The 144179-nt window shown below is 48.9% G+C and overlaps 1 protein-coding gene across 1 annotated transcript; it reads left to right on the top strand.

The window, feature by feature from the left end:
* Positions 1–60673: 60673 nt before the first annotated feature.
* On the top strand, positions 60674–136736 carry LOC122377909. The gene is made up of 20 exons (XM_043358501.1): positions 60674–60712; positions 68547–68741; positions 72025–72271; positions 76451–76631; positions 84617–84727; positions 87066–87192; positions 87477–87665; positions 98423–98661; positions 99254–99374; positions 99608–99994; positions 100297–101126; positions 101802–102894; positions 110124–110283; positions 118581–118702; positions 124951–125117; positions 126094–126222; positions 127361–127541; positions 127660–127969; positions 128639–129006; positions 133707–136736. The coding sequence occupies exons 1-20, from the start codon at positions 60674–60676 to the stop codon at positions 133902–133904; spliced, it is 5394 nt and encodes a 1797-aa protein (XP_043214436.1). The 3' UTR covers positions 133905–136736.
* The last annotated feature ends 7443 nt before the right edge of the window (positions 136737–144179 follow it).

The following is a 144179-nucleotide window of genomic DNA, read 5'->3' as shown; positions in this document are numbered from 1 at the left end:
TTCAAACATGTGATTTGATGTTGCTCCCATGCATTAGGGTGGGTGTCAAGGTCACCTGAAGGTCAGGTCAGGTCATTGACCTTTGGTGACCTCGGGTGACCTCGGTTCACTTTTTCGAGTTTTACATGTTTCTAGGCTAGTTTTTGGAGCTGAATTCGAATTTAGCAACCATTTGAACATTTACGAAGTAGTTTTGGTGCCTTCGTAACATGTTACGAAGCTGTCAGAGGCGGTTGACACGTACTACGAATACCCGTCACGACGCCTACTGATTGACCTGACCTGACCTGACCCGACCTGGTCTAAATGCTTAAAGACATCATCTGTGATCAAAACTAACACGATTTTCGTGATCAGCACCCCGAAAAACCCCTTAGCAGCCACACTTTACGACTTTCTAATAGGTCCCGATTTTCCCGACTTTGGGTCATTGACCTGACCTGGAAGGTCAACCAATGACCTAGGACCTTAAAATTGGGTATCATCGGCTTCCTCTCGTCACGGGCAACACGCTCGTTTTTTCCGCGAAGCTCTAGCTCGATCAGGGGCCAAACGGCAAGGGGGGGTCCAACCGACCCCCCCTACACATTAGAAGCTGGAAAACGCCGCACACATGCGAGGGTTAAGGTCATTTACTTGAATTGATATCGGTTAACTTCCTTAAATTTACACCTTTTTACTGTGGTTTTTAGGAAGTGTTGGTTTGAAATTTAGCACCCATTTTAGCATTTGAAAACTAGGCATACTTAGGTATCGGTTACAGTGCCTATGCAATATGTTGCAAGGCTGTAAGTGTTGGTTAACATTCTATGGATAGCCGGCAGAACGTCTAATAGGTGATCTGGCGTGACCCGTCCTACCCCAAATGCTTTGATACATCATCTTTGATCAAAGCAAGTGCAAATTCGGAGTCAGAAGCAAGCCAAGTCTCAGCAAACTTCACTTGTAGAAATTCTAGCAGGACCCAATTTTCCGTGCTTTTGGGTTATTAACCTGATCTGGGAGGTCAACCAGTGACCTAGGATCTCAGCATTGACCAGGACATAAAAATAATTGGCTTTCTCGCGTCAGCGATGACTGGGACCCTCAAATCATCGGAGTTTTCTCGTCACGAGCAGCTCGCTCTTTTTTATTTTTCAGCGAAGCTCTGGCTCTTTTTATCAAGGGCCGAATGGCTGAGGGTTTCTACGCCCCTCCGCTACATGTAAGACGCTGAAAAGAAATGCCTAAATGGGTGAGGGTTAAATATCGATTGGTTTTTAAGTGCCGAAGCCCGATGCACTTTAATTTACTTCGATAGCAGTTTTTAAGACCAACGAGCTCGAATACTATAACTTCTTGAACAATGTAAGCACCACATAAAATGAATCGTGAGAGAAGCGGCTCAAGATTAAGGAGCTATGAGACACTTAATAAAAAACGGCATAGATTAGAAACTGCACCTAACTTGCAGTGGTTTTTAAACCTTTTCGTTGCAGACTGGTAGATTAAATTTTAGGATTGATTTCAGCTGATGCTCAAATGGAGCTATTCATTCGTTCATTCATGCGACCATCCAATTCCATTCATAAAAGAAGCCAGTAACAAAATTGTTCATTTTAGATAAGTGTGAAATACAAACTCAATAAAAGTTTAATGATAGGCACGGCAAATTTGACAGCTTTTATAATGAACAGACAAATAACTTAAACAAATCAAGGTTGAAAGCCCCAAATAGGGAAGAGTGAGGTAAGATGAGCCAAGGGGCAAGTTTAGCCATCCCATGTTTCTCAGCTCCTATGGTGCTATAATTGACTTGAGCTTCCATGTGCCGTTCGCTTACGATGCTGCAGTCTTTCACGTGAGACGGCAACTTTCTCACGCTCAGCACCCGGTAACATGTGGTATCGCCCCTGATAACTAAGACATGTTTTGCCTTTAAAATGAGATGGTTGTTATCTGCGGTGCATGTTATTTTCCTTAGCGGGTGTCATTAATCGAAAATGGCCACGGGCGGGGCAAGATGAGCCATTTTCACCTGGGGGAAGATGAGCCGGATAAGTCATTATTGTCTCCGCTGTCGAAAACCAAACTGAGCTGCGCTTGTTTCTGCTGAATGAAATGGTAGGAAATTGTTTTTCTTTGTTGATTACACAAGTTGTAAGTGATTTGCAGATTATCTGAAGGATAAAATGATTTCTTCCGTGATAGAAAACTTGAGTTATTGGAAGGCTTAAAACAGTCACTCTTTGATGGAGGAAAAAACTTTGCCATAAGTATGTATGTCATGGAGTAAACAAAAGAGCCCACTCTTCGCCGCGCCCGGGAAAAGAAGAGGTTCGCTTTTTCTATCCATGCTCAACTTTCCCCACGACGTGCCTCAACTTACCCCACCCATGGGGTAAGATGAGCAACGTGCAAGATGCTTTTTGACGTAGCCTTTCAGTACAAACATAAGCGGTATGAAACATTTCTGGCCACCATTACATGCGCAAATGACCACTCTGTCCGTCCAACCCGTAAACGCAGAAAAATGATCAGTAAGTTAGCCTGTATGCTTACGAAAAACAAAAAGCGGCTCAACTTACCTCATTCTCCCCTACGTTTGAGGGCATTTTTTAGGCCATCACAGTATTTGTCAGCAATTGTTGTTTGGGGGACTGGGGAGGGTGGTTACTGGCTCATAATCTGCCCCCCCCCCCCAAAAAAAAAAGAAAACGAAACCGATCATCCGCGAAAAGAACTGTTGAGCTCGAACCAAGGTGACGAATCGATTTATAGGTATGCAGGATGACTAACGATGCCACTTTTTGACTTCTTGTGTCAAATAAATTCCATCATCTGGATAGCACGTCAACATTCTATTTGACATTTTGCAACAAACGTATACCTACTTTTTGGCGCGACTAGCCTCACAAATGTTCTGAAACTAAAACTGTTTCTTCGCAATTAACTTGGACCACGTCATCCCAGCTTATGCACGACAAAAATAAAATAATGCTTCAGGATCACTGGCCTGAATTCCAATGCTTAAAGTTTACTCAAAACCGGTGTGGCTGAGGCACTCTTGGCTACATCTCGTGACGGCCACCATTGTGTTGCAATTTTTTCGGTAAGCTATAAGTTAATAAGGAAAGGATTGGTGAGTGGGTTGAAAATAGCCCTCACCCTCCACCCCCCCCCTCCTTCTTCTGGAAACATAAGTAACCGAAAGATCTGGCGATGGTTTATCCACCTCCTCTGCCGCCGCTCTGCGAGGCCTCGATTCGCTCGGTATGTGGCTTCCTGAGCGGTCCTCCCCGGAGGCAAGGTGAAAGGTCATGGCCTGTATCAGAAATTTATACGTTGCTGAATATGTTTTATAGTTCTTCCAAGGCCTTCGACACCGTGTTATTATATCGGATAAGCATTGCACTTTCTTGTCAATCAATACATTTAAAGAAAACTTGATCATAATCTTATACTGCGGCAATTGTAGTTCTGCTGGTTCTGCTTACGGTTGCCTCTTTATGATACGGGCCACCACCACCTCCACTGCGCTGGAGCTCAGGCGTTTTACCCCTCCCCGCTACGGACCGGCCCTCGGGCTAGGTGTGTTAGTACTGAGCGCAAACCTGTAGTAGTCACGTGACTTTCATTCACATAGCGGGAACGGAAGCTATAGGCGATACCAAGGACGGGCTCTGGGGAGGCAACCGGCGCGGAAAAATAGCACGATTGTAGTTTTGGAAGAATATCTGTTGCGGTAAGAGGAATTATATAAAACATACGTCCTAGGAGCAAACATGTGTTATTCCTCCATACCTTGCGCTACATTTCCTTTCTCCAATGGCCAGCACTTAGCAAATAATAGCGCAATTCTAAGTTGGTAATATATGTGTACAGTAGCAACTGCGGGTCCCTGTACAGGTAGGTAGAAGGTAGATAGGCTGTAGGCTGGTAGGTAATAGGTGGTAGGGTAGAAAGTAAGATTAGGTTAGGTAGGTAATGATAATGTTTTTCTTTCATTCAGACTTCTTAAACACTTTACGCAAGAGTAAGAGTAGAAGTTGGAATGAAGGAAAAACAATTAAGCCTGAACCAAACTCATATAACTACTAACCTACAACCTACCTACAACATACCAACACAAAACAGAAAACCTACCAGCCTACAATCTCCCAGCTTACAACCTACATACCATCCTACAACATTTTTTCGGAGTCCTTGAATTGGTACTTTTACCAGCTAATGAAAATTGAAATTCCTGCTCTTCTAGGGCTCAACAAATTAAAATCAAAATGAAAGTTGTGTCAATATTAACAGTAAAAACATCTATTCATTGACAACTTTGGCAAGTGTTTCAAAATCAGGCAACAAATTCACACAGCCTTGCTTTTGATGCCCACCGGGCTAGCGTTGTTATATCCAACTTAAAAGTACCTAAACCAGCAAAATTAGACAACCCAAGATTCCTTACTTCCAGTGTTATGTCCTGACTCCTGCCTTGCTTAAAACAGAAAAAATCATAACCACAATACAGCAACTCAGCTTTCATCACGGCGCCAGTCCCTTTCTTGAAAGCATTCAAACTTGTTTGAAAATTGGACTGAGCGCTACTCGCGAGAGTCCGCTCCTGTTTTGCTACGTGTTCATGATCACGGTGATACCTCTCATAGACGTGCGCCGAAAAGGCCCGCTCAAAATCTTTGATGCGTTGGCTCCTGGGGCCTACAAAATCTACAGTGAATGCTCCCTGACGGCTGGGGCGTTAGCTCAGCGTTGTCCCCTCGTGTCACCAGCATCCGATTGGTTCGCTCAGGGTTATTCTCGCCGCGGATTGGCTGGTGAGTCTGTTCGCTAGCAGTGTGCGAAAACGCCGTCCACAAATGCGATGCAGTGCGTTCACCATTTTCGTGACTTTGTCACCAAATGTCTCTGGTGCCTGTCAGCTTCTGTCGCCTACAATGTAAGCGAGTAGGAAGTTTTTTTGACCTCTGATTAACAGTGGCCGGTACCACTGGCGGAAAACGTGCATATGCCCTGCGTACGTGACGGTGTGTCCCTCTTATTATTCCGGTCTGGACGTGGGTTTAGAGAAGTGCATCTGTGTCTCATACGGTCATGCTGGTAAACGTTACGCCATAGGAGACGGGCAAACAAGCCGTCTGTGCCTCACAATGCCCTGTGCCAATATTGGTGGAGTAATTATTGGCGCTAACTCGCAAGAACGCGAATAACAGAAACGCATTATTTATTCAACCTAATCGTAATCTCAAGTCCTAATTGCTGCTGCACGCGTGAACCTAATCATCAGTTCTCGTGTACAATCCTAGCAGACCTTGAACCGCTCTTGATTTCATCAGATGATCTAGAACCAATTAGTACGCACCGATCTGTCGTCTGGTTGTGATCCACCGTATCATAGTGAGTTGCTGAATGCTCAAACGGAAATGACTCCTTGAAACTCATTCGATAGCTTCTCATGGGCTACTAGTTACCTATACAAATTATCTTTATAGAGTGCCAGAATAATGTCATAGGGGTCTCTAGGTTTTTTATAGAAAATATAATTTAAATCATCCTATTAGCAGTAAACAATACACATCAAACGAAGCGCAGTCCTAGACATCATATAGCATGTCATATTTAAAATTATGCATTAACTGTTTACGTTCTTATCCCGTTGCAACTTTCCACAATTAACCATGCTACTATTCCGTCAGGATGACCTTGACCTACCGTACGCACGTCAATTACGGTTAGCCCACTGCCCCTGTTATGGCTGCTTTTTACGCCCTCTGGCGGCTCAACGCCCGCGTCGAGAGCGACGATACCGGCCGCCGGCTGGCGTCGCGTCGACAGTCAGTCAAGGCCACGCCCCGATGGGCGCGCCATCATTCGCGGTGCAGTGCTCGTGCGTGTTGTCTCTTCTGGCTGGGTAGATTCACCGGGTGTGTCAGTGAGTGTGAATCTGGTAAAATATCGCTGCAATATCTCCCTGTTCGACATCTCATCAGCTCCGTTCTACGTAAGTTTTTTTTTTTAATTCAACTCCTTGCCCCGTTTAATCGTTCCCCAACACAGATGGTCCTTTCTAGTATTTATTCTACAAAAGCACAACGATCGGTACCTATATTAGTCGCATATTAGTTCTAACCACAAACAATTCTACATCTACCTGTTACTCGACATTTCGCAATTTCAATGACGCAAAGTGACCATCTAAAGCCGCAAAGTGTCAAACCGTCAACCTCAAACCACTGCTCACAACTCTGCAGTTGCACCTAAGTAACAGAAGAAATTCCGCCGTAAGCTCAAGCATTCGTATCTGTCGAAAATCATAATTCATAGCCATATTTATAGATCGATTGCATGAATCAGTCGCCACCTTAAAACATTACATTCCTTTTTAACCGTATTTACCTGTTCTATAATTGATTTCGACTTCGCAATTAATTCCTACAGCAATATCACCAATAATTTCGCAATGCAACTTTTAGTGAATTAAGCACGATTCTTCACCATTAATTTCACAAACGAATTCCAACCTCAAATCGCACTTGACCTCCGCCGATTATAATAAATCGAACGAACCAGTTTGACCAAAGACAAAGACATATTCAATGTTGTCACGCATCCTGTCATCAATTTCAGCGTTCGTGACACTGAGCTGCTTATTCAAATTTTAGGATCTCGCTCTCGGCCTAATCGTGAACTCCAACTGACAATAACGGTTTGCTGGCGACTCTGACATGACTTCGAAATTCAGATCCTAACATGCTACTAGGGTGTCTGGACCAATAAGTTTAAAGTAATTTAAGTTTTCCAATTCCAATTGAGAGTGCATTTTATGGCAACCTAAAATGTTTGGCAGTCGTCACGGCACGGCAGGCTGGGCAGAGGGGGGGGGGCAAGGATCAGGGATTGAGCAGACTTTTCAACAACACTCACATTCTGGAGTTCCTCTGTGCTTCCGCTTCCGGTGTGGTCACAAGCGTCGGCTGCTGTCCTCGGTTCTGGTCGATCGAACTGAAGAGGCTTCTCGCGGGTGACCCCTGACTGATGGCGGCTCCCAGATGGCGTCTCCGGCTCCAGCTGCAGACTGTGACTCCCGGCTGCTCGACTGTGACTGACTGTCTGGTTGGGTGATGCACCCTTTTATAGTTGGGGGGGGGGGGGGGGGGGAGGGGATGACTGCCACGCCCTTGCGCCGTCATCTTCTTCTGCCTTCTTCTGGTGGGTGGGTCCGTACGATGGCGCCCTCTGTCCTGTTTAGTCACCTTGCTCCGCTGTGCCTGCAATTTTTGGCCGTCGACTCGTCTTCGTGTTGAGTGCTTTATCATTTTAGTAATCGCTGGCATAACACAATCCCCGAAAGGTTTGTGATTTTTTTAGTTTTAATTTTGATTCTTCAATTTCATTTTATTCAAACTTTTGTTTCCTTCCGTTTCGTCTGCCGCCAACGCCCCTTGTGACGTCACTCTTGCTCCGCCCACCGTACCGGGTGTGGCCGTAAGTCAGCGCCTTCTTCCTCTGCGGAGATCTCTGGAACTACCTCATGAGGCCATTGTGAGGTCGGTCACCCGGTTGTTTTGCCAGGGCCACTCACCCTGGGTTGCTGTGCCCGACAAAGGGGGCTGTGTGCTCCAGCCGGCATCCATCCTTGACACTGCTCCATGATCTGTTGACATATCTTACTGATCCAGCGCTCCCAGCCGTTATCTGTCCTCGGCGTGGGTCCATGAGCTGTTGACAATGTTACTGATCCAGCTGTTACTTGTTGTGGTTCGAATCGTTCATCCTGCGGTAGCTGTCTCCAAAAGCGCGCGTCTTAATGGGAGTTTAACGGCTGCCCATTATGTGCGGACAGTGATAGATTAGGGGAACTGGGGGGGGGGGGGAGAATTGGGTGTGGGAAAGCGAGGCTAGGCGTGTGGCCGGACTGCGAGAGAGAGGGACTGCCGGACCGAGCCGTGCCGAAAAGATACTACGTTAACCCGCGCCGGGCCGGTGCTCTGAGATTCCGCGCCGGGCCGGGGGGGGGGGTGTCTGAACACCCCCCCCTTCTAACTCGGCTCCTGGGCCACGTAGCGACACGCGATAAGCGGCAATCGAAAGAACGTCTAAAATAAGGACGAAAACACTTTGGTCATTTTTTGGGTCAGGTCAAAGGTCAGGTCACCAGAGGTCACCAAAGGTCAAATGTTCACTATTTCAACATTTTGGAAATTGCCAACGGCTATCTCGGGAACCGATAGAGCTGCAGCGCCGCAGAAAAGCGCATTCGATAGCCCTTTTACAGACCTTTCTGAATAATGTTCTCAGATCTGACCTCAGGTCAACGGTTTAGCCTCCAGAGGGCAAAAACTCCAAAAATAGCCGTTTTTACGAAATACGTTTTTTCGGCAATAACTTTTGACTCAAAAGAGCCATGACATTACTTTTGCCACCATCGTGTTCCTCTCGTCGAGACGCGTCGAATGAACTATAATTTGACCTTGAAAAGTCAACTTTAAAATTTGACCTCAGGTCAAGGTCATGACCTGACCGGAAAAGGTCATGTTGCATATCAGTCGATTCGCAACGTCGAGCCGAACACATCTAAGGCGTTTTCAGCGCTCTAGCACGTCTCTATCAGAAGTTATTAGCGAAAAACTGTTAGATTCTGTTCGTGACCTGAGATGACCTCGGGGACATAACAAGGGGTCACAGTTGCCATTTTCCGGTTCAGTGTGTCCATTTTACCTACATCTCGATGTTTGAGAGTGTCTAGAATAGCGTTCGTGCAAAACAGACGCTTTTCAATTTTCTCCCATTGACTTATAATGGAGAGGTCGCAAAATTGACCTGACCTTAGGTCACCGATATCAAAATTCCGAGATATACATTTTAAAGATAATGTTGCTCTAATCAGTCGCTGAAAGTTTCAAGGCAATCGATCAATCGGTGTAGCTATGACGAGCATTCTTATTTTTTCTGAGGTGAGGTCACTTGGCGTGACCTGGTGACCTGACCTAAGGTGACCTGGGTCTGAAATTTTCACAACATGTGCGGAAAAGATGCACGAACAGGTGTGCCAAAAACGGCGGCGCTCCGCGCCGCCGTTTTTGAGATATCTGCGAAAAACCGCAGGGGGGGGGTGTTCAAACACCCCCCCGGCCCGGCGCGGGTTAAATGTTCAAGATGTAGCGTGCTACAATAAGCAGTCTAGCCTGTAAAAATCATGCAAAAGATACCCAGCGACATTGAAAGTGGTGACGCCTTTGAAAACCTGTAATGTTTTTTTCATTTGCCATCATAAGTACTTGCACCCAGCTACAGATGACTAACTATATCAATTGTTCCTTCATCAGCACGAGCTTGACAACTTAAGAAAATGCACCATGTTGCATTGTCATATCCCTTTCAAATCAATCTTACCTGGTTATTAGGAGAGCACCTTACAGCTATTGAAGACAAGCGTTCAATAATTCGTTCAAGTAATAAAAAAAGGTATAACACCTACGTAAAGGCAGGTAAAGGCATCATAAAATATTATCTAAAATAACCCTTAGATGTATTTCTGGATTTTCGGTAAGTCCAATTACACAATACAAAACTGGCGCTTTTATGTTTTAACTGGTGTGTGAGTGAACGCTAACAGAAAATGCTGATCAACGAAGCCAATGGAATAAGATTATAAGAGAGCGTAACCGTACTTACGGTTCATTCACATGGTGTCGTAAACCCTGAACACTACATTTCTTACGCGAGTTGTTGACTTTACTAAGATAAAATGACGTCTTTTTCTAAAAGTGTCAAAATTTGACATAAGTTTTGTTTAACCCGCGAGTTGCTGGGGGGGGGGGGCGTTAAACGCCCCCACTTTTTTCGCCGGGCCATAGCATGAAAACGGCGCGCCGCAGGCGCGCCAAATTTTAGGTACCTGTAGGGAATTGATTGCAGTTTATCGTGACAAAGTTTCAAAAAAATCGGTCGGAAAATTTTTGAGATATCGAGGTTTTAGTGACGTCATGATTTCTGAGTTTTCGACCAAAAACGGCATATGTTCAAAAAATCATATAAAATCACAGAATAGACATACAGACATGCCGTAAACGCCATTAGACTGCCAATACCATGATCAATCAAATGGCTATCTTCGATTTTTGATTATTGTCCCGCATTTTCCATAATCTTGAACTGAATCTTGGCAATTTTTCGTAACTACTTCACGACCATGATGCATGCATTTCTTAAATTGAACTTTTTGAGCCAAACACGTACACATATGATAAAATGAATGTCACCATCGTGTTCTACGCCCCAAATTACCTATAAAACATGTGTCACAGGCTGCGAATATCAGTTTTGATTTTCGGGGATATTGTAACACGGCGGTTTCTCGTGCCCAGGGCGGGGCGCGCCAGTGTTGTTGTCAGCCCTTTCCAGAAGAGATGCTCTGCCGGTCCAGGTGTATTGTCTTACGAGCACAACACAGAGCGATGGTCAGCTACGGTGTCGGTTGAGACCGACGCAGAAACACGTCCGGCGTGGGTGACGGCCGGGGGTCTTCTCTACACAAGCACGCGGAGCAGATGGTATGTGTCCAGCGGCTGTGGAGCTCGGAGGTCTCCTCGAGCGAGAGAGAGCACGTCCGACGCCGATGATGGCTCTAGGTCTTCTCCCAGTCCCCCCGATCGGGTGACTTTAGCAGAACTATCCTACTCTAAGGGCGGTGGCCCTCTAACCCTGCGTGGCGACTTACTATTGGCCGTTCCATATATGGTTGCACAGTTGCGATTGGTCATCACCACGTCGTACGATCGAGAATCATGCGTCACGTGAGTGAGAGCGTCACACGCTGGTCTCGTGGTCCTAAGTGCATCCGGCTACGCAACGTTGCAAAGACATCAGACGGCACTTAGCAGGCAGCGGCTGACTTCTAGGTATAGAGTCTCTAGAGCGCGTTTGACAGAAGACAGACTAACAGCTGACGTTTGTAGATAACACACCGGCGGCGCGGCGCAGAGTGCTGGAGACGATGAGTCACGATCATGAATAAACTATGACGCGTCGTCGGCCGGGCCGCGGGGTCAGCTGCATGAGCTGAGCGCGAGCGGAGAGCGGTAAAGGTCATAAGCGTTGAAAATGCGAAATTGAATTACAGCCACCACGCAGGTATAATTAGACTACGAACTAATTAAGCCTAAACCCATAAAAATATAAGCAGCAATGAAATGCAAGGCAACGGCGATAAACAATGACACAACAATGACACACACTTTACACACCTCCCCCACCCATGGCAAGAGCTTTGGCTAGGACAAAGCAGAGTCCGACGCCTGAAGGGCGAAGGACGCAGCAGGGGAGACAGACGACGAAACAACCGCGACGATAACGCGACACAGCGGGTGGGAGGGCGGGGAACGCGACGGACGAACGCGAAACGCAACGGACGAACGCGACAAATAGCACTGGGGCACTCGCTGCAGTGCACTGAAGCCGTGGTTGTAGTCCATGACATGAGTCATCTGAGCCCACGGAGTCAGGCGGTGACCCGGATCGTGAGCCGTCGAGTCAACCGGTGACCCGGATTGCTGGTGCGCGGGGCACTGCACTTGGTAGCGCACGGCTGCGCTCGGGGTGGTGCACTGAGTAGTGCAGTGACCCGGATAGTTCCTCGGTCCATTGTGATGCAGGCCCGGTGCCATGCATACACAAACACACACACATACACACACACACACACACACACACACACACACACACACACACACACACACACACACACACACGGGGGGAGGGGGGATCAAAGAGGCCTCACACCTCTGGCGACAGCCGCAGAGACGGCGTCGGTCGGTGGCCGTACGTGGCCCGTCGCGGCATATCCGTTGTGGCACTAGGCTGAGCGCTGAGTGATGCCGGTGCATCGTCTACAGGGTCCATGTGCAGGCTCTGCTGGCTGCCCGGTGGGGCTGCTGGCGGGCTGAGCACAGGATGACGCTCGTCGAGTTCAATGGCTGGCTCACGAAGGTCTCGAGTAGCAGAAGCGGGTACAAAGCGGGGTAAGCGGTAGGTAGCCATGGAGCGAGGGCAGCAGTGTTTAATGCAGAAGCACATGCAGCAAGCGGCGAGAACGCTGATGATGATAATGAGTAGCCAAGTATAAGAGAATGCAGATGGTGTATCGTCAATAACCTGTTCAAGGGGAAGGGCTTCGACACGATTGAAGTAGTCATCGGCTGGCATACCGGCTACGTGAAGCTTTGGTATAGACGAGACGTTAGATTGCAGGGCCGTTGGAATAGCAGTTGCCCAGTGCGAACGCCAGATTGGGACCAGGGAAGAGTCATTGGAGATTGTAAACGTATCATCGAAATCAGAGAAGTCGAGGTGAGTCTCACTAGCATAGTAAGGAGGGAGATATAGAGAGTCACTAGAAGCGGAGCATTCCATGGACAAGGTAAGAAGGCGAACAGGTGATGAAATGGATAGCGTGGTGCTATTGTATGGGCAGACGATAGTGATGGACAGAGGAGGGCGAGAAACTATCAGCCACGTGCCTCGGGAAAGGTAGGTGAGCTTTGGGAGCATCGTTCGTAGGGCGGACGATTGGAGCACAGAGACGAGAGATGGCCTGCTCGTCCCGACGGAAAAGAGCCACGACACACGAATCCGCATTTGCCGTGGAGTAAGCAGGTTCATGAAGGGGGCAGAACGGTTGCTTGATCAGAAGGCAGGCTTCGATCTCAGAGTCGACAGGCTGGATGTATTGCTGTCTGTTCTCTGATGCCACCAGATAGCGGGGTTCGTTGGGAACATAGAGAAGGGAAATGTTATGGCTGTGAAGTGGGACCTGATAAGGGAAGAAGCGATAAACGTCAAACGCATGGAGCGTGTGGAGCAGTGGAATGTAGAAGAGGATGTGAAAAGCATCATCGACTGGGATGAGCTTGGTTTTGACAATGCGAACATAGTCGCGAGTAGCCGAAGGCGGGAAAGGCAGCGCAAAATGTGCCGGGAGGCTTTTGCTCACCTTACGAAGGACACGGTTGAGGTCACGTGAATGAATGAGGTCAGCGTGTAGGATTCCTACTTGAGCTAGAGCGAGTTTGCTAGAGAGCGACACCAACGAAGTATAAAGATGATTGAGACTTCTACAGGGTGTTTCACTAAAAGTGTCAAAAAGTAAATGCTTATTAAAGATATATAGAATATGCAAATCACGTGGCTGCGCACGTGGCTTTGTTGCAAATTTTTGGACATTTATTATTTATCCATTTAAGATATATTTTACACTCATACGGAGCGAGGTCAGGAGGCCAAAGTTACTAGTCATTTTTTCCTTATGCAGAACAAGAACAGTTATTTACACCGCAACAGGAGGGGTGAATTACACTTATGTACATTTGGTGCCATCAGAAACATTGAAACCGTATGCCGACTTTTCAGGAAACTTTTTACTCTCTCACCTCGCTACGTTCCAGATTATAAAAGTTTCAAAGGGCTTGTTGAGAGGTTTAAAAGGGTCCCTTCGATGCCGGTTCCAGTCCAAAAAAGGCGGGGTTGCCCCCACCTCTCGGCGGAAACCGTTGAGAAGGTCAGGGTCTTTTTGAGGGCCTTTGAAGATAACAAGAAGCTAATTCCAACATCAGAAATAGCCAGGGTCTTACAAGTTATTAAAATCAACCACTGTAACGGCTGTAGCCACCAGCAACTGACTGGACCAGAAGCTCCTGGGCCGAATAATCTGCTGCCTCGCCGCTCGCCAGCCAGCGCGAAGCCCCGATCTGTCACCGCTAAGCCTCTGGTTTGGTCAGTGACTCAGTAGCTCTCGCAGAGCTGAGGAAGACTCAAGTCGCATCACTTCGGGAGCTGAAGAGCACAATTCAAGGCTTTGCCGACAGTCTGGACGCTGAAGATGAAAACGGGCTGTGAGGCACCTCCGGACACGTGCCGAAACGGTGCATCAAAAGAAGGGGCAGATGTGTGGAATAGGTTTGAGTGACGGTGATATCGTTTTTATATATTCAAATGTCCAACAATTGCGGATGAAATGATATGCAAATTTCCTCAGAAAACATTGTTATTATGTGCATTATGACCTTTTACTTTTTGACATTTTTAGTGAAACACCCTGTAGTAACTTGTCTTACATTCTCTGCAAGGTCGGCTACGCGAAGCGATACTGTGATGAGTGCCTCTGCATTGTCGGCGGCTCTGATCAGCTTCAAATGCGATGTGCTCATCGAGCTCATCGCTGATTGTAGAGTACGGAGAGCTTTACGATTTTGAGTAGTAGCAACTCTAGTAGAATTAATGACGTTAAGCGTGCCGTTAAAAGTATGAGCCATAGCAACCTCTTTGGCATTGATGAGCTGTACGTTATGATCCAGATGTTTGATTTCACTTTCAGTGGCAGTTCCAAACAAAGACGACATTACGCTTCCAATGCCATCAATGAGTCCTCGCTTAACACGCTTGGAGCGTCCAGTCCGACGGATAGAGTTAGCCGAGCGTGCAGAGCTTCGTGGCTCAGGCATGGACAGTAGGTCACGAAATGTGTCGACGAGATGGTTCTCCTCTGTTTGCAGCTGACTAATGGAGTGAGACAGATGTTTGAGCGATACAGTCAGTGAAGCATGAGCAGGGTCAGCAGCGGTAGCATTAGTAGGCGGCGAGTGGTTAGCGAGCAGCGCTCTTGCAGTGCGGGAGAGCTCATTAGTAGCATCATTGATTTTACGGACATCTTTGCGATAAGGTTTCATGCTTATTGATAGGGTGATTGCCCATGAACTATAGCTTGGGTAAGTCTTGCCTAGCGGTATAAAGAGATGTCCGGGATCAGTAGGGGGAGCAGCGCAATTAGCAATATTTAGCACGTTTGTTACCGTGAGCAGCATCAGCCATCGACACAGCATCGTTGTGACAGCCATGTTCTGAAACACAACGACCATTTATTACATTGAGCTAATAAGAGCCATACTCAATGCATAAACTATAAACAAAAGAGCTTTCGGTATCCAACCTGATGATTCACTGCGATCATGGTGAGTCATCTCTGCAAATGGCTGCTGAACTTCAACATCATTTGGACTGCTAGCTATCACTGCCAGGCAGTCAGTTCCCGATTGGACCTTAGGCCTTTTGTCTGGCGGGCACTCATCAAAACTGTCATTTCGTTTCCTTACGTAAGGTCTCCGTACGTACTCATACCCTTCGAGAGGCTCGTTCGTTTGAGCTCGAGACCTGAGATTGTATCCATGCAGCCTCTGTGGTAACGGCGATGACGGTCCATGCCCTCCACTGTCCGGTAACTGTGGTGAGGTAAACACGCTGGGGTCATCTAATGCTACTGAAGGGTTCTCAGGGAGAAGACCGTTGCCCTCTTCCTGGATATCTGGAGTGCCCTCTCTTCATTCATCTGTGGGGTTTGGTGTGCTCATGGAAGCTAACCAGGGTTGGTCACCTAACGGTAACCGGGCCGCACGGAGTGGTTGCTGACGGGTAGGTTCTTCTTCTGAGCGAATGCCTACCTGTAGGGGACGTTTCACTACATCGTAAACTCTATCCCAAACATCAGTTTCGTCCTTCCGACGTAGGTTCTCTGAATGCACTACTTTTGATTTGCCCGTTGTCGGGCATGCCCTCGGGATGGCGTGCCAGTGTGCGGTTAGGGCAGTGTTTAGTGCGAACCGATGACACTGGTGCATGTAACCGAGCAAGATTGTGAAGGTGGCGCTGGCATGGCATGACATGCCAGTGGGCAGGGCATAGTTCAGGGCCAAGCTACAAGCTGGTGTATGTGACCGCCCGGAGGGCCAACTGAGTATCTGATACGGGCGGCCACATTAGTATGGGGCGAATGGTAGTAACAGAACAAAAGTGCCAACTGCCAGTATTCAAGCAACTTGGCAGACTAATTGGCTGACGAAAATTAGACCGCCGGTTAGAGGGGCGCGCCATGATTGCCTCGTGCGAAGGGCCCGCGCGTAACTAACAGGCCGGATAGCTGGTAACTCACCGCGGTGTTCCTTCTTGGTCGACCCATGGTGGCGGTAGCCGCCGCTAAAGCTATCACTGTACTCTCCGCGGGTTTCAACCGGTAAACAAAACAAAAAAAAAAAAATTGCTGCGCGCACTCCGTCGCTCGGCGTCCTAACGGAAAAGGCCGCTTGGGCAGCGTTGCCTAGAGTCCAAACATAAGTCGTATGTCGGACATACTTACGTGCAGTTGTGGTAGCCGTTGTGGTTCCAGTGCCTGCGCCCATGCTGTTAGTTGCTAAAATACATGCATGGTAGAAATCAACGCTGTTACAATATATCACCCACGATCTAAAATCTATTTATCTGCGCCTGTCGTGTTTGCGCGACATCTGGTGGCACTATGCGACCTGTAGTTCTCCCCGGCGCACCTAGGTGGCACGGCCTGTTCCGTGTTGAGGTACGACCTGGCGCTGGCGGAGGTGGGAGGTGACTAGGGCGCAACTTCCCGCTAATATAATTTGCACGGTTCCATCGTGAAATGACCATTAACATGTTCTTGATGCAGTAGTTCTCAGGGCCTGATTTTGAAACTACTCGAAAGTGGTTTTTCCATGGTAACGTGAATTTAGGAGTGTCACCTGGTTGTACTGAAGGGTCAAAATAGTAAACAAGGTCACCGGGTGCAAAGTCGGAAGGGGTTGCGTTTTGTGCAATGTGAGCTTTGTTTCGATCCCTAGCTTCCTGCATGTTTTCAACCACATGTGTGTAAGCATTATGCAAATGCTCGAACATGACCGGGACGTAGTCCTCGCCAAAGTACCGTAATCTAGGTTGCAGGAGCGTGTCGACTGGTAGAACGGGATCTCTAACATACATGATAAAGTAGGGCGAGTATTTAGTAGACTCATTCTTGCTCACCCTGTAAGCGCCTAAACACGGCTGTAAAACTTCATCCCATTTTGTTTGGTCTTCGCTAATTTGTTTCCTAATCATGTCGTTCATGCATCTATGGAATCGCTCAGTCTTTCCGTTTGACTGGGGATGATAGCTGGACGTTCTGACCCGTGCAATTCCTAATTCGCGATTGACTAGGTCCAGGAGTGCATTGCAATATTCCGTACCTTGATCACTAATGATGGTTCGCGGGCAGCCATGCCTCGGGATAAATTCTTCCAAAAGTAATTTTGCAATGGTATTTGCCGACTTGTCCGGAATAGCCCATGCTTCTGGCCATCCGCTGAAGTGATCAACAATCGTGCATACATATTTGTTCCCTTTGTCTGAGACGGGAAATGGACCACCCTTGTGGCGCAGTTGGCAAGTGCGTTCACGTTTGGTGTGGGAGGTCCTTGGATCAAAGCTGACCTCTGGCAGCGTTTTCCTCGGCCGGCTCCTACCCAGGAGATGGCAGTAACTGGGGAGTGTTCGCTCGGTCGTGGGGATTACCGCTGTGCCAGCCAGCGCCCCCGGCCGCAGGTACACGGGCCTGATCCGCCTTTAAACAGATCCTTCGGTCCGGTGACATGTCCCGAGGGCACGGCCTCGCTTCATGTCCCGGAGCAGCCCTCTGACCTGCCGGGCCCGAGAAATCGGGATAGCCCCAGCGTGCGCACCAGTGCGGTGCCACCTGGGGTGCGTGACAGGAAGCGTGCGGTCAAGGCTGTCCCGCGTAGCGGGTGCCGAAAACGATTCGTACCACTGCCGTGTATAATGTATAGTGTACTAACCCAGTATGAATGTGTGCTACTAACGACAAAAGCCCGGGTCGGGCAACAAAAATATTAAAAAAAAGAGACGGGAAATGGACCACACGTGTCTATACCGATGATTTCCATGGGAGCTGAAGGCATAGGCATGTCCTGCATTGGCCGTCTTTCTTTGTTGAGCCTTTTCCTGTTGCACGTGTCGCATGACGAAACATATTGCATGACGTCTTTCAGCATCGAGGGCCAATAATACGATTTGAGCACTTTGTCAGTCGTTTTCTCGATTCCCAAATGGCCTCCAAAATAACCGTCATGAGCGCTCTGAAGGACTATTTTCCTAAACTCAGGTGGCAAAACAAGTTGGAGTTTAGTAAGTGGCCGGGTTTTCGTTCTTTTCTCTATGTGATAAAGGAGTCCGTCGTCTAAACAATACCTCTGGCTATTTGGGTTGCTTTCATCGTTTGACTGAAGGTCCGATATAATTTGTTTCAATTCTGGGTCGTTCCGTTGTGCTGTTCGTAATGAATCCGCGTCGATACCGTGATAGTCTAGTGGTTTTTGGTTGACGTCATTTTCGTCTGCATCAATTTGTACCCGGTTGTCAACTACATTGACATCCATCGACTCTCCTCGCCAGTCGAGGTGCTCATTGTCGTTCAGTTCACCTGCTACTGGGGTATTGTGCAATCGCGACAGCATGTCGGCTGCTACGTTCTGAGGGCCGGAAATGTACTCGATTTTGCAACTGTATTCACCGAGGATAATAGCCCATCTTTGAATACGAGGATTTTTCATTTCACTCGTGAACAGATGCTTGAGCGGCTTGTGATCTGTATAAACGGTTATATCGGTACCAATGATAATCGGTCGGAGTTTTTCCAAACTATAAACGATAGCGAACGCCTCGCGTTCGATAGTAGGCCATTTGAGTTTTTGCTCCGAAAACTGGTGTGAAATGTATTGAATGACCCGATTTTGACCGTCATGTTCTTGCATCAAAACTGCGCCTAAGGCGTACTGAGAAGCATCGGTGTACAGTTTGAAAGGTTTAGTTATGTCTGGGAAAGCCAAGATCGGGGCCTGGAGAAGTGCTTGTTTGATTGACTCGAATGCGCTTTGCGCTCCGGGCGTCCAGTGGAATCTAGCATGTTTCTTTGTCAATGCATTTAAGGGTTTTGCTAATTTATTGAAATTTGGAACAAACTTTCTGTAGTATGACGCCATGCCGAGGAAACTTCTGACGTCTCGCACATTCTGGGGAGGTTGCATGTTTTGCATCGCTGAGACTTTTTGGGGGTCGACCGAAATTCCATCATTTGAAATGATATGGCCTAAGTAGTTGAGCTTGTCCTTGATAAATTCACATTTCGAAATTTTTAATTTTAGGTTGGCTTTTCGCAGCCTGGCAAATACTTCATCTAGGTGCTTCAGATGATCCTCAAGTGTTTCACTGAATACTATGATGTCATCTACAAACGCTAGGGCAAAATGACGGATATCTCCTAAAACAGCATTCATGCAATTTTGAAAAACGGCTGGCGAGCCGGAAAGACCAAAAGCCATCCGGTTATATTCGAAAATGCCTGCATCTGTGCCAAAAGCAGTCTTTTCTTTGTCCTCTTCTCTGATAGGGATTTGCCAAAAACCTTGTTTCATATCCAGACACGTGCGGAACTTTGATTTTCCGAGCGCAAAGAATATGTCGTCTGCCGACGGGATGCTTGCAGCAGGCCTGACCGTAATAGCATTCAATTTTCGAAAGTCTACGCAAAGTCTGAGAGAGCCATCCTTTTTGGGGACCAACAGAACAGGTGACATCCACGGCGAATTGCTCCGGCGGATAACATTTGCAGCTAGCATGTCCTGAATTTGCTTTTCTAGCGCCTCTCGATAAGCGAGTGGCAGTCGCCTAGGGGCCTGGTATGTTGGCGGATGATCTTGCGTATTGATCCTCATTTCTGTCACGTTGGTCATGGTCAATTCTGTATCTTTTTCAACAAATATATCCATGTTACCAAGTAGAAGCGTTTTCAATTGGTCTCTTTGATCGTCTGGGATGTGATCTAACTTGAATGAACGAATTTTATCCTCTGAGCTTTCTTTGACGTTCTCTTCTGTTTTCGATATTGATGAAATGTTTGGTTCAAGTTCTGAATCGGCAATTTTTGTAGCTACTCCAATAACTTGTCCTTATCTGAAATGCAAATACCGACCCGTTTCGTTCACAATTGCCCAGGGAATATGGCGGTTTTTCGAGAGCTTGACAACTGCGTTTGGTAGCAGAATGCCTGGTTCGTTTTGGAAACACGGAGACGAGGGGAGCTGAGTAACGACGAAGCCTTCACCTGGTTTATTTTTCTTTGTGACCGCACATTTCACCTGCAAGTCCGAACGAGGGAAGACGTCTACGTCCTCCGCGAGTCTCACTAAATTTGTTTCTTTAGCACTCTTTCCTTGTTTCGTCTTGAGTGGGTACACATACCTACCGATGATCATGGTTTGGTTCTCAAAGTCTAGCAGCGCTTTCCTATCATTCAAGAAATCGATTCCCAAAATCATATCATGGTTGAAGCCGTCTACTACAACAAAATCATGATACATGCGCACCTTTCCAAGAGTGATTCGTATTTTGACTGATCTGGTTGGTTTCAGTTTGTGTCCAGAGGCTGACACGAGGGTGACTTTTCGTTTTTCAGCTGGTCTCACCAGCGACGGTTCCAGTAATTCCACAAATTTTTCACTAACGAGCGAAAGCTGCGAGCCGGTATCCAAAAGTGTATGAAAGGGGTGCGTCCCAATAGAAATGTCAACATACGGGCAGTTCTCGTTAATTTTCAAAATTTGTGCGGTCTCTGTACCGCCTGTCGCTGAATCAGTGTGAGGCTTTACATGTTTCCCGGCTGCGGTTGCCCTCTGCTTGGCCTACCTTGCTGTTGGTTTTGCGGTTGGTTTTGCGGACGCTGAGCAGAAGCGTTCGCTGCCTGTCGCTTAAAACAGATACGTTGTACATGGCCTATAAGGCCGCAGTAGTAGCAGATCGGCCGGTGGTCGGACGTCCATTGATAGACCGGTTTGGTCCTAGAGTTCTGTCTAAAATTACCAGGGTTCTGACGCTGTTGGCCCGGCTGAGTGGGCTGTCGTTGGAAGAACTGGCCCGGGGGCGGTTGATTGACCGGTGGTGGGTAGCTCTGATAAGCGCTTGGTTGTTGATAGCTTTGATGGACCTGTGGTCTGACTTTGAAGGAATCATCACTGCGCCTGACTAGAACTTCTAGTAGATCTCTGACCTCAGACAGGTCGCTATTTTGCGCAGGGGGCTCGGGAGCAGGTGGCACAGCATTGCAGTCCATTGGCTCTGGTTTTCCTTTCGAGTGATCACGATAAGTAGCTAGTTCTGTCATCAGTTTAATCTGGTCCATGGCTATGTGATATGCTTCTGTCGGGCTTTTAGGTCGGCGGGTCGCTATGCGTTCTTGTAATTTTCTGTCTGTGATTCCGTTGATGAAAGTCCTAGTGATTGCCTCTACGACACTGGATTCATCGATCTTTTCCTTGTAGGCCTGCCGAGAGAGCGCCTGGAGTCGCTCTGCGTAGTGAGGTATTGATTCATTCGGCCTCTGCACGAAAGTCTGCAGTTTCTGTTTCGCTGTATCCGCGTCGTCTAGGTAGTGGTAACGTTGGGTCATGAGAGCTTTGAATCGTGCCCAAGAATCAATAGACGGAGCCACCTCGTGGAAGTAATCAAGAGCTGTGCCTTTAAGTGTTTGACTAGCAGCCCAAAGAGTTTGTTCCTCATCGCCTTTTAGCGCCATGTGCAAGTTGTCCATTTCAGCTAGCCATTTGGTAAAATACTCACCACTTGTGCCATCAAAATGATGTTTACCCGACACCGACTGGTTAGTCATAAGTTGGTTCTTTAGAACACCGAAACCTTGCATCATTGCATTGATCATTTGGCTTGAGGAAGCAGAAGCGGGAGCATGCGAGCGAGACGATTCGTTTTGAGCCATCATTGAAGCGACAAGGAGCCAGAAATATCAAAAGCTAAAATGGGTATTTAGTATTTACGTTACGTTGATATTAACAGAAAACAAAAACAAAATCAAATGCCACTCGGGAGATGTCGAGACGTACCTTTGATGGCGTCGCTGAAGATGGGTCGTTCACTCGTTAACTATCACTCCACTATCACTTTCACTACGCGCCGCGGGGCGGATTGTTTCGATTACGCGCGAGAGTCTGTTTTAGCGGGGCGTTGAACGCCTTTGAAGTCACTCGATGAAGATGTCCCGCAGAAGAGCGTCAGTTGACCTCTCTGATGACGTCAGTTGACCTCGTTGGAGAGCGCGAGTTGAACTCTCTTTCCTGTTAAACTTTGTCTCGATGACGAGAGACGGTCGGTTGGAGTTATCAGCGGCTTAGATCGAGCGCTGGTTGAGATGGCTGCCGTATAACTCGGGCAGATCGGGCCTGACTGGTACAGTTCGATTTCAGAGCCCTTTATGACTGGTACTGGTACAGGTACTTGTACCTTGAGCTGGCTGAGCTGGCACTGATGGAGATAAACGGTGCCGAGCTTTGGCGTACTCACTTTTGGAGCGCTGTTGTTCAGCGGCTCACTGTGAAGTATCGGCAGATGTAGTAGCCGTGAGAGCTGGCTGGTAGCAGCTGGAGCGCAGCAGCGTTGTATAGGTGCTCGTCAGCGGCAGAGTTCGTCAGCGGCAGAGTTCGGACTGTAGAGTCGGCGCACGAAGAAGGAGATGGAAGTGAGAAGACGGCTTCTTCGGCAGGTTCGATCCGACGTCAGCGGCACCAATGTAACACGGCGGTTTCTCGTGCCCAGGGCGGGGCGCGCCAGTGTTGTTGTCAGCCCTTTCCAGAAGAGATGCTCTGCCGGTCCAGGTGTATTGTCTTACGAGCACAACACAGAGCGATGGTCAGCTACGGTGTCGGTCGAGACCGACGCAGAAACACGTCCGGCGTGGGTGACGGCCGGGGGTCTTCTCTACACAAGCACGCGGAGCAGATGGTATGTGTCCAGCGGCTGTGGAGCTCGGAGGTCTCCTCGAGCGAGAGAGAGCACTTCCGACGCCGATGATGGCTCTAGGTCTTCTCCCAGTCCCCCCGATCGGGTGACTTTAGCAGAACTATCCTACTCTAAGGGCGGTGGCCCTCTAACCCTGCGTGGCGACTTACTATTGGCCGTTCCATATATGGTTGCACAGTTGCGATTGGTCATCACCACGTCGTACGATCGAGAATCATGCGTCACGTGAGTGAGAGCGTCACACGCTGGTCTCGTGGTCCTAAGTGGATCCGGCTACGCAACGTTGCAAAGACATCAGACGGCACTTAGCAGGCAGCGGCTGACTTCTAGGTATAGAGTCTCTAGAGCGCGTTTGACAGAAGACAGACTAAAAGCTGACGTTTGTAGATAACACACCGGCGGCGAGGCGCAGAGTGCTGGAGACGATGAGTCACGATCATGAATAAACTATGACGCGTCGTCGGCCGGGCCGCGGGGTCAGCTGCAGTGAGCTTAGCGCGAGCGGAGAGCGGTAAAGGTCATAAGCGTTGAAAATGCGAAATTGAATTACAGCCACCACGCAGGTATAATTAGACTACGAACTAATTAAGCCTAAACCCATAAAAAATATAAGCAGCAATGAAATGCAAGGCAACGGCGATAAACAATGACACAACAATGACACACACTTTACAATATGTGCCTACCCGGTTGACCTGACCTTGACCATGACCTATGCTTGACTGACCCCTACATGGAGCTGACACTCTTGTAGGCCTTATATGATGGATTGTGCACCGTTTGGACAGAGTTTATGACGAGAGGCGCCCATTGCGAAGTCCTGAAGTCCATGCTACTGAAAGCCCGATTTCAGGTGTTTGACCTGACCTTGACCCGACCTGTGACCTCAAAATTCGACTTTAAAATACTCATCTGAAGCGTCTCGTCGCTTTCTTTCGTTTGCCGCCTCGTGCGTTTCGCTGCGCCTATTGGTTCTCGAGTTATCGGCTGGGGGCGTTTAACGCCCCCCCCCCCCCAGCAAACGGTGGGTGGCGAAATACCCCAGCAACTGCCGGGTTAAGAGCAAGTAGTTAACTGAAAAAAACATTAGTATCAAATAATCATTATTTTACTGGCTATCTGTAGAGACATGAAAAAATAATTGTTTCTTCTTTGTTACTGACGTCATTAAAAACTCCAATAAACTTTTAGATTGGAAGAGGCAATTGTGGCTCACACGTCCTTGGTGATTTGAGCGCAGCTTGAAGAAAAATTAAAAATGAAATTGGAAAAATCAAAATCATTTGAAATATATGAATGATGTTTTGCTTTCTTCGATGCACACTAGTGTTTTGATGCCTTGCATATCAAATTAGTTTGAGACTTGCTCAGAAGGTTGCTTCAAGCCTGACATATCACACCCCAGAGAATATGCAAAGGTAAGTAGCGCTTATGGTTGGCAGTCGTGACGCGCACGTGACATTCATTTCTGAAATTTCTTAAATAACAGGTTTTAGGGGCCGATTAGTGGGCAGATACATTCAATTAGCTATTAACCCGCGCCGGGCCGGGGGTGCGCCACCGTTTTTGGCACACCTGTTCGTGCATCTTTTCCGCACATGTTGTGAAAATTTCAGACCCAGGTCGCCTTAGGTCAGGTCACCAGGTCACGCCAAGACGTGACCTCACCTCAGAAAAAATAAGAATGCTCGTCATAGCTACACCGACTGAACGATTGCCTTGAAACTTCAGCGATTGATAAGAGCAACATTATCTATAAAATGTTTATCTCGGAATTTTGATATCGGTGACCTAAGGTCAGGTCAATGTTGCGGCCTCTCCATTTTAAGTCTATGGGAGAAAATTGAAAAGCGTCTGTTTTGCACGAACGCTATTCTAGACACTCCCAAATATCAAGATGTAGGTAAAATTGACACACTGAACCGGAAAATGGCAACTGTGACCCTTCGTTATGTCCGCGAGGTCATCTCAGGTCATGAACAGAATCTAACAGTATTTCGCTAATAACTTCTGATAGAGGCGTGCTAGAGCGCTGAAAACGCCTTAGATGTGTTCGGCTCGACGTTGCGGATCGACTGATATGCAGCATGACCTTTTCCGGTCAGGTCATGACCTTGACCTGAGGTCAAATTTTTCAAGTTGACCTTTCAAGGTCAAAATATAGTTCATTCGACGCGTCTCAACGAGAGGAACACGATGCTGGCGCCTGGCAAAAGTAATGTCATGGCTCTTTTGAGTCAAAAGTTATTGCCGACAAAACGCTTTTCGTAAAAACGGCTATTTTTGGAGTTTTTTTCCCTCTGGAGGCTAAACCGTTGACCTGAGGTCAAATCTGAGATCACTATTTAGAAAGGCCTGTAAAAGGGCTATCGAATGCGCCTTTTCTCGGCGCTGTAGCTCTACCGGTTCTCGAGATAGCCGTCGGTAGTTTCCGAAATGTTGAAATAATCAACATTCTACCTTTAGTGACCTCTGGTGACCTGACCTTTGACCTGACCCAAAAAATGACTGAAGTGTTTTCGTCCTTATTTTGGACGTTCTTTCGATTGCCGCTTACCGCTTGTCGCTACGTGGCCCAGGAGCCGAGTTAGAAGGGGGGGGGGTGTTCAGACAGTGTCTGTCTGACAGACACCCCCCCCCCCCCGGCCCGGCGCGGAATCTCGGAGCACCGGCCCGGCGCGGGTTAATGATTGATTATACAAATATTCAAGAATCTACATTATTCAATTCTAGTCAAAATAACGCGGCACTCCCAGGGTTCTTCGAACTCACGACCCTCGGATCCGTAGCCCGATACGCTACCGACTGCGCTACCTAGGACCGCGCGCCGACGATCGGAGAGGCGGATCGCGGTTGCTGGCGTGCAGAGAAATCTTTACCCTGTACGCCGTAGAAGATCGGCTGGGTTTCGTGAAAAATGGTAGAGGAATTGTCGAAAGAAAATTCATCGATCTACCATTTGACACTAAGAACCGTTGATTCCTTCAAAGCGGTTGACCGAGATAGCGGGGGCATTCCACGCCAAATCGAACAAAAATCGGCTGTTTTGCACCTTACCATCAGCGATTTCATTATAAATTTGTGAGCGAGTTCCTGTGTCGCCCCGAACATTACATTGATGTTTTTTGCACATTCTGACCACAGGTCTTCTAAATATAGGGCATCGAATTTTTACAAAATGTTGCATCTTTATATTTTTGAACGACCATAACTTTGGTTGTACTTGTTTGATTTGAATGAAATAAACCTTACTGTTTAGGTAATTTCTTAACCCGCGCCGGGCCGGGGGGGGGGTGTTTGAACACCCCCCCCTTGCGGTTTTTCGCGGATATCTCAAAAACGGCGGCGCGGAGCGCCGCCGTTTTTGGCACACCTGTTTGTGCATCTTTTCCGCACATGCTGTGAGAATTTCAGACCCAGGTCACCTTAGGTCAGGTCACCAGGTCACGCCAAGTGAGCTCACCTCAGAAAAAATAAGAATGCTTGTCATAGCTACACCGACTGAATGATTGCCTTGAAACTTTCAGCGATTGATAAGAGCAACACTATCTATAAAATGTATATCTCGGAATTTTGATATCGGTGACCTAAGGTCAGGTCAATTTTGCGGCCTCTCCATTATAAGTCAATGGGAGAAAATTGAAAAGCGTCTGTTTTGCACGAACGCTATTCTAGACACTCTCAAACATCGAGGTGTAGGTAAAATAGATACACTGAACCAGAAAATGGCAACTGTGACCCCTCGTTATGTCCCCGAGGTCATCTCAGGTCACGAACAGAATCTAACAGTTTTTCGATGATAACTTCTGATAGAGGCGTGCTGGAGCGCTGAAAACGCCTTAGATGTGTTCGCCTCAACGTTGCGGATCGACTGATATGCAACATGACCTTTTCCGGTCAGGTCATGACCTTGACCTGAGGTCAAATTTTCAAGTTGACCTTTCAAGGTCAAATTATAGTTCATTCGACGCGTCTCGACGAGAGGAACACGATGCTGGCAAAAGTAATGTCATAACTTTTTTGAGTCAAAAGTTATTGTCGAAAAAACGTTTTTCGTAAAAACGGCTATTTTTGGAGTTTTTGCCCTTTGGAGGCTAAACCGTTGACCTGAGGTCAAATCTGAGAACATTACTCAGAAAGGTCTGTAAAAGGGCTATCGAATGCGTTTTTCTGCGGCGCTGTAGCTCTATCGGTTCCCGAGATAGCCGTTGGCAGTTTCCAAAATGTTGAAATAGTCAACATTTTACCTTTCGTGACCTCTGGTGACCTGACCTTTGACCTGACCCAAAAAATGACCGAAGTGTTTTCGTCCTTATTTTTGACGTTCTTTCGATTGCCGCTTACCGCGTGTCGCTACGTGGCCCAGGAGCCGAGTTAGAAGGGGGGGTGTTCAAACACCCCCCGCGGCCCGGCGCGGAATCTCAGAGCACCGGCCCGGCGCGGGTTAAGCATTTGTTTAGAATTGCACCTACTTAAATATATGACCTTGAAATTTGCTTAACTCTGTTCTTAAGCACAAAAATTGAAATAGCAAAAAACACGTCACCTTCGATTTGGCTAATTTTCATATATTTTATTGCCTACCATATTCGTAACAACCTGTGAAAAAATTAGAGTGGGCCATTCATAAGTTTTAAAGAAAATGGCACATATGCAAACGTATGTTAGCACGCGCAGTGGAGGGGGAAGAGTGAATTTCGCCCCACCCCTCCTGTTTTTCGCCAATATCTCATAGTATTTCGCATAGTTATTTCTCATGCGAAATTAATTATAGCTACCTGTCCAAAATTGAATTGCACATCTCATCGTGCAAGCAAGAAGAAAATCGGTTCACAACTGGTCTAGTAATAGCGGTGTAAAGTGAACATCCTGTTGCCGCGGCGACGCGGCGACTCGGCAGCCGGCGCCGACCGCTAGCCGCCGCCTGAATTGTAGACTGTGCCGGGACGGAACGGAACGGTTCCGTCTTTACATCGCGCTCCTTACCGCTGATTACGTTCGATTCGCGTCAAATTTTGTGAGAAGACTAAGAAATGTACAGGCAATCTTATGGTGTAAGAATTTTGAAAATCGGTTGGTAAACAATTGAAATATGAACGTGTAAACACAATATTGTGATTGCTGCGTTTCCCGCGTCCGCCGATCCCGCCTCAGCCGGCGACATGTTACTCTTAGCAGGTCTCTAAGTTCTAACTGCCATATTTATTATTGGATTAACTAGAAATTCCCCATACATACTCAAAAATGTATATTCTTTCGTATAGTGAAGATAAAAAGACGTGAAGATATCGTTGCGTGATAATGTTTTCGTTGAATTTTTGGCTTCATGATGCATTTCCACACGGCTTAACCCTCGCACGACCAGGCCATTTCTCATAACACGAACGACCAGGGGGGGGGGGGGGGGGTTGTTACGACCCCCCTGGCGTTTCGAAACGGAAGGTCGTAGAGCTTAGCGGAAAAAACCAACGGATTGCTCTCAACGAGATCTCGCGATTGGTGGTATATTTTTTGGTCCTAGGTCAGCATTTGACCTACTTTTGACCGGTCAAAGGTCAAATTTTCGAAAAAATAGACTTTTTTCAACTTTCCGCGGCGATTGCGGCAAAACGGTGGGAGATATCGACTTGAAACCTTCACTATCGTGTTTCTTGATCAATTCTCTATCGTTTGGTATGTATTTCGTTTCCCTAGCTCTAAAAATGGCGCGTTGGGAGCGCCGGAAGTCGGCAAGGTCACAGTCGGCGGCAGAAATTCGAAAAATCAAAATTTAAATTTTTGAAATCTGATTGTATTTTTGGATTTGGAAGGTCCATTTGCTCCTTATAGAAGCTAATATTGCTGCATATTCCCATTGAGGTGACAAGAATTAGCAAAATAGTGGTTCGGGCGCTTTTCAAAAATAGTACCCGACGCTGTTCCTCTTATGACGTCATAACTCCGTGACCTGACCTGACCCGGTCAATTTTCTTGCACCACACGATAGCCAATGCTTGCCCCAACATGCATGGGAAGTTTCATCATGATCCATCAAACAATGTGGGTATCACCGGCAGAAAACCTAGGGATTCGGCGCACACGTTTGGTAACTGTCGGCCGGAGGCTGTACCTCTTATGACGTCATAACTCCGTGACCTGACATGACCCGATCAATTTTTTTCGGCAAAAGATGCGCAAAGGTTGCCCCAGAGGGTATTGAAAATTTCAGCCCGCTACAACAAGCCGTTTAGCGCGCACTTCGAAAAAACTTAGGGGGGGGGGGGGGTTGATACAACCCCCCCCCCTAGGCGTTCTAGGGTTAAAATTCACCGCAAAATACCGTTTGCCTGAGACACTTTTACTATGGAACTTGAATGCTTGACTACGATGACTATGTATTTCCATTCTTGCAGAGTTTGGGATATCACTAATCAGCAAGCATTCATTTCAGAAAGTGTACACAAGCAAGCATGTCTTGACTCTGTCTTTCAAGGTCACGCGCGGTTGCGTGATGTTGATGCATGAAAATGGCGTTTGCCGCGAGAGTTATGAATGGCCCAATCCAATTTTTTTCACAGATGGTTAGGAACATTGTAACGGACATAATATGTAAAAATAACCCGAATCGAAGGTGACGTGTTTTTTGCTATTTAAATTTTTCTGTTTTAATTCAAGGTCAAATGCATTTCAAGGTCACTTCAATTTAATTTTATAATTAAAAATCAAAGCCTTATCAATTGCCTACAAGACCCTGTTAATATCATTTTGATACCAGAAAAGGAACCAGAGTTGACATTTAAAAAATTGATGTGTGGCATTTTTGGCTATATTCGATGACCTAAATCTCAGCGATACTTTATCAAATTTCGAAAATATTATACGTAACTCAGTTTTGAACCATTCCCAGTCTGCCTACAAATTTTCAGAAAAATCGAAGGGGATGACGGATTTCGGTGTTTGATTTGACGTGGAATGCCCCAGCGCTCGCCGAAAACAGGCCATTTAACATGTAAACCCTATGGGCTGGTAGGAAATGTACGCCGTGGAGCAGCAATGCTACCAACTGACTTCGGCGGGGGTCGGTCAATGCCTTAACGAACATGCATAGCACAAGCACCATAAAATCTTTTGTAGCCAAAAAACATTGGAGCTGCATTATTCAAGCAGGGTTGTTGTCTGTTGATACTTCTGTTGATAACTTGTTGATAACTGACACAATGAACACATGATAAAGGTGAAGGCAACATCAGATGCACAATTTTTGCGATAATGTGTACTGTGCAAAATGTATAGTTTATGGTAGGACCCGTTAGGACCCGTCAGAAACTTTACAGGAACCGGTCTGGTTCTTTGGACCGGGTCCTCGGGTCCACATTTTGCCACCTCTACTTGACACACATGCACTGCACAGTCCAGTCGGAATGTCCCGACAGACCTGGACGCACCAGCACCGTCCAGCACTTCAGCAATGAAATGGCGCAGCCGCGCGAAAGCGCGCAATCGGTCTAGCAGGCTAAAACTGCTACAAATTTACAAACACAGAAAGCTGGCAGTCGTTTAACAGACTTTCATGTGCTCGCCGTTTGATAGCAGTCCTATGATGCTAAGTTTTCCCGCCAATTATTTAACACCTTTGCAAAGTATGTCTTTTAGCAGTCTTGAAATGAGATAGGATCAATAGCCAGAACTTAAATAGCAGACGAAGAAGTACCTCGTTAGGCGGCACGGGCGGACATCGATAGCAGCGCCTCTATCGGTCACTAGGGAAAGCTGGGCTGTAGGCGACGAAATACCGACTGAGTTGTCACACGTTGAATAGGTTTATAGACATCCGTCTTGTGAAAAAGTTGAACTTTTGCCTTCAATATTTCTACAGGCAATTTCAGAAGTGTCTTCACATAGATTACAACACCGTTTATATTATTGTATTCACTTCAAGCCTTCCCTATTGTTCTTGATGATGCGGAACTATTTCTAATTAGTGTTTCTAGCTTAATAAAAGAACATATTGTGCAAACGATGAAAAAAGCATAGATGGAAGATTTTAAATGCAATTTTCTCTAGCAATTAATGGTAAATTCTCTACAGATCAAGGAAAAGGTGCATGCTAACTGATCATTTAAAGTTCTTGGGACCAGTTGTTTTCTTCTTTTCTTACGTCGCCCCAATGGCCGCGAATACACTTGTGATAACGCCTATCGTACTATAGGTACACTGTAAAAAAAGTTTCGTGTCGGGTCGCGGCCGGCCGGCCGCGGACCATTTTCAGAAGTGGCGGGCAGACCGTGCGTCGAGTACTTGCTTTCTCGCGCGGCGGTACTGGGGTTCACTAGCATTGTTTAAAATATTTTCATTTGCCATGAACTTGAAATTATACACTGTAATTAACGATCATTTGTCAATTATTACAAGTTCTTCAAAATTCTTCTTTGAAAGCAAATGATTTCATTTCACTCAAGAATTGTCTTGTCCACCACTACAACCGCCACCCAGTCGCCATCCATTGGAAGAGATAGGCTCTGCGGCACAAAGTGTCTTTTTAAACTGGACTGGGAACCAATGTGTGATGACATTTCGAGCTAAATTTATGCTCATTGTGTACCTAGAAGCATTGGGAACAACGCTCTGACTGTACATTTTTAGGTTTTTGCCTCTAAATGAAAATATTTACAATCAAGTACTTTGCGAGCACAGTTTAGAAGCTCCCGTAATGTTAAAGTCCTATCTCCTACAAGTATGTAAATACTGCTCTAGGGAACCAACAGTTCGCATCGTACTAGCTTTAAATTATATCCATATTGTTCCCAGTACTTTGCTGAACACTGTGGTGAGTGTACATTTTTCGTTTTTTTTTGCTTTACAAGCGTAAAATTCGTCTGGTTTTACACCACTTCATTCGCCTCCATAGCCCGGTCACGGCGCCGCGCGGCGCGGCCGGCCGGCGCCCGCTGTAGTTTCAAACACTGCCCGATAGATGGCAGGCGCAGAAGTGGTCCCAGCCGTCCCGGTACGTAGCAGTTTCACCTGCTATTCTTGCGCCAAATTTCAGCAGTTTTTAGCTGCTATTTTCGGCTGCTAACAGCTCTGTAAATCGGTTCCTGCTAAAATTTTAGTAGCCTTAACATTCCAGGCGGTGGGGGGGGGGGGCATTTTTTTGCCGCCCCCTTTAGTTTTTTTCGACATATCTCCAGAACCGCTGCGCCGATCGTCTCCAAACTTTCAGTATCCTCCCGTGAATAGATTTTACACATTTTGACCATTTTTTTTTTGCAAAGGCTAGGTATATGAGGGTTGGCCGCTAACGACGTCGGAGTGACGTCATTTCTGCCATTTTCGACCCAAAAAAGGTTTCGCAGGAAGAGCTGTCAGGCCTACAGCTTTAGAGATACAGAAAAATGTTTAGAAAGGAAAGGTGTAGAATCAATAGGGCTGCAAAACTGCTGTCTCGGATTTTTGATTTTTTTATTTTGACCCCTAAAGATAAAAAATAGATTTTGTGAATATACTAGCCAAAAAATAAAGTTTTTGGAATTTCGAAAAAACGGAATATATGTGATAGTCCCTACCGCCTTCTATCAACATACCAGATTTGAGATCGATACCTCTCTTTTTTAGCCAAGTTATAGCGAAAAAACTGTTCAAAATCGATGACGTTAAATTTCCTTTTCAAACTCAATTTTTAGCAATTCTAGACCACGCAGCGCAAAGCAAAAACCACTATTAGACTCCCCGTGACGAGCTGCATCGAATCAATACCTATTGCGGACGCAATATTAGACGCTCAATCATTCGTCTTGACATGTTTTTTAGATTACATTGACGCGTAAATAAAACAAGTTGATAAGTAACTAAAAACATCCTTAAAACAGCCAAAACAGCCAAAACAGAAGAGCACATTGGGTGGACGCGTTTCGTCTAAAATGGTTCATGGATGTCTGGCCCCGATTTTCTCCTCATCCCGGAGGAGGAGTGGATCTGGGACAGCAAGAATGTGGGACTGACAGGGTCGTCAATCGACGTGGCACTTCTAACGCCTCGAGATGACGTCGAAGCTGTAAATGCATCGTGCATCGTGTGATATGTGAATCGTTGTGATGTTCTAGACGCGTTGGTCTAGCGAGGCCGGGATGTTACGAGCTCACTTATTCTCGTCAGTGCTTTAAACGTTATTTTAGTCAAGGCGATATTTTTTTTTTATTTTTGCATGTCCGGAGTCAGAGTCAGTTACATAGTTCTGTTCTTCTGAAAGTGCCCTAAATATTTTTAGTTTCTTCTGAACAAAATGTGTTATTCACGTGATCTTTCTCGCGGTGCGTAATTTAGACATTTGTCCTCTTTTAAGGTCAGACGCAAAACACTTTCATCCGTTGAGTAGTAAAGACATATATTGAGACGGGTAACACAGCACATTGGGTGGACGCGTTTCGTCTAAATGACTTTTTCGACACCGTCTCGGGAATTAAAACAATACAAACACACAAGAATAAAACTAGCACAGCAGTCTCACACTCTGTTGAAATACAGCATGCTTAGAATGCGCATTACTGCAAATGATTACCTTCGATAAAAACTACTTGTCGGTACACAGCTACTGTTACATAATCATCGACAAAAATACAAAAATAGGTGTCCTTTAAGGTTACAAGTGTCCTATTTTTGTGTCCTATAAGGTTATAAGGTTATTAGGTGTCCTATACGATTATAAGTGTCCTATTTTTGTATTCTCGTCGATGATTATGTAACAGTAGATGTGTACCGACAAGTGGTTTTTATCGAAAGGTTATCATTTGCAGTAATGCGCATTCTAAGCATGCTGTATTTCAACAGAGTGTGAGACTGCTGTGCTAGTTTTATTCTGGTGTGTTTGTATTGTTTTAATTCCCGAGTGTGTCGAAAAAGTCATTTCTCGAAGATCTTCGAGAGCGTGGCCTCGTGAACCGCCGTCTGCAGCGTTTAGCTCTGACGGCACATAGCGCCACTGGTCAGGGCTGGTCGACTCACGAATTTCAGTGACTCTGTTTGCGACGAACACGTGATATCGGCGGTCGTCTGCTATCCATGCCAGGACGTTTCTGGAATCTGACCAGAGAGTGGTTTTTGTCACTTTTAGTCGAGTTTCCAGCTTCACGGTCTCTGCTAGTCTTGTTGCCAAAACGGCGGCCTGTAGCTGTAGCCGAGGGATCGTGAGCGCCTTTGCCGGAGCTACACGCGACCTCACGGCCACGAAGGTGTTTCTGAGGTGATTCTCCTGTATCCACCGATAGTACACCTTTTTGCGCTAGATTTTGACCAATGGACAAAACATTTGTATACATTCGCCATATAGGTGGCGCTACAAATGGGCGGTTGGTCACAAAGAATAACAATTGTGCAAAACTATTCGGCGGTCTTCCTCTATCACTCGGCATTGAGCGAATGGTTCAACATTGTGCAAATAAAAATTGTCAATGCCCAATGGTCGAAACTATTCGTCATATGCCGAGCTGGCTCGCTCAATGCCGTAGTCTGGCGATGTGAAACTGTTTTGCAGATCGCTTATTTCAGTGTTCAGTCTGTTTTGCTAGATGGCTGAAATGAAACACACAATGCCCGAAAAGTTGTGCTCAATGCCGATTGTCGAAATGGCTCCTCAAACAGTCATAGCGAATGATTGAATTCAAATGCAAAAAGGTGTAGAGTACAGCACAAAATCCCTTTTGGCTGGCGCCAAAAAACATGCACTTCAACGTGTTGATGCCGGCCTCATGATCAAACACGTGTCTTGGCATTCGTGATTCGGATCTGGTTGATTTGTCCGAGCTCTCGCGTCCAATCTTGATACGGTTTCTCCCACTGGTCGGGAATCGGAGTGTCCCAGCCAAGCTCCTGCTTCCACAGCTGTTGCAGCAGAACCCGCACAGTGAGTAGCCATCCGGACAGGAAACCGAGAGGATCGGAGACGGACATGACATGAGAGAGCACTGTCCGTTTTGTGACTGTTTCTGGCGCCGCGCCGGCTTGGCCTTGTTGATGATTTCATCCGTTTCTGGGGTCCATATTATTCCCAAGGCCCGTTGTGCCATGCTTTTATCGCCGAGACTGACGTCTCCGGAGGCACGAAGCAGAGGATGAACCTCTGATGAATTTGATGCCCACGGTCCGAGCTCGAAGCGTCCACATCTTGGGTAGATGTGAGGTCCCGGATGAGGGCTGACGCCTTCTCGCTGGTCTCGGCGCCAGTGATAACGTCATCGACGTAGGTGTCATGGAGGATGGTGGCTACATCAGAATTATCTTTGCCAAACAGTTGACCCGTCTTTCGAAAGCAGTACCCAGCCGTACTAGGGGACGACTTGGACCAGGGGGGTGTCACTACTTTGCCTCGCCATAGGTCCAGTACTGATGTCGTTGGTTTCGATCCCGGTGACGTCAGTGCTGTCTACATCCGGGAACTTATTGCACTTGGTTCTCATTAGAGGTGGCCATATTGTTTTGTCTCGTGACGACACATTTGCGTCATCGGGATCGAAACTGGCTGTTAACAAATCGCTCAGTGTCGCTACCTACTATATATGGCCTTGACTTGGACCCGAAGATGACCGTATTCGATTCATGCGTGTCGAATGGTCCTTCACGGCGTCCAGCGCGCCAGAGAAAACGAAGACTGGCTCGGTCTGACGGCTCCACCTGAGTTTGGCTGAACATTGCGACCACGTCCGAAGTGACTCCGATATATTGGCCTTTCTCGCCAGCGAAGGAGAATGCCGGGAATCGAATTGAAGTAGTCCGGTCCCCGCATGAGAAAATCATTTAGGCATTTGTTAGCTGCAGCGTCCAGCACAAGTGTGACCTTGTTAGGCTTGTTTGCGTTGGTCACAGCAAGAAGCGGCAGGTACCACGTGTTGTTCGGTGGCTCTTGTGCTGCTTCTTCTGTCGACAGTTTTCGATGTGACCATCACTTTCCATTTTGTCGATTCGCTCGTAGCACATCTTGGCAAACGTTGGCTGCCCTTCGACTTCGGTTTTTGCAGAAAGATATTGCTCTTTTCTCTGGCATTTTCCGGTTCTCAGGAAGCGTTTCAGCAGGCCATTCTTTCGAAGCAGTGGTGCCGTCCAACGGATTCCGTCGTGGTGCACTTCTTTGTCCGGGATCTGCTCGGCTGCCTGATCTATTGTACGCATCGTTCCGCTGAAACTTACAGCCAAATGATTCTGTCGTCCAAGTAGATTTCACTAGATCATATAGTTCGTGGCTCACTCCTTCACGGATGAATTGCACTGACTAGCGTGGCACATCAGTGGCCGTCACGACTCGACCGGTGACGGTCCAGCCCAGCTCAGTTCTCTGCAGGATGGGTCCATTTTTGGCCGTTCTCAACAGCTCCCGCGTCGAGATCAGTTCAGCATTATCGAGTCCGATCAAGATCGGGGGCTCTTCATCGATGTCAGGTAAGTTCAGCTGTTTCACCAGATGTAACTTTCTCTCCTTGGTTTTCATCGACACAGGATTTTTGTCCAGCTCCAGAGTCGAAATGACAGGACGTCGTTCATGACAGATGAAGTTGGCCAGTTTTCACGTTTCCGACTTTGACGTCAACTAGCATTGCTTCCTGATCTGAAATGCCTGACATCGTTTTCATTCTGAGGCACTGCTGTTGCCCCTGGCACCCTATCTCATCTGCCAGAGCCTGAGACATCAGAGTGACGGAGCTGCCCTCATCGAGGTATGCTACACAGCGTCTCGTTTTGCTGGGTCCTGTCACGTCGATTGTGACTGTTTTCATCATGGTCGCGTACTTTCGTCTCAGTGTTGAATTTACATTCACACTACATAGATACAGTTACACGATACACACACTGTAGAATAACACGATACACCCTAGCACCGATTTACGCCGCACACGAGGTACGGTGCCAGGTCTGGATCATCCAGAGGGTCGCGGCTCCGCGGAATGCCCTGTGCAGCAAAATCCGCCCTCATTTCCTCGTATATTTGTCTGTATCTCGCCAGGCGAGTTGAGATGGGGCTGTTGCCGGACTTTTGAGGTGACGGACACGGGTCTCCGGCAGTGTCCGCCTTCTCGCTGCACGGCTGCAGCACCTGTGTGTCGTCGTGCTGTGTGCAAACTGGAGGCTTAGTCTCGTGGTTGGAGGCTGGCGGCGCGCGCGTAGAGGTTGGTGTGTCTGTCTGCTCCTGTTCCAGCTCGGCGATAGGCAGTGCTGAGAGAAGACAATCTGATCGGTCTTCACCAGCCAGGTTGTCGTCACCCCGTATTGACGGGGGATGCGCTACACCGTCGGGCTGCTCCAGGCGCCGTTCCTGCTCCTTCGGTCTGAGGTTGTCGGTTGGTCTCTCTTCAGTCGACTTGTGATGAGTTGTGGTGAATCTAGGATCGGATGCCTCTTCTCCAGCAGCCTCGGAAGTCCATCCGCCCACGGTCGGCGCCGGGGGAGGTGACACGGGCACTCCCAGTTGAAGACAGGCCGCTGAGGTGCTCTTGAGAGTCTTTGCGCCTTCGGCAGGGGCTGTATGCCTTTTGGTGCGGCTTGTTCCATCCATGCCGGCGTAGGGGGCAGTTGCCAGGATTGATATCGCGTTGCCGCGAGCGATGGCTATGGATAGGCGCTGCCTCAGCCACGCCGTCTCACGCCGGTCGCCACTGCAGGTGCATATGCGCCGACCCAGGTCTTTGATGAACGCAGCGGCTGCTGGTCCGCAAACGCCACTGGTTTCCAATGCCACCGACTGGAACAGGTAACGACGAGTTAGTTCTGCGTAGCGCTGTCTTTTTCTTCCTTCTGCCTGGCGCTGCCGTGCCCGGATTCAAAGCCGACTTGACTAGGACGTTGTCCGCATAGATGTCCACACACGTCACGTCCCATGTAAGGCACTTTCCATCCCGAAACCGAAAGATGGTCAGGCCGTCTGGACGTCTCCCGTCGCCCCTGTCTAGTCCAGCCGGCTCCAGAACAGCCGGGAAGCCTGCGCTAGTTAGACTGCGACGCACGACGTCGTTTAGGTGGCTATGCCGCGGTGCCGCGTCACCAGTTGGTTCCCACGCCGGGCTCGGGCGGGCCGGCCGGCCGAGCGGCGGTCAGCTGATTGGCCGGTGCGTCCCCGCGTGACCGGGCGCGGGCCGCGGCCAGCCGGCCGCCGGTCCCAGACGCGCCGACCAGCTGAACCGGTGTTTGGCGAACCTCTGCAGACTGTCCCTGGGGCGAGTGTGCGTCAGCCATCAGGATCATTCTCTGGCGAGTTTCTCCAGATCCCCCTCACTTCGGATCTTGTGCGTCGGTCCTTCTTCTCTGACCTTGCCCCTAATCTGGCCCCCGTCACTCCACGCGGCCCACAGCGCTCCGCGGCGGCCGAGTTCGCGTGCACGGAATCTCACCTGGTTTTTCTTGGTCAGATTGTCGGTGACGAAAATCCTTCCCAGGTCGGCTCCGTGCAGACCCGAAGTCCTGGGGGGGGGGGGGGGGGCGTGCTTCCTTGAGTCTCCGCCCAGCCGAATACACCTCATCCCGCTTGGTGTAGCTGGTGAATTTGACGATCAGGGGACGGTGTGTCGGCTCACCAGCAGAGGCCTTCAGTTGCCTTTAGGTCCAATTCTGTGCGCCCTGTCGATCTCGGCCTTCTGCTGGACCGTCACGCCCATCGACTTGGCGAGATCGATGCCGAGTTGCACGGCGTCCTCGCCGTCGGTCTCCGGCAGTCCGTTGAAGTCGAGGATGTTCCGACGGGAGTACTGCTCCATTCCAGATCCTTCGTTTGACGAGCGACGAGCTTCTTCAGGCTGCCCACTTCTTTAAGCGCTGCAATCTCAGCATTCCTTTTACCAAACTCACCTTGAAAAAATGAAAAGAGTGAGAGCTTCACTTCAGTTTTAGAGAAATATGCAATCAAAGCCGCCTCCAGCGTGGCCGGCGTGATTGCTGCTGTTTCACCAGCCATGGTGCACCTGTACTCCGGTCACCGCGCCCCTCACCGCCCGCTGGGCTTTCACTGTGCATGTGCGCGCGGTACGGCGCGGTTACCGGCGCGGGTTAAACTGATATTTTCGGACTATACCTGACTTGTTGGCCCGAGTCTGAGGCCACGACTGTCACAAGCAGCGCTAGCCGTGTTTTCCAGGAGCGCTGGGGGCAGTGAGCGGCCCGTCGCCCCGTCCCAGTGAGCGGCCCGTCGCCCCGCTGACTGTTGCTGTGTCCCCAGGAGCGCTGGGGGCCCGCCGCACCGTCCCAGTGAGCGGCCCGTCGCCCCGCTGTATCCCCAGGAGCGCTGGGGCGGTGAGCGGCCGCCGCCATGGACGGAGAGCGCCAGTCACTGGTGTCCGGCGGAGACGGCGACCAGGACACGCTGACCGGGGACGACAACTCGGCGCTCGAGCCGGACGAGGCGGCCGACTCGACGCCGCAGTCGGTGTTCAGCTCGTCGCCGGCGCTCTCGGCCGGCAAGGGATCCCACGGCGCGCCGAGCGGCTCCGCGGCGCGCCGGGCTGCCCAACAGGTCAGAGGCACGGGGTCCCACGACGGGCCGGGCCGCCCACCAGGTCAGAGGCACGGGGTCCCACGACGGGCCGGGCCGCCCACCAGGTCAGAGGCAGGGGGTCCCACGGGGCAGTGTGGCCAAACACCAGTTTAGCGCGAATTCAATCCCAGCGCCTCTCGAGTCCGTTGAAAATGATTCTCTGGTTTCAAAATTGACACACTAATGTGAGACCTTTTACGATACATTATAAATGCTTACTGACATATTATGGCATAACCCTCGCCGGCCGAGGGAAGCGGTTGCCGCCCCCTCCCATATTTTATTTCGCGCTAGCTCCGAACACGCCGGCGATAGAGATCTGAAACTTGGCATATCTGACCTTTGCTTCAAGCCGGATCTATTGACACTAACCGCATTTTCGGTTCAGGTCAAGTCACTGACCTATGACGTCATGAATGAACCTCTGCACGGTCTTCAGATGCCCCCCCCCCCAATTGCCCCCCTGGGGAGGCAATTTGCCCCTCCCCTGTGGTATTTCCTGAATAGCAAGAGGACGGCGGCGCGCAGCGCCGGCCAAATTTTCAGTACCTTCCCGGGCATCAATTTGACACATTCATACAAAATTTTAAGTCTTAGGTCGCCTTAGGTCAGGAGTTACTAAGGTCAAACTGAGATCATGTTCAAGCAGAAATGAGCAAAAAACATGAAATCTTGAAACGCCCACAAAAGCTACAGTTACCAAGCAATTTCAAAGTTCTTTATATGGTCATGTACACAAAAGTCGGCGCTACAAAACTACTGTCTTTGATTTTCAAAATTTTTGGATTTTGTCTCAAAAAATTCAAAAAGTTTATTCTATTAGAAAAACGCAAAAATGCCCTTTTTTCTTCTGAATTTCGAAAAACGGAATAAATATGGTAGTCCCTGCGCTCTTCTATATACATACCAAATTTTAGATCGATACCTCTTTTTTAGCCAAGTTATAGCGAAAAACCTGTTCAAAATTGATTACGTCAAATTTTTGAACTCAATTTTTTTTAGCAATTTTAGACAACGTAGCACAAAACAATGACCACCATTGAACTCCCCTTTACGAATTGCATCGAATCGATACCCATTTTATGCAAAAATATCAACTTTGAAATTTGACCTGATTTGACCTGCCCTTGACCTGACCTTCACCAGAACATAATCTTAACTGACCCCAAAGGCTACCTGACCCACATAATCGTATTTGGCATATATAATAGACCATAAAACATGCATCACTTGAAATTTTCATATTGTGACCCTCAGTGACCTGACCTCTGTGACCTGACCTGGTATCAGTGACCTCAAATAGCAAAATATGTGGTTGAAGAACATTTCCCCATCGATGATTTCCAATGAAATGTATTTTACTCGATTTTACAACGCATTTCTTGAAATGCCTGTAAACGGTGAAAATTCGACATTTAACCCGCGCCGGGCCGGGGGGGGGGGGGGTATTTGTTTGAACACCAACCCCCTGCGGTTTTTCGCAGATATCTCAAAAACGGCGGCGTGGAGCTCGTTTTTGGCACACCTGTTTGTGCATATTTTCTGCACATGTTGTGAAAAAAATTTCAGACCCAGGTCACCTTAGTTCAGGTCACCAGGTCACGCCAAATGACCTCACCTCAGAAAAAAGAATGCTCGTCATAGCTACACCGACTGAACGAATGCCTTGAAACTTCCAGCGATTGATAAGAGCAGCACTATCTATAAAATGTATATCTCGGAATTTTGATATCGGTGACCTAAGGTCAGGTCAATTTTGCGGCCTCTCCATTATAAGTCAATGGGAGAAAATTGAAAAGCGTCTGTTTTGCACGAACGCTATTCTAGACACTCTCAAACATCGAGGTGTAGGTAAAATTGACACACTGAATCAGAAAATGGCAACTGTGACCCCTCGTTATGTCCCCGAGGTCATATCAGGTCACGAAGAGAATCTAACAGTTTTTCGCTAAGAACTTCTGAAAGAGGCGTGCTAGAGCGCTGAAAACGCCTTAGATGTGTTCGTCTCAACGTTGCGGATCGACTGATATGCAACATGACCTTTTCCAGTCAGGTCATGACCTTGACCTGAGGTCAAATTTTTCAAGTTTACCTTTCAAGGTCAAATTATAGTTCATTCGACGTGTCTCGGCGAGAGGAACACGATGCTGGCAAAAGTAATGTCATGTCGCTTTTGAGTCAAAAGTTATTGCCGAAAAAACGCTTTTCGTAAAAACGATTATTTTTGGAGTTTTTGCCCTCTGGAGGCTAAACCGTTGACCTGAGGTCAAATCTGAGAACTTCGCTCAGAAAGGTCTGTAGAAGGGCTATCGAATGCGCGTTTCCGCGGCACTGTAGCTCTATTGGTTCCCGAGATAGCCGTGGGCAGTTTCCAAAATAGTGAAATAGTCAACATTCTACCTTTGGTGACCTCTGGTGACCTGACCTTTGACCTGACCCAAAAAATGACCAGTGTTTTCGTCCATATTTTGGACGTTCTTTCGATTGCCGCTTACCGCGTGTCGCTACGTGGCCCAGGAGCCGAGTTAGAAGGGGGGAGGGTGTTCAGACACCCCCCGGCACGGCGCGGAATCTCAGAACACCGGCCCGGCGCGGATTAACGTGACCTGTGACGTCATCGGTTTGACCTAGGTCAATGAAATTTGCTTACAAGGTAGTTCCCTGTCCGGGCTATCCAACACCATTTGCCGCTTGTCGCTATGTTGCGTGGTTCTCGTCGTAAAGTGTGGCTGCTATGGGGTTTTTCGGGGTTCTGATCACGAATATCATGTTAGTTTTGATCACAGATGATGTCTTCATGTAGTTAGGCCAGGTCGGGTCAGGTCAGGTCAGGTCAGCCAATAAGGGTATTCGTAGTAGGTGGCAACCGCCTCTGACAGCTTCGTAACATGTTACGAAGGCACCAAAACTACTTCGCAAATGTTCATATGGTTGCTAAATTCGAATTCAGCTCCAAAAACTGGCCTAGAAACATGTAAAACTCGAAAAAGTGAGCCGAGGTCATCAAAGGTCAATGACCAGACCTGACCTTCAGGTGACCTTGACACCCACCCTAATGCATGGGAGCAACATCATATCACATGTTTGAACGCTTGAAACCACGAAAAGACTTCAAACGCGCGGCTAAAGCGAGCCGACATACGCCGAATCGCGATTCCAGCCAAACATGGTCTCGAAAAGTAGGTCACAGGTCAAAGGTCATTTGGGTCAGGGTCATGAAATTTTCAGGGTAGGTGTGAAATTGATGAACGCGAGGGTGCCGAAAGTTTCGTCGCGATCGGCCGCTTTTTACGCGAGTTATTCGCGAAAAACCATGGGGGGGGGTCCGTTCGACCCCCCCCCTATAGGGCGAGGGTTAAGTGGGGGGCAAATTGCCCCCCCAGCAGGGCGCGTTGCTCGGCAGACCCCACCGGGGCGCGGGTTAACCCGCGCCCCGCTGGGGGGGGGGGGCAGAATCTGCCCCCTCCCGTTTTTCGCCATTAACTTCTAAACGCATTACGCCAGCGACGTCAAACTTTCAGTACCTTATTATACATCAATTTGACACGTGCCCTGAAAATTTGAGCGAAATCCGTCGGAAAATTTTTGAGAAATTGACGTTTTAGTGACGTCATGTTCGCCATTTTCGCCTCAAAAACGGCAAAATTTCAAACGCCGCTAACACCTTCATTTTTAAACGAATCAAGACGTAAGAAAAAAGGTTATACGTGATTCTACTTTGTCTATCAAATGGCTATCTCGGTTTTTTAAAGTTTTTTGAATTTTGGCTCAAATCTTTAAAAAAAAAACTGACTTTTTTTGGGAAAATAATTATAAAATCCAAAATTCTGAGCATATCGAAAAACCGGAATATATGTCATAGAAGTGGTCTATGTGCACCTACATACCAATTTTTAGAAGAATCTGTTCAAAAATGTGGGAGTTATTCAAAAATGTATGACGTCACGACACACAAAATTTTTGGAAAAATGATTTTTTTGGAAGTTTTAGACCTCGTACGGAAACAAAAATAGCACCATTCGATTCGCCGTGAAAAACTGCATCATATAGACACCTTTTTAGGCCTTAACAACCAACTTCAAAATTTGACCTCACTTGACCTGACCTTGACCTGACCTCGACCTGAAATTCATCCAGAGGTGGTCCATATCACTTATTGAGTGTGCCTATTGAATTCCATGAGTAAAATGACCCAAAAAACATGTGTTGCTCATGCCCTTTTCTATATTTTGTTTTTGGTGATCTGACCTGACCTGACCTGACCTTGACCTTGACCTTTGAATGACATTGTATGCAACTAACATTGTCTTGGTAGTCTAAGAACTTGTTTTGGGCAATCGGTCTCAGTCCATTCTTCGGCAACTACGGTGCAAGGCCGATACTGTAGAAACTTGCATTTTGTACCTTTGACCTGACCTTGACCTGACCTCTGACCTACTTATGAGATCCGCCTTGTTGAGAGCTTTCGATTGCCGTTTTCCCCGTCTTTCTACGACCATCGGTTCGGAAGTTAGACAGGGGGGGGCAGAATCTGCCCCCCCCCAGCAGGGCGCGTATGGCTGAATAGCCCAGCGGGGCGCGGGTTAACCCGCACCCCGTAGGGGGGGGGGGGAGCAAAACGACCCCCTGTCCTTTTCCCTCGATATCTCCAAAACAGGGCTGGAAAAAGTGTTTCGGTGATTGTCGTCCAAAGGAAAACGGGCTTACTTGGTTGTCAACTCAAGATGTCTAACCCGCGCCCCGCTGAGGGTCCTTGATTTCCACGCCCTGCTCGGGAGGGGGGGGGGGGTCAAACACCTGGCGCCCTTTTAACTCGGATCCTGGGTCACGTAGTGACAAGCAGTAAACGAAAGAACGTCCAAAATAAGGACGAAAATATGACATTCGTTTTATAGGCATTTTTTTGACATTTTTTTTGACATTTTATTTTCAAAGGTCAGGTCACCAGAGGTCATTAAATGAAAGATATTGCAGTCCATTTTTTTTTTTAACACCGGCGCACAACTCGGGAACCAATTATAATAGAGCTTTACAGCGCCGCGGAAAAGAAAATTCCGCTCCTTGCCTCAAGCCGTAATCGCCACGCCATATGTGGAAGGCTTTTGGTGTCAATACATACATACATACATACATACATACATACATACATAGCGCAGGGCGCACAGCCGTCAGGCTCAATTGCCCGACGATCCGTGTTCCTCGACCTCGGAAGTCCTGACTCCTCCTGAGCCACCATATCCTCGTGGGCATGACATGGCGTGCCCTCCCCTCGGCCTCATCAAAACATTACCGGCACTGACACAGTCCCACTCAAGCAAGATGTCCCGCCGCGGACCTACCCCCAGGCGCCACCGGGGTGGGTTTTGACGTCACAAAAGGAGCCCCGGTGGATTGGAGGGGACGCTAACTGGCCGCCGCGCCGGCCGGGGGCGGCGCTGAAGGGTGCGGGCAGGGGCCGGCCGAGTCCTGGAATGTACTAGATTTGCCAGACACGTGTTGCCAGCGGACAACCACGGCGACCACTTGGTATGCCATTGGTCGTCTTTATGAGGGCCGCCGATCGGCCGTCCGAACGATGGTCGAACGACGCAGTATAATGTATACCTATACTAAATAGCTACGGGGAGTTGGAATATGTCTGTAGCTACCAGGAAATTTTCCATTGGGATGCCGCCGCGTACGGGAGGTAACGGACTCGAGAACTGCGAGTCGATGTGGGGGGAGGGACAAAGAATGGTTTGCGTGGGCAGAGGTGATTGGGTTGCGTGGGCAGAGGCGGATGGATTGTGCGCTTCTAACCGCACTAAGCGGAAGGAGTTAATCAGTTCAGGCGCTGCGCGTGGTCGCCATAAGATCGTCTTCTCGGTTGTCGTCGACAACGACAAAACGATACAATTTTTCACCCCTGCTCCAAAACGACTGTAGATATCGTCACTAAACTTTCAGGACCCCTCCGGGCATCAATTTTACACATTGTAACCAAAACGTTTTCCAGAGGCTATGATAGGTTGGCCGCAAATGACGTCATGTTCTGCCTTTTCGACCCCCAAACAAAGGTTTCACGGGGAAAGCTGTCAGGCCTATAGCTTTGAAGATACAGAAAAATGTTCCAACATAAAAGGTGTAGGATTAGCAAGCCTATAAAACTGCTACCTCTGATTTTTTAAGTTTTTTTTTTTTGACTCCTTAACCCGCGGGTTGCTGGGGGGAGGGGGGGGGGGGCGTTACACGCCCCACTTTTTCCGCCGCGCTGTAGTATAAAAACGGCGCTTGGGTAGTACCTGTAGGGAATTAATTGAAGTACATTGTGGCAAAGTTCCAAAAAATCGGTCGAAAGTTTTTTGAGATATCGAGGTTTTATTGACGTCATGATTTCTGGGTTTTCGACCAAAACAGGCATATGTTCGAAAATTCATATAAAATCACAGAATAGACATACAGACAGACATGCCGCAAACGCCATTAGACCGCTAATACCATGGAAAATCAAATGGCTATCTTCGATTTTTCATTATCGTTCCGCATTTTCCAAAATCTTGAACTGAATCTTGGCATTTACTCGTGACTACACCTTTTTGCTTTGCGAGTCGGCATAGATTCAATTGACCGTAACTAAAGGCGGCCCAGTTCGGTAAATGAACATTGTGTGAGACTTACTTTGGACTGTACGACAGTTTTCATTTCGTTAGTTTATCCGCTGTTCATTTTCGAACGGTGTCACAGTATATCGACAAGGGCATTTTATATCGACGCTGACAATAGATTTAGTCTTAGTTCACTTAATTTAGCCGCTTCTCGATTGAATTAGACCATACAAAATGGATTTCGTCAATGGATAATTTGATTTTTATTTGCATTTATTTTTTGTAGGACAATGAAAATATTACACATGTTTTTTGTGTGTTGATACACCTTTTTTTCAATCCGAATCGGCATCCGTTCATTCAAATACGGCAATGGGCACCTTAACTCGAAAGGAAATCTAACAACTCGACAATGGAACACGCATTTCGACACGTTTCACGGATTTAGACTAGCACCTGTTGATATTCGACCAGGGTCACGCCTAGGGTATTTAGGATCGACAGAGGGCATCGTGTTTAGTAATATCGCATTTTTCGTCGGCAGTTAGCAATCAATTAAGGCAATGTACATTAAATTTCATTAACGGACCATATACTAGCTGTATTGAGAAAATTTCATTTAAATAGCCCTTAAAGGGACTGTCCCACCTTTGCATTAGTTCTGAGTTGAGATAGCCAAGTTGGCGGCCAGGTTCAGAAACCACTATATATCCTGGTCGCAATATCCTCAGTTTCGTGGTGTTAACCCTCGCCCGTATAGGGGGGGGGGCGAACGGACCCCCCCATGTTTTTTTGCGAATAACTCGCGTAAAAAGCGGCCGATCGCGACGAAACTTTCAGTACACTCGCGTTCATCAATTTCACACCTACCCTGAAAATTTCATGACCCTGACCCAAATGACCTTTGACCTGTGACCTACTTTTCGAGACCATGTTTGGCTTGAATCGCGATTCGGCGTATGTCGGCTCGCATTAGCCGCGCGTTTGCAGTCTTTTCGTGGTTTCAAGCGTTCAAACATGTGATATGATGTTGCCCCCATGCATTAGGGTGGGTGTCAAGGTCACCTGAAGGTCAGGTCAGGTCATTGACCTTTGGTGACCTCGGTTCACTTTTTGAGTTTTACATGTTTCTAGGCCAGTTTTTGGAGCTGAATTCGAATTTAGCAACCATATGAACATTTACGAAGTAGTTTTGATGCCTTCGTAACATGTTACGAAGCTGTCAGAGGCGGTTGCCACCTACTACGAATACCCTTACTGGTTGACCTGACCTGACCTGACCCGACCTGGCCTAAATACATGAAGACATCATCGGTGATCAAAACTAACATGATATTCGTGATCTGCACCCCGAAAAACCCCATAGCAGCCACACTTTACGACGTTCTAACAGGTCCCGATTTTCCCGCCTTTGGGGTCATTGACCTGACCTGCAAGGTCAACCAATGACCTAGGACCTTAAAATTGGGTATCATCGGCTTCCTCTCGTCACGGGCAACACGCTCGTTTTTTCCGCGAAGCTCTAGCTTGATCAGGGGCGAAACGGCAAGGGGGGGGGGTCCAACGGACCCCCCCCCTTATACGTTCGCGGCTGGAAAAACACCAATACGGGCGAGGGTTTTAAAGAAATTCGTTCCCTTCATTTGAAAAGTGGGCCTTAGCTAAGGCCCTATCTCTTAACTAGTAACGGCCATTTGATGACGTCATTACTCATTTGCCTTTTGAACGCCTGTCACACATTCAAGTGAAGTATCACTTGATTTACGAATAAGCCAATCAGAGACACTCTTGTTATTGTATGAGCCGCGTCATATTTGAGAGCAAATATATTTGCTGCCAAATTTCCCCTCACATTGACATGAAGTAAATCCTTCATTACGTCACAGATTCGATATAAATGACGTCACGATGAAATATGAAAGTCGCAATATCTCAAAAAGTATACGATGAAAACGCGTAAAAACTTGCAGAATTCGTCAAAATATCATGAGTAACATTTCCGAATCCTAAACGGTACCTTTTTGAAGGTGGGATGGTCCCTTTAAGAAAGCTGCTTGAAGACGTTCTCAAAAACTCCTGTAAAGGAGCTATTCTGATCAGTACAGAGCGTTACAAACCCACAGCAAATCCCTCGCAGGCAAATGCCCGCTCCCGGTATGCGAGCTGACCTCATGCCAGGTCATCAAAGCTTGCGTCATTCTACGCCAAGATGCCGAGACGACAACGTGCTGTGAGTGCTGTCGACCGGGAGCGGATAGTCCAGGCTTACCGAGCCGGGAATGACTACGTCGCCGTGGCTCGGAGGCTGAGCGTCCACGGCATGGTCGGTGGTTGCCAAGTGGCTCCGGACGGGAGAAACCGCCGCAGCTAGAAGAGGAAGGTGGACAACGAAATGATTGATTTTTATCTGCTTCTCATCGAGGACGATCTGACCATCACGCTAAAAAGAATAAACGAAGTTGTCCGAGCGGCGTGGCCGCACAAGCCTCGCGTGTCGACCACGACGATCAGCCGGGCTCTGCATGGCTCCCTCATCACCATCAAGTAGGTCCGGAACATCCCGGTAAACAGAAGCACCGTCGCAACGAAGGAGCGGAGGCATGAGTGGGTTTTTCGCCTTCTTCTCTATGTACGTATTTTGAAATTTGAGCGCAGAATGCCCATGTTTGTAATGTACATCACGGGTTACCACCAAAGCTATGATGTATATTGTCAGTTCAATCGTGTGTTATCGTGTGTACAGTAACGATAAGTCACTTGAGACATTTATTCGGAACGTTTGTTGAAAATTATACATAAAATAAATATGTAATAAAAAGGAAATACGTCATAAATATACAATCTCGGTCAAAACTTTGCCTGTTTATCACGTGAATGCATGTTAAACGCATACTTAGTTTTTCTATTCATATTGTATTTATTGTACCGTTAATGCATGTAAACGTTAAATACCATATGGTTTTAACATTTGTATTTCGTACCATCTAGACTTTTTCACTTTCCGTTTGCAGATTCGCGACATGGATGCTTAACACGGGAATGACGGCGCACCGTGTGTATGTCGACGAAACGGGGCTCAACCTACATCTGTCGAGGAGCAGGGACCGCGCCGAGTCCGGCAGGCGAGCGGCGCGAGTCGTCTGCGGTCAGCGAGGCCGCAACATGACGGTGATCCTCGCCATCAGCGACCGAGTCGGCGCCGTCTACCACGAGATCGTGTGGGGAGGAGTGGACGCGGAGCGGTTCAGGGGCTACCTGGAGAACCTGGCCATCGTCCTGGGGGAAGAGGAGGCCATCATCGTGATGGATAACGCCCCGACACACCGGCGGGCTGAGTCGCTGGAGACGCACCAGGTGAAGAAACTGGCGCCCTACTCACCTTTTCTAAATCCGATAGAAAACTGCTTTTCGTTCTACAAGACGGAGCTGAAGCAGCGTTTGGGGTGCGTGCAGGAGATGCTGGATGATCGTGATGCAGCGCTGGCGGCAGGACACCGCAGCATCTCGACGTGGAGGAACGCCATCCTGGAGGATCTGGCCGGGCAGGCGATGGAGGTCATCACGAGGGACAAGGTGGCTGCCACCTACCAGCACGCCAACAGTTTCCTCGGCGCCTGCCTGGCCAAGGAGGACATCTGGGCCGAGTAGACAGGAGGTGGCGCGGGCGCAGTCAATGGTGCAGCGACAGACCTTCGACGCTCTTGTGTTGTGGCCTTTGTGGCTATGTCACTTACACCTTTTTTCAATCCGAATCGGCATCCGTTCATTCAAATACGGCAGCGGGCACCTTATCTCGACAGGCACTCCAACAACTCGACACTGGAGCATGGGTTTCGACACGTTTCACGGATTTAGACTAGCATCTGTTGATATTCGACCAGGGTCATTGAACAACGGCACGGGCATTTAATATCGACAAAGGGCATTCTGTTTTGTCATATTGCATTTTACGTCGACAGATTGCAGCCAAGCTAGACAATGATCAATTTATCTCATCAGTGAATTAAGCAACTCTTATCTTTTCGGAAAGGCATTCTAAGAATGTGCGTTAACATGTTCCACGGTACTGTAAAGAAACACTCAATATGGGCGCTTGGTTGCTAAGTAACCACACCTTTTTCAATCCGAATCGGCAACCGTTCATTGGAATACGGCAACGGGCACCTAATTTCGTCAGTCGCTCTGGAACCTTAACACCGGTTCGTCCCTAACATAACCCGCTTCCGGCACACAAGCATTCGAGGTTCACATCCTTGCGTCACTATGTGACAATGTGGAAGCACTGGCGAATCCAAAGGGCGACGGGGCGAATCCAAAGGTTGACTGGGGTCATTCGGGGCCTCGCTCCTTTCAACGCATCTAAAGTTGACAATGTTTTAGCCGTATTTCTTGCATGAAAAAAATGATTTTTTCATTTGTGTCGATCTGTCGACACATTGTGAGTGGCGCTGACCGCCAGCGCGGATGGTTCATGGGCGTGTCACCGGAGAGCGGCAACAATGTTTGCAGGACGGCGGTGTGGTCAGTCATGGTCAACTGTATTTCTGGACAAAAAAAAACTGCCCTCTGGAAAGGTGGAAGCCCTACGGGCTGATCCATCGATAGCTTTGGCTGCATATCCGTAGCGAAACAGTTTTATACCGGCGCCTTGTCAGCCGCCGCAGCTCACCGGTCACTGGTAGACTCACCCAAATGCTTCCTCCGCATGATCCTCTCATCTCACGACTCTGACATGGCTTGCTACATAGCCTACTCACCCTCCATTCACAGAAGAAAAATGCAGCATTTTTGCGCGCACGAGCACAAATGACCTTTCTCGCGGGCGAGCGCGAGCCCAGCGCCATCTACAATGTGACCCGAGTGGTAGCCGGATGCGCCGGGCCATTTCACGGCGAGCGTGTCACCTGAGCGCACGGTTCGATTTGGCGCGACATTTGATTTCACCGCGCGTGCTTTGAGAAGGGCATGGACAAAAGGCGGAACGGCTTGGACCTTCCCTCAGGTGAGCTCTGGTGCTAATTAGAGCGGCGCTTATTCTAGCCGGAGCTAATAAGCACTCCGTATTTTATCTCAATTTAGCATGCCGGGGAGTGGATGCTAGTCGTCTGACAGCGTTGACGAGCTGATATAGCATTGCGTTTTGCTTTACAAAGATTGGCTAAATTTTCGGTGTCGCATCACCGTCTTTCTGCTTCCAAGCTCGGTGCAGCATGTAATACCACAGTTATGTGGCTCATCGAACAATTGTATGTACGGTCTCATGTCCGTCCCCGCCTACCGGTTTCCTTCCCCGTCTGTGCCGTGGACGGTCGCCGGCCGCATCAGCTGCTCAGTGCTCATGCCTCGGGGACGCCGGTGAAAACAGGGCGCCGGAGGGCATATTAGTCACGTGACATTTGGAACTGCTCCCGCTCCAAGGGCCTTCTATATGACAAACGTCACGTGTAAATTTCACAAACCTTGATCAAATCGCCCCAGGCGCCCTGTTTTCACCGTCGTCCTGCCTCGGGGCTCGGCGTCTGGTGCCTGACCGGCGCGGCCCGGCCGCTAGTCCGGTCGACCTGCCCACTGGGCCCCCGGGGCATTGACCTACTGACCTCTCTCCCGCATAGGGCGAGTCGCATTGACCAGATTCGGAGACAGATACCTCAGTGGGTGATGGGCAAACAACTTACAGCCATTGCAGCAGACTGGCATGAAATAATTCGATGGATTACTTAGTGCATATGAGTTTTCCGCCGCTATATTGGCGTCTCGGTGCATCGCCTGCCTCAACCACCTTAGTCCAGACGGCCAAACAATTTGGGCAATCGGAGTCAAAACTTTGGGATAAATTACTCCCTCTGGGCGAAGTAGTAGAAGAGGCTTCTCTCCCGGAAAGCGTCACGTAAGAGCCCGCCGCCCGCCAACCACCTTCATAAATTTTTTGTTAGCTAAACATCGGGGCTAGTAATGTGCATAAACTTTGCATATGTAGATGGTCCCATACGGGTCGGCGCTATATAATAAATGCTGTATTTATAGCAATAGGAACAGTATAATGCGGAAATTTTCGGATAACGCCCATAAGGATGAAATCACTCGAGCATTGGCACTTCCCCGTGGTCGGGCAACTAGTTGGGGTGGCTTAGCCGTACAGCGGCCGATGTTTTATATAATTGTCTTTTAGGCAGGCGGCGCCAAGAAGATCGCAGTAGGTCACGGTGCGCAATGACTGCGACATGGCAGCGGTCCCATATTGCAATATCAATAAGCCACGTTAGATGCATTAGCGTGAAAACCGCGACCGGATAATAGAATACGAATCACAGATAATTTATCAGGCTCAAGGGAAATTAAATCAACCGCCGTACTAATTAATGCATTAGACGACGCCAAAAATTGTTAATTATTATAAGTAAAACCGCAAAAAGGTAGAAAGAATGACAAGCAAATTGATGAATTCTTCGTTTTGCGTTCATAATGCGCTAAATTGCCTGCAGATGTTGCTGCTCGTAGGCGACAGCTTTGCCGCCCACCTTGGGTCGCGCATAGCTCCCAACGGCCCCATCCAGGCCGCAGGCTGGCGGGGCGCCTGTGTTGGGCGTGAAGATTTCCGGCGCTGGGTCATCGGGGAGGTGGCGGTGCGGAGGCCCGACACCGTTATCATTCTCGCCGGCGGCAACGACCTCGCGCGGCCCGATTTTAGGCAGCGTAGCCTAGCCGGCCACCTGAGGGAGCTGGCGCTCGGGGTAAATAGCGGCGGGCCCTGAGACAGTCATACTGTTCCCCATCCCGCCGCGCGAGCAGCTACGAGCCAATGATGTGTTGCCTGCACAGTACCGGCGTCGGAGGCGGTTAACCAACCGCATCCTCCGTGCAACCTTCCGTCGGCGGCCCATCGTCTGCTTCCCTTTCCACTTTCCTAGTGGTTTTCTGGGCGCCGACGGCGTTCACCCGTCAGAGGCCGGTTGGCAGGCTATATGGTCATTCGTCTCAGAACACGCATAAAGTAAGTGAGAAAGACGTGCAGTGATGTCCCTCACAGGTCGTATTGTCACACCCTCCTCCCAAAGAGCGAGTTGTTTCACCCCAACATAACCTCGTCGTGCCGTCCCCCCCCCCCCCCCCTAACAGCCCGGCATGCTGTGCTGCTGTTGACCGGAGTTGTCATATTCAACATAAAAATAATAAAGATAAATAATGCTGATATAGTAATAGTATTGATAATACGAATATTAATATTAAACTAATTATAATAACAAGAATGATAGCAAAAAAAAAAGTAAAATTGCATGTCGTCTCATGCCCCAAATGCAGTGTCCAATGTCATGGAAGGTCATCTCGTGCCCGTATTCGGTGCCTGGTGTCCTGGCATGTCGTCTCGTGCCCCACCTGTAATGTTCGGTCTTGTTGACATGTCGTCTCGTGCCCCACCTATAATGCTCGGTCTTGTTGGCTCGTCGTCTCGTGCCCCACCTGTAATGTTCGGTCTAGTTGGCTCGTCGTCTCGTGCCCCACCTGTAATGTTCGGTCTTGTTGGCTCGTCGTCTCGTGTCCCACCTGTAATGCTCGTTCTTCTTGGGCATGTCGTCTCGTGCCCCACCTGCAGTGTTCGGTCTTCCTGATATCTCGTTCGTGCCACTAACGAACAACAAACTAGTGTCGCCTCACGGTTAGAGATGTGGCTCCCTGTTAGCGCTGGTATAGCGTGTTGCCTTATGGGAGTGTATAACATAATAAGAGTCGGGTCGCCGGTTGGTGTGCTGGTGGCTGGAGTTGCTACATGAGCAGAATCAGTTATGCAGTTTACATTTACCTCGTCATACCCAAAAACAATCTTCGGAACACTCGCGCTTTTAGCCTGGTTTTCTGGGGCCGGATGGTGTCCACCCTTCAAAGATAGGGCGAAGGGCTCTGGAAGCGTTCTTACCTGCCCGTGTTAAATTTAAGATTGGGCACAGGCAATGAGCTAGCAGAGGAACATGACACAATTTCTCTTATTGCAACATATTTACCAGCCGTGCTCGCCACCGCATCGCAGACAGATGGTGCTAGAGCACGTCGCCTCGTGTCCCCACTCCCACCAATACCACGTCGTCTCTTGTCCTCACAAATGGCACGGTGTCTCGTGTCCCCATGAACGGCGCGTTGATTCGCGCCCCTACCAATCAGGGTATCTACCAACAGCACATCGTTTCGTGCCCATACCAATGGCAGGCTGTTCGTATCCCTATCATAGCACGTTATATCGCATCTTTAACCATAGCACGTTATCGCGTGCTCCTCACCAATGGCACATCATCTTGTGCCCCTACCAATGACACATTGTCTCGTACCTCACCAAGAGCACGTCGTCTCGTGCAAGATACCTATTACCTAGCCAGTCACAAATGGGGAACGTCTCTTGCATTCCCTGCCACTCAAGTGATCATTGCGACACATTCTGCTTTTTTAATACTTTGACCTGAGTGAGGATACCTTAACTTATTTAAAACTAAAATGCATTTAAAGTGTTGCTTAGTGCAGCATTTGGTTAATTGTACCTACGCTTGAATTACCTACAAGCTGCTCAAAGCAAGCCAAGTAATAATAAGAGATTCTGTGTTTGGACTGCATCCATATTCAATTTCAACTTAAGGCACTTTTGCCTCCTTAGTGGCAAACATGATGGGCGTTTTGAGACACGCAGTAAAACAGTGAATCCAATTATGCCTAGATATAATAGTGCATTCAGACAAGGATATCCTGGTTTGAAACAATGTTGGCATTATTTTGGGTATTCGGGTCATTGCCTAATCGTGTCCGTTGTGGTTGACCTCGTGCCTCTACCAAGGACTCGACTTCTCATGCTCATACCAATGAAGCGTTGTTTCGTGCACCAACCAATAACACTTTGTCACGTGCTCCAACCAATGATTCTTTGTCTAGTGTTCCTACCAATGACTCACACGTTATCGTGTGTCCACATCAATGACACGTTATCTCGTGTCCCTACCAATCACACATTATCTCGTGTCCCTACCAATGACACCTTATCTCGTTCCCCTACCAATGACACCTTATCTCGTGTTCCTACCGATGGCACTTTATCTCGTGCCCTATTTCTTTAATTACTTCGCAGTGGCCGTCCTCTATCTTTGAGGGAAGTCAAAGGGGCTATTCTTGGCACTGAGTCAAATAAAGTTGGCGATGAAGTGGGCAAAAGAGCATCATGCGTATATTGTGTCCCTGCCAATGACACGTTATCCAATCGTCCTATCAAGGACATGTTATCCAAGTTCCCTACCAATGACACGTTATCTCGTACCTCTAACAAACTCACGTCGCTTCGTGCCCCTAACAGAGGCATATCGTGTCGTGCCCCTAGCAATGGCATGTCGTTTCGTGCCCCTTAACAATGGCACGTCGTCTCGCGCCCCTATCAATGGCTCGTCTCGTGCCCCTAACAATGGCTCGTCGTCTCGTGCCCCTAACAATGGCACGTCGTCTCGTGCCCCTATCAATGGCTCGTCGTCTCGTGCCCCTATCAATAGCTCGTCGTCTCGTGCCCCTCACAAATGGCACGTCGTCTCGTGCCCCTAGCAATGCTGCGTCGTCTCGTGCCCCTAGCAATGGCACGTCGTCTCGTGCCCCTATCAATAGCTCGTCGTCTCGTGCCCCTATCAATGGCTCGTCGTCTCGTGCCCCTATCAATGGCTCGTCGTCTCGTGCCCCTATCAATGGCTCGTCGTCTCGTGCCCCTATCAATGGCTCGTCGTCTTGTGTCCCTCAGCAACGCATGGTGTCATGGCATGTCGTCTCGTGTCCATCAACAACGCATGAATCTCGTGACAAGTCGTCTCGTGTCCTTCAGCAGGACATGTGTTATCAGGCATGTCGTCTCGTGCCCACTGTGATGTAACGAAGGCTGAGTGTGAGCCCATTTCTGCCGTGCAAGCTCTGAACTCAGTCGTTTACATGGCCCGCAACTCTACGTGATGTTTATCATGTGCACAGTGCAACACTCATGGCCTTCCCTTTTTTCATGATTTACTGGAGAGGCGATGCTGCAAATTGACGGCTGGGTCCAAGCCGTGGACCACCTGCAACACGTCAACAACGTGCAGTGTGACCCCGTCTGCTCCTGCTGGCGTGTCTAGCGCCACTGGCCGTCCGGGCATCTCCACGGCGCCACACGGCTCACAAGTGGCGGCTGATGGTGGCTCGGACGCCGGTCCCGGCACGGGAAGGGAGGGGCCACAGCGGTCTCTTGGTATCGTCACGCAGCGCTACAGCTGGCTCCAGCGCTGGTCCGAACGCCTGCATCGGTGCCAGCGACGCTGGCGCCAGGCCGCTCATCTCTAAGACTCGTCACGCAGCGCTACAGCTGGCTCCAGCGCTGGTCCGAACGCCTGCATCGGTGCCAGAGACGCTGGCGCCAGGCCGCTCATCTCTAAGACTCGTCACGCAGCGCTACAGCTGGCTCCAGCGCTGGTCCGAACGCCTGCATCGGTGCCAGAGACGCTGGCGCCAGGCCGCTCATCTCTAAGGCTCGTCACGCAGTGCTACAGCTGGCTCCAGCGCTGGTCCGAACGCCTGCATCGGTGCCAGAGACGCTGGCGCCAGGCCGCTCATCTCTAAGACTCGTCACGCAGCGCTACAGCTGGCTCCAGCGCTGGTCCGACCGCTTGCATCGGTGCCAGAGACGTTGGATCGGGACCGCTCATCCCCCTAGACTCATCAATTAGCGCCACACCCGGCTCCAGCGCTAGTCTGAACGTTGCGTCGGTGCCAGGAACGCTGACCCCAGGCAAATCATTTTCCCTGGACTAGTTTTTAAAACAGCTCTCGGTAGTTAAAAGAGAAACAATGGCGCTGAGTTTAGTATACTGATCTGCAGTTAGCCAATGCATTAATTGCAGTCTTGCTGCATTCTCGACAAAGTTAGCAGTGATGTGTTCGCGGGTTCGGTTGGGGGTTGTTGGGCTTTTTCCCTCACCCAAAGACAGTGTGGGAAAGCCAATACATAGACCCGGAACCACACCACTGTCTTTGCGAGCGCGAACCTACGAGAAATGCAGCATTTTTGCGCGCACGAGCACAAATGACCTTTCTCGCGGGCGAGCGCGAGCCCAGCGCCATCTACAATGTGACCCGAGTGGTAGCCGGATGCGCCGGGCCATTTCACGGCGCGCGTGTCACCTGAGCGCACGGTTCGATTTGGCGCGACATCCACCGTCCGCCCCACCGCCGCCAGCTTTGGCATACGTATCTAGCCAGCAACTGTGTTAGACATACTTGTGCTCTGTGAAAAGCTTTATCATTTGATTGTTTGTGATCGGCTATGGGCTTTTTCCCTCACCCAAAGACAGTGTGGGAAAGCCAATACATAGACCCGGAACCACACCACTGTCTTTGCGAGCGCGAACCTACGAGAAAAAACGTTTTGACCTTAAAACCACGGCCTTGGCCTATTTTGTGTTCCATTAATCCAAAGGAAGTCTAACAAAAGGAAAATGCCATATATTCAAGTGGTAAGCATTGGAAACACATCAATATACAAAATGTCGTATGAAATTTGCTTGATTTTGATTGTTATAACGGCAACGAAATTGAATGACCATTGCCATTGTAAAATTAAATTTGCCTTTTTCCAATGCCCGATGTCACAGTCCTATGCCGTGTGCCGAAATCCATTGCCCAGTGTCGAAACCACGCTCAGTGTCGAAATTAAATGCCCCATGTCACGCCTCTGCACTATGCCGAGTTTGGAGCGTGGTTGTCGAAAGCGCACTCCGGCTGACGTTCCTAATGCAGATCTGCCGACACTAACTGACCGGATGCCGATTCGGATTGAAAAAGGTGTATTTATTATGGGTATTAGTGTTTGTCAACATACGGATGCGTTTAGTTGCATGCATGACAGCGAAAGTTTATGTTTTAGGGTAGTGTGGCCGGTAATTTGAACATATTTTTACGTCTTCTCCGTTGTACCAAATTCCAGTTCAACCCTGGATGAAGAAAAATTGCTTCAGTAGCGCAAGTGTCACTTGCTTTCACCATGCAAGCCTCATTTTTGGACGAGCCGAGCATACCTTGAATAGCATAGCCTCACTTCTCCACCAAGTCACGGTGTGTTCAAACTGCCCCACCGTGGGGTAATTTGAACATACTGCCTTTACCTGTCATAAAAACGATAGTCTCGCCAGCACCGATGTTGTTTGACCCATAAACAAATAGGCAGAACAATTCTAAACATACCTTTACTTGAAAAATCAACACAACAGCAAAAATAAAAGTTGCAGAGTAGGGGAGAGTGGGGTAAGATGCCCAGGGTGGGAAAGACGCCCCACCCCCTCTAGCGGCAAAACAAAGAATCGAACCTGGAAATTAATGTTCTTAGCGTAAAGCGAAAGCCTGCCTTGTCAACTGCACAAAAATTTGCGAAGCTCAGTTTGGCAACGGCTGGCTGGTGATTGAATGTTTTTTATTTGCTGCTTTCGAAAAATATTTTGGTGTCAAAACATTGTAAATATCAAAGAATGTAAATAATTTTTTATGTTTCTTGCTATGGTCGTGATACACTAACATGCGTGTACTGTATCCCAAACAGTTTGTTTCAGGGTGTAGTTTTATGGCTAACAAATTGTACTGATTTAATGTTACCTCAGTACCTTGGGGTAAGATGCCCCCTGTCCTGATGGGGAAAGACGCCCCCCTAAATCCATAGGCTGTCCTTCAAGCAGCCCGTCAAATCATTTATTACATACTTGTGATGAGAGACAAAAGCTGATCTGGGACTATTGAGAGTCCAGTACGGTCGGGAGCTCCCCATGCCGGTCTCTCGGCCCACACAGCGACTTTTTGGGCGGCATCTGACTCTGAGAGCCCTCACGACGGCCTCTGTGGGCCCCATTATTGGCTCCAGGGCCCCTCACGACATCCTTTGAGGGCTCCCACGTTGCCTCCACGGGCCGCGCTGGCATCTGAGGTCCCCACGATGGGCTCGAGGGCCCTCAAGCATCATGAAGACCTATAAGGGCCCCACAGTGGTCTCCGAACGCCACCACGGAGGCTTGTTTGGCCGCGTTGGACTATGATGGCCCTAACGATGACCTCTGAAGCCCCTTACGACTACTTTTGAGGGCTCTTACGATGACGTTTGGTGTCTACTGCAGGCTCGAAGGGACTACTGATTCGTTAAATCGATTCACGTGCCCATTTATGTCACTTATAGTGCAGGGGCATCTTACCCAACGCCAGGGGGCGTCTTTCCCACCCTCTGGGGTAAGATGCCCCCTTTCACTTCTTCGGGAAAATGCTTGATAGCAAAAAAAGTTATCATATTTCAGGCACGAAAGTGTGATATTTTTGGAGAAAAATGATGTCGGCTTCCGTTGAAACTCCAAGTTTTTGCTTTTCGATCGTCATTTTCGAATAATATATGACATAGCAAAACCCTGGGCATCTTTCCCCACTCTCCCCTATCAATATCTGCACGCTGCACACCGGTCAGTTGACAGAATTCGCCCCTCTTCAATTAACAGAACGTCTATCATTTTTGTTCGATAAAAACTTTCCCAACCGTACTACATCTGTTAAAGTGGTGCCAATCGAAACCTGGACATTTGGAGTTCTGATTTTGTCCAATGTCCAATTCGGAATTGGTTGGACAAAGGTAGCAGACTGGACAACATTGGACAATGGGTTGCTACACTTCATCGCTTTTTATAAAGTAATCGTGCATAGCATTGATTGGCGAATGGAAAGCTTGTTAAGCCCTCAATATAATGAACACTTTTCGGCTGGTAAAATTACATGATAAGCAATATAAATGACAGTTTTGAGTGTTGATAGCTGCATAATTTTCGGACATATTTGGACAAATAGTTGACTTTAACATTTTTGGACGGAAAATCAACAAAAATGCAGGACATTAGACGGATATTAGACGTATATTTTCTAAAACTGGCATCACTTATCTGCTACTGCCTTGGGTCGAAAATATTGGCAAAAAAAAACTGGGAGCGTTGTTTTTTCGGAGCTATCCCTGTCTTCATTCAAATTCTCACACTATGTTCAAATTACCCCACGCTAAAAGTTATTTTGCCATTTTCAAAAACAGAGTTCAAAAGCAAATTTCTTGGATTGAAGGCACTGATTAGGTCATTATACAACAAAAGCCGTTGCGTATTAGGCGCTAGCAATGCAAGATTTTGCGCTGCAATGAAGTTGCAATGACGTGTTGTTAGGCGTTTTTCCTTGCGAAATTGATTTTTACACTGTGCGTCAACATCTTCATTCCCTTAAACTTTAAACCCCGTTCATATGATAGCCCTTTTAGTTACGATAATTTCTCTCATTGGTCTTATTGTCATGCCACTTATGGATTTTCCGTAATTTTCTGTTATTCACACTATGTTCAAATTGCCCCACATGTTCAAATTACCCCACCCTACCCTACCGAGTAGGGTGTGTCATATCTAATATTTTTGTCTCAGATCAAGCGCTTCCGCGGATATTCCTTGTCCCTGGGTTCATTGAAGCCCATTGGCACTGTTCTTTTTTCGCTGCACCGAAAATTCAGGCGGCGCGGGCCCAATCAATTTCGACATTTCCCGTGGCGCCCGGCGTTGAAGTCTCCATACTGAACAAAATGCGTACCGTAGCGCTAACACCAGCCATATGACTCGCCGTCGGCCTGTAGCGGCCAACAACGTTTGACGGTTAAAATTCGATTGCTATTTCTTGTTTAAATGGACGTCGGACGAAACATACTGTTATCTTAATGTGTTGAGGCCATTCAGGGACCCACAGATGATTCATATCATCTGCAGCCTTGGTAAGACTATCACAAGTGGGGCAGGGAGAATGAGAGCACGGATGGACAGAGGGCAACGTGAGCGGGGTCTCGGGTATCACCCCTCCGTCGGCAACACAATGTGTCGGCTTTCGAGCCATGTGCTGTCTCTCCGAGGCACACGAGCTTGCGAAAAACGTGGGTGAGTCTGGTTTCAGCTGCGGCGTGAGCAGAAGTGCGTGTGGCGCAATCGAATCGGACTATCCCTGCCGCAGTGATGCCGTTGCGAAGCAAGGCGAAACATTTTGTTATCGGGTCTCCCAGTGTGCTGCCGGTAAATCAGCTGCCTACAAACAGAGATGTGGTGAACTATGTGAGACTCTTGGCAGGGGATAGAAAAAGTGAGCGGACAGTCACTGCATGTTTACGTGAAGCAGCGGAAGCGGTGGTTGCAATGTGGTCGAGTGAGGGCATACCAACGATACAAATGCACAATGTGGTTCGGAAGGTAAAGCAATTCTACGAAAAATTTCGCCGATCGAACAAGGTGCCCAAAAGAATGCGGGAGGGACAAACGAAACAAAGTCTTTCTGAAGCGAGTCTGTTTCGTAAATCGTAAGCTTTTTGACATCGCCTGCTGCCGCTGTAAAGATCGGCGAAGCTGTACCTGTCCACTTTCAAACCGGGTACCGCCAGCGGAAGTAGCATTCCTTCGAGACCAGAGAGGAGTTCGGAAGATGAGACTGGGTGGTGTGGACTACGAGGAGACGAGGAAACGACGTAAGACTGCGAGCCTTAGAATGAGACGGGAGCGGAACGAGGGGAGGGGCGACGTAGGTCAAGCTGGTCCTTCCCACCTCCGTACCTATTCCAACGGCGTCAATATCGACGAGACAGGCCAGGTAGACTCATCGGCAACGACCGACACCAACGACAGCAATGAAGACGTCACAAGTGAATTTGAGACGAAGGAATGCATCAAAGACTCAAACGATGATGATATGACAAACACTGCACTGGCAGCTGACTGACAGGTATGGTTTATCCAACCGTGCTGTAGCGGCCGTCATCAACGGTTTTCAGATGGATATCGGTCGCGTAGCGAGCGGCAAAACAGAATTGCTGGTCGACACGAAAAGTATGGAGAGAAAGATGCCGGGTGAGGCAAAGTACAGTGGCCGCGCGGGACCAACAACACAGCGACGCTGAGCTCAAGGCCATGTAAGTACTTTTATGGAAGGCATTATCAAGCTAGCACGGGCCGAGGCGGCTACAGGGCAACTGAGGAACATGTGGCTAATGTAGCAGAACCAGGAAACGAATATCTCTCCAACTTTACGCCAATTTCGGGTAAAGCCATTGATCAAGCCAATGAGCTGATAAACGTTGCCACTCTGGCTAATAGGCTGCGATGGCGCGGCTGTCAATACGGGCAGATCTGGTGGAATATGCCGACTTTTGGAGCTTATTCAAGAGAAAACGGTCCATTGGTTTGTTTGCCAGCTGCACTCGAATGAGCTTGTACTCAAGGAAGTGTTCCAGAACTTGGACGGCAAAACCAGTGGACCCGGATCATTCACGGGGCCGTTGGGCAAGACAGCCGGCTGCTCCGTGCACCGTCTTTCTCCCGTGAAGTTCCGACCGGTGAGCGGCCCAGAGCTGGAACTGCCGGACAACATCATCGCCGACCTCAGCAGCGACCAACTCCTGCCGTATCAACTCACCAGAGCCGTGCGGACGGGCAACATCTCCGCAAAGGAGGCCTGCAAGAAAATCGGTCCCCTGAACCATGCAAGGTAGGCAAATGCTAATTCAGTTGAATTCAGTTTGCTATTGAATGGCAAAGATGCATCTTTTCTGTGTAACCGTTGTCTAAACAGAGGATACTGTCTCGTTTGCATTGCTTACATCCGTATTGACAGCGTCTGTCGACGCTAACAGGCGAAGACGCGCGCGGCTGGTGTTAGTGTCATCAAACGCATTACGCCAAACATGGAGACTGCAACGCCGGGCGCCACGATAAATCCCGAACTTCTTTCAGCCGGCGCCGATCGAATTTTCGATGCATGGAAAAAAGAACTGCACCAATGGGCTTCCATAGACACAGGGACAAGGAAAATCAGCGGAAGCGCTTGATCTGTTTCTAGTGACACACCCTACTACCGAGTATAACATGACCCACTGGTAGCCGGTAGGCACCACCGAACACCGTCTTCTGTTTTTTTTTTCGATGTTTTTGTACTTGTACATAGAGAAGAATAATGTGCAAAAAGAGTACCTACCTGACAATGCATGCATATCAAGTGCAACATTTACTTCTGGTATTTCTTGGAAACGACAAGCAGACAGTGGGCATGACACCAGCTACTAGTGATGTCAATTACGGAAAATCGGAATACCGATACCAAACCAAATACCAACCAAAACCACGGGAAAATACCGAAACCAAACCAACTTGGGAAACAAAGGGAAATACCAACTTTTTACCGATTTCTTAGCCTCTTATACATTTGTGAGGGCTTATGATAGGGGAGAGTGGGGAAAGATGCCCAGGGTTTTACTATGTCATATATTATTCGAAAATGACGATCGGAAAGCAAAAACTTGGAGTTTCAACGGAAGCCGACATCATTTTTCTCCAAAAATATCACACTTTCGTACCTGAAACATGATAACTTTTTTTGCTATTAAGCATTTTCCTGAAGAAGTCAAAGGGGGCATCTTACCCCACAGGGTGGGAAAGACGCCCCCTGGCGTTGGGGAAGATGCCCCCTGCACTATAAGTGACATAAATGGGCACGTGAATCGCCTGAACGAATCAGTAGTCCCTTCGAGCCTGCAGTAGACACCAAACGTCATCGTAAGGGCCCTCAAAAGTGGTCGTAAGGGGCTTCAGAGGTCATCGTTAGGGCCATCATAGTCCAGCGCGGCCAAACAAGCTTCCGTGGTGGCGTTCGGAGACCACTGTGGGGCCCTTATAGGTCTTCATGATGCTTGACGGCCCTCGAGCCCATCGTGGGGACCTCAGATGCCAGCGCAGCCCGTGGAGCCAACGTGGGAGCCCTCAAAGGATATCGTGAGGGGCCCTGGAGCCAATAATGGGGCCCACCGAGGCCGTCGTGAGGGCTCTCAGAGTCAGATGCCCCCCAAAAAGTCGCCGTGTGGGCCGACAGACCGGCATGGGGAGCACCCGACCGTACTGGACTCTCAATAGTCCTAGACCGGCTTTTGTCTCTCATCACAAGCATGTAATAAATGATTTGACGGGCTGCTTGAAGGACAGCCTACGGATTTAGGGGGGGGGGGGCGTCTTTCCCCATCAGGACAGGGGGCATCTTACCCCAAGGTACCGAAGTAACATTAAATCAGTACAATATGTTAGCCATAAAACTACACCCTGAAACAAACTGTTTGGGACACAGTACACGCATGTTAATGTATCACAACTATATCAAGGGACGCAAAAATTATCTACCTTCTTTGATATTTTCAATGTTTTGACACCAAAACATTTTTCGAAAGCAGCAAATAAAAAACATGCATTCACCAGCCAGCCGTTGCCCAACTGAGCTTCGCAAATTTTGTGTGCAGTTAACAAGGTAGGCTTCCTCTCTACGCTAAGAACATTAATTTCCGGGTTCAATTCTTTGTTTCGCCGCCAGAGGGGGTGGGGCGTCTTTCCCACCCTGGGCATCTTACCCCACTCTCCCCTACCAACAAAATACCAAACACATTACGAATGAAATACCAAATACCAAGTTGGTATCGGTTTGGTATCGGTATACCAAAAAGTTGGTATCCGATTGACGTCTCTACCAGCTACCCAGGGACGTAGACAATACGAAAGTACACCCTAAGATTGTCAAATATATCCTGTAAATTGGAGCATAAGCATAATGAAATCAGCTAGTGAGCATCTTAAACAAATTGCCAGTCAAATTGTATTGTTTTGAACTTGGCTTCTGGTCAATCTATTACAAACGGAAATGAATGATCATTGTCATTGTAAAATGAAATTTGCCTATTTCCAATGCCCGGTGTCACAGCCATATGCCGTATGCCGACATTCCGTGGCTAGTGTCGAAACTGCGCTCATTGTCGACATTAAATGCCCCATGTCACGCTGCTGCACTATGCCGAGTTTGAGGCGTGGTTTGTCGAAAGCGCACTCCAGCTGACGTTCCAAATGCAGATCTGCCGAAACTAACTGACCAGATGCCGATTCGGATCGAAAAAGGTGTAATGACCTTTGCTTATTGTCACATGTGCGCCGCATTCGCGATTGTTGCCGACGCCTGTTTGCAGGTCAGCCCACTACAGTTGTTATACATATCGAAAAACCGATAAACTTTTAGGCAAAAAAGGCACTATTCCAGGCCCATTTTTGTTTTTTTTTGCGATATTAGGTAAAAACAGCAGCTTCTTATCCTAGGAAAAATAAAATGGGAAATCATTGGAAGGTGGCACAATACCTTTAAATGCCCCTGCCGTTGTTCAATGACCCTGGTCGAATATCAACAGATGCTAGTCTAAATCCGTGAAACGTGTCGAAATGCGTACTCCAGTGTCGAGTTGTTGGAGTGCCTGTCGAGATAAGGTGCCCGCTGCCGTATTTGAATGAACGGATGCCGATTCGGATTGAAAAATGGTGTATACAAAATGTGGTTTGAAATTTGCTTGATTTTGCTTGTTATAACACCAACGAAACTGAATGACTATTGCCATTGTAAAATAAAATTTGCCTTTTTCCAATGCCCGATGTCACAGTCCTATGCCGCGTGCCGAAATCCATTGGCCAGTGTCGAAACCACGCTCAGTGTCGAAATTAAATGCCCCATGTCATGCCTCTGCACTATGCCGAGTTTGGAGCGTGGTTTGTCGAAAGCGCACTCAAGCTGACGTTCCTAATGCAAGCCTGCCGAAACTAACTGACCGGATGCCGATTCGGATTGAAAAAAGGTGTAGCGCCAGCCGAGGGCGGGTACGAACCGCCCCATCGCCGTTTCGCCCCTGGTGGAGCAAGTGCGTCGCGGAAAAAAACGAGCGTGTGTACCGTTACAAGACGCAGATATTGATACCCGATTTTAAGGTCCTAGGTAAACCGGTGAGCTCTGAGGGCAGGTCAAGTGCCCCAAGGTACGGTTCTATTTTTGGTGAATAACTTCGCAAAAACGGCCACAGACCCGCGATTTTGGCAGCATCGTGTTCGCCTCGCTCAGGCGCGTCGAATGATATAGTTTGGGTCAGGTCAACTTAAGATGTTGACCTCAGGTCACGGTCAGTTCAGCGCCCCCAGGTCACGAAGTTGGTCGAAAGAGGTCATGTTGCATATCACTCGATTTGGCAGGTCTTTCTGAGTCCATTGGTGGCTTTCATGACTCGCTAACTCAATTTGATCGGAAGTTATTGACGAAAAACTAATATGACCTTAACCCGCGCCCCGTTGGGCTCTGCCGAGCAACGCGCCCGGTTGGGGGGGGGGCCATTTTGGCCCCCCCCTAAGATCTCGAGAACCACGCAACATAGCGACAAGCGGTAAACGGCGTTGGATAGCCCCAACGGGGAACTACCTTGTGACCCAATTTTATTGACCTAGGTCAAACCGATGACGTCACAGGTCAGGTCAAAGGTCCAATTTTCACCGTTTACAGGCACTTCAAGAAATGCGTTGTAAAATCGAGTAAAATGCATTTCATTGAAAATCATCGATGGGGAAATGTTCTTCAAACACATATTTTGCTATTTGAGGTCACTGATACCAGGTCAGGTCACAGAGGTCAGGTCACGGGGGGGGGGGGTCACAATATGAAAGTGTCGTGTGATACATGTTTTATGGTCCATTTTACATGACAAATGCGATTATATGGGTCAGGCAGCCTTTGGGGCCAGCTTAGATCACGTTTTGGTCAAGGTCAGGTCAAGGTCAGGTCAAGGTCAGGTCAAATTAGGTCAAATTTCAAAGTTAATATTTTTGCATAAAATGGGTATCGAATCGATGCAGCTCGTCACGGGGAGTTCAATGGTGGTCTTTGTTTTGCCGTACGAGGTCTAGAATTGCTAAAAATTGAGTTCAAAAATTTGACGTCATCATTTTTGAACAGTTTTTCGCTATAACTTGGCCAAAAAACGAGATATCGATCTGAAATTTGGTATGTATATAGAAGAGCGCTGGGACTATCACATATATTCCGGTTTTTTCGAAATTTGGAAAAATTTTGGATTTTTTCAAAGTTTTTCTAAAAAAATCAATTTTTTGAATTTTTTTGGGTCAAAAACCAAAAATTTTGAAAATCCGAGATAGCAGTTTTGTAGCGCCGCTTTTCGTCTACTAGACCATATAAAGAACTTTGAAATTGCTTGATAACTGTAGATTTGGTGAGCGGTTCAAGTTTGCATGTTTTTTGCTCATTTTTGCTCGAACATGACCTCAGTTTGACCTCAATAACTCCTGACCTAAGGTGACCTAAGACTTGAAATTTGGTGTGAAGGTGTCAAATTGATGCCCGGGAAGGTACTGAAAATTTGGCGGCGCTGCGCGCCGCCGTTTTCTTGCTATTCAGGAAAAACCACAGGGGGGGGCCAAAATGGCCCCCCCCAACGGGGCGAGGGTTAACCCGCGCCCCGCGCCATACGCGCTCTACTGGGGGGGGGGCAGATTCTGCCCCCTGTCTAACTTCCAAACCGATGGTCGTAGAAAGGCGGGGAAAAGGGCAATCGAAAGCTCTCAGCAAGGAGGATCTTAAGAGCCCAAATTTTGTTGCTTAAGTAGGTCAGAGGTCAGGTCAAGGTCAGGTCAAGGTTACAATATGCAAATTTCCACAGTATCGGCCTTGCACCGTAGTTGCCGACGAATGGACGGAGACTGATTGCTAAAAAAGGTGTACATAGGCTACCAAGACAATATTCGTTGCATAAAATATCATTCAAAGGTCAAGGTCAGGTCAGGTCAGGTTAGGTCAGGTCACCAAAAACAAAATATAGAAAAGGGCATGTGTGACACATTTTTTATGGGTCATTTTATTCATAGAATTCAATAGGCACACTCAATAAGTGATATGGACCACATCTGGATGAATTTCAGGTCGAGGTCAGGTCAAGGTCAGGTCAAGTGAGGTCAAATTTTGAAGTTGGTTGTTAAGACCTAAAAAGGTGTCTATCTGATGCAGTTTTTCACGGCAAATCGAATGGTGCTACTTTTGTTTCCGTACGAGGTCTAGAACTTTCAAAAAATTCATTTTTCGAAAATTTTGTGAGTCGTGACGTCATAACATTTTTAATAACTCCCACATTTTTGAACCGATTATTATAAAAATTGGTATGTATGTGCACATAGACCACTTCTCTGACATATATTCCGTTTTTTCGATACACTCAAAATTTTGGATTTTATAATTATTTTCCCAAAAAAGTCATTTTTTTAACCATTTGGGCCAAAATCCACAATTTTCAAAAACTGAGATAGCCATTTGATAGACAAAATAAAATCACATTTAACCTTTTTGTTACGTCTTGATTACTTTAAAAATGAAGATGTTAGCGGCGTTTGAAATCTTGCCGTTTTTGAGGCGAAAATGGCGATCATGACGTCACTTAAACGTTATTTTCTCAAAAATTATCCAACGGATTTCGTTCAAATTTTCAGGGAACGTGTCAAATTGCTGTATGATAAGGTACTGAAAGTTTGACGTCGCTGTTGTAACGCGTTTAGAAGTTGTTGGCGAAAAACGGGAGGGGGCAGATTCTGACACGTGTAACCTTTTAACCACGGGTTAACCACGGGTTAATGACGTCATAAATTATGAGGTGAGGTCACTTAAAGTGACCTGGTGACCTGACCTTGAGTGACCTTGGTCTGACATTTTCACAACATGTGTAGAATTGATGCATGATAAGGTGCGCAGCGCCGCCGTTTTTGAGATATTCGCCAAAAACCACAGGGGGAGGTGTATTGTGCAATGCGCATTGCGCAATGTGCACATGTAGTTAGTTACTTCTTTTAGCCTTGCGTCCTGACGGCGCACTTTTCCTGCAGTCGGCAGAGGAATCTGCACGGGGAGACCCCACCGAGGACCTGGTCTCTGTGAGCTCCTCCCACGGCCCCGACTACGGCCCCGACCACGAACCGCTCATCAGGAAAGAGTCCGGCGGCATCCTGAAACTGGACCCCAAGAAGCCGCGCCGCAGCTCCGGAAGCTCAGTCGAGTTTCGACTGAATAAACTCGATAAGGTGGGTGACGTTATAACACTGTTACACATGCAGACTGACTGTCAATTAGTCATTGTATGTTCGTTTGCTGTCTCAGTCCACTGTCGCAGTCTGCTGTCTCAGTCTGCTGTCTCAGTCTGCTGTCTCAGTCTGCTGTCTCAGTCTGCTGTCTCAGTCTGCTGTCTCAGTCTGCTGTCTCAGTCCACTGTCTCAGACTGCTGTCTCAGTCTGCTGTCTCAGTCCACTGTCTCAGTCTGCTGTCTCAGTCTGCTGTCTCAGTCTGCTGTCTCAGTCTGCTGTCTCAGTCTGCTGTCTCAGTCCACTGTCTCAGACTGCTGTCTCAGTCTGCTGTCTCAGTCCACTGTCGCAGTCTGCTGTCGCAGTCTGCTGTCTCAGTCTGCTGTCGCAGTCTGCTGTCTCAGTCTGCTGTCTCAGTCCGGCGTCCGCTGTCTCAGTCCGCTGTCTCAGTATGCCGTCTCGATTGGTTGTCTCGGCCGGCGGTTTCGGATCACGGCGTGCCACTGCCGGTCACCGGCTTCGGTGACGGGATGGGAAGGTAAAAACCTCCGGCCCGGACGAAGCGGGGTGTCGGGTGCAGCGAGCCGGCTGCGGCGTGTCACGACGGCCGCCTATTGATTGGGAGCAGGGCGTGGTCGCGGCGCGTGGCGCGGGCCAGCGCGGCGAGAGCGCCGCTCCACCCGGCTGAATTAGTAATGGGGGTCGGGCCGGCGCGCCTCTGGCCGTGCCGGCCGTCCAGCTCGGTGCCGGCCGTCCCGGGGCCCTGTGTCGACTGACCGCTGCACGGTAAGCGGCGCGTGTGGGAGCCGCGCTGCGCCGCCAACACCCGTAAGTGCGAGCTGACGGCACAGGCACACCGGCGCCGCGGAGCGGGGCCGCCGGCGCTGCTCCGCGGTGGCTGTCGCTGTGCTGTGAGAGCCGGACGTGCCGCAGAGCAGAGCCGCCCGCTGCTCCCGCGGTGGTTGTCGCTGTGCCGTGAGAGGCCGGCGCTGCTCCGCGGCGGCTGTCGCTGTGCCGTGAGAGGCCGGCAGTAATTGAGGACAAGCAGTGTCGGAGGGACACTGTGGACTAATTAGATGGTAAGATAATTAGCGTGCGCCGGCGGCGGTCCGGCCGGGTGGAATGAGCCGTAATGTTGTCACGCCGCCCCCTGATGGGCTCATTACCTGATGTGACCATGATTTATACGGGGGCCACGGGTGGGTGGCTGTATGTAGGCGCGAGCCCCTTATGGACCCTGCTCACGATTCTGTTGCTGTGATTCCGTGCACGCTTCCAATATCGCAGCTGCGCAAAGTAGAACAAGGCAAGTACTAGATGACCTTTACCTCGTGCCATCAGCTTCAGAGCAATGATGGATGGATAGAAGACTGAGTGCATCAATCCTATTAGTGTTATGGGTTCTAACTGTCAGAACTAGGTGTATTTAATATATCAGTGACGTCGGCTCCACGATCCATATTTTTGTGAGGCTTTTCACCGGCGTCTCACGGAAATGCGAATATACAGGCCAAAATAGCACTTGGAACTTATCCCCTCATTGAGCTGAGCTCACACAAACAAAATGCTGTATACATACTTATAGTGTACACTGTTGCTATAGTTTCAGAAGGCATGGTTCGTCGTTCTGTGTCTCTGCTGACGCGACTCACTCATCAAAATCTGATGGCGAGCGAGGGTCTTTCCGGAAATACCAGGGTGACGGTCTTCTTTCCGCTACTTCGAGAGTGGTGGTCTAATCCGGAAATCTGAGGGTGACGGTGTATCCGGAAATCTGAGGGTGACGGTGTGTCCCGAAAACTGAGGGTGACGGTGTATCCGGAAATCTGAGGATGATGGTCTAATCCGGAAATCTGAGGGTGATGGTCTGTCCGGAAATCTGAGGGTGCTGCTGCTGGTCTGTTCGGAAAGTCAAGGGTGAGTGTCTATTCGAAAGTGCGAGGGTAATAAAGGACAGGCGACGTGTGCCAACTGGGGACCCGTATGTGAAGGGTGCAGAAATGTCAGTGAAAATCGCCGATATTCATATTAGAGCTGTCAATCGGATACCAACTTTTTGGTATACCGATACCAAACCGATATCAACTTGGTATTTGGTATTTCAATCGTAATGTGTTTGGTATTTTGTTGGTATCATAAACCCTCACTAATGTATAAGAGGCTAAGAAATCGGTAATAAGTTGGTACTTCCGTCATTTTCCCAAGTTGGTTTGGTTTCGGTATTTTCCCGTGGTTTTGGTTGGCATTTGGTTTGGTATCGGTATTCCGATTTTCCGTAACTGACATCACTGATTCATAGCACTCAGATTTGGCGAAGAAACAAATCGGAAGCTACGGGAGAAGATGGAATTTCCATCCCCTCGTTGCACGCAACATTATTTAGTAAAACACACAGAGCCCTTGACCGTAAACCGCTAATCTCTCACACAGAGAGCTGTTTTAATGTTTTTAATGGTCGATTTTTTATTGAGAGAGGGGTGCATTGGCCACTGAGTTAATTGGCTGCCCAACTTGTGCAGTCATATTATGATTTTATTTTCCACATTATGACAATAAAAGTAGGTATACATGTAAGGCGAAAATTTGACTGAAGGTCAAGCTCATGACCTAACCGGAAAGGGTCATGGACTCATGTTGCATAGAATTCGATCCATATCGTTGAGGTGAATACATCTAAGGCGTTGGCATAGGTAGCTCTAATTTCTAAACGTACTTAAATTAAAAGTTATTGCAAAAAAAAACTGAATGGAACCTTTTATGACCTAAGATAACCTCATGGATATAAAAAGGGGCCTCGGATGCCATTTTTCGATTCAGTACTTAATGCTTGCCTGTAAGTAGATGATTCAGGGTGTTAATTATAAGTTTCATGCAAAAGAAGCACAGTTCAATTTTCTCACATGCGTTGACTTAAAATGAGAAGGTCGCACAGTCGACATGTCGGTGAAGCTGTAGTAAGCATCGGAAGTTTTTCTGACGTAAGGTCACAAATTATTACAATTTATGCAACCCGCTCCCCCCCCCCCCGAGACCGCCCAAATATTGACCTAGTGTTACCAAATTGGCACAGGGGCGAGTTTTTTTATGGGCGATCTGGAGATTTTAACCAATTTTTCCCTGTAAATTTGGTGTTTCTGAGTCCCATAGAAACTAATCGCCATGGCAAGGGGGGTCACACCAACCCCCTTCCCTGGCCGTCCGCGTTATGAAAAAGACCCTGACCTGGCGAGGGTTAGCGCGTGTAATCTCCTTGCCAGTCATTTGGTTGCGACTGTGTGTTTTTCAGGGTGACAGTCACTCTCCGACGCCGTCCTATGATCGTCTGTCGGTCAGCTTCGCCCCCGATAGCGGCAGCTCGACCGATCAGCAGCCGCAGCAGCAGCAGCAGCAGCCGCAGCAGCAGCAGCAGCAGCAGCAGCAGCAGCAGCCGCAGCAGCAGCAGGTAGTGGTGCTGCAGCCACAACTGACTCATCCGCTCCAACAGCAGCACTCCAAAAAAGCCGAGCTGGCGGTCAAAAGGAGAACGAGCACACGTAAGTCCGCGGGAAGGGCACGGTGCAAATGTTCGGTTAAACCGCGCCCCGTATACCTATTGGCGGAGCCTGCTAGGGAGGGGGAGCGTTCTGCCCCTCCCCCCTCCTCGCATAGGATCTCGGGGAAAAAACAACCAATTATCAACATTCCAACGGTGTTCGATAGCCCCACCGGAGAACTACCATGTCACCCAATTTCATTTACCTAGGTTCAACCGATGACGTCAGACGTCAGGTCGAAGATTATAGATATAGGGGAGAGTGGGGCAAAGCGGCCACCCATCGTTTTAGTCCTTCCTGGCGTCAGTTCCAATTTATGGTTTCCAATTCTACTTCTCTTCACGGTCGTTCGAATGAGCCAGACCGGGGTTTCAGGCCCATCACCATTGTTCTGTGAAACACGGAAAAGCATTTCTTGCCAGGTTACCAACTATGTTTACAATTTTTAAATGTTATGTTTTTCCATAACCGTTTTGAATTTTTATAAGCGTTCTTGTCCATGCATTGCATGGTTATCGTACATGTATTCTACCAATTTTAATGTTTTTTACCCCACTAATAGCTAAGCTGGAATATTTTTGTCTCGGACGGTATGCGCGGGGCAAAGTGGCCGGGGCAAAGTGGCCACCCCCCATTTGGCCATATGTTGTTTCCATCTGGATAAAAAACATTATTTATATTCAAATGTGTCGTCAAACATTCATCTTGGCCACTTTTCAGTTGCATGAGTTACCAAATAATGCAATTAAATGTTTTTTTTCATGAAAATCCTTTCTTTGTTTACCTACAGGTGGGATGCTGAAAGCAAACATCCATCCTCGCTTAAACCTTGTCACCATCAAATACCCTGGTCGTACAAGAGGCAACTATTTTGCTTCTCATATCGGGACTTGAGAAGACGCCTGTGGCCGCTTTGCCCCAGGGTATGGGGCAAAGTGGCCAATATGCATAGGTTAAAAGTTTTGTCAATATCTTCCATATGTGAACGCCTTTGGAAATAAAACGCAGTTGAAATAAAAGGCAACTTAATTGGGATCACATTGGTATAGAAAGAATCTTTCCAAGTTTAAAAATCAAGCGTTGGCATCGTGAGAAGCGTTAGGGTGGCCACTTTGCCCCACTCTCCCCTACCATGCGCACGAAAAATTTTCATTCAGCCCGCACAGGCTCCACTGTCCTTTGTGCCACTTCTAGTTAAATGAACAAAGATCAAAGGCAGTATTAAGGAGCCTATCCGTGACGGCATAGTCGGTTCACGACAATAACAGAGCGAAGAATTGCCTGGCGTTGCGTGTCCGCAGGCAGTTGACATCCTTCCATAGCTCAACAATTACGGCATCAGATGGGTCCCGGAACCTTATTAGCTCCGGCACAAACTGCAGCAATGCCGCCTGACCCAGCATGACGCTCCCGCATCGCCCTTTAGACTAACACCTGGCCCCAAAAGACGGTAAATAACTTTTGAAAATACTCATCTCCAATTTTAAATTTTTCTGGAACAAAATTTGGCAAAAATCCGATTGTGTGGTTTCCGAAATATGAAAAAAATAATTTTGGAGATAGCACTTATTTTTTAGGAAAAAATAGGGGCGTCGCCACGGATTTTTGAGTGGGGGTCGGGTTTCCGCTCTTCGTCTTGATGGTGTTTTTAGCCACACTCCCGGTTTTTTCGTGTGTTGAGAAAATCCCGGCGCGTAGCGCCTCGAAAACAGCGGTATATCTTACTGTACATCACTTTTGCATCGTGCATAAAAATCAACCACAGGTCACCTGATGTCAGGTCACAATTTCATGTCAATTTCAGTTCTAATGCCTCTAAAAACTGCAATCTTGTCATTCCTATACATTATCTCCTCTATGTCTAAAAATTAAAAGTTATCACTATAATTCATGTTCGACATATTCTTGTGTTGTTACAAAAATGAACTTATTATATTTTCAATTTATTTGACTATTATGCATGACGAATTTTTGTGCGGAAAAGATGCATGAACAATTGTGCCTGAAGAAAGTGTCCCGCGCCGCTGTTCTTTGAGATATCTGCGAAAAAACAAACGGGATGTCCAAACAGTCCCCTCCCCAGCCCGGCGCGGGTTCACCCGGCAGGCGGTGAACCTCCCGGCAACCATCCGCGCGGTGGGGGGGGGGGGGAGTCATATCCCCCCTATCTCCGAAACTACTTGACGGATCCACAAAATTCAAACAGAGTTCGATAGCCCTGTCAAATTTGTCGTGAGCGTGAGAAACCAAATTTCATTGACCTCAGGGTCACCGATGACGTCACAAACACCGAGTAAAACGCATTTTGTCGAAAATCAGCGATAGGGCGTCAGTTGCCTAGTACATATATTGCTATTAGAAGTCACTGATAATACCAGGCCAGGTCACAGGTCAAGTCACCAAGGGTCAGCACATGAACCCAACTTTACTAAGGTTGTGCGATGCATGTTTTATGGCCAACTTTTCATTTCCAACTCAATTGTGTTGGTTATAAGACCATCAGGTACGGTTTAGGTCACTTTGTGGTAGAGGTCATGTCAAGGTCAGGTCAAGGTCAGGTAAAAAAGGTCAAATTTCAAAGCTGATAGTTTTGCATAAAACCGGTATTGATTCGATGCAGCTCGCCACGGGGAGTCAAATGGTGGTCTTTCTTTTACGCTTCAAGGTCTAGAATGGCTTAAAATTGGGTTTGAAAATTTGACGTCATCAATTTTGAACAGTTTTTCGCTATAACCTGACCAAGAAAAGAGGTATCGATCTCATATTCGGTATATGGATAGAAGGTGGTAGGGACCATCACATATATTCCGGTATGTTTTCGAAATTAGAAAATGGGTTTTTCGGCTATTATATTCAAAAAATCTATTTATTGATTTTTGGGGTCAGAATCCAAAAATTTCAAAAATCCGAGATATCAGTTTTGTAGCCTTTCTGATTCTACACCTTTTATGTTGACACATTTTTCTGTATCTCTAAAGCTGTAGGACTGACAGCTCATCCTGCCAAACCTTTTTTTGGGTCGAAAATGGCAGAATTGACGTCACTCGGACGTCATTAGCGCCCAACCTATAATAGCCTTTGAAAATTTTTGTTCACAATGTGCAAAAGCTATTCACGGGAGGGTAGGCACTGAAATTTTGGTGACGATCGGCGCAGCGGTTCTGGAGATATAGGGAAAAAACTAAGGGGGGGGGGCAAAAAATGCCCCCCCCCCACCGCCTGGAAGGTTAACTTGTGCCGTGGAAATGTAGTCATTATCAGCGGATCGGTACTTTTTAACAGCCCCGCTGCTCTTATTATCCCGGATGGGAATGAATAAGGGTAGATCAAACTTGCGGTAGATTCAATTGGCTTTCTATTTATTGTTTTTTTTTTTTAATTATTGGTTTTCTACATACGCGCCGGCCGAGGGGGGGGGGGGGAGGTGGATGGGAAGCGGGTAAGACGCCCCCTCGCCGTTTCGCCCCTGATGGAGCTAGAGCGTCACTCAAAAACGAGCGTGTGCGCCATTAAGAGACGCAGCGATTGGTACCCGAAGTTAACCCGCGCCGGGCCGGTGCTCTGAGATTCCGCTCCGGGCCGGGTGGGGGGGGGGGTGTCTGAACACCCCCTTCTAACTCGGCTCCTGGGCCACGTAGCGACACGCGGTAAGCGGCAATCGAAAGAACGTCCAAAATAAGGACGAAAACACTTCAGTCATTTTTTGGGTCAGGTCAAAGGTCAGGTCACCAGAGGTCACCAAAGGTAAAATGTTGACTATTTCAACATTTTGGAAACTGCCAACGGCTATCTCGGGAACCGATAGAGCTACAGCGCCGCAGAAAGCGCATTCGATAGCCCTTTTACAGACCTTTCTGAATAATGCTCTCAGATTTGACCTCAGGTCAACGGTTTAGCCTTCAGAGGGCAAAAACTCCAAAAATAGCCGTTTCGATCCGCAACGTCGAGCCGAAACATCTACCCCACTGCCGGCAGTGGGGTAGCTTTAACCCCTTTCTTCAGTGGTGCGCTGCCGGCAGTGGGGTAGCTTTAACGCCGTGTGCGGTGCGCTGCCGGCAGTGGGGTAGCTTTAACCCCCTGTGCGGTGCGCTGCCGGCAGTGGGGTAGCTTTAACGCCGTGTGCGGTGCGCTGCCGGCAGTGGGGTAGCTTTAACGCCGTGTGCGGTGCGCTGCCGGCAGTGGGCGCGGAGGAGGAGGAGGACGACGAGTACTCTGCCAGCGTGTCGCAGATCCTGGAGCGGCACGGCTCGCGGCGCGGCTCCCGCCGGCTGCAGAGACAGGCCAGCAGCCGGGACTCACGCCGCTCGCTGCGGCGACGGCGCAGCCGCGGCTCCAAGAGCCACAGCGCCGCATCCGGCGAGTGAGTACAGCCGGGGCTCCAAGGGTTACACCGCAGCATCTCAAAGTGAGTATAAGGGCTCCGCCAGAGCATCGCCTTTGAGAGTGAATACAAATAGGCGCTCCAGTGAGGGATGGGTTACAGGGCTCCCAGCCTCTTCTCCGGAAATTGGAGTGAATCTGACCCAGAGAAGTGGGTCACAAAGAAGTGGCCTTGGGCCTGAAGTTGATATTGAAGGTGTTTTGCCGGGGAAGCTATGAACTATCTTTCCGAAGTTGATAATATTTCCGGTTAATAATATACTAATTATCTGCCCACAGGGGCGCGGGAACTACTTTCAGACTGGGGGGGGGGGGGGGGCACACCATAATAGAGATCAATCTAGGGTACCCCAAAATCTAGTTTTCTCACCTGCAAAAAAGTGCGGTATTCCGTCTCAAAGTTGTGGGGGCACCCAAAACGGCCCAAGATGTGTGTGTGTGTGGGGGGGGGGCAAACTGCCCCCACTACCCCCCCCCCCGGTTCCCGCCTATGTCTGCCCGGCAGTTGCTGCGGCATTTCGCCGCCCGCCACTTGCTGGGGGGGGGGGGCGTAGGCGCAGCGAAGCTCACGAGGCGATAAACGAAAGAACGCGACGAGACGCTTTTGATGAGTACTTGAAAGTTGAATTTGGAGGTCACAGATCGGGTCAAGGTCAGGTCAAACACCTGAAGTTAAGCTTTCAGCTGCATGCACTTTGATATACTGGGCGTCTATCGTCATTAACTCTATCAGACTGTGCGCAGTTTTTCATAGAAGTACTACAGGGATGTCAGCTCCACGTAGGGGTCAGTCAAGCATAGATGAGGAATCAGGATCAAGTTCAGATCAACAAAGTAAGAATAGGTCACCAAAAATCAAGTAGTTGACAATCGTAGCATATGACACACATTTTAGTGTGTACTTTCAGGCGTACGTATTACACGATGATGAGATGACATTCATTGGTGACATGAATGACATTTATCGGTGACATGATGACATTCATTGGTGACTTTCAAGTCTGAAAGCAGATCATGTGTTGTTAAAGGGACATGTTCACAATCAACAAGGAATGGAAGTGGAGATAGCAATTATAAATGTTATGTTCTTGATTTTCGGTTCGAGTGAAAGAGCAAATCAATGAAAAACGCGATTTATTTTATGACGGTACCATAGATAACATGAATCATGTTATTATGTTATCATAGATTCATGTTATCTATGACGGTACGTATGGGCCGAAAGAATGTCCGAAACGCATATTTACGTCTGGACAACGAGTTGCGTTGGAGAGGCCGGAAATAGTGGCGATTTCAGGACCGCAAGAATGGACCGTCATTGGAATGATTCTTTTTTAAACCGTGGACTGTTTTCAGCCGGAATTTAATAGTTACTACAAAATATTTTGTAATTACGTTTCCACCAAGAATGAATGCCATCAGGGCTAAATTTTTACTTGTATTGCATTTTGTCAAGAAGCATATAGTGCTGTTATATTGCAGTTTTAGCGCGTTTGTTACAAAATATGAAGCGAATAAGCGTCAGTGTAATTCATTAGTGCCAGAAGTTAACTTGGGGAGAAGCTATGCTAATTGCTCTTGTCCATCAATATTTTGCTTTGTGTATTCCAAAAGGAGAGGGAACTATTTCATTTGTGCCTTCATGTCAGAATTGATGGTGATGGTGGATCATTAAATTTTCAACGCAGTTTACAAACAAGCATTTGGTCTTTCTCGTATATAAGCAGTGGCTAAGAAAAGGTTGATCAATCCTGAAGTTCAGTCATCGTACCTCAACTTGGCAGCAAGATCCCCCAAGGACAGAGGATATATTGTATACATGTCCTGTAAATCAAAACAAACAAGCATTTGGTCTTTCTCGTATATAAGCAGTGGCTAAGAAAAGGTTGATCAATCCTGAAGTTCAGTCATCGTACCTCAACTTGGCAGCAAGATCCCCCAAGGACAGAGGATATATTGTATACATGTCCTGTAAATCAAAGAAACAAGCATTTGGTCTTTCTCGTATATAAGCAGTGGCTAAGAAAATGTTGATCAATCCTGAAGTTAAGTCATCGTACCTCAACTTGGCAGCAAGATCCCCCAAGGACAGGATATATTGTATACCTGTCCTGTTAATCAAAACATTTTTGTGCCTGCAAAGGCTTAAGTTATCTGTGGTGTGTTCGGAGTTAGGCCATATGGCCGTTTTTGTTGTATGTTTATGTGGAGATTGAATATAACTGTGACCCTGTGCTTGTTTGTATACTTACTCTGGTCAAACAGGGAACAGCACATTCACATAACATACTCACCTAGCACCTAACTCATAGCTGTACCCTGCAGGATCTGTACTTGTTCATGTCTCGAGCATTAACAAAGCACTAAAGTAGCTAGAGTGAGATGATGTTTTTCGTACTCCAGCGTAGATGGGTAGCCATTCGGCTTCCACGGTTGACAGTGATGACATCCGTCATCTCATTACTTAGCACTAAAGTAGCTAAGTAATCATTTCCCACATTTCTGAGCATCTAACATGACATACAGCAGTGCAGAGCAGCTTCAGAGAAGAAACACTTTAAATGCACAGACTCACACCAGCCACCCAATGAGCCAGTTCCTCAGTTGACTGTTTCCCTGGATGCAGCTTGGCAATGTGAGCTAACTTTTGGCAAGTTGAAGGTTAGCAGGTAAGATTGAGTTAGGGTGAGTGAGTACCTACCTATAACTGGGTGCTACTGCTATGCAGGTCTTGGGTAGGCTGCAAATATGTGTGATGATTGAGGCTAGGTCAGCTGTCAGGCTAGTCAGGAGTATGCTCATTGCTCAGGTCACATTTTTATGGACACTTGGCAAATTAAAAAACTAACAATCTAATCTAAGCTAACCCGACTAAACATACACAACTACTGACTATAGGAACTAAGCACCTACCTACTTGTGCATACATCTCATACCATGTCAAAGTAGAGTTCCTTGGTGGAAGATTACCCTCAGTACTTTTTATCCCAGCCCTGTGAAGAAAACTAATACTTCAAACTTCAAAGCTCTGAGTCACTGCTGGCCATCCACAGGAAGAAACGCTGAGACTGAGAGCTTTGCCATTGTATATTGGACCAATAATCACTATCACGAATGACTATGAACACATTATATGATCACATCGTTGCATGGATTGTCACATTGACAATTCTACTATAATCCTTTTTTCAAGAAATACAGTGATGATTAACATCAAAATCAACATAAAGTGGATTTAGTGATCCAAGCTTTCTCCTCCAGTAGCAATAGAATGATCGCATGTTTCATTTGCCAGACACTGAGCACCTGATGCACATTACAATCTGCATAGCATGAAGCATCTAAGCTGCCCAAGTCCATTCATTCTAGATTTTTAACTTGAAAGTTAGCACTAATTTATCTTGCTGTTGTAAGTTATCATTCAATATCCATACCAATACATCAATATGCGCTCACCAGTCAACATTTTCTGGCATTGGCATGATCCTGCTCAGCGTGCTCTTCAGTAGGTATTGCTCCAAGGTCTGCAATATTATAGCTTGTTTTTGGCCTATAAGCTCTTTTAATTTTACTTTTTCTTGCTGATATATGAGCCCGATCACCTTGCGTTTATCAACCAAAATTTCACAACTTGTTCAACTTGATATTGATATTGCTCAGGAGTCAGGACCTCTGTCAGCCTCCTGGATACTTCGGATTGTTTTCAGTCAACATGCTTCTTAAATATGATATAAGTCAATATTCAAAACATCCAACAAAACGACGTACAATAGTAAGAAAACCACCAGATAAACTAAAAAATGGCCTTGGAACAGAGCCAAGTGGTGCTCCATTTGTTTGTTTACAATGATTGTAGTGCTGATGTATTTTTAGGACTCTGAACGTCGGCTTATAAAAAAATGAAACGTTTTTACAAAAGTTGTAAGACAAGTAATATTTATCTGAAAAAAAAACTAAAATATTCAAAAGCCAAACACTATGAAATACATGAATCGGAACGAAAAAGTAACCCAAAAATCCAGCCTAATCACCGGCTCCTAAAACTGCAACAAAATCAGCACTTTTCCCCGCAACTCGTTGTCCAGACGTAAATATGCGTCCGAAACTGAAACCAACAAAAATGGCGAGCGCCGCCTCTCGTCGCCCGCGCCATCCACGCCGCTCGGCGCGCTCAGTCAGCTGGCGAGGTATATACGGGCGCGCTCAGGCGCCAGCATCGAACCACAACCCAACATGTCCCCCCAAGACGACTGCAGACGCAACAAAAACAGCTCACGCCGCCCCAGCGCGCACAGTGGGCCAGGCGCTTCAAAAAAGCGGAATTAAATCAATGAGCACAGCTGCGGTGCCAAAAATGATTCGTTACACGGTAATATATCATGCTAAAGCCGAATCCGATATCCATTTTCAAATTTGATTGGTTACGCTAGGTCACTGACCTATGACGTCATTATTTAGTTTCTGCGCTGCACATATGCCTGGGACAGGCGGGCACTATGCCGCATTGGCCGCGCGTTTGCAGTCTTTTCGTGGTTTCAAGCGTTCAAACATGTGATATGATGCTGGTCCCATGCATTACGGTGGGTGTAAAGGTCACCTGAAGGTCAGGTCAGGTCATTGACCTTCGATGACCTCGGTTCACTTTTTCGAGTTTTACATGTTTCTGGGCTAGTTTTTGGAGCTGAATTCGAATTTAGGAACCATTTGAACATTTACGAAGTAGTTTTGGTGCCTTCGTAACATGTTACGAAGCTGTCAGAGGCGGGTTGACACCTACTACGAATACCCGGCAGGACCCATACTGGTTGACCTGACCTGAGCTGACCCGACCTGGCCTAAATGCATGAAGACATCATCTGTGATCAAAACTAACATGATATTCGTGATCAGCATCCCGAAAAACCCCTTAGCAGCCACACTATACGACGTTCTAACAGGTCCCGACTTTCGGCCATTGACCTGACCTCAGAGGTCACCATTTGACCTATGACCTTAAAACCGGGTACCGTTGGCTTCGTCTCGTGACGACCTACATGATGGTTTTTTCCGCGAGGCTCTAGCTCAATTAGGGGCCAAACGCGAGGAGGGTCGCATCCCCCTGTGCCGTCGAGGGATGCAAAACGGCCTATGCCGGCGAGGGTTAAACCCTTATTTGTCCATTTCGCGCAAAAATGCGCAAAATATTTGCATTGAGCAGCAAGCTATACACCTTGAGGAAAGTCAGGCAGCAAATATATTCGTGTTGTTCGGTGACGTTTTCTTTATATCCTTATATAAATTCATTGCGTCGTTGCACTACCACGGTTCCGAACAGGCACTGTAAACCCCACCGCTACTAGTAAGCATGAAATAGTTCCCGGGAACTTGAGTACGAGAAACATGCGCAGAAATACCGGCTGTTTTTTTAAAGCTATTTTGTACGGAATAACTTTAATGATTTTACGCTGAGAGCTTTTGAATCGGGGGAACGGAATATGGTACACAGCAGTCATTTCCATCTCCAGTCGGTAAGTCCTACTTTGCGACGTTATAGCATTATCTGCCTTGGCATTGGGGAAAGGAAACTTGCTTATTCGGAAACTTTGGACATTTTTACAATACTCTATCCCATAATTACAGGAATTTCACCGAAGTTGATTTTCGACTTAATTCCGCTTTTTTGATGCGCCTGGCCCACTGTGCAGCGCACGAACAAATGATGGGGGGGGGGGGAAAGCACACGACTGAGCTGCGGCAAAGCAGGGGGCGGCTCGGCATAGCGCGGCCGCGGTGCTGGCGACTGGGCCTCCATCGCTGCTTTGCGTCGGCGGGCCTCCCACTAGCGGCGGCGATTCTCCGTAAGCGGGAGCCGGCTCGGTAAGCTGTACCACTCGAGTAAAGCCAGCTTGGCCCGTGTCCGTCTGCGGCGTAGACATTAGTGGCGTCAATCGGTTACCAAAATTTCGGTATACCGATACCGAACCAATACCGATTCGGTATTCGGTATTATTTATATACCAAAAGCATTTGGTATTTTACCGGTATATGGCATTTGAGCTCAGGAACACTATAGTGCTATTTATATTGTTTTACGATGTCAAAAAGGTACTGAAAAATATGGATTTGAAATTATGTTTTTTTGTGAAACTATAATTACGGAGCGAGCGAAGCGAGCGAAGTCTTTACGTAGAATAACGGAAGTCTTACGTAGAATAACGGACATTTCTGAGTATGAGCGGCCGGCCAGCCGGCCGGCCGGCCGGCCGTGGTCACGATTCTGCGACGCTTATATCTCAGCAACCACTTGACCGATTTACATGCGGTAATTTTTGTAGGGTAGCTTCATTCCTTCTACCAAGTACTGGACTATTCCCTATGGATGTGGGTGACCCCTTATGCACGTGCCACGTGCAAAACGAAGAGGTGTCACTTTTGTAATTGTTGCAATATCTCGGTAACTACTTGGCCGATTGCGCTGAAAGTTGGCATGTAGGTAGGCACCCACTAGGCAATGCATATCCATGTGCCAGAGTTGGGGTGCTGCTGCACGTGCGCACGTGCAGGGGTCGATTCCAGATCTCGAGAACGGCTGGACCGATGGCGCTCAAATTTGGCACATGGTTAGGGACCGGTTAGTAGGGTGTCGTGCAAAAGTCATTTGGGACCCATTTTGCACGTGCGCACGTGCAGGGTGCCGCTTCCAGATCTCGAGAACGGCTGGGCCGATTGTGCTCAAATTTGGCACATCGCTAGAGACCCGTTAGTAGGGTGCCGTCCACAAGTCAGCTGGAGGAACCCCCTCGAAATTTCGCACGTGTAAGGCTCACCGGCTCACTCGCTCCGTTAGTCGCCCCAAAAGGCGTTATACTGGTGCGTATAACTTGGCCATTTTCGAAGATATTGGGTTCACTTTCTAGAATAGGTCATCGATGGGTGGTCTATTACATAAAATTTGTTTTTTTTTTTCTCGAAAAGTCAAACTCTAAATAAAAAATGTATTTTTTTTGTAAATTTTGAGAATCCGAGATAGCAGTTTGATAGCCACGTTCATTTGAAGTCCACTCATGCAAAGAAATTAGTTAAAGCTTACAAACTGAGCTCTTGAGAGCGATTGCCGTAGTTCAATGTTTTTCTTAAAAATCGACCAGCATTACGTCACTCTGACGTTATTTCCGGCCGACCCATTGTAGCTAGAAAGATGAAATTTTGACACAAGGCGTCAAATTGATGCCGCTGAAGATACTGCATGTTTCGTGTTGCTATGTTAAATGGTTTGGAAGATATTGCCGAAAAACGGGAGGGGCTCTGTAAAGCCCACCCCTTCCCAGTTATGCGTGGTTTAAAGGGACCCTCCCACCTTCAAAAAAGTTTATGAATTGGCATGAAAGTGATGTCGCTCGGTTCAGAAAGAGCGAAGACGAATATCTACCAAATTTCACCGAAAAATATTCACCGGTTTTCAAGATATTAGACTTTTACTTTTGTTTACTTTTTGGGATCTCCGCTGTTCCTAGCGACTTTATTTGGAAGCAATAGTTTGGCAGCTGAAAATGCGGCACTTGTTGCGCGCAAAGCAGCATATACCACCGCGTGCTACAAAACGTTTTAGTCAAACATTTAAAAATCGTTAGATATCTGCGCTGACGTCACACATTCAGAGGGGTATTCCTATGCATTAGCCCCTCTGAATCAAAATGCTGCAATTTTGAAATTCAATATTTCCGATTTAAGGCATTTCTCGATGTTGTGAGTGCCGAAACCGGTAATTGTGAGCCAGGGACCCCATTTTGGCTATCTCAACTCAAATCTAATGTTAAGGTGGGAGGGTCCCTTTAAATGATGTACTTTTGCACTCGCGATTGTATATTTATAATTAAGCTAAAACAGAAATTGACAGATATGCCGGTTTACGCCACGATGGGGAGTATTTGGGTCCGGGGATGTTACCGTGCCGATTGGCAATGATTCGTCTACTGATTTTCGCAGTGTCGTTGTGGAGGTTGAAGAATCTGACAATGAAGAGCAGATCTTCGAGAATATACGGCTTCACAAAGAAGTTATCGGCGAAATTAAACACCAGCCATGGCCGATGCAAAGGTAAGTCAGTCGATGATTAATGCGCCGTCGTCATCATTGCTGAACACTTAACAATTTGTCCATGAGCCTGGTTGATTGGTGTGTCCAGTTGGACGCAAGTCGCTTCATGTAATTACTGCATGAATCTGCTGAGACAATTTCACATCCATCATTACAAAAGTAAGCTCGACTGCGCTGTGATTGCTGGTGCCATGCCGAGCCAGGATCAGTGCTGAAGCGGACAGATACCGGGGGAGGATATGCGAGGCCGGGGATTGCACAATCGTGTGCCGTGCGCGCTAAGCACCAATCGGCGCCGAGTGCCGGCTTGTGACGCCGGCTGATAGGTGGTCGACAGTCAGGCGAGGGTCGGAATCCCGCTGAGGTCCGTATATGTATCCGCCGAGCTGCACGGTCGGGAAGCTGCAGCATGTATGTAAATATTGGCCCGCCCGGCTGGCCGCCGCTTCTGCAGCGAGCTGCGCTGCGGCGCAGCCTACCCGGCGCGGCGGCGCAGCCTACCCGGCGCGGCGGCGCAGCCTACCCGGCGCGGCGGCGCAGCCTACCCGGCGCGGCGGCGCAGCCTACCCGGCGCGGCGGACGCTCAGCCACGCTGCGCGCGGCGCTAATTCGCTCATCGGTAACCTCTTGTGACCACTGCATGGTCAGCGTGGGGTCAGGGGAGGAGGTTCATGAAGTTTATAAAGAAAAGTCCATTGGCTGGTGTCATTTTGCCAATGTGCCGCTTACTCCAAGGTACACTATTGGTAACGCTGCTGAGATGTATATGGATGGGTGGCCGATGAACGCATCTGTCGGGTCGCCCTTTCCTATAAATGTCCCTTAACCCACAAGCCGCTGGGGGGGGGGGGGGGGGAGTTGCCCCCTTTACGTTTTGTGTAATATCTCCGAAACCTGATAAGCTGACTTTTCACCTGGCATAGCTTTAACCCGTGCCCCGTAGGGCTATCGGCGCACTCTATCACCTGTAGGGAGGGGGCGTTTCGCCCCCCCCCCCAAAGTTATGAAAACAAATAGCATTACTGCCACTGACCCCTAAATTTCGAAGTGTATTTCGGACAAACAAAATACTTAGGCATTCTATAGAATGATTCTATAGAGGCATTCTATAGAATGCCTGGGAGCTTAAGCCAGGCCTTCTATAGAATGCCTAAGCAGTCAGGGATTCTATAGAAGGGAGAGGCGGGAGAATTGGGACGCAGGAGAATAGGGACACGCCAATATTTTAAAAAATGGGCAGCGTCCTTGCACGATTTTGCCTTTACCTTTTGATTCGATGTGTCGTGCAACGATGGGAAGCCTCAGCAACCCTTTTGTGTCCGTCGGTTGGGCTGTGCTGGCTGAGCACCAAAAAACTTGTTTTTTTCGAGTGTTATTCTGAGTTGTCTGTGTATTGCATATGACAAACTATCTTTCTTTCAAGATGTTGCGATGCTAGCTAAACACCGTCTCTATGCGATTGCCAGTTTGCATGAACACGCTCTGTAACTGACAAATGACAAAAAATGCGTTATTTGATATGGCATGGTGTTGTAGGAGAATTGGGACACCAAATGGTGAAAATGGTAAAAGGGTGCAAAAAGATGTGTATGTGTACTTCATGTTTTGGACGGGTTTGCAGCTGCGCCCCCTATCCACAAATACATCAAAGCGAAGACCAAGAAGTCTGAAAATGTTCATTTTATGGGAACATCGTGATCGTGAATGACAATCCCGGCCTTAACGAAGCAGATAGTGTGAATATAAGTTCCAACGTATTAATTTATTGCCGAGACATAGACAGATCAATAATTCGAGAGAAAAATGTTGTCCCAATATCTCATTTTTATGCGTCCCAATTCAGCATCGTGTCTGTACCTTTTCTCCTGCGTGTGTCCCTATTCTCCCCAAAATGAGTATTTTTGTTTTTCTCCACACATAACCACACCACTGCATAGGCTCGGTTTTTTATGATGGTATGAAATGGCCTATCTTTTATTGGTGCTGCACGAAGCAGCTTGGCAACAGTACTTTTCAAATTATATCTCAGTAAATATGGCTTGAGAAATATGTCCCAATTCTCCCGCCTCTCCCCAATACCTAGGGATTCTATAGATTGCCTGGTCGGTCAGGCATTCTATAGAATGCCTAGGCAGTAGGCATTCTATAGAATGCCTTCACTTTGTAGCGCAACACTTTTATTCGAGTGATTGGTGGTAACCGGTGGTAACCGGGCCATCTGCAACTAAACTGCACTTTTGATATTGTGACCCAGTGCAGTTTGGAAATCGTCGACGATGAAGCAAACTACTAATTCGAGCGAGGATAACACTGGCTGGTTTTGTTGGCGCCGTTTCAGAAAGCTGAATCTGGTGACGCAGGCCAAGATCTACGTGGCCAAACACGAGGGCGAGCTGGCGGAGCGCCTGGCGCAGAGCCGCTCGGCGCGGGACATCCTGGCGCGCTACTCGCTCGTCTTCCTCAGGGTCAGTGCACACTGCATGAATGGGTAGATATGGCATGATTCTGAAAATATGTCGCAGTTAAGGCACTCAGTAGGAATGGATCTGAATGCTGCTGACTTGACCTCAGGTTCCAGTGTTTTTTCCTATACACCTAAAAAACTAGAGGCTGGAGTCCAGAGCAAAAGCTAATCCATCTTCAACAGGGCAAAAGCTAACCCACCCTCAACAGGGCAAAAGCTAGCCCATCCTCATCAAGGCAAAAGCGATCCTCCGTGAACTAATCGCTCGGGTGTCTGTGGCGGCAGTACTGGCAAGTTTTCCAGCGCGAGTTTGCCAACTTTGTGACGTCGGCGGTGCCGTGGCAGAAGCCCATCAAGCGGATCGAGTCTCACTTCGGCACGGCGGTGGCCTCCTACTTTACATTCCTGAGGTGGATCCTCTTCATGAACATCGGCATAAGCGTGCTGCTCGTCTGCTTTGTCATCATCCCCGAGGTGGGTCACGGCGGGTGTAGTTTACCCCCCCCCCCCAAGGGTGGGTCACGGCGGGTGTAGTTTACCCCCCCCCAAGGGTGGGTCACGGCGGGTGTAGTTTACCCTCCCCCCCAAGGGTGGGTCACGGCGGGTGTAGTTTACCCCCCCCCCCAAGGGTGGGTCACGGCGGGTGTAGTTTACCCCCCCCCCCAAGGGTGGGTCACGGCGGGTGTATTTTGACCGCCCCTAAAAGCTGATAAAACGGCGCGTTACATGCTCACAAAATTTTGGGTACCTATTGCGAGAAATGCGTGAAGTAAGTTTTGAAAAAAATTGTCTCAAGCTTTTTAGAGGACGATGTTTCAGCGACGTCAGTGTTTTTAACTTTTAGACCAGAAACAATAAATATTTGAAAATAATATACCTTAACCCTCGCCCTGGCAGGGCATTTTTCATAACACGGCCTGGCAGGGGGGGGGGGGGTCGATGCGATCCCTCTCGCGATTGGCTCCTATGGCACCTAGAAACACCAAATTTGATAGGTAGGTGGGCCCCTTGGAGTTCTCGCCCCTGTGCAAATTTGGTTGATCTAGGTCAATATTTGGGGGGTTTTGGGGGTATAAATGTAAAAATTTCGCTAAAAACAGGTCAAAAGTTTTACGCTTATAACTTTTAATCTAATTAAGATAGAGCAAAACGAAAAGCACCAGTGAACTCAGCACGTCAAGGCGCGTCGAATGATATACTTTTTAGCTTGCTTACGTGTACTTAAAGTTTTTCTTAAATTTTAAGTAAACTTTAATTAATTAATTAAGTTGAAGTTAACCAAATTGCATCATATCGCATATCATTCGATTCGGCTGATCACCAGGAACACAATTATACCATTTTTTAAACTCTAGCGTCATTATGTGCCAAGTTATTGGCAAACATGTCATTTGACCTCAGTTGACCTCATTTGACCTGACCCATGGATAAGTATACAAAACAAAGAAGCACCAAGTGACCTGCTCCTAAGTACTGTGGTTTCAAAGCACAAAAGTGATAGAACGAAGCGGATATCTCCAGTATTTTCCAAATTTAGTATTTTCCCATAGGCTTAACATTACGACGTAATGACCTCTAACTGACCTCAGGTCAGTGACCTAAAAAAACCGAACTATATGTTATACAACTCGGTGAACTTAGCACATCCCGAAAGTTTGAAGGAAATCAGTCCAAAACTGTGAGTTGGACAGGTGCAAAAAGAAAATTGAAATTTGACCATGACCTTGTACCGGTTTTTCTGACCTGGTGACCTGACCCAAGGTCACCCGGACCTGAAATTTTCAGGTCATATGTAAAAATATTGCCCCATAGGCTGTGCCAAATTTGGCAGCGCTGCGCGCCGCTGTTTTTACGCTATCTTCGAAAAACCTTAGCGGGGGGGGGGGGTCGCATCGACCCCCCCCCCTGCCAGGGCGAGGGTTAAGATGTATAAACTGGCCGTAAACGATATAAAGCTGCAAATACACTGCAAAAGCAGTGGCGGATCCAGGGGAGGGCAAATAGGGCAATTGCCCCCCCCCCCACAAAGGATATCATTTTTAACATTACGTCTATGGCAGTGCATGAAAAGAAACAATAAATTGTGATGGTTTGCCCCTTCCAAAACTCTCGGTTGGATCCGCCTATGTGCAAAAGCGAATTGCCGTCTTGGAATTTTTGATGTTGTATAATATTTTCCAAAATTTTGAACCGAATCTTCGCGATTGAATTCAATAACTTCGCGGTCATATACCGGGTGGCCCCCCCAAAAAAAAACGTTCCGAACTTTGCAGGCCTATATCTCAAAGTTGAGTGCAAATAACGAGCCAAAATTCTAAGCAACTTTACGTCACTTCCTTGCGCATTGGTATGCTAAGTTATAACACTCTATCATCATTTTCAAGCCAGCAATCTTATGTTGAATTAACCCTCGCCGGACCTATTGGTTTTCTACATACGCGCCGGCCAAGGGGGGGGGGGGGGGCGGTTACGACCCCCCCCTCGCCGTTTCGCCCCTGGTGGAGCTAGCGCGTCGCGGAAAAAACGAGCGTGTGCGCCGTTACGAGACGCAGAGATTGGTACCCGATTTTAAGGTCCTAGGTCAACCGGTGACCTCTGAGGTCAGGTCAAGTGCCCCAAGGTACGGTTCAGTTTTTGGTGAATAACTTCGCAAAAAACGGCCGCAGAGCGCCGATTTTGGCAGCATCGTGTTCGTCTCGCTCAGGCGCGTCGAATGATATACTTTTTGTCCGGGTCAGGTCAACTTGGGGTGTTGACCTCAGGTCAAGGTCAGGTCAGCACCCCCAGGTCACGAAGTTGGTCGAAAGAGGTCATGTCGCATATCATTCGATTCGGCAGGTCTTCCAGAGTCCATTCGTGGCTTTCCCGACTCGCTAGCTCAATTTGCTCAAGAGTTATTGACGAAAAACTAATATGACCTTGATGACGTCATAAATGACGTCACGCAAGGTCAACATTGCAAAAGTGACGCATCTAACCTTGCAAGGAGTGCATCAAATCACGATTCTGTGTGCTTGAGATAGTTGGAGATCGTTCCCGGCGCCAGAATAGCAGTTTTCATTTTTCCCTATTGACTTATAATGGTGAGGTCACGAAAATGACCTGACCTCATATGACCTTTAGGAAAAATCCGCGATATACAAGTTGTGGGACTCATAATGGATACTAGATCCTGCAAGTTTCATTTCCCTGTGACATCTCCTCTGGCAGTGAGGGCGTTGCGAAGTTGCGACATCTGAAGACCGTGCAGAGGTTCACTTATGACGTCATAGGTCAGTGACCTGACCTGACCCAAAAATGCGGTTGGTGTCAAAAGATGCGGCTTGGATCAAAGGTCAGGTATGCCAAGTTTCAGCTCTCTATCGCCAGCGTGTTCGGAGCTATCGCGAAAAAACCCTATGGGGGGGCGGCACCCGCCCCCCCCTCGGCCGGCGAGGGTTAAGTAAGACGTTTTTGCTTTTTTTGCCGATGTTGGACGGTAGTGATGATTGGCTTTACACGTACCATGTTAGGAAAAAAGAAAAATGGAACACGAGAATGAAACCAGCACGCTTGTTGTTATTACGGAGCGAGCGAAGCGAGCGTAGTCTTTCCTTAGATTAACGGAAATTTCTGAGTATGAGCGGCCGGCCGGCCGGCCGTGGTCACGCTTTTGCGAGGCTTATATCTCAGCAACCACTTGACCGATTTACACGCGGTAATTTTTGTAGGGTAGCTTCATTCCTTCTACCAAGTATTGGACTATTTAATTCCCGATGCATGTGGGTGACCCCTTATGCACGTGCCACGTGCAAAACAAAGAGTCCCGTAGCTCAGTTGGTAGAGCATTGGACTCCCGGTAGTGAGAGCCCGGGTTCGAGACGCTCCGGCGCTCGATATTTGAGACTCCTGACGGGGATGGTCTGCGGTTGGTGGGAGCAGCCATAGAGATCTTATATACATAGAGATGACACGCCTATCAGTTCCTATGTTAAAGCACTTGATTTCGTGGCGATTCAGTGGGTCTTTTTAAGCAAGGTTTTCTGGGGTGCCATGGCCCGTGACTTGCATTTTGTAAGGATTCGGTCAAGGAGATTGTGTTCACATCCGCTTATTTTTAAGTACAGCTTTTCTTTTTTGTCTAGCTGTGACGCTTTCGATCGTTATTATTGAAATGAAATTAGGCATGTTTTAACCTTATGCTCGTATCAGGCACTACATGTATCATTTACCCTCGCCGGCCGACGGGTGGGGGGGGGGGGTGCCGCCCCCCATAGGGTTTTCACGATAGCTTCGAACACGCCGGCGATAGAGAGCTGAAACTTGGCATACCTAGGGGAGAGCGGGGTGAGTTGTATCATGGACAGGTAGTATCAGAGCGATTTTTGCGAAAACTATCCGTCAGATGGCAGGCTTGTCGCAACTATTTGAGACGCCACGCCGCGCGCCACCTTTCCGTGTTTTGACGTGAACAGGAGCGGACGTGTTTTCAGGTGAGTCCCAATAATGTGTTTTGATGGGTCCGTTGTAAGAAATGCGTTCTTTAGGAAATATATGTTTTTGACTTGAATATGTTGAAAGCTTTCTATTGTTTTACCATTATGCGTGAGTGTCAACATTGCTCTTAATCACAACATAATTCGTTTCGAGCAATGAAACATGGCGGATAGCGTTTCGCAGACCTTTTCTTGAAATGGCCCGCATGGACATGTTGTATCAGGGAGTGGTGGGAATAGTTGTATCAGTGATACAACTTATCCCACTAGTGATACAACTTATCTCAGGTTAAAACATTTTCCATTTCCGGTTTATACTTACATTAGACGGGTCGAAAATGGACTTAAAACAAGGTTGCAAATTGCGATAGATATATCGATAAGTTTTTATAGATAGTTAAGTCTTAGACGCTGCCTATACCTACCTAATTAAATTATATGTCCTGCCATGAAGGTGGATGCTTCCTTTCCCATACCTGCTACATTGCATGATTAAATCGAGACATCCAGGCATTTTAATGGCACGTGCACTGTACCACACTTTTCAAAGTTTAATGCAGTGCTTTAATATTGCCAGCCGTGTGGTTCAAGGGGTGTGGTTAAACGCGTTGAACCACACGGCTGCTGACGTCACTATCAATTATAGTTGTGAGCTTTTTGGCAGGTATGGGAAACACCTTCCAGCCCTAAGGCCGGGAATTCAATAAATGTCACCTCGCTTTTTTAGCGAAAAGCACCTCGGGCCTAACGGCCCTCGGAGTTTTCGCTAAAAAACCTCGGTGACATTTATTGAATCATCCCGGCCCCGGGCAGGAATATATTTTAACCTACGTACTTGCCTATCATTCATATTATTCACGTGACCGTCACTTGCTTCATCCTGTAATCCTAATTCCTGAACGCTTTTTCCAGCTCACGAATGCCATGGGTCGGAGCTACGTCCGAAAGACAGATAGACGGCAGAACAGCCCGGAAGATGTTTTGGAGAGGGCGGCAGCCCTAGTCGTTCAAAAAGGGCTGTCAATTAGAGGTGTCGCGAAAAATTTTGGCGTTAACTATCAGACCCTGAACCGTTTCGTCCGCATGAAAAAAAGAGGGACGTTTAGGACAGCGCATGGGGTACCAGAACTGCGGAACAAGGGTGTTCACAGATGAGCAAGAATCCATCCTTGAAGGGTATCTGAAGGAGGCTGCCGAAATATTTTTCGGACTGACACCAAAGGATGTGCGCGTCCTGGCCTATGACTGTGCCAAAAAATATGGGATCACTGTGCCTCAATCATGGGAGGACAACAAGATGGCGGGTGTGGAGTGGTTTCGGTCATTTCGTAAGCGCCGAAACCTGGCCGTGAGAACCCCTGAAGCTACTAGCATGGGAAGAGCAAGCGGCTTCAACAGGCACAACGTAAACGAGTTTTTTGCAAAGCTCACGGAAGTTGTGGACCGCTACCAGTTCAGCAAAGAGGACATTTGGAATGTGGACGAAACGGGAGTCACCACGGTGCAAAAGCCACCACAGGTTGTCACCGCTAGAGGTTCGAGGCAGGTGGGGTCTCTGACCTCTGCGGAGCGCGGTGAGCTGGTGACCGTTTGTGCAGCGGTGAGTGCCTGCGGAAATACAGTACCGCCCATGCTAATATTTCCGCGGGTACGATACCAGCCTCACTTCGTGAGAGACGGTCCTCCAGGATGCATCGGCTCCGCGTACCCATCTGGCTGGATGACGAAGGAAAACTTCAAAATCTTCCTCGTCCACTTCGTGAAGCACACGCGATGCTCAAAAGAGAGGCCGGTGCTTCTTCTTCTCGACAACCATGAAAGTCACCTTGGCGTAGAGGCTGTGACCTACGCTAAGGAAAACGGCGTGGTCTTGCTGTCATTCCCGCCCCACTGCTCGCACAAACTGCAGCCTCTCGACAGATCAGTGTACGGTCCACTGAAACGATACCTTGGATGCGCACAGGCGAACTGGCTTCGCAACAACAGAGGGCGCACAATGACTATCCACGACATCCCCGGCGTACTCCGCGACGCCTGGGCAAGTGCCAGCACACAGGCCAACATCACGAGCGGGTTCCGCGTGTCGGGCATAGTTCCGCTTAACCCTGAAGTCTTCTGTGAAGCAGACTTCTGCCCGTCACAAGTAACAGATCGTCCAAGAGACGCTGGAGAGGACGGTGCAAGAGCAACTGGCACTCCTCAGCACGTGTCGGACCCGAGCAGCGCTCCTCAGCGCGCGCCGGACCCGAGCAGCGCTCCTCAGTGCGCGCCCGGCCCGAGCAGCGCTCCTCAGTGCGCGCCTGGCCCGAGCAGCGCTCCTCAGCGCGCGCCGGACCCGAGCAGCGCTCCTCAGTGCGCGCCTGGCCCGAGCAGCGCTCCTCAGTGCGCGCCTGGCCCGAGCAGCGCTCCTCAGTGCGCGCCGGGCCCGAGCAGCGCTCCTCAGCGCGCGCCGGACCCGAGCAGCGCTCCTCAGTGCGCGCCTGGCCCGAGCAGCGCTCCTCAGTGCGCGCCGGGCCCGAGCAGCGCTCCTCAGCGCGCGCCGGACCCGAGCAGCGCTCCTCAGTGCGCGCCCGGCCGGAGCAGCGCTCCTCAGCGCGCGCCGGACCCGAGCAGCGCTCCTCAGTGCGCGCCGGGCCCGAGCAGCGCTCCTCAGCGCGCGCCGGACCCGAGCAGCGCTCCTCAGTGCGCGCCCGGCCGGAGCAGCGCTCCTCAGCGCGCGCCGGACCCGAGCAGCGCTCCTCAGTGCGCGCCTGGCCCGAGCAGCGCTCCTCAGTGCGCGCCTGGCCCGAGCAGCGCTCCTCAGTGCGCGCCGGGCCCGAGCAGCGCTCCTCAGCGCGCGCCGGACCCGAGCAGCGCTCCTCAGTGCGCGCCGGGCCCGAGCAGCGCTCCTCAGTGCGCGCCCGGCCCGAGCAGCGCTCCTCAGTGCGCGCCGGGCCCGAGCAGCGCTCCTCAGTGCGCGCCGGACCCGAGCAGCGCTCTCCTGGAAGTGACTGACTGTGAGGACGCTTCGCACCACTTGACTGCCAGTAGTGCAGACGAAACGTTTTCTCCGAAGGCAGTTCGACCCATCCTTAGTGGTCATCTTCCTGCGAGGAAATCGCAGCGAGGGAGAAAGAAGAGGAGTTCGATGGTGTTGACGGACTCGCCAGTAAAGCGAATGCTCGAAGAAGAACAAGCAAAGAAGAAGCCCAAGACCGGGAAGGCAAATTCGAAGGAATCAGGAGCCAAGAAGAGGACGGTAAAAGCCCAAGGAAAGAAGACTAAGAAGCGAGTGAATAAGTCAGCGTCGAGGTGCGAGGCGTATGATTCCGATGCAGAGGAGACGTTCTGCCTCGTGTGCGTTGAGCCGTATTCCAATAGCAGACCAGGAGAACAGTGGATACGGTGTTCGGCATGTGAACGCTGGGCACATGAAGCTTGCATCAATTCCGATGGTGCCGGTCTCTTTGTGTGCCAGAACTGTGATTCTGACGACTCGGATTTCGCGTACTAGTTTGACACATGAGTTGACTGCAGAGTTCGCAGTGTTGGCTTAATGTTCAGAGTTCGCAGTGTTGGCTTAATGTTAGCAGACTACTCTGCCTTGTTCCTTTCACAAAATGGTTTGTCATCGAGAGAATGATGCGAAATACACGGTCTCATGGCAAGGGACGCCTTTAATATTTATTATATAAACACGGACGACGGACAAACAGATTTCGACATGTGTTTATATTGCAGAAATGATATGATTTTCTTATGGGTCGTGCGTACACTAAAGCGACATCAGGAAATGGCTGAGCTGATCTGCTGGCTGGAGCTGGGCTTTTTAATCAGGATACCTACTTGTATCATTCTTCGGACTGCGTAGAAGTGTAAGTAAGTCGCATTTTCTATCATAAAACATTGATACATCTTAACTCACCAGGCAGTACAACTTACCTCACTAGTGGGGCAAATGGTACCAGTTGTAGTGGTCCAATTTAAAGCGAGGTGTAGCCAAAATAAGAAACCGTAGCATGACGTGCGGTAGAATGCATGTAGAGAAAGGTTGTAGCTTTCCTTTGGTATATCAACGGTAACTTTATTCGTTAAATCTAGGGAGATATATGACCTGAAGTAAAAAGTGATACAACTCACCTCGTTCTCCCCTACCTGACCTTTGATCCAAGCCGCATTTTGTGACACCAACCGCATTTTCAGGTCAGGTCAGGTCACTGACCTGTGACGTCATAAGTGAACCTCTGCACAGTCCTCAGATGTCGCAACTTCGCAACGCCGTCAGTGCCAGAGGAACTTTCACAGGGAGATGAAATATAAGATCTCCCTTATATTATATTATATTATTATCTTATATAATAAATGTATATAAGATCTCTATGGGAGCAGCCGCAGCCAGTTGAAGTCAGTTGAGTGGGACAGGCCGTGTCCGGCTTTGAAGGGCACGTTAAACTTTGGCATCTAAATTCTCCCGTTACCCGGAATTGCGCGATCGGACGGTAGGGGTCGGGGTCTACGCAACAAGCTCTGCTTAGCGTGGGTTCCGGCTCTGTCAATCCGTCCATTCAAACATTCGAGCTAAATTTATAAAAAAAGAGGTGTCAGTTTTGTAATTGTTGCAATATCTCGGTAACTACTTGGCCGATTGCGCTGAAAGTTGGCATGTAGGTAGGCTGTAGGCACCCATTAGGCACTGCATATAGATGTGCCAGAGTTGGGGTGCTGCTGCACGTGCGCACGTGCAGGGGTCGTTTCCAGATCTCGGGAACGGCTGGACCGATTGCGCTCAAATTTGGTACACGGTTAGGGATCGGTTAGTAGGGTGCCTTGCACAAGTCAGTTGGGACCCATTTTGCACGTGCGCACGTGCAGGGTGCCGCTTCCAGATCTCGAGAACGGCTGGGCCGATTGTGCCCAAATTTGGCACATCGCTAGAGACCAGTTAGTAGGGTGCCGTGCACAAGTCAGTTGGAGGTACCCCCTCGCAATTTCGCACGTGCAAGGCCCACCCTCTCGCTCGCTCCGTTAGTCGCCCCAAAAGGCGTTATACTGGTTTTAAATATTTTTGTCCCACTTATGTGCCGATTATTCAAATACTGAGCCAAAATGGTGTTAATGGATGCCATTCGTTTCAACACTGAGTCCTGTTTCGAGCAGAAGGAGTGGCGCGGTGCATGGGTTACTGCTGATTGCCCTCCCTTCAAGAAGATCAAACAGTAAATCGACCGAATAAGGAAAAAAGCTAGAGGGAATGTGCCACCCTAAGGCCTGAACCATCACTGAGGCTAGTTGCCAGTAGCAGTCATGCTGCAGGCCGTGGTACCGAGATGAAAGTGGCCCGTTCACTCACATTTTTTTTTAGTTAACATCTGAGCAAAAAAAAATTACATGACATGCTAGAAACACGAACCATTTAAAAAGTAATTGCCCGAATAACATAGAAATAATACAATTTACTGAAAATATATGCCGCATTGACTATTGGAAGTTTCAATGTTGTGTCTTTATCACTTTCTGAGAAATGCTGATTTAAAGTTGGGAACGTTTTTTTCTGGGCCACCCGGTAAATGCATGTATTTGTTCAGCTGAACTTTTTTGGCCAAAATGTACTATGATTAACTGGATGTCACCACAACGTTCTGCGCCTGAAAATGCCCACAACACAATGGGTCATATGCCGCGGATGCAAGCTTTGATTTTTGGCGAAAGATTTCCCATATACATGCAACATTGCACGTTTAAATCGAGAAAGCCAGGCATTAAAATGGCACGTGCATTATACTACACTTTTGAAACATACGAGAAGTCAATGCTGATTGGTTTCCGAGACATGCAGGAAAATATGTTTTACTGTATGCCTGGCCTATTCAAATACATTAGCCTGAGGGGTGTGGTAATAACTGGTGTAAGCAAAGTGACCACGGTCAAAAATGCATTACCAAGTCAACATTTTGGGATGGCCTCGTTCAAAAAACGGCTAAGAGCTTCGGTCTAGACAATTATTTTATCGTTGGCATACAGTAAAATACATACCAAACTCGGCCGGTGATAAATTTTCAAGACCTCAGTCCTTACTGATTTTTGAACTCGGCCTTCGGCCTCGTTCAAAAATTCAGTAAGGACCTCGGTCTTGAAAATTTATTTACACCAGCCTCGTTCAGTATTATATATTCCTGCACCTCTCGACGTTTTCCTGCACCCCTCGACGTTTTCCTGCACCTCTCAAATATATGACGTCATTATGAATGACGTCACATCATAAAGTTGAAGAGCATCACTTTGCTCCTTATAACTTCATTTTATCTATCGTCAATCTTATTTGATTGGCTTATGATATACCTACCCACATTGTGTTTTGTGCAAGGATTTTATTATTTGTCATGAATAAAGTGAAACATCGCCATATAAAACTTAAAGTTTGACGCTAATTCGCAACAAACCATAGCCACGAAAGACTCAACAAGGTTGAAATTGGGGCGTTTTGGTTCCTCTATAACATTTGCAACGCTCCCTATAATGGTACGCATGTATGGGAAATAGCTTCCTGCCCTGAGCTGCGAAAATTTAATTGTGTCACCTCGTATTTTAATCGAAAGTACCTCGGGCCTACCGACCCTCGGTACTTTCAATTAAAAACATCGGTGACACAATTAAATTTTCCCAGCCCCGGGCAGGAATGTATTATCCTGTCTATTGGTGAGACCCACTGGCGGCCGATAATGTGCGCCGTGATAGCTCCGACTGTGCGCTGACCGAAGCGCGCCCCCGCGCCGCCAGATCCTGGCTGCCGACAGACACGATCTGGGCGAGAGAAAGGAGCTGCTCGAAGTCGAAAAGAAGCACGCTTACGACCTCAAGACCATATGGGACTTTGAGGGTATCCTCAAATATTCGCCCATCTTTTACGGCTACTACAATAACAAGGACAAGACGTCGGCCGGCTACCGAATCCCGTTCGCCTACTTCCTCTCCGGCATGATCGTCTACGCCTTCAGCTTCATCGTCATCCTGAAAAAGTGAGCTCGCCTGATGCACGCCATTGGCCTCCTATTTTACTCAGCTGAAAACTGCCGTATTTGTAAAGTCATTCATGAGAACTATTCTCCTCGTTTAAATCACTTCCGTTCAAATCAGCAGAGGTGCACCGCGACCGCAGCCAAGTGGGTCTGCAGTCGTTAGTGAAGATCATGGATGCTCGGATCGATATGCCCGTTACCTTCAATTTCGGGGTTATTTAGTCTTATAAGAATATGTTTGCATGAACGTATGTATGTATTCTCGTAGGCAGGGTAATCCACAATAGCTGTGGTTCAAAGCCCCAAGTCAATAACATTGAGTAAAAACATGTAGATCAGAAACATAGCATTCAGGCAATAAGAAAAAAAGGCACCCACATCAAGCACTTACTCTGGGCACGTTCCATTCTTTGTCAGGCTAATCACGAGTCTCAAGTCAAAATGCGAGATGTCACTGCCTGCGTGAAATGCAAAGGGAGTATAGGTATAGTTGGGAAGGGTTGCAGAACTCCCTCCTATGCCGCTCTGCCGCTCTGAGTTGCAACTTTAAAAGGTCTGTCTCTCTTCTTTTTTAACGCCTGATCTCGGGCAGAATGGCGGAGAACTCCCGGATGAGCAAGATGTCGTCGAAGGAGGACGACTGCGCCTTTACCTGGAAACTGTTCACCGGCTGGGACTTCATGATTGGCCACGCTGAAACGGCGCTGAACAAGGTGCGTGTATTACTCACACGGTGACGGCTTTGAATAATGTGAATTATAGTACATATATACAGTTTGAGAAACGGCTTATAGGTACTGCAAAAACTCAACAAAAATGATGAGGTGCGGGTGTTCTTTGTTGACTTGCTGCAGGTGTGTGACCCTTATAACTGTGAAACAAAATTAAAGTAGGCGTGAACTGAGTTGTCACTCCCTGATGTTGTGACGTGCGGACGCCGTCCCAGGTGTCGTCCATCACGCTGGGTTTCCGCGAGTCGCTACTGGAGGAGCGCGAGCGAGCCAAGGAGGAGATCAGCTGGCGGACGATCGCGCTGCGGGTGCTGGCCAACCTGAGCGTGCTGCTGCTGCTGGTGGGCTCGGCGTACGCGGTCATCCTGCTGGTGCAGCGCTCCACCGAGCCGGAGGCCACCTCCTGGTACCGCCAGAACGAGCTGACGCTGGTGATGACGCTCATCTCGAACGTGTTCCCCACGCTGTTCGACAAGCTGGGCCTGCTGGAGGGCTACCATCCGCGTCAGCAGCTCCGTATGCAGCTGGCGCGCATCATGGCGCTCAACCTGCTCAACCTTTACACACTCATCTTCGCGCTCTTCGGCCGCGTGGATGACATTGTGAGTGCGACCGGATACGGCATGCCGATCGGTATACAGTTTCGGCATTATATTTTACGGTTTTTAAGATGAAATATTGAATACTCTTCGTAATGCACTAGGTATCCATATTGTAGGAAATATTGCAATTCATACATGTTTCAACTAGAGCACTTACGAATTCCATGCAACGGAAGTCACGGTAAACTAATATGCAACATTTAGAAATAGGCAGATAAAGGATAATAGGAAAGACGAGCACGTCGAAAACATAGCAGAATGCGTGGGGCATGGCATTGACTGCTCTGTTGTCTTATTTGCAGACTGCCGAGCTGACTGCCCTGAAGCCGAACTTTTCCTCGGTGCCACCGCAGCTGTCGGCGGTCGCGGCGGAGTTTCTCAGAGAGAACCCCACAGAGACGACCACTCTGCCCCATCCGTGCTACGGCATGGTGATCAACTGCACCGCTCTCCGGCTGGAGGTGGCGAACGGCTCCTTCCTGGACCTAGCCACCACCACGGCCGCACCGGCCTCCGCCAGCTGGACGACCCCCAGCGGCAGCCACCACACCTGGACGGCGTCCTCTGCCGAACCGGCCGGCGCCGCCCCCACCGCGCCCAGCGAGCTCTCTCCCACCCCGTCCTCGTACAGGCCGACAGAGGCATCCCCATCCACCACCACAGACCAACCACAGATCTCAGTCCAAACCCAGACACCGACTGACGTGCCGTACCCGTCCACGACGGACGCCACGGCGTCACCGTCCACCCACCCCTACCCGACGCGCGACTCCTCCGCGCCGACCTCTGTGGCGCCCACAGGCAGCGACCTCACCGACCTCTGGGTGCCCCGCTGGCGCGCCGCCGCCGCCGCCGGCGAGCTCGACTGGCCGGCCGGCCGGCAGCCGAGCACGGACGGGCCGTACGGGCCGGCGCTGTCGTCCGGCACCATCCCGCCGGAGATGACCATCCCGCTGACGGCCGAGGTGCCGGCGCTGACCGCGGCCAGCGTGACCGACGGCCGGCCGGCCTCTGAGCTGTGGCCGCCGCCCTTCATCGCCGCGCCGGCCGGACGGCAGAGGCGCCGGGTCGGCCGGGACACGGACGGGCGGCGGGCGGCGCGCCGGGCAGGGCCGCCCGACCAGAGCGGGCAGTATTCCGCGGACCAGAGCGGGCAGTATTCCGCGGACCAGAGCGGGCAGTATTCCGCGGACCAGAGCGGGCAGTATTCCGCGGACCAGAGCGGGCAGTATTCCGCGGACCAGAGCGGGCAGTATTCCGCGGACCAGAGCGGGCAGTATTCTGCGGACCAGAGCGGGCAGTGGGACACGGACCAGAGCGGGCAGTGGGACACGGACCACAGCGGGCAGTATCCCGCGGACCAGATCGTCCCCTATGTAACAGATGAAACCGGTGAACAGGTGGATGATGACGTCACTGGTCATCAGGCCAGAGATGTGATGGGTGATGGCTTCACTGGTGGTGCTGGTCATCACGTCAGTGTTATCGACGACATTTCTAATGGGTCCATTGAGGATATCGGTGATATTACCGAATACGTTTACGGTGAAGGCAGTGGTGCTGCAATCGCAAACGATCAGCAACAGGCTGATGCAACTGAAAGCGTAATCAATTCAGATAGCGCAAACATGGCAAGCCAGGAGGTCGAAGAAAGATCGAAACATTATTCAACGACGGCTTTTGACACTTTGAGATCGGCCGGAACTGACTCCACGGAGGAGGATCTGTTGCTGAATTCTTTCTCCTCTGGTCCAGCCGACGGTCTGGATTCTGGGTATCGTTCTGGTGACACCTCCTCTGTGAGGAGTGAGCGGCAGGTCACCGAGTCGGGCCTCACAATCGCAGATGACCTGACCGGAGGGCCGCCATTTGACGGCTCCGTGTTTCTGGAATACGCTGGGGACGGCACGGAGCCCAGCCGGCCCTCAGTCAGCGGAGCCGCCCAGACCGAGTCGGCCACCGGCCCTGGCGGCCGCACCACCGGTCCAGAGGGCAGCACCAGCGGCCGCACCACCGGTCCAGAGGACGGCGTCACCGGCCCAGAGGGCAGCACCAGCGGCCGCACCACCGGCCCTGAGGGCAGCACCAGCGGCCGTACCACCGGCACAGAGGGCAGCACCAGCGGCCCAGGGAGCAGCACCACCGGCCCAGAGGGCAGCGCCACCGGCCCAGAGGACGGCGCCAGCGGCCCAGAGGACGGCGCCACCGGTCCAGGGAGCAGCGCCACCGGTCCAGAGGGCAGCACCACCGGTCCAGGGAGCACCACCGCAAAGGATGCAGAGGTCGCGCCCGCTGGCACGGAGGAGAGCGGCGCCGCCGGCCCGGGCGGCCCGGTGCCTGACCAGGCGAGGGTGCACGGAGAGAGCACCTCTGCGGAGCTGGCCGCGTCTGGAGCGACCACCGCTGGCGGAGCGGCGTCCCCGTTAGCGGAAGTAGCGGCGGTGCCTGACAGAGACATGGCCGGAGCAGAGTCCAGCTCTGAGCCCGGACGCGGGACCACGTCCACCGGTGTCCGGCGCACCGGAACATCCACCGGGTCGGAGGTGGGGGCGCAGCAGACCACACTGCTGGCCGAGTCTGCCTCATCGGCCGAGCCAGCACCCACACCGGCGACCACATCCAGTCCCAAAACTCACCAGTACACCACTGAGCCTAGTACAATATCCAATATCTCATCGAATTCCACTGCCATGTCCGCTTTGAAGCCCGGCCCCATACCGGCGGTAGAGCAGACAACTACCGTGAAGGCCATCCCATCAGGAGGGCAGCACACTAGGCCGACTGTCCCTCTGGATATTGGGAGCGGCGGCAGCAGCAGCGCACCACCCGATGTCGGAACGAGAGCCGCACCGACGACCAGCGGCGCGGCTCCGGAGCCGACCGGCGCGCCGGGGGACACGGTGAGCGTCGCGGCACGCCCCCGACGACAGACACGCGAGATAACCAGCAGTCACTGCTAGCCATTCCATGTAAATTACCACAAGCATAAATAACCTTAAATAGCCCGCGAGGAGGTTACGCCCCCCCCCCTCCAGCTTTTTCGCGAATATCTAAAAAAAAAAAAAAACGGCCGTGCACTGCGTCGCAATTTTTTACACACTTGTTTATACATCTTTTCTGCACATGTTTTTAAAATTTTGGACCTGGATCGTACAAGGTCAGGTCAACTGGTCACAACCTCATCTCATAAAAGTAGTTTCAATGCCTGCCATAGCTACATCGAGTGACCGATCGGGTGGAAACTTTTAGCGATTGATAACAGTAACAGTATGTATTACATGTTTGTCTCGGAATTTGGATATCTGTGACCTAAGGTCAGGTCAACTTTGCGACTTCTGCATTATACGTCAACGGGAGAAAATTGAAATACGCCTTTTTATAAACGTTGTTCTAAACACTCTCCAGCATCGGTTTATGGGTAAACATGACACATAAAATAGGAGAATTGCACCCGTGATTCTTTTTTGTCCCCAGAGGTCATCTCAGGTCATGAGAGGTTCCCGATAGCTTTTGATAGAGGCATGCTAAGGCGGTGAAAACACCTCAAATGCTCGACGATACAGATCGAATGATATGCAACATGACCTCTTCCGGTCAGGTCTTGGCCTTGATCTTAGGTAAAATCTTCGAAATGACCTTAGTCTAAGGTCAAATTATACAGGGTGGAAAGTAATTACGCGAACATACTTTTTCGTCTTATAGCAATGGAAAAAGCGGCGGGTGACATGAAAATTTCATCCTTTCATATATTCCTATTTATGTGCGATACACTGACAAAGGCGTTCAGGCATAATTGACATGAGCATGTCAAGCACTGTTGGCCAAAGCTTAGTCCACGCCTCCTGGAGCTGTCTGGTTAGGCAATCGATGTTGGTGGCTACTAGCAGCTCTTAGACGCTCTCCTGAAGAGTCGCCTGGATATTTTTGATCAAATTGAGGTCTGGGCTATTCCCAGATTGACCATTATATGCCCAGAAGAAGAACAGGTTCTCAAAGCACCAGTCTTGAGTCTTTTTGGCCGTGAGAGGAAGGACTTTATCAATCATGAAGAAGAGTTTCTTTGCGTCGGGCACAAAAGTGCGCTAAATCATTTTGCCCCTTTTGGTGCATTGGTGGATTAGATAAAGAGACTCGTCTGGAAGGATGTTCCACTAGTTGTTATACTTTATTTTTGGTTGCCTTTTTGGTCACTACATGCAATTCTGACACCATCCGGGCGCTCATAACACGCTGATGTGTGTTCCTTTGCCGGATGTTTGAAGGTTGGGACGGGCGGGACATCGGACGCATCAGCAGCCCCCAACGCGTTGTTCTGCAGGTTTGACGGATGAAATAGCTTCGAAGATGTCTCACCCAACCGCAAAGCCAGCTGCATGTCCTCCTCTGTTCAGGTTTGCCGGTCTTTAGAAAACTTCAATTGACAATCCTGCTGTTAATTCATGAATTTTGGCCATCTCGATTGTTTGTACGGCTTGATTTTCGAATTTTCACGGATTTATGTATGAATCGTGATATCTTAGATCGGGTACCCGGCCTTAGTAAACCATTTCGCCTGTTTTCGGATCGACTGTTGTCGTTTGGTCGCGGAAATGGTGACCACCCATTCGGCGCCTGAATTCGCTGAGGTTTTACTGCCGCCAACGGCTTTGCTTTTTAAGCCCTCTTAAGTTTTATTATGCTTCAACCAAACGTGTAATTGAGTAATGCTGGTGCCGAGACCGTTCCGAGTCCCTTCCGCACCAATCCAGCCAAAATAATCACAAACGCTTTCCCTGGCAACACCAAATTGCGATCTTTGCACATTGTTGTCTTGTGCAGCGTATGGCGTCTGCACCATTCGAAGTTGAGACGTGTTGTAGACCTTCCAAGTCATTTTTCAAAGTAAGGTCACTTTTGGTAGATGAGACGACAACAAACACGACCAATCATGTTCCATGACAGCCCGCGCTCATACAAAATCTCCACTGACGGGCGAAATTGTAAGAAAATACATGTTCGCGTAATTACTTTCCACCCTGTAGTTCACTCGACGCGTCCCGAAGAAAGAAATAGGATTCTGGCAAGATTAGTGTCGTGGCTCTTCAGTCAAAAGTTAGTACCAAAAAACGGCTATTTTTTAGTTTATGCCTTCTGGATGCTAAACTGTTGGCCTGAGGTCAAATGTGAGAGCTAAATCCAGAAATAGCGTTATAAGGCTATTGAATGCGCTTTTCCACGCAGGGCCTCCTCTAAGGATTTTTCACTGGGTGGGCAAAATTTTTCGTCGCTCCCCTGCCCAAGGGCAGATCCAGTCACTTGTTTTGGGGTGCAACCATTTTCACCTGCGACTGGGGGGGGGGGTTAAGGCCTATGTCACTTTCACAGTTAACCAACTGTGCCATTTATAGTTTAACGTTTGTCGTGTGTGATATGGTATTTCGTGTGTATTTCACCTTATAGGTATGCCTATTGTTTACATTAGTGATATCAATAACGGAAAATCAGGATACCGATACCAAACCAAATGCCAACCAAAACCATGAAAAATACCGAAACCAAACCAACTTGGGAACATGAGGGAAATACCAACTTTTTACCGAATTCGTATCCTCTTATACATTAGCCGGATTCGTAATACCAACAAAATACCAACAACATTAGGATCAAAATACCAAATACCAAGTTGGTATCAGTTTGGTATCGGTATACCAAAAAGTTGGTATCCGATTGACATCTCTAGTCTACATACATTTAAAATTTTAAGAAGACTGCAAAAGTGCAGAGTTAAACTTACTATGATTGCTCCTTGAACCAGAAATCGAATAGGTAGGTGATGCTCGCTGCCTCTTTTTAGGAGGCATGGTCAGCTTACTCTTGGCGAGTCCTCTTGATCTAAATGCGGCTTTTATTGACCTTAATCTACTTGTAATACATCCTTGGCCTTGTAGCGCGCTAGACTGCTGGCCCATGCCGGTCTTTGAGGGTCCCACACTGACCTCTGAGGCCCCATGCTGGCCTGTAAAGGCCCATATTAGCCTCTGAGGGCCCCGCACTGGATTCTGAAGACCCGATGCCGGCCTTTAACCATCCCCTGAGTATTGGTGTTTTTCCAGCCGCGAACGTAGGTACTCGTTTAGGGGGGGGGGGGGGCGTTGGACCTCCCTTGCCGTTTCGCCCCTGATCGAGCTAGAGCTTCGCGGAAAAAAACAAGCGTGTTGCCCGTGACGAGAGGAAGCCGATGATACCCAATTTTAACCCTCGCCGGCACAGGCCATTGCGTCCTTCGGCGGCACGACCCCCCCCCTCGCGTTTGGCCCCTGATCAAGCTAGAGCTTCACGGAAAAAACGAGCGTGTTGCCCGTTACCAGAGGAAGCCGATGATACCCAATTTTAAGGTCCTAGGTCATCGAGTGACCTTCCAGGTCAGGTCAATGACCCGAAAACCGGGAAAATCGGGACCTGTTAGAAAGTCGTAAAGTGTGGCTGCTATGTGGTTTTCCGGGGTGCTGATCACGAATATCGTGTTAGTTTTGATCAGAGATGATGTTTTAAGCATGCCATTTAGACCAGGTCGGGTCAGGTCAGGTCAGGTCAACCGGTAGGGGTTGTGACGGGTATTCGTATTACGTGTCAACCGCCTCTGACAGCTTCGTAACATGTTACGAAGGCACCAAAACTACTTCGTAAATGTTCAAATGGTTGCTAAATTCGAATTCAGATAAAAAACTAGCCTAGAACATCTCGAAAAAGTGAACCGAGGTCACCCGAGGTCACCAAAGGTCAATGACGTGACCTGACCCAATTTTAAGGGTGGGTGTCAAGGTGACCTTGACACCCACCCTTATGTATGGGAGCAACATCAAATCACATGTTTGAACGTTTGAAATCACGAAAAGCTTGCAAACGCGCGGCTAATGCGAACCGACATACGCCGAATCGCGATTTCGGCCAAACATGGTCACGGAAAAGAGGTCACAGGTCGCGAGTTATTCGCAAAAAATCGAGGGGGGTCCGTTCGACTCCCCCCTATACGGGCGAGGGTTACCCCCCGAGTTGCTGGGGGGGGGGGCGTTAAACGCCCCCACTTTTTTCGCTGGGCCATAGCAAAAAAAAAAAAAACGTCGCGCCGCAGGCACGCCAAATTTTGGGTGCCTCTAGGGAATTGTTTGACGTTTATTGTGACAAAATTTCAAAAAAAAATCGGCCGGAAAATTTTTGAGATATCGAGGTTTCAGTGACGTCATGATTTCTTGGTTTTCGACCAAACACGTAATATGTTCAAAAAATCATATAAAATCACAGAATAGACATACAGACATGCCGTAAACGCCATTAGACTGCCAATACCATGAACAATCAAATGGCTATCTTCGATTATTGATTATCGTTCCGCTTTTTCCAAAATCTTGAACTGAATCTTGGCAATTTCTCATGACTACTTCACGACCATGATACATACATTTCTTAATTTGAACTTTTTGACCCAAACACGTACACATATGATAAAATGAATGTCACCATCGTGTTCTACGCCCCAAATTACCCATAAAACATGTGTCACAGGCTGCGAATATCAGTTTTGATTTTCGGGGATATGTGTCTACCCGGTTTACCTGACCTTGACCCTGACCTATGCTTGACTGACCCCTACATGGAGCTGACACTCTTGTAGGCCTTATATGATGGATTGTGCACCGTTTTGACAGAGTTTATGACGGGAGGCGCCCATTGTGAAGTCCTGAAGTCCATGCTACTGAAAGTCCGATTTCAGGTGTTTGACGTGACCTTGACCCGACCTGTGACCTCAAAATTCAACTTTAAAGTACTCATCTGAAGCGTCTCGTCGCGTTCTTTCGTTTGCCGCCTCGTTCGTTTCGCTGCGCCTATTGGTTCTTGAGTTATCGGCTGGGGGCGTTTAACGCCCCCCCCCCCCAGCAAACGGTGGGTGGCGAAATACCCCAGCAACTGCCGGGTTAACCCGCGCCCCACTGGAGTCTGTGTATAACACGCCCTACTGGGGGGGGGGGGGGGCTATTCATAGCCCCCCCCCCTCCTAACTCCGAAACTACTGGGCCGATCGTCAAAATTCAAACGGCGTCTGATAGCCCCGGAAAAACTGTCGAGCGAAACCTAATTTCATTGACCTCGAGGTCACTGATGACGTCACAGGTCAGGTCAAAGGAAAAATTATTAGCACTTTGGCTTGTTCACATTTTGGGCTCTGGCCGCCGTCTTACAAGTCAGATCAGGCTCATTTTTGGTTTCCACACTCGTGAACAGATGCTCTAGATACCTTGAGGGTACCAAACTTGTACTTTGATTTTCAGGTCAGGGTCAGGTCATCACAGGTCACGAAAATATTATATCATGCGTCGGTCACGTGACACATGTTTTATGGTCCATTTAGGCCATAGATTTCGAAGTTGATGTCGTCTATGTCATTCGAGGTCATTTTGAGTCGAATTTAGCTTAGGTCAGGTCACTTTCAGATCAAAAAAGGTCAAATTTTGAAGTTGAAATTTTTCAACAAAAAAGGTGTCTATTGGATGCAGTTTGAGCTCAGGAACACGATGGTGCCATTTATATTGGTGTACGATGCCAAATACGTACTGAAAAATTGATTTGAAAAATTAATAATTGTGAATTTTTTGCAATAATGCGTATATCTTGGCCATTTTTGAAGATATTTAGCTAAAACTTGCTAGAGTTAGTCATAATCATGCGTTCTGTCACATATATTCCGGTTTTTTCGAAAAGTCAAAAAGTTTTTGAAAAAAAAAATATAAAAATATAAATTTTGAATATTATTATATAAAATTTTCGAAATTTTCAAAATTTTGAAAATCCGAGATAGCAGTTTGATAGCGCGGTCAATTTTGAGTTCTTTCATGCAAAAAGAAATTGGATCTAGCTTAAAAACTGAGCTCTTGGGAGCGATTGCCGTGGTTCAATGTTTTGCGTCGAAATTGGACGAACATGACGTCACTCTGACGTCATTTCCGGCCGACCTATGGTAGCTACGAAGTTCAAATTTTGACACAAGGTGTCAAATTGATGCAGCCAAAGGTACTGAAAGTTTGGCGTCGATCCGTCAAGCAGTTTGGAAGTTATTGCAGAAAAACGGGAGGGGGGCTATAAATAGCCCCCCCCCCCAGTGGGGCGCGGGTTAAGGACCTGCATCGGCTCTGAGGGCTCAACTTGGCCTAATCTGGACTCTGGGGTCCAACACCAGCCCAAGCCTGTCTTTTAGGGTGCCACACTGACCCCTGAGGGTCCCATCCTTGCCTCAAGGACCCGCATTAGCCTTTGAGAGCCTAAGTCGGCCTCTGATGGCCTCAAACTGCCATTTTCAGGCCCTGTACTGGTCTCTGAGGGCCTTAAACTGGCCTCTGAGGGCACAAACCGACCTCTAAAGGTCCCACACCGGTTGCTGATGGCCCATTTTCTGCCTCTGAGATCCAAGACTGACCCTTTTGTGCCTCTGAGGGCCCCGTACTGGCTTCTGAAGGATCGATGCCGGTCTCTGAGGACCAATGTCAGTCTTATAAGGGCCTCACACTGATATCTGAGGCCCACATTTGCCTCTGATGGCTCCAAATTGAGGCCCTATTTAGTCCCCAATCAGCCTATAAGGTCTCTGATGGCCCTATTTTGTTGTCTGGCTGGGGACCCATGGCTTACACCTTTAAGCGTCACGCACTGGCCTCTGAGAGCCCACATCGGCCTCTGGGGTTCCATACGGGCCTTTGAGGCCGCTATGGCCATGGGCCCCTGTAAGCTAGCACCGCCCCCCCCCCTCCGAGGGTTAGCAAAGTTGCCAAGTTGCCCCCGCCCCCAAACGCCAAGTCTGCTACCGCCCCTGCATTCAGATGCATCCATTGTAAAAAATAACTTGCACTGCAGTGATTGGGGGCTGGGGCACTGGCTGCTAGCAAGTTTTTTTCCGAGAAACCGAAGTGGTAGTTCCTACCGGACGTCTGACCGGACCTTTATTTTTGCATTTGCTTCTGGGTGGGCAAATCGACGCCACTGGGTGGGCAATTGTGGTGACTGGGTAGGCATTTGCCCACCCAGTGGGTATGTTAGAGGAGGCCCTGTTTCCACGGCGCTGTGGCTCTGCTGGTTCCCGAGTGTGCTGCCCTGTTGGCAGGAGAGCGAGCTCTGGGCGGCTGCCACGGTGCCGGTGACGGAGATGGCGCCTTCCGCTGCCGAGTGCTACCGGTTCCTCTGCGCCGACAACGACACCGACTACTCGGAGCCGCCGAGCGAGGACGGTCCGACGACCCCGGGCGGCGGCGAGACGGCCACAGGTAGGAGTAGAGAGACGGCCACAGATAGGAGTAGAGAGACGGGCACAGGTAGAAATAGAGAGACGGCCACAGGTAGGAGTAGAGAGACGGGCACAGGTAGAAATAGAGAGACGGGCACAGGTAGGAATAGAGAGACGACCACAGGTACAGAGAGACGACCCCGGGCGGCGGCGAGACGGCCACAGGTAGGTATAGAGAGACGGCCACACGTACAGAGAGATGACCCTGGGCGGCGGCGAGACGGCCACAGGTAGAAACAGAGAGACGGCCACAGGTAGGAACAGAGAGACGGCCACAGGTAGGAGTAGAGAGACGACCCCGGGCAGCGGCGAGACGGCCACAGGTAGGAGTAGAGAGACGGGCACAGGTAGGAATAGAGAGACGCCGACAGGTACAGAGAGACGGCCACAGGTAGGAATAGAGACAGAGAGACGACCACACGTACAGAGAGACGACCAAAGGTAGAAATAGAGAGACGACCAGAGGTACAGAGAGACGACCTATAGGTAGGGAGAGAGAGACGGCCACAGGTGGTTATAGAAAGACGACCAAGATATTCAGCTCATACTTGGTGACGTTTCCTAAATATTCATTAGGCACATTTCAGCAAATACAAAAATGCTGGGCCCAGGTCAGGTCAGGTCACCAGAACGGGTTTGTACTTTGTTGACTCCTTCACCTCAGACAAGTTTGCAATCATCTCAGAGCTAGAGTTTTTTTTTTCATGCAGCGATTTCCTCTCTTCAGGTCTTCATTACAATACCAGTATGTGCATTTTGTACATCTCATAATTTTTATATCTGTGACCGTAGGTGAGGTCAGAGTCGTGATCTTTACATTACAAGCCTACGGAATAATATTGAAATGCGTCCTGCTTAAACGAGTCAAAACCACCCAATTCTTTTAGGATTGTGACAGATTATCTGATCTGTAATGAGCCGGGTGCCATTTACTGACAGGGGCACCGGGAAGGGTCATCTGAGGCCATGTGACGTCATCAATAGTTTTTAGCCAATAAATCACGATATGATGGCGCTAAATACTTGAAAATGGTACCAAACTGTTTGTCTGGTCATGGCGCGTTGACTAAAATCCACTGCAGCGTGACCTTCCTATAAGGTCAAATTTTGAAGTTGACCTATCAATGTCATGCAAGTACCTATCTGTTTCAAACATATTACTTTTGATGACCTCTGGCGACCTCAATGTTGGCCTGACCTAAAAAAGTTATTATTAAAAGTTGTAGGTCTTCCAACGAGCTAGCAAACGCCGTTTACCGTTTGCTGCTCCGATTAGTGGTTTTCCAGATCTGAGAGGAGCCAAAAAGCCCCCCCCCCCCACCCGATTCCGAACCTTTCAGAGCCCGCCCGGGGTAGGTCCTACTCAGTATTCAGTTGAGATAGATATGTTCACTGTACACCAACATATGGCAAGTAGTTCCCATTACACTATTGGTACCTGGCCTATTCAAATACATTAGCCAGAAGGGTCTGGTAATAACTGGTGTAAGCAACTGTGACCAAATTGTGACCACGGTCGAAAATGTTACACCAGTTTGCACTTGAGCCAACATTTTGGGATGATCTCGTTCTAAAGTCGGCTAAACTTTTCAGTCCAGAAAATAAATTTGTATTATGATGGTAGAAAATGACCTTATGCTCATGATACAATGAAATGATATTAAAATAAGTCCAAAAAGTATTATGATATATTTCGACTTGCGTCGTCTTCAGAATGTGACGACATTCTGAAGACGACGCAAGTCGAAATATATCATAATACTTTTTGGACTTATTTTAATATCATTTCATTGTATCATGAGCATAAGGTCATTTTCTACCATCATAATATTCATAATTATGCTCAAACTAGCCATTGCTCACCTCCAACGAAATAAATTTGTCTTTGATATATATGGGTTTAGTCTCAAGCCGCTTTTTTAGGGTTAGGCCTTTTCGGTCTTCAGAGCCCGCAGGATGAGAGGAATTACTTTTGATGACAGGAATTACTTTTAATTGCTATGGTTGGCCCCTGGCCACCCTGCCGAGCGGTCGGTGTTAGGCCGTCTCGATCGGCAGCCCACCCAGCCCCGCTAACGGTCTCCCAGCGCACGTGAGCATGCCCCGAGGAGCTACACACGTATGGTGAAGGCTCAATCGTCCATTCCGGAACAGGTGATTTGAGGCGCGGAGGAGAAGGATTAGTGTGTCCTGAGGACAAACAGAACGATAAAATAGAATAGGTATTTATATGAGGTAGGTGCGATCTGACCATTTGGTTTTTGTTTTGCTGAGAGCAAGTTCTTTCGGGCCGTGCAGGGCTATAAGATAACAGGATTGCGCTGTAGGATAACTAGAGTAACGACTAGTGATGGGACTTTGTGGATCACCTACGGACTACGGTACGCAGCAGCAGCAGCAGCAGAGACCCCCGTGGCCGCTCCGCTGGGACGGAAACGTCCTGATGGGACATCGATCCCAGCCCTCCTGCTGCTCACCTCGGAGAGGCCGCCTTTGTAACAGGGCGGTCCCCAGCCCTGCTGCTGCTCACCTCGGAGAGGCCGCCTATGTAACAGGGCGGTGTCTCGACCCCAGCCCTGCTGCTGCTCACCTCGGAGAGGCCGCCTATGTAACAGGGCGGTGTCTCGACCCCAGCCCTGCTGCTGCTCACCTCGGAGAGGCCGCCTATGTAACAGGGCGGTTTCTATGCTGTACAAAAATGTGAATCACAACAACGGAATGAAAAGCCATTTAGATGTTACCTGTTTTCATCTGTTTGTTGGTATTTCTTATCGAGAGAAACATGTTCCCTGCTGTTTGCATCCTTCTGACCTACGAACAGAAACTACACATCTAAACTTTGTTTGTTTGTTTGTTTTGTTGGGTTAGGCCCTTTCGGTCGACAAGACCATTGCAGAGCCGGAAGGATGATAGGAATTAGGGGGAGACATTGGTCTGGGCAGGCACCCTAGTGAGTCGCCGAGGCTGAGCCCGTCCAGAGGACAGGCCACCCAGCCTCAAGGCACTCACTGCACCCGGCTACGGGGTGCACTCCCTCGGGAGCAGCGGTGCCGCTCCAAGGGAGCAGCCCGCATGAGATAAAGTTGCCTGCCCAGCCCGGAAGGGGGTTGTGGCGTGGAGACAAAGGATTTCAGTATCCTGAGGATAGAAGCACGGATGGGGTGACACATCTAAACAGCGGCACGCTGTAGGTACCTGCAAACCTGTAGAACTTTACTGTACGCACCTGTACCGCAAGTCCCAGGCTATTTCTTCTATCCATTTGTGAAGTCGCTTCCCATCCGTCATCCCGTCCATGTCATTCATGCTAAGTCAGCAGCGGGCGCGCATCGTCCGGCCCAGGTCGGCGCCCGGGCCCGACCAATAAATCGAACCGGGACGCCGGCCGACTGTCAATGAGAGTCGGCGGCGGCGGACCGGTCGGCGGCCTCCCGGAGCGGCGCGTCCATCAGCGGTCCTGCGCGGGGCATCGTCCTCCGGTGACCTGGCCGTCCTCCGTCCTCCGTCCTCTCCGGTGACCCGTTCACGGCCAATCGAGGTGTCGGACCCTCGGCCGAGCGGCACCGCGCGGCAGCGCCAGCCGCGGCCCGCGCGCCCCGCAGCCAGCGCTGCGGCTTCTCCCGCTCAGCGCCGCACGTGGCCCCACACCCCCACCCGGTGCTGATCGCTGACCGCCGATATCAGCGGCCGTATCGGCAGCAGAGACTGTAGGAGCGCAATCAGCACCAGAAACTGCCGGCGCGCGGCCGGCCGCGGAGACTGCCGGCGCTGTGCGGCGGTACCACGGACACCCTCCCGTCCCTACCCGACCCTAGTTCTGAGGACGCTGGCATATCGTCCAATGTACCCAAACACCCACCCGAGGCGCAGAGTCTGCCCTGGCTCGGGTGCTCCTTTATCGACCCAGTCAATCCCAGGATTACGGGCCACTTTAGTTCTATCAGGCCAGCGCGCTGGTCTATGTAGACAACGCCCGCCATGAGACAACGCCAACTGTTTCGACCTAACTGCTAGCACGTGTTTAGCAGTGCAATACTTACACCGCTGTTTAGCACCGCTGTTTCTTGGCTGGCAGGACTAACTCAAACCGACGTCCCTCGCAATATTCGCTAGTCGGTACTCGGTACCCGCTCGCTGTCCCCCTCAAAGTTCCCAGACGATACTGTTCTCAGTCGGTTTCCAGCCGGTAGTCGGTTCGAGGAGTTGCCGTGGCCCCTCTCGGCAGCGCCCCAAAGAGGTCAGCCGGCCGTCGACCTGTGTGTTTCCGAGTGTGCTGCCGCCGCTGTGCAGCCGGCCGGCCTATTTCGCGGCTCTGATCGCGGGCACCGATGGGTGCTGATTATGTGCATACGACACTGCCGAGGCGTCCGGCTCGGGCGCAGTGGGCCGTCGGCCGGCGAAACGCGGCCAGATGCGGCGTCGGGTGACACGCTGGGTGACACGGTGGTTGACACGCTGAGTGACACGCTGGGTGACACGCTGGGGTGACACGCTGGGTGACACGCTGGGTGACACGCTGGGTGACACGCTGGGTGACACGGTCGGTGACAGACACGCTGGGTGACACGCTGGGTGACACGCTGGGTGACACGCTGGGTGACACGGTCGAGTCCATACCTGCTGCCAGCTGGGGCCAGACCTCACCTCAGTTCGGTATTCTATATGTCTAATCAATGTATATTGCATATATGCACACCAGTGTATGCGAATACGACCACATGAATGATTCATTACAGGCGGGCATTACTCTCTGTTCGTGTTAACCCGCGCCCTGCTGGGGGGGGGTGTTTGAACACCCCCCCCCCCTTGTGGTTTTTCGCGAATATCTCAAAAACGGCGGCGCGAAGCGCCGCCGTTTTTGGTACACCTTATCATACATCAATTCTACACATGTTGTGAAAATTTCAGACCAAGGTCATTCAAGGTCAGGTCACCAGGTCACTTGAAGTGACCTCACTTCATAAAAACTTTCAATGTCTGTCATAGCTCCACCGAGTGACCGATCGCTTTGAAACTTTCAGCGATTGCTAAGAGCAATAGCATGTACAAAATGTATATCTCAGAATTTTGATATCGATGACCTAAGGTCAGGTCAATTTTGCGACCTCCCCAAAGTCAATGGGAGAAAATTGAAATGCGCCTCTTTTGGATGAAAGACATTATAAACACTCCCAAACACCGAATTACAAGTGGTAAAGACACTGAACTTGAAAATGGTGTCCGTGACCCTTGCTTATGCCCTGAGGTCATCTTAGGTCACGAATGGTATCTAACAGTTTTTCGCAAATATCTTTTGATAGAGGCATGCTAGAGCGATGAAAACGCCTTAGATGTGTTCAGCTCGACGATACAGATCGACTGATATGCAACATGACCCTTGCCGGTCAGGTCATGACCTTGACCTAAGGTCAAATTTTCAAGTTGACCTTTCAAGGTCAAGTTATAGTTCATTCGATGCGTCATGACGAGAGGAACACGATGCCGGTAAAAGTAAGCTCGTACAAGGCTTGGGTCAAAAGTTATTGCAGAAAAACTGTTTTCGAAAAAATCGGCTATTTTTGCAGTTTTTGCCCCCTACAGGCAAAAGCGTTGACGTCAGGTCAAATCTGAGAGAATTATTCAGAAAGGGCGTTAAAAGGGCTATCGAATGCGCTTTTCCGCGGCGCTGTAGCTCTATTGGTTCCCGAGTTATGCGTTGGCTTCTTGGAAATTTTCGACATTCGACCTGGAAATCTGCGAAATTTTGCCTTCAATGACATCTGGTGACCTGACCTTTGACCTGACCAAAAAATTGACCGAAGTGATGTCGTCATTATTTTTGACGCTCTTTCGAACGCCGCCTTCCGCGTATCGCTACGTGGCCCAGGAGCCGAGTTACAAGGGGGGTGTTCAAACACCCCCCCCAGCAGGGCGTGGAAATCCAGGACCCCCAGCAGGGCGCGGGTTAAACAAGGTGCAGGGATAAGCGACCTAAATCTCATGCCACACAGTTCCAGCAGGTACATACACTTTACTACAGAATGGCGTTACACTTTTCACAAGCAACAAGTTGCCTTAGTTGCCTGAAGTAGTAGGCTGCACCGCATCACACAGTCTGAGTGGCACTGTGAAGTTGAACCCTGCATCACACAGGCTGAGTGGCACTATGAACCCTGCATCACACAGGCTGAGTGGCAGATGTATCAGTCACGTGACGCATGTTTTATGGTTCATTTTACTCGTATATTTCGAAAAAAATGTCGTCTGTGTCATTTGAGTTCATTTTCAGCTGGATTTACCGGAGGTCAGGTCAATATCAGAGGCCAGTTTCACCAACAAAAAATAGACGGCTGCGATTATTTTCTTGACAAAACGATAGTCTCAAAGTGTCATTTACTGCTGAAAATACTAATCGCTGACTTGAAAAATGTAACAACTTAGCTTTCAAGTGCTATATTATTTGGTTAGCAATTACTTTTTTACCGGTTATTAGGATTTATAGACTATCGTTTTGTCAAAGAATAATCGCAGCCGTCTATTTTTTTTGTTGGTGAAACTGGCCTGAAAAGGTCAGAAAAGGCGAAATTTTGAAAATGTAATTTTTCAACAAAAGAGGTGCCTATCAGATGCAGTTTGAGCTAAGAAACATTATGGTGCCATTTATACTACTCTACGATGTTGCAAACGTACTGAAAATGGTCTTGAAAAATACATAATTGTAAAATCTTGACAATAATGTAAATAACTTGCCTATTTTTGAAGCTATTGGGCTAAAAAACTTGCTAGAGTAGTAAATCAGTGTGTGTTCTATCACACGTGTTCCGGTTTTTGGAAACATCGAAATTGTTTGAAAAAAAAATCAAGAAATATATTTTTTTGTAAATGTAAATACGTATGTTTCAAAATTAAAAAATATAAAATTCGAGATATTAGTCTGATAGCTACGTGTATTTGCAGTCCACTCATGCAAAGAAATAGGATCTAGCCTTAACCCTATTCCTGGCGGGCTCCGCCGGGACAAGAAACTGGCGGGGGGCCGATTCGGCCCCCCTTCAGATCTCAAAAACTACACATCGCAGCGACAAACGGTAAACGGCATCGGATACGCACGGTCAAGATCTACAATTTTTACTAAGGTCATTTTCAGGTCATGTCAAAGATGACGTCACAGGGGTCGAAAAAGTCAAAATGGCGGCGCTAGACATGGAGAGAGTTTTTCTCGAATAACTTTCGAATTAGTCAAGATAGGAACAAACTAAGGGCATCGTCGTGATCCTCTCGTCAATCCGCATCGAATGATATATATGTTGACCTCGAAAGGTCAAGGTCAAAGGTTGACCTCAGGTCACGTGACCTCGAGGTCATCATGTATATCATTCGATGCGTCTTGACGAGCTGAACACAATGAGACCATCCACGCGTCTGTATCTTGTTTCTGTACGGAGTTATTGGCCAAAAACCTTTGGTGACCTTTGATGACGTCACATGACCTCACAGCTGTCCAACAGCAAAACAGACCTCAAGGTAGTGAAGTTTGACCGTATATGAAGTCATGTATGGTATATGGGGCCATTCCGACCCGTTTTAGTGGTAAAAACAGGGAGTTGATTTTTCCCCCATTGACTTATAATGGGGAGGTCGCGAAACTGACCTGACCTTAGGTCACCGATATCAAAATTCCGAGATATGCAAATTGCACATACTGGTACCCTAACTAAAGCCTGAAGAGAAGAAATTGATCGGTCAAAAACTCTAGCTCTGGCGTGATTGCAAACTTTTCTGAGGTAGGGTCACCAAACCGCCTCTGGTGACCTGACCTGAGGTCAGATCAACTCAAAATTTTCAGACATGTTGCGTAGAAGCCTTTTAGGAAAAGTCAGAAAATTTGAGCTTCCTAGCTCAACGCGTTTGGGAGAAATAACCAAAAAACCTCAGGGGGGGGGGGCTCCTGAGGCCCCCCCCGCCAGGAATAGGGTTAAAACAGCTCTTGAGAGCGTTTGCCGTAAATCAATATTTTGCATCAAAATCGGCCGACATGACGTCACTCTGACATCATTTTCGGCCAAACTATAGTAGCTGGAAAATTGGCATTTTAAGACAAGGTGTCAAATTGATGCCGCTAAAGGTACTGCAAGCTTCGTGTTGATCCGTCAAACGGCTTAGAAGATATTGCTGAAAAACGGGAGGGGGGGGGCTCTGTAGAGCCCCCCCCCCAGTCATGCGCGGGTTAAAACACCGCACTGTGTTATGTGCAGATGTGGCGGTGTTCCGTGTTATCACACTGTGTGTTTTGTGCAGATGTAGCGGTGATCCGGGAGACGGCGCGGATCTTCAACAGCACGGTGCGGCTGCAGCTGAGAAAGCTCTGTTGGGAGACCATGTACGGCCAGGAGCTGGTGAAGCTCATCATCATGGACACGGTAAGAGAATGGAGAGAGTCAGGGAGGAAAGGAGAGCAGGGTGGAGGACATCGGGGGGGGGGGGGGACAATACAGTGGGCACCACATTGGAGAGGGATCGAGTCTAAAACAATTGGGCAGCACTGTAACCGGCCGGCGTGACGAGCCTCATCAGCCGGAAGGCTTTACACCCAACCTGCTTCCCTATTCGCGCCCACCAATGCCCATCGCTGGGCGTCGCAGTCTTCCTTCCTTTTATTAGCATGCATGCATTTCTTACTGTTGTTCTCGCCCCGTTTGGGGCCGGAAAGTCCCGCTGTCCTTTTCCGTAGATATCTCCTAAACGACTGCAGATATCGTCACTTAGCTTTGAAGGTCCCTCCGGGCATCCCTTTTACACATTGTGAGTATATAGAGTCACTTGCTTTCATTATGCTTCTTACTGAGTGTAAGGTATAAAACAACAGGACTACATGTCTCGATATCAACTCCGTGTATTTTCTCAAAAACCATGAACTCGTAAAATAAAGATGTCGCGTGACTTTAACGTCACACTATAACATCTCCAGATCCTCCAACCCCCCTTATGTTTCCATCTTCCCCTCTCCCACTCGTACACGTGTCGTTTTGTCACGTGGACCGCACGTGGGTACCAGCTCTGGCCCCAGTACCGTCTATACTCCTTGAGCTGGCTCACTGCAGCGCGAGGCGCTCGGAACGCCGGCGCGGTGGCACCGGTGGCTCCGGGTTGGTGCTGCTTGGGGATGGGACATCGCGTTCCTCTCCTGTTGTGCGTAGTGGTCTTAGGAACTTCCTGTTGCGGAGAACCAGTCGACCAGACCCATCCAGACGAATAGTGTACTGTCTGACCGCACGAAGAATCCGCGTTACCACTCCGGTCCGATCCCATCGCTTAGTCGCAGCATTTTGGATTCGTACACGCTGACCCACTGCCAGCTTGGTGAGGTCACGGCAAGTCCTGCTGGAGAGATTCTCTAGCCGGTCAGCCTTCTGAGCCATCATCCTCTCTCTGCGGTCCAAGTCCTCCCGCCAATGATCCTGCACGCGCAGCAGGGTCGCCGGGACCGGCACACCACCTCTCAGTTGCCGCCCCATCAGCAGCTGCGCGGGCGACTTATCGCCCTCTCGGAGCGGCGTGTTGTGGTACTGTAGTAGGGCGGATGCGATCTTCTCCATTTCTAGACTGCCATCATCGCCTGTGTTGTTTCGCATGATTGACTTAGCAGACTTTACCGCTGCCTCTGCTCTTCCGTTCGACTGCGGGTACTGGGCGGATGACTGGCGAACATCCACCTGCCACCGTCGGAAGAACCCAGTCATCTCCGCACTGACGAGACTGGTCCCTCCGTCGATCGATATTTGCTCTGGCACTCCGTACTGGGAGAAATGCCGCTGCAGTATCGGTATGATGATGTTGGATGCGAACGAGCGGAGATGATCCAGCTTGATCCACCCCGTTAGTCGGTCGGCGTACACCATGTAGCGATGACCGCGCACCTCGAATAGGTCAGCAACCACCTGCTGGAACGGGTATTCGGGCGGTGGTGTCATGATAAGTGACTCAGCTGGCTGCGAGGGTGCATGGTAATCACACTCTGTGCACCGAAGCCTCGCCCTGTCCACATCAGCTTCAAATCCTGGCCAGTACACTGCCTGTCTGGCCCGCCTCAGCATGTTTCCTGTGCCTTGATGTGCTGCGTGCAAATTTTGAGCGACCAGCGTTCTCAGGGTTTCTGGGATGACTAGTCTCAGGGCGCCACCTTCGTGTGAGTAGCATATCAAGTTATCCACCACGCTGAGACTGCTCCGCACCTTGAAGAATGCCTTCAATTCGCTCACCTCGTTTGAGCAGCTTCCTGGCCACGTGTCTCCTTCAATGCGCTGCTTCAGCAGCTGGTAGGTTCCATCATTTTGTGCATGCTGACGCACCATCTCCTGGTCGACAGTGATCATGTCACTGCACTCCTCCAGCGCTGTCATGGCCGCCACGGTCAGCTCGTCTTCCAATGCCAGGTCTGCTTCGGACGGCCCTATCCTTTCCACAGGATAGCGAGACAGCGTGTCTGCTATGGCGTTCAATCTACCCGGGCGGAACCGAATAGAGAACCTGAACAGGAGAGTCTTCTCCTTCAGCCGGAACAGCCGTGGGTTGGAGATATCCTTGAGCTGCCTGTCACAGAACAGCTTCACTAGCGGTCTGTGATCAGTGATAATCTCCAGATTTGGACAGCCTGACAGGAACAGTCTTGCCTTCCGCAGGGCCCAGACGATTGCGAGGGCCTCTCCTTCCACAGCGGCATATCGCTGCTCTGCTGGCGTCAGGAAACGGCTTCCGCACAGTGCCAGTTTCCATCCGTTCGGACAACAAAACGGCTTGTCCCCGCCTGTACATTTGCAATGCTGTTGTAGAACCACGAAGCCGACTCCAGTCTTGCTCCAGTCGGTCAGCAGAGCGGTCGGTTTGTGCTTGTCATAATACTGCAAACCGCGTGCCGCCAGCTCGGCTATTTGTGACTTCACCTCCTCGCACCGTCTCCTTAGCTGGTCGTCCCAGTACACATGCTTCGATTGGGGATTTTTTAGCAGCTCTCTGAAAGGCTCCATGACGGGTGCCGTTGCCACGAATGGCGCCACCTGATTCACCAGACCGACGAATGACCGGATATCTGTGATGGTTGGGGTAGCTGGCATCGGGAACTCAGAGATGGCCGCCAGCTTCCCTTGGGCCGGTCCATATGCGTCCCAGCCGAGTTTGAACCCGACAAACTCGACTTCACGCCTGCAGAATTTGAACTTCTCAGGTGACAGCGTCACACCTGCTCTGCCGCACGCATCTAGGTATGTCCAGCAGTGCCAGAAGGCCTCTTCTATGCCGTGGTCAAATAGCAGCACGTCATCCACACACTTGAACTTTCTGTCGATGTCAACCACCGCATCGTCGTACCTCTTTGTATAGGCATCAGACGCTGAACAGTGGCCCATAGGTGTCCTCAGATACCTATATCGGCCCCACGGCGTGATAAACGTCGTGAGTGGTCGGCTTTCCTCAGCCAGCGGTACTTGGTGGAAGCCCCAGTAGGCATCCAGTGTTGTCTTGTAGGTTTGCTTCGGGACGGACGACACCATGTCGAACGGGACTCTGGTGTGGTGCGTCTCCCTTACACAGAACTTGTTCAGCTCTTGATAGTCGATGGTTCGACGTGGTCTTCCATCTGCCTTAGGCACCACTACCATCTGGGCACACCACACGGTAGGCTGGCCTGCCGGGACCTTCTCTATTATTCCCATTCGCTCATCCTCGTCCAGCTGAGCTTTAACTTCGTCTTCCCAATGTTTGCTCACTGGAATGGGCGTGTGACGCGCGAACGGTATCGCTTCCGGCATGAGGTGAATCGTGTGCGGCACACAGTTCATCGCTGGAAGAGGCACAGCCTCTCTGTTGAAGGTGGTGTCAGCAAACTGCTGCTTCAAGAATCTTTCCAGCTGCGGCACGTTCCCTTCTGTGGGGGTAAACGGCATCTGGTCAGGGCGTGCCGGCATGGTCCTCTTCCCCGGCCCAGACAGGCTCACAGCGGGATCGCTGCTCACCGCGCCGGCTGTCATCACAGAATCCTGTGTGTGGTATGGGAAGTTCTTGTTGATCAGCTCCAGATCTTTGCACGCGTCTACAGATAGGAAATCAGATTCCCTTTGGGAGCGTAGGTTCGGGTCCTACCGACCGCGCCATGTAAGGTATAAAACAACAGGACTACATGTCTCGATATCAACTCCGTGTATTTTCTCAAAAACCATGAACTCGTAAAATAAAGATGTCGCGTGACTTTAACGTCACACTATAACATCTCCAGATCCTCCACTGAGGTATTTGGTGCGCTGTATTTTACTTATTTTATTTGTCTGCAATTAAACTGTATATTTTTTTAACGTGCATTGTACTCAGTTTTGTATTTTGTTATGCTGTTTGTGATTTACTGATTTTAGGCCTATGACTTCGCCTGTACCTAAGTGGAGATTTCTCTGTTGGCGATCATGCAAAAAAAAAAAAAAAACATGGCCAAAAAGGAGGTATCGATCTCAAATTGGTAGGTGGTAGGAACTATCACACATATTCCGTTTTTTTCAAAGTTAAAAATGAATTTTTTGGCTGTTATATTCAAAAAATCAATTTTTTATTTTTGGGGTCGAAATCCAAAACTTTTAAAAATCCGAGATCGCAGGCTTGTAGCCCTGTTTATTCTACACCTTTTATGTTTGAAACATTTTTCTGTATCTCTAAAGCTGTAGGCCTGACAGCTCTTCCCGCGAAACCTTTTTTGGGTCGGAAATGGCAGAAATGACGTCACTCCGACGTTATTAGCGGCCGACCTATCATACATAGCCTTTGGAAAAATTTTTGGTCACAATGTGCAAAAGCGATTCACGGGAGGGTACGGAAAGTTTGGTGACGATCGGCGCAGCGGTTCTGTAGATATAAAAAACTAAGGTGAGGGGGGGGGGCAAAAAATGTCCCCCTCCACCGCCTGCAAGGTTAAAGAAGCTTTATTTCTGTTAACCTAGCTCCATTGTGAATAACCGTTGCAACTAGCAACTTTTTAAAACATTCATGAGTAATTTTTTGGAGGTGACTTCCCCAGATCCCTCGACAGGGGGGACGCGTCCCCCCGTCCCCCCCTTTCGACGCCCATGCACCCTGGCCAGTGCTCCGAACTTGTGTCTCAAAATTTGTTTCGATAGAGGATGAAAGCGACACGGGCTCGTGATTTACGCCAAATTTGTAGAGTAGTACCAGCAGTGGAGTGGGAACCAAGGCCCTATATACCGCGGGAACTGTTTTCTGATGGGCACACCCGGCACTTCTGATATTCACCGGTGTCGCTTCAAACAGAGCAGCCTATACCCCCCCCCCCTAAAAAACTAGTTTGCTCACCGGCTTTAGGCCATTCATTTTTCAACATTTTCCATGTTGCAACTTATCCCGTTTCACCTGAGTCAAGTAATCACCTCCTTGGTACCCTAGAACAAATGTTTAATTATGATTGATAACGAATTTAACCATCCGCGGGACTTTTGCTGGGCCAACTAACTCATGCTGAATCTTGCTAGCACTTCGCTGTCCAGGCGGACGGGTCACTCCAGTCTCCACCCAAACAAACGCCGAGTGCAGTTCAATCAGAGCATGTGTCTCCAGTCCCACAGGTCCTTGAGGGTCTTGTTGAAAAGCTGTGGTGGTGCAGTGCTCCCAAAGCCTCAAAGTCGTAGGGGCAGCCCCACGGCCCACTCCTCCCCTTTCCATGGTTCCCGCACCTATGATAAGATAAGAGCGTGTTTCTATGAAAAGATCCTCTGCGTCGAGCCATGCCAGCGCCTCGACACCGTTGACGTTGAGACTTCTGCCTGATACGAGGCGCGCGGCGAAGTTGGTCAGTCAATCTCTCCCGGAAGGTTCTGTACTTACGGACGTGAGCGATGAGGAGGTCCCCGAAACGGCTGCGCGTACGTTCTTCCACATAAGCGTCCCAGGGCCCAGTTTCACCAAGTGCGGTAAACTCAATTTGGGGTAAAATACTGGGGTTTGGTATTTTACCCCAAATTGAGTTTACCGCACTTGGTGAAACTGGGCCCTGGGACGCCTATGTGACGTCAGTGCCTATGACGTCAGATGGCACTGACGTAGACGAGAGACGTCAGTGCCTATGCAAAAAAATACCCGGTCGGGTTGAATCGCACACTTGCGGTATTTTACTCCGAGAGGTTCAACTTTCTGTAAAGTTTGCTTACTGCAGAAGCAATGCTGATTGCTGATGCTCTGACTTTTGTTGGAATTAACGCGGATATAATTTTTGAGGAACTTAAGGGCGGAGAAAGGCCTTCCTATCGCTGCAGACCACGACCAAGTGCGCGGCAATAGGCCAGCCCTGGTAAGACAGCCCCAACTCGTCAGCTCATTACACAACGGTCGCATCCGGCACACCCAGGCTGACGTTTGAAAAGAAGGTGTACCTGTTAGGGAACTGATGCCGAACTTTTCTTTCTTGGTTTTAGAAGCAGCACGGTGTTACAATGTGTCCCCCTGCCCCAAAAAGTATGGCAGCGTTTGCTAAGGCCCCGGCTCGGTTGGGGGGTAGACGGGAGTGCTGTCGGCAGTTTTGTTGCGCCGGCTCTGCGCGCAGGTGGTCGCAGGTTGCGCGGTGGCGCGGTGACCTGCGGCTCGTGCCCGCTGACGGGAACTGCGCGGCTCCTCGCTGCAGGTGTGGACGGTGGCCTCCGTGGTGGGCATGGAGTTCCTGCGCGCCCTGTTCGTCAGAGTGATGAACAACTGCTGGTGCTGGGACCTGGAACGCACCGCTCCCAAATACGCCGACTTCTCGATCGCCGAGAACATCCTGCACCTCGTCAACAACCAGGGCATGGTCTGGTACGTGGAGCTCGTCAACAACCAGCGCATGGTCTGGTACGTGGAGCTCGTCAACAACCAGGGCATGGTCTGGTACGTGGAGCTCGTCAACAACCAGCGCATGGTCTGGTACGTGGAGCTCGTCAACAACCAGGGCATGGTCTGGTACGTGGAGCTCGTCAACAACCAGCGCATGGTCTGGTACGTGGAGCTCGTCAACAACCAGGGCATGGTCTGGTACGTGGAGCTCGTCAACAACCAGCGCATCAACTGCCGACTGGTGACGTGCTTGGCTCATCACGTGCCTGAATCTTTCACTGAATCGGATATATATTTTTGTCATAAACAATGCCGAATACCGATCATGTTTGTAAACCCGCGACCTGCTGGAAAGGGGGTGGGGGGTGGGTGGGGGAGGGGTCCACTCACCCCTCTGAGAATTTCTTCGGAATTTTAGAAAAAGTTCTTTCAAGGTCAAGTCACCAGGTCACGTGAAGTGACTTCACATCAGAAAAAGTTTGCTTGCCATAGCTACAGCGCGTGACGGATCGCTGCGATTATTCATGTATCATATCATTATCATTCTTTATCATTCATAAAAGTATCATTTCACCTGAAAGTTGACGAATTTTGGCATTGGATGACCTCTGGTGACCTGACCTTTGACCTGACCTAATAAAAGTGTAAAAAGTTTCTAAAAGTGTTGTTCCTATCATTTTGTCATCATTTTTGACGTTCTTCTCTTTGAAACGCCGCCTACCGCGTGTCGCTACGTGACCCGGGAGCCACGTTAGAAGGAGGGGCGTTCAGCCCTCTTTCCACGCCCCCTCCAGCAGGGCGTGGAAATCCAGGAGACCTAGTGGGATGCGGGCTAAAGAGCTAAACTGTATCAAGCATCAACAGTCGCTAGACAGTTTTTATATCATTCGAAGCTTACTAATAAGTTCATGATTCTGTCCGTAATAAATGTGATATTGATTATTGAATGCGTTAACAGGATGGGGATGTTCTTCGCTCCCGGACTGCCAGCTATAAACGCCGTCAAACTCGTTATCCTCATGTACGTGAGAGCCTGGGGCGTTCTCACGTCCAACGTGCCTCACGAAGTTATTTTCAAGGCATCCAGGTATGTGAACTGCGCATAGGGGAGAGTGGGGCACATTCGTGCATGGGGCACATTCGTTTTCAGCAGTTTATGGGAACACGAGTGACTGCACGAGCTCAAGGTAAATTATGGAAATATGTCTATCATTGCCGCCCTTCGTTCACCGTAGAAGACAACACTGTACCTGCTGTCATGCTTGATAAAAACGCAAATTTGTAATATTCGTGAGCTTTCCAAACTTTTCTCATATCATCCATTTTCGTGATCCTGACTCGGAAATGTGGTTCAGCTTTTCAAAATTGGGGGTGAAGAAGCCCACTCTATTCACGGAACTGCTGCAAACTTGTTTGTTGAAAAAGTGTCATTTTTCAAAAAGAAATTTTGAAATATATTACTAATAACGTTGTGGGGCAGGTTCGTGTACGCACTGCCTGGGGGCACATTCGTGCATATTTTTTTTTTTTAGTTTTTGCGATTTATGACTTTATCTGTAGTAGGTTTCTCTAATAACGCTCGCCTGACTCAGTCTCGACTGCTTGCGACGTCGTGACGAACTGACGAGCAATTCACGCGAACTTGGCGAGGTCACGGAGGCCGGCAGTTGGCACATTCTTGTTGGCCAGCCCATTCTTTCTACATTTGTTGTGCAATGCATTCTTGTCGAAAGGAATCAAGTGAAATGACCCCCTGCCAATTTCCTTTGGTAAATTTCTGGTAATGCCCGGTAATTTCTCGAATTTTGCCGGGTGAACGGAAGTGCCCCATCTCTTGAACGAATGTGCCCCATAGGTGGGGCAGTTTCGTGCAAATGTTCAGAGTTAATAAAAGTCATTTTTTCTAATGGAAGCAATAATTTTATAGGATAACTTTTAAAGAGGAAAACTATCTGCAATAGTTCCTTTCTATACTACAATCAACAATTTTGCCATTGCACTAACCAAAGAACAGATATATGGGTTTATCCATTTTTTGCACGAATGTGCCCCACTCTCCCCTACATGTTTCATTTTTTCTAACTTTTTGCCATTGCTTGGGCCTAAGAGATCATTGGGGCATATGGGTGATCAAGATAGTATGAAATTTAAATATGCTCTGAGCATTAGATATTGCATTTGACGATGCAGACAGACCTCATTGGATGTTATCTATGCGGTTGCAGATCCAACAACTTCTACTTTGCGCTGCTGCTGATCATGCTGTTCCTGTGCACCCTGCCCGTTGGCTACGCCATCGTGTGGCTGGAGCCCAGCTGGCACTGCGGCCCCTTCAGCGGCTACCTCCGCGCCTACAAGATCTTCACCAACGGGCTTCAGCGGGCGCTGCCCGACTCGCTCAACAAGGTATTATGTAGAGCCCAACATAAATGCATTGTGTATGACTAAAACTGTTCTGTCAGCACGATGCTGGGTCCCGCCGGTTGGCCACGCTGCGTGCCTGACTGTGCCATTGCTGCTGCAGATCCTGGACTACATCTCGTCGCCGGCCATCGTGATTCCGCTGCTGGTGCTACTCGTGCTGGTCATCTTCTACCAGATCTCGCTGGCCGGCTCTCTGCGCGAGTCCAACAACGACCTACGAAACCAGCTCCGCCGAGAGCGCACCGAGGAGCGCCGCAAAATGTTCAAAATGGCCGACGCAAAAACCAAGGAGCCCGAGAAGCCGTTCGACAAGTGGAGCAGACTGCTGGAGAATACCTTCGCCAAGCCCAAGGCAGATGATGCGACCAAGCCACCCAGGACGCAGAAGGAGAAAGAGGCCAGGGCAAAGGGTGAGATGACCTGTGGCTGGTTTGCCTATTAGGATAATGGGAAAGATGTTTGATGGCAATTACGGAATTATGCCCTTTTTCAAACAATATGGTATGTTGCGCGTTCTCTGTATTTCATAGATCAGCTTTTACTTACGTAGATGAGTGTAAACATAGGCAAGTTTTAACAGCATTGCTGTTTCTAGAAGTGATGTCGACGCTGGACTGTGGTGGGGTGACAAGGGTTCGGTGCAGCGGCTGGCTCTGTGTTATGCTGTATCACCGGGTGGCGGCTGCAGCTACCTCTGTGCGAAGATGTACTCCAAGATGACGTGGTGTCGTCCTTGTACGACGTTGTGTTCCGAGATGACCCCGTGTCCTTCCTGTGTGAAGTTGTGTTCCGGGGTGACCCTGTGCGTCCCCGTATGTCGCTGTGTTCCGAGGTGACCCTGCGTCGTCCCGGTATGTCGCTGTGTTCCGAGGTGACCCTGTGTCGTCCCCGGGTCGCCCGAGGTGACCCTGTGTCGTCCCGGTATGTCGCTGTGTTCCGAGGTGACCCTGTGTCGTCCCGGTATGTCGCTGTGTTCCGGGGTGACCCTGTGTCGTCCCCGGGTCGCCCGAGGTGACCCTGTGTCGTCCCCGTATGTCGCTGTGTTCCGAGGTGACCCTGTGTCGTCCCCGGGTCGCCAGAGCTGCTGCTGGAGGCTGTCCACCGGCGCCGGGAGCGGATCGCCTCACAGCGCTCGGAGCAGAGCGCCCAGGGCCAGCCGCAGCCGGCCGCGCCGCCGCCGGCCAAAGCCCGGCGCGCCAAGGGCAGAGACAAGCAGAAGGACAAGGACAAGCCGTCCAGGGCGGAGAAGGGCAGGGGCGACTCGCGGGGAAAGTCGGGCAGCGTGGAGGCGGACCAGGGCGCGGCCAAGCGCGACTCGACGGCCTCGTCCATGTCTGTGCCGGTGATCCGCATCAGCAAGGAGGACTCTGTGGAGCTGGTAGATGAGCAGACGGTCGAGCCGGCGGCGCGGCGCGGCGACGGAGCGGCCGGGGAGCCGCCGCACCAGGTCAGGGCACCGCCGCGCACCGGCAGCCGGCCCTCCGTACAACACCCCGCCGCTGCCACAGACCCTCCGTTCAACACCCCGCCGCTGTCACAGGCGACACCCCGCCGCTGTCACAAACCCTCCGTTCAACACCCCGCCGCTGTCACAGGCCCTCCGTACAACACCCCGCCGCTGTCACAGGCCCTCCGTACAACACCCCGCCGCTGCCACAGACCCTCCGTACAACACCCCGCCGCTGTCACAGGCCCTCCGTACAACACCCCGCCGCTGTCATAGGCCCTCCGTACAACACCCCGCCGCTGCCACAGGCCCTACGTACAACACACCCCGCCGCTGTCACAGGCCCTCCGTACAACACCCCGACCCCCGCCGCTGTCACAGGCCCTCCGTACAACACCCCGCCGCTGTCACAGGCCCTCCGTACAACACCCCGCCGCTGTCACAGGCCCTCCGTACAATACCCCGCCGCTGTCACAGGCCCTCCGTACAACACCCCGCCGCTGTCACAGGCCCTCCGTACAACACCCCGCCGCTGTCACAGACCCTCCGTACAACACCCCGCCGCTGCCACAGGCCCTTCGTACTACACCCCGCCGCTGCCACAGGCCCTCCGTACAACACCCCACCGCTGCCACAAGCCCTCCGTACAACACACCCCGCCGCTGTCACAGACCCTCCGTACAACACCCCGCCGCTGTCACAGGCCCTCCGTATAACACCCCGCCGCTGTCACAGGCGACACCCCGCCGCTGTCACAAACCCTCCGTTCAACACCCCGCCGCTGTCACAGGCCCTCCGTACAACACCCTGCCGCTGTCACAGGCCCTCCGTACTACACCCCACCGCTGCCACAGGCCCTCCGTACAACTCCCCGACGCTGTCACAGGCCCTCCGTACAACACCCCGCCGCTGCCACAGACCCTCCGTACAACACCCCGCCGCTGTCACAGGCCCTCCGTACAACACCCTGCCGCTGTCACAGGCCCTCCTTACAACACCCCGCCGCTGTCACAGGCCCTCCGTACAACACTCCGCCGCTGTCACAGGCCCTCCGTACAACACCGCCGCCGCTGTCACAGTGGGAAAATCACACGCTGTTTGATGTTGGTGAGGCTAACGGTGAGCCGATTTATTTCACTGGAAGAAATGATTAAAATTGAAAAGGATCTTCATCATAAAACCACATATTTAAATATAACCCTCGCCCGTAAACGGTGTTTTGCCATCTTCGCCCATGCGTTGGTGCGACCCCCCTGGCGTTTGGCGTGGTAGAGCTTAGCGGAAAAGACCAACGGATTGCTCTCCACGAGATCTCGCGATTGGTGGTATATTTTTTGGTCCTAGGTCAACATTTAACCTACTTATGACCGGTCAAAGGTCAAATTTTCGGAAAAATCTAACTTTTTTCAGATTTCCGCGCCGATTGCGGCAAAACGGTAAGAGATATCGACTTGAAACCTTCACTATCGTGATCCTTGATCAATTCTCTATCGTTTGGTGCATATTTCGATGTCATACCACTAAAAATGATGCGTTGTGAGCATCGGAAGTCTGCAAGGTCATTTGTGCATTGGGTCACGTCAGGCGCGTGACGTCACTGACCTGACTCTGACCCCAAATGAACTACAAGAAACAACCGACGATGCCTGAAATGTATAGCAAATTCGAATTCAGGGCATCAAAATACCCCGAAAAGGCATGCAAGTGCAAGAAGTAATTACAGGTCAACCGAGGTCACTGACCTTACCTTGACCTTTAGTAACCTTCAAAATGTCATCGGACATTGTGCCAATGTCAAATCAGCCAGTTGTGATTCTAAAACAATCCATCAGTGTGTGAGGTCAGTCGGCATTTATACCAATGTGAAGCAATCTCCAATTTAGCGTAAATCTGGCCGGAGGCTGTTCCCTTTATGACGTCATAACTCCGTGACCTGACATGACCTTGACAAAAAAATACCAAAAGTTGCGCAAAGGATGCCCCATAGGGTACTGAAAATTTGAGCAGGCTATCTGAAACGGTGGGGGGTTGCACCAACCCCCCTACATGGGCGAGGGATAATTGATTATTACAATGGTTCACGAAAATTTCACTATTAACCCGCGCCGTGCTGGGGGGGGGGAGCGTTTTTACGCCCCCTCCCCTAAGATTTTCACGGATATCTCAAAAAGCGCCGCCGTTTTTAGTACACCTGTTCATACATCATTTCTGCACATGTGAAAATTTCAGACCCGTGTCGATCAAGATCAGTTCACCAGGTCACGTCAAGTGACCTTACCTCAGAAAAAGTTCAACGGCTCGAGTCAATATAGCTAGTAGCTACACTGACTGAACGATCACTCTGGAACTTTCAGCGATTGATATTAGTAACAGTATGTATAAAATGTACCTATATCTCGGATTTTTATGTCTGTGGCCTAAGATCAGGTCAATTTTGCGACCTCTCCGTTATAAGTAAATGGGATAAAATTGAAATGCGCCTCTTTTGGACGAATGATGTTCAAAACCCTCTCAAACATCAGTTAATAGGTAAACATGACACACTGAATCGGAAAAATGCAACTGACACGTTAGATATGTTAAACTCGACGACACGGATCTTTTGATATACAACAGGACCCTTTCCGGTCAGGTCGTGACCTTGACCTGAGGTCAAATTTTCAAAATTACCTTTCAAGGTACAAAAAGTTCATTCGACGCGTCTCAACGAGAGGAACACGATGCTGCCAAAAGTAATGTCGTGGCTCTCTTGAGCCAAAACTTATTGCCGAAAAACTTTTTCGTGAAAGCGGTTATTTTTAGTTTTTCCCTCTGGAGGCTAAACCGTTGACCTGAGGTCAAATCTGAGAACATCACTCATAAAGGTCTGTAAAACGGCTATCGAATGCGTTTTTTTCCGCGGCACTGTAGCTCTATTGATTCCCGAGTTAGCCGTTGTCAGTTTCCAAAATTATTGAATTGGACTAAATTTGACCTTTGATGACCTCTGGTGACCTGAACTTTGACCTGACCTTAAAAATGACCGAAGTGTTTTCTTCCTTATTTTTGACGCTCTTTCGATTGCCGCTTATCGCGTGCTGCTACGTGGCCCAAGAGCCGAGTTAGACGAGTTAGACGGTGAAAGAGCCCCCTGCACTGGACGGAAAGTTCAGGCCACCAGCACGGCGCGGGTTAAAGGAGTTTCCAGTGGTTGGTACTTACATTGGTACTTACAAAAAGTGCCAAAATGCAAATATTTAATATTCGATCGTTCTGGCTCAGAGTCTACCACGTCAATCAAACGTAAACTTACCAGATGAACACAACATAATACCAATCCACGAAGTGCCTAGACATCACATGATATTCTTGAAATCTGTGAACCATTTGAAACATCATTACCACCATCACACAAGTCAGTGACTGCAAAGTATTACTTAATGCTGCCAAATGGCCCCATAACTCGCTAAAACGTATGATCTATTTTAAAGCCCAATCAATGTAAATAGAGAGCGCTTGCAGTACTTATTTTTCACGATGTTGACCTGACGATCTGGCCTACATTCTGTTGGAGACTGAGCAGGGACACCGGTTCTCATGTATCACGTACTATACATATGGATAGGTTAGGCTGGTTCTCGATACAGAAGTAAACTTTGCTCTTGCACTTAGTGATGACAAAAGGTAAAATGGTAAAGTCTGAAATATTGTCACATGTGTGGTGTTTTGTTGTGTGCTGTGTATTCAGGGTTGTTTTGTCATTTCCAGGACGAGAAGAATGGCAGCCTCAAATAGTCGGTGTAATGTTTAGCATCGAGTTTATATTTTCAATTTTGCTCATGCCAAAACCAATCATAATTCAATTATTTGTTGCTTGCTTCAATTATATGCTTGAACGGTACAGCTGCGTTCTTCTGCCGTCCATTGCTATGCTCTTTATTCGCACTGGAGCTTCCTATGCATGATGCGAAAGCTGAAATTCAAGCTGAGAAAGTGGCTCGGAAGCGTCACTTTACTGATCTCCAAAGCCGAGCACATGATGCATTTCTTACAACATTGTGCACTCTTCCTGTATGCACCATGTTTTGATCAGACATGTGCATGAAGCCGAGAAAATGGATGTGGGATCTGATCCCACGGATCCTGATCTCGGATCCGATGGGATCATATATCCAGCTCTTTAATTCATCGAGAGGTCCGTAAGGACCATAAATCCGAGTCAAATTGTTTTGCTTTAGATTCAGTGAGATAATAGATTCTCACTTATTCTTGTTCAACACAGAACTAAAATTATTTTTACTTTCGACTGCATACGATCTTACCCCACACCACCTTTGAAAATGCTTCTACGTCTACGGCCCAGCATGAACAGGGAAAATGACGTTTCTTAGAAGAGTGACCTGCAGGCAGTGTTCGGCAGTCCACACACTGCGTTGACCAGCTGGTTACTGTATGTGTTACCGGGCTGCGCTCCGCCGTCAGTTCGGTTTTATAGATGCTAATGGATTCGGCAGGTGTAAAGGAGTCTCACGCGTCACGTAGAACTGTCACGACCAAAAATAGTCTCGCTTATTCTGTATGTATCTGGCACCACGCCTGCATATTGAACACCTGTGAAGATGGCATCAATGGCATGCCGGGGACCGGAACAGCCGGCTGCTCCGCTGACCGCGCTGGCCGCGGCGGCACGTGACCGTGCCCCCCCCCCCGCCCCGTTTCAGGAGGGCCGGGTCGCGGAGGGCGGCGCGGCGCCGGCGCCGGCGCAGCGCCGAGGCCCGGCGCGCTCGGTCAGCATCGAGTCGCGCCCGGTGACGCCGGCCAGTCTGCACGGCTCGCCCTGCCTGTCGCACATCGACTCGGAGTCGACGCGCTCCACCGACTCGCCGCCCGACTCGCCGCTCGGCTCCATCGGCTGCTGAGTGTATATTGTATTGTATTGTATTGTATATTGTATTAGCGAAGCATTCCAATGATGGATTAGTGTCAGCTTCTAGTCAATGACAATAGTAAAAACATATAAAACACAAGCACACACACGCATACACATTGTACTAAAATACCAAAACGCTAGTCACATGTCGAGTTTAAAAGTCGTAGAAACTCCGCTCTTATAGTTCGAGAGCCGGTGGCGGCAGGCGGCAGGCGATTCCAGGACGAGGCCGCTCGGTACGACAAGGCCCGGCGCGACATAGATAGCCGGTAAGCCGGCAGCTCCAGTACACCGGCACACGTTGCCCGCGTTGAGCGCTGCGACACAGCGGCTCGCCGAGTGAATAGGGAGCGGATCGCCTCCGGAGCGCAAGGGTCACTCAGCGCCCTGAACACAGTGGAGCAGTCATGGTGGACGACAAGATCAGCAATGTCATGCCAGCCGAGGGCTCTCAACACCGGTGAAATATGTTCAGAAACCCGCGCCCCGGAGACGACCCTAGCACCAAAATTCAGGATCTTCTGCACCTTATGTAAATGACAACGAGCGGCCCCGCCCCAGACGGAGAGGCAGTAAAGGATGTGGGGGAAAACATGGCACTGGATAAGGAGCTTACGGGTCTCGGGGGTAAGATGATGACGAATTTTATACAAACATAGAAGGATGGAATTGCACTTTTTGACAACATTTGAAATGACAACATTTGAAATGTGCTTTTCCCAGGATAGGGTTGAGTCGACCGTCACTCCCAGCATCTTCACAAAAGTGGATGGTTGTAGTGTGTGACCGGATATGGTAAGGGAAAAGGATGAGGTTTTCTTGAGGTTCTGGCCAGTACCCACAAGAAGCAGGGTGGTCTTACTAGGATTCATTTTCAAGGAATTGGATGTGTAATAGGACTGGACAGCGAGCAAGGTGTCCTCCTGTTTTTTTTTTTTTTTTAAGGACAGGTAAGTCAGTGGGAAGAGCGGAATCGAGGAGTTGGGTATCGTCTGCATAAGAAATGAGCCGTCCATGAGGAAGGTAGGAAGGTAGGTCATTTGTGAAGATACTGAAGAGGATTGGGCCGACCAGGGAGCCCTGCGGAACGCCATGGGACATAGGAAGGGATAGGGAGCCGCCTCTCACCACCTGCCGCCAGCCACCGAGGTAACTCGCGAACCACCCGGGGTCAACACCGTACCAGCTCAACTTGGACAATAAAATACCATGGTCAACACTATCAAAGGCGCGACTGAGGTCCACCGACGTGATGGCAACAATGTGACCCCTGTCGACGCGGCGCGTCACCCACTCGACAGCGTCGGTGAGAGCATCCTCCGTTGAGTGATATCGGCGGTACGCATACTGAGATGGTGATAAAATAGAGGACGTATCAAGATAAGAAGCGAGCTGATTGCAAACCACCTTTTCACATACTTTCGATAATACTGGTAAAATTGATATAGGTCTAAAATTAACAGCGCTGTCACGGGAACCAGACTTATGAAGCGGCACGACAGAATCAAGTTTCCAAGATGAGGGAAACGTACGTAAAGAAAATGTGGCATTGACTAGATGGAGAATGTGGGGTCCAATCACAGGAAAACACTGGCGAATAGCAAACAGTGGCACACCGTCATGTCCCACCGCAGTGGTCACACACCGGGCGGCCCGGGTCCGCAGCGCTGGCTCCTTACGCAGCACACCCGGGTTCGCAGCGCTGGCTCCTTTCACGGCACACCCGGGTCCGCAGCGCTGGCTCCTTTCACGGCACACCCGGGTCCGCAGCGCTGGCTCCTTACGCAGCACACCCGGGTCCGCAGCGCTGGCTCCTTACGCAGCACACCCGGGGTCCGCAGCGCTGGCTCCTTACGCAGCACACCCGGGTCCGTCAGACTCCCCGAGTCCGGGTACCGCACACACATCACACGCTGGATCCGTCGGGCTGGGCCCGCTCAGAGTCCGGACACCGGATACGTAACGGTCCCGTCAGATCGGGGGTTGCGGACTGCTTATCAAATGTCGAGGCCAGCCCGGGGTGGATCGCCAGCCCGAGCCCGCGGCCATTTTTGACGCGATGGCCAGTGGTGCTATTAGGAATCGCAACAAGTGCTGCTAACTGTGACGATAAACATTGTTTGTGCGAGGAGGACTATCGGAGCTAAAAACTGTCAGCAGCTTGTGTTTAGATAGAAACGGCCAGCGCACGAAGCGTTGGGCTTATCGCTGGTGTTGTTCGGAAATGTTGCGAGTTGGTGCAGATGCCCAAATGAATGAGAGCTTCGTTGTCGACAAGGCACCGTGACAAACCCTTTTAGAGAGTTGTCACTCATCTCGCTAAGAATGTGTTGCATTTGAACGATGACGAATTATTGTTTGCGCTTGTATGCTCGTGAACGTAAAAGCCGGTTGTCAGTTGTACAGTTTATGAACAAAAATCAATGATTTGTTTGTTTTCAGCATTGTCTTTGCATGATTTGCAGCTTGGAATGAACAGAACAAAAATGCCCTTTTAATATTTCGTGCCTTTTATTTTCACCGCATGGCTCTTATTTACTTTTTAAATTTGCATCGTCCAGCAGCCTACGAACTTTCGAAGGGACATAACGCAGTACAGCATAATATAGCACGTTTCGTTTCCAATCCTCTCCTTTTCTATCTTGTTCTTTTAACCTATTTTTCCATAGAACATACGAATAATTGCCATGTTTGTTACTCGTGACTAAACGTGCGTGTGTCCGTTTAAGTGATATCATACAGAAATTGAAATTGTGCTGGCTGGTAACATGTGCGACGTGCATGGCAATTTATTGGTGTTCGTATATATCAGGCAATATCATGTACAGGGTGTTGCAGCTAAATTGGGAATTTTTCCCGCTTACACTTAAAGTGGCATAACTCAGTAGAATGAAGAGACAGAGCTTTCAAACTTTGAACGTGTATTGACGCACATGTTCTCTACCCTCTCACTCAATGTGGCCACCATGAGCCTCCTTCACCATCTCCAGGCGGCGTCGGAACGCGCCGCACGCGCGCTGAGCCTCCATAGGATCGATGCTGCTGGCTGCCTTCTTGATGGACTTCTTGAGGCTCGAGATGCTGTCATGGGCACGTGCGTTGGACCTCTCCTCAATCGCGCTCCACATCCAAAAGTCGCACGGATTTAGGTCGGGTGAGTTTGGAGGCCACGTATCCTTTGGGACATACAGAGGGATCTTCCGACTAAGGAAATCCTGCACCCTCCGGGAAGCATGAGCTGGAGCCGAGTCCTGTACAAGTGTGACTTTCTTCAGGTCGTAGTACTTCGCCATCCAGGGCAAAAGCACTTCTTCTAAGATGGCCAGATACTCCTCTGCGCCGATTCTTTCTCCAGCAGGTATGAAGTGAGGGGGCATGACGCGACCGTCGCTCGCGACGGCTCCGAACACCATCACAGAGGCTGGATTTTTGCTTATCATCACTGGTGGAACATCACCGGGGTTCGAGGCGATGACTCTTGAGTTCCGGCGGTTGGCAACTTCGTCTACCACAAACTTCTTTTCGTCCACAAAGACTCTCACGTCTCCTCCATGGTTCTTGAGCTGGTTCAGAACCATCGGGACCCTCTCCTTCCGTAACGCTTTTAGACGCTCCGTCAGAAGGTTCTGCCGTTTCCTACTATACGACCTCATCCCGAGGTTCTCCTTGACAGCCCTGCTAATGGTGCTTTTGCTCACCCTTCGGTCTCGCGCTAGCTTACGCATTGAGACACCTGGTTTGGCCTCAATAGACCTTTTCAAGCCCGCGAGAAACCGAGGATTCCGTTTGCGGTCACTTCGCGGCGCATGGGGACGTCTACTGACATCTCCTCCACCGTCCATAGTAGCGACAGTGCGATATACCGTAGACTTCGGGTATCCTGTTGCAATAACGATCTCTTTCGCGCTTTGTCCAGCGCGAACTAATTCAGCAACTGTACATCTACGCTGTTCCTCCATGACTGTTATCGGTTTTCGTGCATCAAAAATATTAGCACGTGAAAGAGCATTGTTGAAATAGTATCATGTCAAATTTTCAGCCATATCCTCCAAATAACAAAATTGTGATTAGGTTACGAACTTTGTCCCAATTTAGCTGCAACACCCTAGATAAGTAGTAAAGTGGCTGCTGTGGAAGTCTTTTTACTGTGTTGTGAGCTTGTCTTTTTTGAAAAATGTCTTTTTTTGTGTTGATATATTAGCGACTTGTGTTAATTATTTGTTGAAATTAGATGTGCTACTAATGGTGTCTATTTCTCGAACTGTTGTCGTTTCCAGTTATAAATCATATGGAGCTTTGAACAGCTGTACGCACATTCAGTCTGCCGTTGTCTTTGACGAATACACAGAGACACGGGTGTCCCGTGCAGCTGAAAAAGTATGTGTGGTTGTATGTCCGTATACCCTGCACGAACCTCGGTAAAAAAGGGACCATTTACTTCATAGTAGTGTCCTTGCAGGCTGTAGCGAGCACATAACACTTGTGTGTAGGTACTAGCTACGTACACGGTACACATACACACGTCACACACCCACATGGGCAGAAAATGTCCTTTTGCATTGAATATTTGAGTTTCCTTATAGCCCTCGACGTTTTGCCTGGTGAGACTTGTTAATTTGACAAAACTGACGACAACTCGAAGGCCATGTTTTTAGTTACTCAATGCGAGTCATTAACCCGCACCCTGCTGGGGGGGGGGGGTGTTTGAACCCCCACCCCCACCCCCACTCCACCCTGTGTTATTTCGCGAATTTCTAAAAAAAAAACGGCGGCATCACACATCTTTTCTACATATGTTGTGAAAATTCCAGACCCGGGTCATTTAACCCGCGCGGGGCGGAAGGGGGTAAATTTTACCCCCCCTCGCGAATTTTTGCGATATCTCAAAAACGGCGGCGCGCAGCGCCGCCAAACTTTAAGTACCTTTTCTTACATCAATTTGACACGTTCCCTGAAAATTTGAGCGAAATCCGTTTGAAAATTTTTGAGAAATTGACGTTTTAGTGACGTCATGTTCGCCATTTTCGCCTCAAAAACGGCACAAGTTCAAACGCCGCTAACATCTTCATTTTTAAAGGAATCAAGACGTAACAAAAAGGTTATACGTAATTTTACTTTGTCTATCAAATGGCTATCTCGGTTTTTTGAAAATTTTGGATTTTGGCCTAAATTTTTTCAAAAAACTGACTTTTTTGGGAAAATCATTATAAAATCCAAAATTTTGAGTCTATCGAAAAAACCGGAATATATTTCAGAGAAGTGGTCTATGTGCACCTACATACCAAATTTTAGAAGAATCGGTTCAAAAATGTGGGAGTTATTCAAAATTTTATGACGTCACGACACACAAAATTTTTGAAAAATGACTTTTTTGGAAGTTCTAGACCTCGTACGGAAACAAAAATAGCACCATTCGATTCGCCGTGAAAAACTGCATCAGATAGACACCTTTTTAGGCCTTAACAACCAACTTCAAAATTTGACCTCACTTGACCTGACCTTGACCTGACCTCGACCTGAAATTCATCCAGAGGTGGTCCATATCACTTATTGAGTGTGCCTATTGAATTCTATGAGTAAAATGACCCATAAAACATGTGTCGCACATGCCCTTTTCTATATTTTGTTTTTTGGTGACCTGACCTGACCTGACCTGACCTTGACCTTGACCTCTGAATGATATTGTATGCAACGAATATTGTCTTGGTAGCCTAAGAACACGTTTTGGGCGATCAGTCTCAGTCCATGACTCCATTCTTCGGCAACTACGGTGCAAGGCCGATACTGTAGAAACTTGCAATTTGTACCCTTGACCTGACCTTGACCTTGACCTCAAACTTTAAATTAAGTACATGTTTTTAGTAGTTCGTGATGAGAGCTTTCGATTGGCGTTTGAATTTTCCAAATTGGACCATTAGTTCGGGAGATAACAGGGGGGTAAAATTTCCGCTCCCCCCAGCCCCGCGCGTTCGGCTGGAGACCCCAGCCCCGCGCGGGTTAACCCGCGCCCTGGTGGGGTCTGTTTATAACGCGACCTGGTGGGGGGGGGGGGCTATTTTTTGCCCCCCCTCGTATCTCCGAAACTACTGGACGGATCTGCAAAATTCAAACGGCGTTCGAAAGGCCTGTCAAATTTGTCGAGGAAAACCAAATTTCATTGACCTCGGGGTCACCGATGACGTCACAGGTCAGGTCAAAGATGAAATGTTTCACCGTTCACGGGTCTTCTAGGGAATGCGCTATAACACCGAGGAAAACGCATTTTGTCGAGAATCAGCGATAGGGCGTCAGTTGCCTAGTAGATATATTACTATTAGAGGTCACTGACAATACCAGGTCAGGTCACAGGTCAGGTCACCAAGGGTCACAGGTCAGGTCACATGAGCCCAACTTTACTAAGGTTGTGTGATGCATGTTTTATGGCCAATTTTTCATTTCCAACTCAATGGTATTGGTTATAAGACTATCAGGTACGGCTTAGGTCACTTTCTGGTGAAGTTCAGGTCAAGGTCAGGTCAAGGTCAGGCCAAAAAAGGTCAAATTTTAAAGTTGATAGTTTTGCATAAAATGGGTATTGATTCGATGCAGCTCGTCACGGGGAGTCTAATGGTGGTTTTTGTTTTGCGCTACGGGGTCTAGAATTGCTAAAAATTGAGTTTGAAAATTTGACGTCATCAATTTTGAACAGTTTTTTCGCTATAACTTCGCCAAAAAAAGAGGTATCGATCTCAAATTTGGTATGTGGATGGAAGGCGGTAAGGACTATCACATACATTCCGGTTTTTGCGAAATTCAAAAAACTTTTTGGATTTTTCGATTATTATATGCAAAAAATCTATTTTTTGATTTTTGGGGGTCAAAATCCAAAAATTTCAAAAATCCGAGATAGCAGTTTTGTAGCCCTGTTAATTCTACAGCTTTTATGTCTTTATCATTTTTCTGTATTTGCAAAGCTATAGGCCTGACAGCTCTTCCCGCGAAACCCTTTTTTGGGTCGAAAACGGCAGAACATGACGTCACTCTGACGTCATTTCCGGCCAACCTATCATAGCCTTTGGAAAAATTTTTGGTCACAATGTGTAAAATTGATGTCCGGGAGGGTACTGAAAGTTTGGTGACGATCGGCGCAGCGGTTCTGGAGATATATCAAAAAGTCTTGAGGGGGGGCAAAAAATAGCCCCCCCCCCCACCAGGGCGCGGGTTAAGGTCAGGTCACCAGGTCAGATCAAGTGACCTCACTACATAAATAGTTTCAATGTCTGCCAAATTATCTACAGCGAGTGACCGATCGCTTTGAAACTTTCAGAGATTGATAAGAGCAACCGTATGTATGAAATGTATGTCTTGGAATTTTGATATCGATGGCCTAAGGTCAAATCAATTTTGTGACCTCCCTATTATATTAACCCGCGCCCAGGGGCGTAGCCAGGATTTCCTCCAGGAGGGGTCAAACTTACAGGGGCCCAAGGTAAACCCCCTGAAAATCCAAAAAAGTCATCGGATTTCATCAACTATTTTTGGAGGGGGACCAAATAAATTAAAAAAAAATATTATTTAAAAAATGAAAAAAAAATGTTAGAACTGAGGGGCAAGCAGTCCATGGGTCCCTGCTAGATAGGCCCACAAATAGCTTCATAGAGTCGCTCAGCCGGTTCTGAAGGCGGTCTTGAGGGCCCCGTAGGTCGGATGAGGGTCCTTCAGACCGCCAAAGGCCCCTGCAGCCCATGAGAGCCTCGTAAGTCGTAAGCCGTCTGAGGGTCATGTAAACCGTCTAAGGGCAGGGGAGTAGCCAGGATTTTCTTCAGGGGGAGGGGGGCAATCAAACCGAAAGGGGCCCATGTGGGCGAAGGGGTCCAACATTTTCTTAATTGTATTGGTCTGGGCAGACCCTAGAGAGTCGCCGGGGCACTCTCTGCACCCGACTACGGGGTGCGCTCCCTCGGGAGCAGCGGTGCCGCTTAGTGATGTCAATTACGGAAAATCTTGATGCCGATACCAAATCAAATACCAACAATAACCATGGAAGAATACCGAAACCGAACCAACTTGGTAAACTCAGGAAAATACCACCTTTTTACCAAATTCACGGCCTCTTTTACATTAGGGACGATTCACAATGCCAACAAAATACCAAATGCATTAACCTTGAATACCAAATACCAAGTTGGTATCGGTTTGCTATCGGTATACCAAAAAGTTGGTATCTGATTGACATCTCTACTGCCGCTCCAAGGGAGCGCCCGCATGAGATAAAGGTGCCTGTCCACGTCCAGCCCGGAGTAAGGATTGCGGCGTGGAGAAGGATTTCAGCATCCTGAGGATGGAAACGACGGAGCGGAGGAAATCATTGTAAACGGCGCCTGCAGTAGTTAACCCGGCGGCCGCTGGGCCTCCGCGCCACCCGCCGGCCGCTGGGGGGGGGGGGGGGGCATATAGTTGCCCCCTTTACTTCTGCGACGATATCGTCGCAACGCGAAGAGATAGAGAAGCGAAACTTTGCACACATCTTCCTGAATACCTAGCCGAGGTTGTGTCCAAATTTGGTGTCGATCCCATTTGAGATGACGTCACAGTAACGTCATAAGCGAAATTATAGAATTGCGACTCTCAAATTCCTCACGATACATCAGATATATATGGGACCGAATATAAAGGGCCGATTATTGGTCAGAAACTAGATGGAAGTGTAGTTAGATGTTTTAGGATGACAGCAGGTGCTGTCTAGTTCATTTACAGTCGAGTTTCATGCTCAGCGTCATCAGAAACGGTCCATATCGGAAAACGACAAAACTTTATGACGTCACTGTGACGTCATCTTAGGTGCTACAACCACCAAACTTTCCTCAAACATTGCCTAGGTATTCATTTGAAGCTATGCCAAGTTTCACGTTCGTAGCTCATCAGATTTCGGAGATATTTCACTAAACGTAAAGGGGGGCAACTTTATGCCCCCCCCAGCGGCTCGTGGGTTAATCGCTGGGATAATGCGCACCAAGTGGGAGGACAGCGCATTCTCCAAGTGGTGCCGCCGAGTTCAGGTCACTGAGCCCCAGCGGCCGTCGGATGCCGAGCGTTGGACGCCGTTTCGATAGTCAACATGCGTTCGGTAGTCGGTAGGTACTGTTTCTAAGAGCCATTTATGCTTTTTTATTACTTTGGGTGGACAATGAACATTGATCAGAAAAGAATACTCTTTCGATCTATAGAATTTTGATTGCCACATGTACTTACATTATCAATCGCTTCTGCCGGAACAAAAGCTCACCAGAGAACACTGAACAGCACAGCTTTCATATACACGGCTAAAGCTCTGTTTATATAAAAGGTACGGAGATGGTGCTTCAACCTACCTGGTCCATTCCGTGCTGGCTCCATCTCGATGGAAGTGGCGCAAGACGTAGGTGTACAGGGTGTCCCGAAATTGATGCGCAGTTGGTAGGTAGGTACGGCCTGTCATATTGTCCCTCCTGAGTACTGAATGAATGTATGTAGTTTCACCGGGTCCGGCAACAGTGGCACCTGGACCAGGGCACCCGGCATCTACATAAATCAGCCATCCATCGGTATCTAAATACTTATACTTTAGCCAGAAGCGGAAGCCACTCAACCTCAGGATGCAGCCCTGACTTACCGTAGTCCAGAAGTGAGGCAGCTGCATTTCACTGAGACCAAAGAACTCCACTGGAGATTCTCGTCTGGGTCAGGAAGGGCTACAGAGGCCTCTCTGAGCTTCACCAGGTGCCGCAGGGACAGACCACGTGACCGCTGATAACTTGTCAGCGAGGTGCTGGAAAACACTGAAGCAACTACGATGCAGCAGTAAAAGGAAAGTAGTTCACAATCCAAAGCCAAACTTTTGGCCAGTCCAGGGACATTTTCGTTCGGGCAGGAAGGATTTCTGGCTCATCAGTCATCACGCTATACATAGAGATCCAGGACTGGTGCTGAGTAAGTTTTCAGACTTTTGAAAGAAGAGGACATGGTCTGGCAACAATCGGGACCTGTCTTCAATCGAAAACCTCTGCATGATGGTCAAACAAGAGCTCAGCAAGTTACCGCCCGCCAGCTAAGAGAAGACGCTGTTCCAGAGCGCGTGAGCGGCATGGGGAATGTTGTAGGCAATCGTCTCTCGACAACCGTCCTGATATGCGACATGTCAGAGCGCATGAGGTAGTTTATTGGGTAGGTATACGACTGAAGTGGGACTATAAAAGCACATAAACCATGACATAAATTCAAGCTATTTATGAATTATTGAGGATAA

Source organism: Amphibalanus amphitrite, unplaced genomic scaffold (assembly GCF_019059575.1).
Source record: "Amphibalanus amphitrite isolate SeventyFive unplaced genomic scaffold, NRLGWU_Aamphi_draft 000006F_arrow, whole genome shotgun sequence".
Taxonomy (NCBI): domain Eukaryota; kingdom Metazoa; phylum Arthropoda; class Thecostraca; order Balanomorpha; family Balanidae; genus Amphibalanus; species Amphibalanus amphitrite.
The sequence above is the reverse complement of the archived record's forward strand: the minus strand, read 5'-3'. Positions and strand labels throughout refer to the sequence as shown.

Coding starts and splice junctions, on each gene's coding strand:
- LOC122377909 (XM_043358501.1), top strand. CDS start 60,674: ATGTGCTGTCTCTCCGAGGCACACGAGCTTGCGAAAAAC. Junction 60,713..68,546: donor CACACGAGCTTGCGAAAAAC/GTGGGTGAGTCT, acceptor CTTTTCCTGCAG/TCGGCAGAGGAATCTGCACG. Junction 102,895..110,123: donor CCGGCGCGCCGGGGGACACG/GTGAGCGTCGCG, acceptor CCCTGTTGGCAG/GAGAGCGAGCTCTGGGCGGC.